General features: G+C 40.1%; 3 protein-coding genes across 40 annotated transcripts in view; 2 read left to right on the forward strand and 1 right to left on the reverse strand.

Moving 5' to 3' along the window:
• Positions 1–28,214: 28,214 nt before the first annotated feature.
• On the forward strand, positions 28,215–67,471 carry VRK2 (VRK serine/threonine kinase 2). 6 transcript variants are annotated; one of them, XM_085575761.1, is made up of 15 exons: positions 28,215–28,431; positions 28,572–28,712; positions 37,495–37,550; positions 38,043–38,112; positions 38,396–38,483; positions 38,621–38,729; positions 39,932–40,024; positions 46,559–46,691; positions 55,883–56,003; positions 57,814–57,872; positions 59,031–59,215; positions 62,159–62,332; positions 62,626–62,832; positions 63,516–63,610; positions 64,645–65,168. In XM_085575761.1, exons 2-14 carry the CDS (start codon positions 28,577–28,579, stop codon positions 63,588–63,590), a joined length of 1,506 nt encoding a protein of 501 aa, XP_085431887.1. In that variant the 5' UTR covers positions 28,215–28,431; positions 28,572–28,576; the 3' UTR covers positions 63,591–63,610; positions 64,645–65,168. The 6 variants fall into 6 exon arrangements, with proteins under 6 accessions (XP_085431887.1, XP_021383188.2, XP_021383189.2 ...); XM_021527513.3 differs by having other exon boundaries at positions 63,519–63,610; XM_021527514.4 differs by lacking the exons at positions 63,516–63,610; positions 64,645–65,168 and adding an exon at positions 67,326–67,471.
• Positions 64,311–85,925, reverse strand: FANCL (FA complementation group L). Of its 2 annotated transcripts, XM_021527515.3 has the most exons (14): positions 85,798–85,925; positions 83,989–84,047; positions 82,928–82,988; positions 82,107–82,163; positions 80,413–80,510; positions 76,825–76,921; positions 74,115–74,183; positions 68,529–68,679; positions 66,862–66,945; positions 66,702–66,747; positions 66,531–66,612; positions 65,650–65,766; positions 65,300–65,371; positions 64,311–64,980 (listed from the first exon to the last, which is right to left on the reverse strand). In XM_021527515.3, exons 1-14 carry the CDS (start codon positions 85,894–85,896, stop codon positions 64,945–64,947), a joined length of 1,128 nt encoding a protein of 375 aa, XP_021383190.1. In that variant the 5' UTR covers positions 85,897–85,925; the 3' UTR covers positions 64,311–64,944. The 2 variants fall into 2 exon arrangements, with proteins under 2 accessions (XP_021383190.1, XP_085431888.1); XM_085575762.1 differs by lacking the exons at positions 82,928–82,988; positions 83,989–84,047.
• Positions 85,926–134,077: 48,152 nt separating this feature from the next.
• The window catches only part of LOC110469084 (uncharacterized), a 455,123-nt gene continuing 445,021 nt past the window's right edge, over positions 134,078–144,179 (forward strand). For 4 of the 32 annotated variants that reach the window (XR_014953937.1, XR_014953933.1, XR_014953938.1 and 1 more), the window contains exon 1: positions 134,120–134,758. The gene's annotated coding sequence lies outside the window, so the exon portion shown is untranslated. Of the gene's footprint in view, positions 134,759–135,741; positions 137,771–144,179 lie in introns of those variants that run through there. The other 28 variants (XR_014953909.1, XR_014953912.1, XR_014953923.1 and 25 more) reach the window with 25 other exon arrangements.

Raw genomic sequence — 144,179 nt, forward strand, 5'->3', positions numbered from 1 at the left:
AGCCAACAGGCTGAAGGGTTTTCCTTCCACAGCTCTTTTCAAGCTAGAGGAAATCTTCTAAGACATGCACAGAACCAGAACAACTATGAAAAAATACTTGAGTTTCTGAGGCTTGGCAGTTTTAACACAGAAATCTGCCTGTGAAATCAGTTAAATTATTTATAATATTAACTACTTTAAAACATTAACTATACTTTGATTATTTGTGGTATTAATGTCTATAATTTCAATTAAATAATGTAAATGTATCTTGTTCAGTTTATATTTACTTCCTTTAATGAATGAAAACCTGCTGCTTTTGTTCTGGAATAGTGAACTCTCACTGGAGAAAACAAGGTAGGCACCACTTTCTGTCTACTGGTTTGTTCCTCTTTCTGATGATAAAATACTACCTGAATTGAGTAGGATGAGGGAGATGAAATCAAATTAGAAATTTGATTTTTTTTACATGAGTGCACACAGATCATCACATAGACTCACTCAGAGACTTTTGGCATTAACTATGCAACTCTGAATCCATATTTTCATCTTCAATAACCATTAAAGACATCAGAATTTACAATAAAATAGAAAAATTATTAACAACAAGCAACAAAGATTCTAAAAAAAGCCAAAGTAGCCCAGACTATATCCGTGATTGTTGTATTAACACCCTCATAAAAATGGCACACTAAAAGCACTTGACAGAATTATTTAATACATCTATGTCACAGTCCCCCTGTCCAAGAAACTAGATATTAATTTTTCAGGGTATCTTGTGAGAAATACTCTGTCAGAGGTAGTGAAAGGTGCTGCTTGAAGGTCTGCAAGCAAAGGGGAGTGACAGATACTTGATACATTTCAACCTGGCGTATTGCTTCCTACTGGGGAGCCAGAAGGTTCTGAGGTGGGCCCACACTCATCCACATTCGTATTAATGACAGACAAGAAAAAATAAACCAGTGCTGGAATGACAAATGCAGGAGTGAGAAAGAGCTGGGCTGTGCCCAAAAAAAGCAGGAGCTCCATTGCAGAGGAAGAAGTTGGGTTTATTCATCCAAAGTGTGGTTTCACATGAGCATATTAAATACAGGCACACTGCACTCTCCTTGAGAAGAGGGGTTTGCAGAACAACCTGAAGCAAAAAAAGACAGAAACAGGTGACAGAAAAGAAGTTTTATGGCTGCTTACACCAGCTGTGAGTCTGTCTCCAGAACTGGAGAAAACATCCATTCTACCGTTTTAAAGTCTTTATTTGTAGTTTGGACTACAACCAGCATGTGCTTGGAAAAGACCACAGAATCCAGCCTGCTATCTCTGATCTGTGAGATTGCACAGGATAAAAAAAGCATTGCTAAACACCTTGCCCCAGTTCTCAGGAAGGCTTGAAACTAGACTGAAAAATATGCAATATTTTGGTAGATAGTACTAGGGGAAGGAAATATGATTACTGCTAGAATATCAATTAAATAAGAGAACTTTTCTGACACTAGAGCACTGGAATTCATTGGAAAGATGCTGAGGTACACAGATAGGAAAAAAAAGAGCTGAATTCTTCTACCTCTGTCACTATTCTCCTTCAGTTTCTGATTTTCCTGCCACTGTACCTTTTTATTTTTATCTGTACTTATACTTTTGTATTTAATGGTTTGGGGTTGAGGTTCTTTTGCAATATTACCACTGTATGGGCCTGATCTGTACTGGAGCTCCTTAGTGCCACCACAATACACAACATCTGACCAGCTGTGCAATGTGGGAGAACAAAAACAACATGATGGAAACATTTGCTTCAGGAAATGCAAATAATTTCTGGAGAAACACCATGAAGTGTATTTTCTGGCAGTTCCAGAATATAGGAGGAAAAGATCCTTAAGGGGGGCTCTGCTCTGATATATTCTAAGCAATGTTATTCATTAGGACCTGGAAGAGCAAAATCTAAATCTGACATAACTCAGGAATTCAATTTTAATAATATCAACAAAGAGCTTTTACATTCCCACAATACAATTTAAAACCAAAATCCTCCTGTTAATTATCAGGGAGTGCAGGCTCTCCAAGGTTGAGTACCTATTTCTGTTTAAAGGTCGGCGCTTTAAGTGCTCTAAAATCCACACACTTGCTCAAATTGCCTTGAAATTTGGTGTGTCTCGTGGGGAACCAGGGGAAGGTTAGAGTCATATGCTGAGGGTCACATTTGCCTGGGCTTTTCAAGATATGCTTGAAAAAGCAGCTTTTTCTAAGTGATAAAATTCTGATAAACTGGGTTTGTTTTTTTTATTTTTTTTTCTATTCTTGCATATTCTTAGTGGATCAAACCACAGTTCTATAAACATTTAAATATTTCTAACATTCAACATTCGTGTCAAACTCCCTGATCCTATGAGACCATAGAACGTCAGTATTCTGATATCAATGGCTCCCACCTCACTGGCCAACTTCCAAATGAGCTGGAGAGTACAGGAGGATGTCTGATATTAACCTACTCTGTGCCTAGTGGCACTTTGCATTTGGTCCTCCAAAGGAATTCTGAAACTAGCTGAGTTGATATTATGAATTATGGAAAAATCAAAAACATTTTATCATGTGGGGTAAATACAATTGCAATTGGTTTTTTAAAAAGCAAGTTACACATATGAATTTGTGGCTTAATGAGACAGGAGAAAAGGCCTAGAAATAGTGACTGGGGAGACTTCAACGTTTTTAGGAAAGTTACAGAAGACAAACTCACTCATTAGTTTCATACAACATATTTAACATTCCTTTAGCCATCCCATAATAAATTTAAAAAAAAAGTAAAAAAGCCCAAATGCTGGGCAATGTGGCATATTTGCGATTTCTCTGTTAGTAAGCAGGAATTTCTGATTACATAAAGCATCTGCTTGCTGATGGTGTTGTGAGGAAAATATGGTTGGAGCTGATGACCATACGCTTAGTTTATTCACTGCAACAATTTGGTGAGGGGCTGTCTCAGTTCAGGGCATGTGGTGTCAGCCTTACCAGGAGACAGCAAACCTGAGCTTTAATGCTGTTTAAGCTCAGAAAGTCTTATATAAAAGGCAGGCTTTATTCATGCTCCATGCACTGGGATCTGTTTGTTTTAACTGAGAGCTTTGGAATTGGTAGTTTGGAAGAGGCATTTACAGTCCAGTGTCTTGGGCCTCTCCTTTTCCACTTTAATATGCCTGTAATTTTGGAGGAGGCAATGCTACCACAAAAGAAAACCTTTGTACAATTTATGTAGAATAGGACATCTATTTATATTTTACTGTGTATTAATCAGCAAAATGTTCTGAATAGTAACTGGCTCAATAATAAACATGGTTTAAAAGATCTCCAACCTGTCAGTGTAGTCAGGGTGAATTAACTTAGAAGTTCAGGTGAAAAGAGTACTTGAAGAGAAAATTCCTATTGTGGTACTTTCCAAGAGGAAACTTGGCTAGCACCAAAAATGGGTTGTTTGAGGTAGTGCTTGTACAAAATTTAGTCTAATAAACTCCTGATAGGGGTATCACTATCATGTGACTTTTTCTGTCACTGTTTTAGAGAACAAGCTTTGAAAATCATTCTATAATCTTTTGGATTTGATCTAATTAGATTTTTAGTACTTCATTCATTTATTTCCCTAATGTATCACATAAAAATCATGCAAAATACAAGCCCATCATGTCACAAATTTGTTCCTTTTACTTTTTGTCTTTTTTAAGTTTAGTGATTTAACTCCTCTCACCTCTCATGACTATCATCCACATAAGGTCAAGTGATTTTGGAATGTCAAAAGGAAGATCACCAGAGCCATGAGAACTGACAGCCATTGCTCTATCCCAGATTCAGGACACATAGAGGAATGGTACAGAATTAGCACAAATTCAGGTCAGGAGGATTCACCCTACTGCTCCTTTTGCTCACAGAGAAAGAGAGAGAGAAGAGAGTTTTGATACTTTTGAAAGGAACAAATGCCCTTTGCAGCAGTTTAGGAGATCTGGCCTAGACAATCCAGGTGAACTAATTTTTCAATTTTCACCAAGGTATACCAAGACATTCCTGTGAAGTGGAATGGCACAACATAAAGTTGTCTTTAGGCTTCCCTTCACTGCAATGGAGTGGCTCAAGCAGTGTCTGACAGAAGGGTGAAGGAATAAAAAATAATGATAGTGGGATGATCAGCAGTTACCTGGAGAAGTCACCAACACGTTTCTCTAGGGACAGAAGAGCTCACAAAACAAGAAGTCTCTGCTAACCACAGAAATTTGTTACTCTAGGTAACCACCCATAGGTGAAGTTAGTCCCAGTTTTCTTTTTAGAGGTGTTGTGGCTCTATTCTCTGACATTTTCAAGGCTGCCCCTGTGAAAGCCTTGAGAAACAAGCATATGTACAAGGGCTTTTTTGCTTTGCTAGAAAAAACATAAGGACCATATGGTTTGAAAGGGACAGGCTTCAGTTTCTTTGTCAGCATGAGGACTGTGCACACTCCAGAATGGAATAAAGCTTCTGAAAGCTGTGGGAGAAAATGGTTTCTGTTAGCTATTAACTCTGTAATTTTCTACATGTGCTGGGCAAGGATCCTGTGAAATAGCAGGAGTCTCTCTGTGGTTACAGGGACTATAAAGCAACCCTCAACAACTGTTTAGAGAGGAACCTGTTTTAAATCTTGAAAGCCTGGAATCACTTTATTTAGTCAGCAGTGGGGCAAAAGATGATTTAGAAATAGCTTCCTGGTGTGTCTGGAGAAACATCTGCATTTCATCATATAATGGAACAAACATGGCGTAGTTCAAATACAGGAATGGGTTATATAGATGATGTGTTCATTATAGGTACAAATTAGGAAGCTCCTTTGGGAAGATCAGTCTATTCTGAAGGTCACTGTCAGGTCAGATTTATTCCAAAGCAGCTTCTTTTTTACAGAACCTGGAACTAACACGCTTCTTCAATAGACTCAGCTTTTGTTTAGCTGAGTTTTTATTTGTGTTTTGCTTTCTAAGTTCAGAAGAGCCCTAAACTTAGGCACAGTGCTGCTGTCTTTACAATATGTAAAGCCTTCATGCTGCAGTGTTACACCTGGCGAGAGCCAACACGTGCCAGTGTTGTCACTCTGCTCCTGCTGCTGCTCTGAGGCTCCCAAGCCTGCACTGAATCATGTAACCCTGCAGCTCTACTCCAGCCACAGGGGACATTTGGGAGCACAGGAGAAGCAGCACATCTGTCCCCAGCTGGATCTTACAGCACAACAAAGCAGCACCACAACTTACTGAAGAACTAATGCTCAGCATGAGATGGGAGGTGCAGAGTTTTCCTGCAATGAAGCGAGAGTGTGGAGTGGTCTAAAAAAGAATAATTGAGAGGCAAGGTGGGACTTTTCCAAGAAGAGAGGAGTGCAATGGGAAGGGAAAAGCAAGGGAAGCGGAGGGTGAACATGCTGGCAGAAAGACACACATGGAAGAGAAGGTCCATACATTTCTAGCTGTCCATACATATCTGTTGGCCTTTGATACAGGTTTCCTGTGGGACCCTGGAAGTGCACGACTCCCCGTGCACATGGCAAGTGGAGACAGAGATACTTCTTCCCAACAAGGGACTGGCAGGAATTTCAGCTCCTTGGCAGGAAACATGGCTGCTTATGTGGGCACAGACCCCAGTGTTTCTGTGCTAAAAGCAGGGAGTGAAAGTAATCCATGCAAAAGTTCAAATACTTCATTGTGGCAAGCCAGGCTAAGGAAAAATACACAAAATCCTTGTCTTTCCTTCTCTGAGCAGTTACCCAAAAGCTCAGGAGTCTTAAGAGTTTATTCTGTCTACAGCTGACAATGGAGCTGTGTTCCCCCTCCAAGAAATTCTGTTCATCTGCAAAGAGCCCAGGATGTTCCATGTCCATGAATGTGACAGGAGTCAAGAAGAAGCACAATTTTTTCTCAAATTCTTTAAGTCCATAAAATAGGCAGTAAGTGTCATGGCATGGCCACAGAAGAACTTTAGACTGACAAATATAATAAGACATTTGAACATGGCAAGAAGCTGTGGATATCTCCAGCCCATGTTTTTGTTAGGATTAGAATTTACAAATTCTGATTTTCAAACCTGCACTTGTGCATGGCTGCCTATCATGTGAATGTATAATAAAAAGTTCTTGTTGGCATAAATACTTGGAAGAATCTTTGAAACCTTTCACAAGATTAAGTCGTGCAGGAAAGTTTCCTTTTGTTTAATAAACTAAGGCTTTCATAATACTAGACTGAACAGATTCTTTAGATGTTACACAGACCTTAACTAAATTCAAATTATTCTAGATATTCTGTTCTATATGTTACAATTTACTTGGTTTGTTCCGAATTATAGAAAAATGACAAATCATTAATAATTGTAATCCTTACATGACAATTTAACAAGGGGTAAAAAACCAGAAAACAAAGCAAAATAGTTGAAAGAATTTTCCCTTGATTTTAACAAAAAAATTAAACTCTATCTAAAAAGTTGGTTTTTCAGTGGGTTGAAATGCTACATATTTGTCACAGAAGATACACTTCCATGAATTAAGATATAAAAATATAATATTTAATTATGTTTTAAGCACTTTTGTTGTTATCTAGAAATCATCTGATATGTCACTACTTTCTTTAGCTCCCAACAGCACTGACTATTTCAAAAACACAAAGCAAATGCACTTTAACACAAGCTTCTGGTTTGCTGCTTTTCTTGGAAATCAATGGTTTAATTTAAACAAAACAAAAACTCAACTACAACAACAAAACCCTGCACATATAGATGTCCTGTGAAAAAACCCAAATTGTTATGAATAGTTATTATATACCTTGGATAAGCATCTGTGAAACAGATGCAAGGTTCGTGAAAATCTAAATACTGATAAAGGTGAGTTTGGCTCCCTTTGCTAAATAGGGAGCCAAATATTCATAAATTATGTCATCAGAGTAATTGCCTCTGGTACCTCAATGAAGTAGAGACCTGAGATGTGTTTGAATCACACTTAAACCCTGGGAGTAACTTCACTACTGTGATCACACCAGGAAAAGCACATGCTTGTACTCCCCTTTTAACTGCTTCCCCTTGCAAAAGTCCTTTACCAGGATTTTCCCCTACTTTTTCTGATAATCCATAATCTTCAGCTGGCTGCAGACAAAAGACTTGCACCTCTGTAGTTTGATGCCTAAACTACAAAGCTTTTGCTTCTTTTGCAAAGCTGCAAAACCTTCAAATAACTTAATATATGAGCATTGTGTGTCACTTGGGACAGTCCATCCCATACCAGCCCATAGCACACTATAACACAGGAGCTGTTTTTTAAAAATCAAAAACCCCAAACTTGAAAGTCTGTTGTGTGCTTTATCAGAAGAATAAAACTCTGAAGAGCAGCAGAAGAATAATGCACTTGGACTTTTCAATGCTTTGCCTATATTTCTGTTTCATCTGCTTGTGTTCCTTGACTCATTCAAATATCAGCAAGAAAATGACACTGATAAACACAGCCCTTTCTTTAAGCATTTATGGGTTTTACTGTGCATTTTGAACAAGATTTTTGGTATTTTCATTTTACAACCAATTAATGAAAGCCGACTCTGAGCTATGAAGGGAAAATAATGCCACATTCTGAAAGATGTTTTGCATGCATTCTGCATTTATTACAGGGTTTCCATTTTAAAGCTGGAAAGAGTAATTGCAAATAACATTTTGTTTATCCATTTCACTTTAAAAATACATCTTGGGGAGCCCTCAGGAAAATAAAATCATCCCAAGACACTGAAAACAAAGTTCCTTGAAGGTATAGAAGTCTGCAACATTCCTGCCCAAAAGGATATGAGCAGGTAGGTTCTCTCCTGATTCTCTTTTACTTCAATGTCTTACTTACTTTCAATGTCTTTAAACCTGTGATGTAAAATATCTATTACCCTTTTTCCACTTACTATACTTGGATGTCCTTTGCCTTCTGTTCCCTGGATTTTATTGCAGGAATCAGGGGTTGGATGATTGTCACCAGAACCTTCTCCAGAGGCGCAGCCTGTGTCTTTATCCCCATGATTATTGCTTGCAATAGACTCATTAAGCTGTTTTGTCTCCAACTACAGAATTCAGTTGAAAGGTGGCTTTTATGCTTTCTCTGCTTAGAAATAACCTCATCTAATCCATAAAACTCCTCCTTCCCTCCACCTTCCCTTAAAAGTTCTTTTTTAAAAAAAGCTATTATTATGCCAGTAATTTTTGTTTTTCCATCGGAAAAAGATCTCTCCTTGCTATCACAACAAAGCTTTAAAAATCAAGTTACCCTTGAACTTTCCCAAATGGCCTTGTAGAAAACATCCCGGGCTGGCTGATGATAAGAACATAAATCTTTTAACACTCAGACACTTGAGTTCTGCCTTTCCCAACTGAAATGATAATGACTTTCCTACCATACTGCCTCGGAGTGCTGCATTACAGCGCCACACACCCGCTGTGTCACAGAGGGCAGGTGGCTCCAGAAGTTCAGAGCTCAGCTAAGGAAGCCAATTCCTTGGAGAGCGGCAGTGCAGTCCCTGGTGGAGCTCATCAGCCATCCCAGGCACAGCTCCATTAAGGCTCTCTGCACTGACAGCAGCTGCTTGCTAGAGGAGATGAGCAAAGCTACGGGAGCAGGAGGGTTTCCACAGGGCAAGGCAACTTCTCTGCTACGGGCTTACACCAAGTTTTTGCTCAGCACTGCCAAGAACCTCCAGAGAGGCCGTTCTCAAAAGAGATCAAAGGTGATCTGGACAGTTACCAAGCACTCACTCTCCTTTAATCAGGAAGGATGCATAGGAACACTGATAAAATTAAAGCCTTGCATTAGACAAATACAAAAGCATAACAGTATTGAGGAGTGCTCAGAGAGGGTGTTTGGAATTACTTTACTCTTCTTTTTTGCCAAAAAGTTAAGCCTGTAATAGTACAGAATAACTGGGGACAATAAATACCTCACAAGAACTAGAAATGAACTTCACTCCCTTGTGCATTTAGCTATTAAAAAAGAGATTTAAAAGCCACAGTGAAACTCCACTATGGAGTCAAGGAACAAAGCACATGAGAGCTAGAGAATGACAAGATCATTGATAGCTTGAGGGAAACCTTAAGAACTTAGAAAGAAAGTGAAAATTAAGCAATTCCAATTAATCTAATTGTAGGGAACATGTACCTTCTGCAGGGCAGCAATACAGACTGAATTGATTTCTTTTTGAAATTATGTTAAACTACAGAGCACAACTGCTGTGAACCCAAAAACAATGCATATTTCTGATTAACAATACATTGTGTACAGTTGAAAAGCCTAGAAATTCCAGAGAGATATGAAGGTTGTGACAGCCAGTGTGAATATCCATTCTAATAGTCACAAGCTCTAAAACCCTATAATGTCCACATCCAACCTATTTAATGGGGCCAAATTTGTGGCCTGTCAAAACTTGGTAGGATGGAAGAGGTGACAGGAATTGACTTAAAACAGAGGTTACTTTCATAGTTGGGATGAAAGACATTAATTTTACAAGACTCCTGCAAATCTCACATACTTCATATTTAACAGTCAGCACAGAAAGCAAGCCAAAATGGTTTCAAGACATTTTAAAGTCACCCCAGTTTTGGAATGCTGAGGTATAGATTTGCTTCCTAGGACTTGAAATTCATCTGGAATGGCCTTCTTTTGGCTGCAGTGCTTCTTATCCATATGTTCCTAGCATACTGCACAGTACACATAGCCCTTCCCTGATGTTAGTACACTGCAGGTTCCTCTGCTGTGAGGGTAACATTTACCTTGACTGCATTATTGCTCCTTTACTCACCTTGGGAACACATTTACAAAGAGCTTCTTTATAGATTTTCTGCCACCTATTAGAATAGGGAATGTAAGTCCATTTTCTTAATGCATATTGTCCCCCTCATTTGGATTCAGGTGCCCTTCACTGAAAGAGTAGGGTCAGCTCTTTAACACAGAGAAAGTGCAAGACTGTATTTCTCAATCCAGACTGGATGAGATCTAGGCTGCACCAGGGGAAGTTTCCATTGGGTACTGGGGAAAGTTTCATCACTGAAAGGATGGTCAAGCACTGAACAGGGTGCCCTGGAACTGGTGGATTCACCATCCCTGGAGGGATTTGAAAGACCCTGTAAATGTGGAGCTCAAGGATATGGTTTAGTGGTGAACTTGGCAGTGCCTTGGGAATGGTCAGACTTGATGATCTTAAGGGTCTTTTCCAACCTACATGATTCTGTGATTCTATTCTGTGTGAACAAGGGCACACATATTATTAGAGCTTAATGACCCCTTGATTAATTTGTTGTTGACATTTACTCAGAGAAAGCAGCAGAACAGAGAAGAGAGGTATAATCAAGGAGAAGGATGTCTCTGGAGACTGTCTGGGGTTTGGTTTGCATAAACAAAGTTAGTACAAGCTTTCAATGGTTATGCTAAACAGCTGTTTCATTATTTATGTAAAAAGTAGTAGCGTATGACGACTCAGATTCTTGGAAGGAAATCTTTTTTCTTTTCCTAAAGACATGCCCCTGGATTCATACAAGTGATATTTATATCCTTAAGGGATTTCCTCAAATGCCTTCCCAATGGCAATCTACTTTCCATAAAGACTCGATCTGATGAACCACTCAATTACAATAGGTCATTGTAGTGATGTAATGACAATGTCAGGAGCAGACACTTACACGAGGCAGTTTCAACTCAGACAAGTAGAAAAATTATAGTCATCTCAGCTGAATTTCTAGTTATTTCAGTCACAGTGCTTACTTTTGGAGTCACTTTTATCCCCTTGGTGAAATTTTCTAGGTGGATCTTGACACAGTTGCAAACAGTGCAGTCAGCACCATTGGCACTGCTGGAAAGTTCCCTGCACCACTGAAGAATTACAACTTTGTCTAAACAACAGCTGCTTTCCAAATTTGTCTGTTCCCAATGTCAGCAGCAAGCCCCTTCCTACCCAACCCACTGTGGGTACCCCCCACAGGCTACTCTGTGACCCTGGCTGCAAGGTGAACAACACAAAGCCTTGAACATTGCTCTCTGTCTCAGCCCTTGCCCAGGAGAGAGCTGAGTAATCCACACACTTGTGATGATGTCTCTTGTGATTTGTGCATCGTCTGTAAAAACTACAATGAGCTCTCCTTTGCTCCCTTGCTGCTAACTCTCTCCATTCTCATCTAATCTTCACATCTTTGGGAATGTTGCTGCCACTTGGACTCTCTTCTGACTATCTGACTACTCAAGTCCCCTTTGACCTCACACATCAAACATTTCTACCTCGTTCCCACACTTCAGAACATATGGGAGACTGAGACCTCAAAAAATGTCCAGAGCTGCCAGAATTATGGCCAAAGAGCCACAGAATTGCCATCATGGCTCCTTATTGACCCTCAAACACGTGGCAGTGTCTAAGGAAACATTCAGTCCAACCTTCTTCTACTCAGCAATTCATGATAAGGTGGCTTCAGAGTTAATAACTTCTTTGCTTTTCCATGGGAGCAAAATTTATTAGCACAAAAAAAAAAAGAAACAAACAAAACAAAACAAAACAAAACAAAACAAAACAAACAAACAAACAAACAAAAACAAAAAACAAAAAAACAACCACAAAACTGTCAGACAAACAGCCCCTCAACGCTTACTGCCTCTGGCACTAAATTTTGTAGTTCATTCATTAGCACGTACAGATGAGTCATCAGAACGCAGAGATTGTCTATAAGGCACTGCACAAAAAAAGTAACAGAAAGATGGCTTCTACTACCATGAAAGAATCCCTGCCTAGTGATCATAAACTACATTTCAAAGCGCTGACACTTCCACCTCCGCATTTCTGCCATGTTTGCTCTAGGAAAGATCCAGCCCTAACAAAGACCTGTGGATGCCACCGTAACATACGTCTGTTATTAGTGCAGATGAAAGCAATCAGGAAAAAATGTAAATTGTTATAAAACTGCCAGACATTCAATAACAAACTGTTACAGCATTCAAATGACAGGAAAGCTCTGGCCTTGAGCAATCTGATTGAGCTTTGAAGACTAACAAAGCTTCAGAACTGGTCCTGCTTTGTGTATTGGTGTTGAAACAGATGACCTCAAGATTTTTCTTGGCCTAACTTACACAGTTTTGTGAAATTGTAGTTACCACAGTAAAATATAAATAGTCTTGAACTTTTGTGCAGTATTAATTTACTCCTTTGAACTGTTACTTGTATATATGATACAATTAATTACATGAGCAATGTAAAAGCCTTCATTAGATGTGCTGTGTCACAAAAATTTATGTATCATCTAAGGAATCAAATCCCCAATAAAGAAATTAATATATTACATTACACCCTAATGCACAAAGAAATCAGATATTTAATCCAAAATCTTTATAAACACAGTCTTTTTATCATCACATACAACTCATATATGCTCCTGTCTGGAGAGGATGGTTTAACAGTAATTAACCCATCTGGATCTGGACCTGTTCTTGCTTCCCCTTGCTTCCTCCTTAACTAGGGATGCATCTCCACTAGTATTTGGGTTGTACCTTCAAAACAAAGCTCCTGATTGACTCCCCTTACCATGCTTTCATTAGTGGTACAAACAAGTTGTGGAGCAGTAGAAGTAACTCCATTTGGAGTGAGTGAAGCCACATGAATTTTGGAGTGAATATATCTGGAAAGGCATTTCCTGGTGAGTTCTAGAACACTGATGCTGTACAGCTGAGCTGTACTTTACAACTCTGCACATCAAGCAGTACTGAAAAATAATTCTGTGATTTACCTAAAGGGTGAGTAAATCTGATCCATATATTACTGAGGATGGGAAGAGAAGCTGAATGTCATGGCCCACCCAGCTAACAGCAGAGCAGCTGATAGAAATCCCAACTCCCTTTCCCCTCCCTCCTTAGGCATCAAGATGGAACTGGAATGTCAGTAAATGAGAACTATTGCAAGCTCCTGCTCAGTAGGCCACAAATTCCCTGAGTGCCCCAGCATGGAAGGAACAGTTTATGGCTTTCTTACAACCTCTGACACCCTATTTGCAACTGTGAGAGATGGCTGCTGTTACTTGTCCTAATGGCCACCCCCTGGCTTGTTTAGGAATTCAGTTACACTGCTAGGTGTATATAATATCTTAAATATTGGCAATCCTGTCTCCATCCAGCAGTTAAAGCAAGTCTGGAGTGTACTGTAGTAAACCAAACAGCTGCACCCTACACAGAACAGTTCAGGCCTCCAAATGAAGCACTGAAATGAATCTCTCCAGTGCATCTTTATTGCACAGGGAGATGGCTCCAGGAAGACTCTATACACAGAAGCATTATTTTTTGATGGAAGGATCATACCCAGCTTTTAGAAAAGCAGTGCTAACTGGTTTTCCTGTGCTCCGCTTGAAAGCACCATGGACCCAGCTGTCCCTCCCACACAGCTTTATGTATCATTCTATGTATTATTTATTCTTGGAAGACAGAGAACCACACAAAAGTCAGTTTATTTCAGTTATGGAATAAGATATTTATTCTATTGCATCAAAGGTTTGTTCAGCAGTCCTGGTCCACACACAATGAAAATAAATTTTAAAAAATTAAAAATTAAGTTCTAATTAAAATAGAGTTGAGATAGTTTCCCCCAAACATATTAGAATTCTATACTGATTTCATGGCCTGTTACTTTCAAAGTGACTGCTTTTAAAATTTTTGCAACACAGTTGCCTTATCATTACAAAAGCACTGCCAAGTGTAAAAGTATGGAATTAGTGTACTTATGTTAAAGAAAATAAAGGCAGAATGCCCATCTTCTTAACTTTATGTTTCTTTAACAGACACTCATTCTTCATTTTTATCCTTTCAAATGTAAGAAAGCTTGAAAGACATAAACCAGGTTTCATTTAATAAGAGAAAATAAGAAGCCTGCCACACAGAAAATTACTAAATTACGCTCAGTTTAGGGGTTCCACTCTTCTCTTTTGCCTCAGGCTTTTGGGACATTAAGGCCATGATATAAATCCTGGTCAGTGCTTTTTACTAAGCAGCAGAAACGAGAGTTTATTAGCATCACAGTGGTTGCCTCAATAATGACAAAACAGTTGCTCATTACTGCTCATTAGATTCATATTAGATTCATTTGCAATAGCAATACATCTTCTATTCATACTCGATTGCAAAACAACAGATATGATTCGACACCTGCTGTAGTACAGAATTCATTAGAAAGTAATAATACAAACAGGATTTCAATGGATGGACTTAGTCTTATGTCTCTGATGGGTCTAAAATTTGTCATTTAATGTAGAATTTATATAGGATAAATATCACAGCAGGCAGTCAGCTTCTTCAAATCATGTGCTCCAATAAAATATCACACACAGAAGCAGACAAGCAAAGAGCAGACAGACACACAAACAAGCAAATTAACAGTACCATATGCAGGAACAGGCATTAACTGTTGATATCCCTAATTGATAAATGTAGTTACTAATTTCTAGAGTCACAGAAAAGTGCAGAAAGCTGCAATTTCATCAAAAGATTAAATCAACAAGTAAACAAGTTCAATTTTCCCTTTAAAACTTTTGGGACAAAGAGGCAAGGATGATCCTGAAACACTTGTAAAATGCCATTGTCTTCATTTACTTGCATAGTGCTAAACCATTATTGTGTCTCTGTGCTTTGGAAGCACCAAATAATAACAGTGTTTAAATGAGCTGAAATATCTCCTTTTTCCTTTAAAATCTTATGAGGAAAAGACAAAATTATCTCCAAACTCATCAGTTCTTGCCTCCTTTTTCTACTGTGCAAGGGATGAAAGTATATGGAAGCAACAGCTCTTCACATCATGAAGCAGAGAGAGATAGGTTGATTGCACAATATAGCCCTGAATATCATAAAATAATTCACATTATAATAAATTCAGCTTCATTATTACCTTTCCTGGTATTTCTGAAGGTACAAAACAAATATCCTGATTCTGTCCTCTGACCAGCTCTTAATTCAACCATCAAGTTAATTAATTCCCTACTATTTACAGCTTATGCAAAGGAGTGTGCTCCTATCCCTCAGCAAACCTAAAATCTGAAAAAAACGTAGTTTTGATTTCTCTGCCTCTGGCAATAAACTTCTTCACAACTTCTTATCAAATCTGTTTCTTACAAGAACTTCTTCCCAGCAGATGGGTTCCTCTTCCACTCAATCTAGTCATAATCTAGCTCTGCTCTCCACAGAAAAACTGGGTATGGCCATTGCCCTCCACATTTTTTGAGATAATTTTCATTATTTAACACTCAAGGACTGTAAAGATGAGTTCTCAATGCAAGACTGCCAAATAGGTATTCTGAATTTCATAATAAAACACTTGACCTCTCTACACTTCTGAAATTCCATTACCAACCCATGGCCCTCCTGTGCTTCTCCTCTTTTTCCTCCACACCAGCAGTTTCCAAAGGCACAAACTTATATTTTGTATCCTAAAATTCTGGTTTATTTCTCTAACACACAATACCCCAGTACCTCACAATTTCATATTCTTCAGCAAACTTCTCTTTTGGTTTTGTTGGTCATGAAATCAGTATTACTGAATTAAACAGGGCACTGTTTTCTCAGAACCTATAGAAAATGTACAGTACTATTTAAAGGTTCTTTCAATGTGTAATCTCTTTTCCCTGCTTCTTATAAAGCAGAATTTATAGAAAATTCACATACAACGACTCTGTGAGGAGTATTAAAAACTAACAGACCTTGGTTCAGGCAACCATTAGAACAAAAGTTCCAAGCCTGGATTTTCAAGAGTCCCTATAAACACAAAAAAGAAGGAGGAAAAATAAATAAAAGTCAAACAAGTAGGGCAAAACCTCACTTGAATAAGGCAACTGCTTTTAAAAATCAGCTGTTAAAAAAACTACTAGCCTGATTATTGAAATCAGAGACACAAACCATCAAATGATTCCATTTCTTCTCCCAGAATGGCGATTCTGCACAAGGAATTGACTGCATGGCACTGGGAAGTGGACACGGTCAGGTTCAGACAGTGCCTCACTTTCCTGGAAACATCCCTATTTTATTTGATCTTTATTCACTCTGTTTGCCACTTCATCACTGGTTTTAATTTTTTTAATTGAAAAAAAAACCCAAAACACACCTCAAACCAAGAAAACAAAACACAACAACAAACATAAACGAGTCTCAACAATCAGGAAAGTCAATGGCTCTCTGATTTCTCCTGGGAAAGAAGGCATTGGCACCCTGCCTCTTTTTTTCTGGTTGGGATTTGAGAAATAACAATGCAAATATATTAATATTGCATGGTCAGGTCTACCTGCCATTAATATAACAACCTTTGCACTACATTTAAAGATCATGAAGATCAATATTTATTCTGAGGTCAGGGGAAAAAATCAATCTTGCAGTAAAATAAGTCATATTTAATATATCCTATCAACATAATTAAGTTTATGCATAAAAAGTATCATTTATATGTGAATAATGAATGCCATGACAGTTGAGTTTCCCTTCTTGAACAACTTCATGTGGATAATCTCAGAAATTGATAGATTTCCATAGATAAAGTGAAACAAATATGATATTATTCCTGTAAGGTCAAGCAGTGGCTGAACCAGGATTAGAATCCCAGAAATTACTCCCATGAGAGGAATCTTCCTGATCCCTTTCTCTACTCTGAGTACTAGACAATCTGCTCTCCCTGCAAACACAACCCATTCCCTCAACACTAATAAACTTACATTACCCCTTCACACATTTCTGAAAGAAAATAAAAATGGATAAGAAAACACTTTTTATTCAGGGCTCAGCAATAATTGCGTTCTAAAGGCATGAGCAATAAAACCTTTGACATCCAAGAGAAGCGGAAGATGCTCAGGCTCTGCCCACCTTCACAGTTATAGTGATAGGAACAGGGAGTAACATCTCATCCCAACAGCCATGAAAATGATGAGAGAGCAGCATTTTAAAATTAAAATAATTCCTCAGTGAGAAGAATCCTGACCCTGACTGGGCACATTCTGTAGCTCATTCCTTCTTACCTTTTTGAGGGCTTTTGGGTGCTTTTGTTGCCAGGAAGTTTGCCTTCCTTGTATTAATTTCCTATTCTGGTGAGTTCAGGGCTTAGAACTACCTGCACAATTCCATGGGATGGGTAGCAAGGTGAGTGTTAAAGGCAGGTAAGTTCCAGAGGCTAAAGTAGCCCCTCTGGAAGTGTGGGAGTCATTCATTCAGGCTACTTTACACTAAAGTAAATGTCACCTATTGACACTGTCACTGTACTTTAACAGCACTTCTCAAATAATTTGTTTATTTCAAATGAAAGTTCCCAGAGCTCCAATCTTTTGTATTTTCTTTAAAGAGGGGACTTATTTCTTACCTCCTTTTACAAGTCTCTGCTTCTTTCTTCTGATCTGCTTAACACGTAAACATTTCTAATAGGTTGAACTTACCATGAGATAAAAAATACAAGAACTGTCTACATGAAAAACCTTAATCAGTCATGAGTTTGGTAAATGATGTTTCCATGCCATCCATATTGAGTGTCCATTACTCCTGGACATAGCACATTAACTGATTCATTAGCTATTTCAAACCATATGGACTTAGGTTTGGGTGGGTTGCTCTGATAATATCCTGAGGTGAGCTTCCTAATTATTGTAATTATGTGATCTCAATCACAGGGCCAGCCACACAAAATAGAGTCAGGAAGCTCTGAAATGGGTGTCAGCGTACCCAGGCAATAACTGAGCTGAGCAACGCAGCCCCTGGATGTTGGAGCTCCCTGGGTATTGGAAGAAGTAATTACTCCCAAAGTCCTGAGGAACTGGCAGGGAGCAGCAACAATGGAGCGAGCCCGGCAGGAGCATGGGATCTGCACAGATGCAGGGACACAAATAGATCTCCCAGCACGAACTGGGAAGCAGTCTGAAACTTGATGCCTTGTTGTCAATGCTCTTAATATCGAGATGTTACATCTCTGGAGTAAATTTAGCCATGATATTTTAAGCATCACTGATATGTGGAGCAAAGCAGGGGAATTGAATGTGGGAGTGCTAAAATGTCAGTGTTAAATACCACAAAAGCATCACAATGTAATGGTGAGAGAAGCTACAAGTGCTCACCTACTGTAGGAAATTTAAGAGATTTTGTGCATGTGACACTGCAAGATTTCATATCATTGATTGCAATCTTTTATATTCAAGCTCAGGTATGAGCAAGGAGAACAAAAAATTAAAATGAATGGAAGATGGACTGAATATTTAATGTATAGTGCTTTAAGACAAAGACAGAAACAAATACAGTTTCAGGACAGGCTTGCTGTCTTATTGAACACTTAAAGAAAGCACTGACTCCCTGAGAATCTCACCACACTATTTAAATGCAGCCCATAATAAACCAGCACAGCCGATTGTTACTCTCCAGAACATATGCTAGAAAGACATTGATACTGGTAAGATTTGTGCATTTTTACTCTTATTAGCACATTCACATTTCTCCTATTAGGATTTTTAAATTTGGCAGTAGTGGTAGCTGTACCACTTTGAAGGGAAATTGCTTCCATCATAATTACGCTTTCCAGAAAAACCCAAACCACAAAACCACCAACTTATCTGTAGTTATTATGGCCCTGCATCCCCTTTATCACCTCTCCAAACTGCTACTGTGAAGAGGGCACTTAACTTTATTTACCCTGCCTAAATGGAGAACAGGTTTTTTGGGAAGGCTGCGAAGCAGGGAAAAAGAAAAAAGCCCCACCTCCAATTCAGTCCAACAGGAAAAGAGGATTTCTTAGTCCCACCCACAGAACACGTACAGGTGCTATTAATGGGGTCAAAGGCTATAGAATCAAGTTCTAATCTGCTTAGAGCTTTTCTCAGTAAAGCCTTTGGTCTTCATTAATTTTTAAAAGTATGTATGTGTCGATTTTATTTTGAAGTGTCTGAAACCAAACCATCAAAACTCTGCTAGTAACACACACCTTTTTGCGGGCCTCCTAGTTATGGCTGTTTATTAATAAAGATCTGGATTTAAAATATAAACTCATTTGCTGCGTCTCCCCCTCGAACCCACAGGAACAGAACCCCTGTGGAGCCTGGCCAGCTGGGCAGTGAGGCGAGTCAGGTAGAGGGAAGGAACTTCTCCTTGGATCCCGGGGCTCCTGGCAGAGGGTAATAGGCATGCTGATTCTCTTGCAGCTGCCCCTGTGCAAATGGCTCCACTCCCAGACAAATTCCAACAGGCAAAAATCGACCAGCTCTACCATCAGAATGCACCCGGCCTGGTGAGACAATTCCAGCTCACCTGTGACCAGGCCCGGGCCATTGTAGCCACATGCCCTTCTTGTAAGTCACTCCCAATGCCATCGGTGAGTGCAGGGGCTAACCCCAGAGGGCTGAGAAGCTGCGAATTGTGGCAGATGGATGTAACACACATCCACTCTTTTGGCAGATTTAAGCATGTTCATGTCTCTGTGGATACTTTCTCTGGTGCTGTCTTTGCTTCTGCCCACGCAGGGGAGAGAGTTGCTGATGCTGAGAAACACCTGATACAGGCTTTCTCCACACTGGGCGTCCCTAAAGGGATCAAAACAGACAATGCCCCAGCATATACCTCCAAGGACCTCGGGAGCTTCCTGCAGCAATAGGGAATAGAACATAAGACAGGTATCCCCTATTCCCCATCAGGTCAAGCCGTGGTGGAGCGGACCCACCAGAGGTTAAAGAGAGTTCTCAGACAGCAACAACCAGTGATGAAGGTGGAATCCCCCCAGGTCTGGCTTGCTAGGGCACTTTTTACAATCAATTTTCTGAACTGCTCTTTTGAAAACCTAAACCCTCCAATCATCCAGCATTTTCACACATACCCAGAAGCTAAATTCAAAGAGAAACCTCCTGTCATGATAAAAAATCCAGAAACATGGCAGCAGGAGGGACCCTATGATTTAGTAGCCTGGGGGCGTGGGTATGCTTGCGTGTCTACACCCTCAGGCCTGAGGTGGGTCCCTTCAAAATTTGTGCGACCACACATCCCTAAAGTACAACCTGTTATTGTCAGTCCTCAGGTGGAGAATGCAGCACTGAGAAGGCAGCAGAAATCATCCCTTTCAGATTCATCCTCTCTCTCCAGCTCCCTCAGTTCTCTGTTCCCTTTTGATTTTGATGACTTATGAAGACCGAATCTATAATCAAGAGAGGATCCTTCCGGTCCTTCTTTTCCCTGTGGGTGTCTCTCCACTGAAAGATAACTCCGTGGAGGTGTGGCAGTCTGCCCAGGACTATAAATTTAAAGGGCAGGTCTGGATCATATCTATGGACCTGCCGGGCAGACATTGTCTCCTGGACTTTCTCCAGCGCAGCTTTGGACTCTGGGGTAAGAACCCTAGGAGAACTAGGCTCCTCTGCCCCTTTCAATAAATTGAAAAGGGGGGCTAGGTCTTCATTTGTGATACCCAGCCAGGGCCTTACCCAGTTTAAAGAGCCACACAGCTGCTGGACATCTGCTAAAGTTTTGATGTTATTTTTAATTACCAATTTTTGTGGAACAATGGTCCGCTTACCAATTTCCAGCCCCAGGTGCCTGCAAGGTGGCATCCTCTGAACTTTGTCCTCACAAAGCTCAAACCCTGCAGTAATCAACACCTTAGTTGTCACTTCAAGCACATGTGCAAGTAGATCATCATTGGGGGCACAAATTAAAATATCATCCATATGATGATGGATAATCACGCCGTCGGCTGCACGGATTGGGGCCAGCAATGAGGAGACATTCCACTGGCAGATACTTGGGCTGTTTTTCATGCCCTGATGAAGGATTTTCCAATGGTATCTCTCTGCTGGACCTTCTCAATTGATAGAGGGAACTGAGAATGCAAAACATGGTGCGTCATCAGGGTGCAGAGGAATTTGGAAAAACCAATTTTTAATATCAATAACTGCCAGATTCCAATCTTGGGGTAACATCATGGGGGATGGCATCCCTGGCTGGAGAGGACCCATATCTTCAATTACTTTGTTAATTTCTCTGAGGTCATGGAGGAGCCGCCACTCGTCTTTGCCAGGCTTTTTAAGAACAAAGACAGGAGAATTCCAGGGAGATGTTGTTTCCTGGATGTTCCCTTTGGCTAACTGCTCGTCCATGAGCTTCCGGAGCGCTTTTAATTTTTGTTTGTTTAGCGGCCACTGTTCTACCCAGACTGGAGTATCAGATAGCCAAATTAATTTCTGGGTAGAACGCTCATCAGTGACCGCTGCCCGAAAAACCTGGGGAGTCGGGATGTCAATTGTGACCCCCCTCTGGGCCATCAGGTCTCTCCCCCACAGGGGTTCTGCGTAACTAAAACAAATGGACATAAGTGTGCCATTTGCCTATTTGGCCCCTCAAATTTCACAATGTTTTTTGATTGCTTAGCCAGTTGTACCCCCCCTACACCCTGAATGTGGCCATCCACCTCCTGCAATTCCCAATTAGATGGCCAATTCCATGAAGGAATGATTGTCATATCTGCCCCCATGTCTAGGAGTCCATTCATGTGTTTACACTCACCTCCTTTCCACAAAAAACAGTTGATTTTGGGGCAATCTTTTCCCAGTACCTGGGCTTGACGGATCTTATGGATCTTCTTTGGTGACAGCTTCCACAGATGTTCCGCATGCACTGCTGGGCCAGACACTGGAATAGCCTGTGCAATGATTTGTCCTTTGGGAATGAACACTGGGGGTTGAAAGCAGTGCAGCCACACTACCAACTGTTTTGGGTCTGAATCAGTTAAACAAGGAGCAATGGTTATCTCGACTGGCATGTATTTAGTGACCCCAATAACAATATACCTACTGCAGATATTTCTCCAGGTTCCGGGGTTCTTAGTATTGACTGTGAGGAAATGCCAATCTGTGTCCTTGAGATGCAAAGGCTCAGTTAATGCCAGCCTGAAAGGAGAAGAATTAGAACAGGTCTTAAGCACAGGTTTAGGATGGTCAGGGTCCCGACCCAACCAAAACCTGGAAATAAAAGGCACATCATCTCCCGGGTTATTAATTTCATTTTGTAAAGTCACGTCTGATAAAAGATTGTCTGTGTCTTCAGGTGGGTGCTGGAAGTCACTGCCTCCCCCCCTCCCCCAGTGATGGTATTTGTCCCACCTCATTTGTGTCTGCACGCAGAGAAGGACTGCGCTGACAACTTAGTTTTTTGGATTTCCCCCTTGATGAGGAATCCCTTGCCCCTGTTTTTGATTTTTAAATTGTAAAAATTCATCCTTTATTGGGCAGTGATGTGCCCAATGTCCCTTCTGGTTGCACAGAAGACATTGTGCTCCTTGTTTCAGTTCCTTTGGGGGTGGTCCCAGAAAGCGACATGGTGGGGCGGCTGCGGCTGCTGGTGGTGCAGTGTCTGTGCCAGAGGCTTCAGCGATAGAAACCCTTTTCAGAGGTGCCCGGAATTCTCTAAAGTCCTTTGCAGGGATGGAAACTTTCCGTGCGCAAACGTCCAGCATGTTTTGTAGGGTGGGGTCCGGATCGAGGGGGAGGCTGAGGATGGCATTTTGACAAGCCTCATTCGCATTCTGCCATGCGATCATGGTAATTATTCCTTGCCAGAGCGTCTCATCTGGAACTTGTGCATCTATCGCCCAATGAAGCTGATCTACAAGACTTACAAAAGACTCTAAAGGCTCCTGCTTAATATACAAATAATTAACAACGGGGCCACTAGGCTTCAGTTTAAAAAATACTTTCTCTGCTGCTTTTGCACTCAGAAGCAAAGCTTCCCTTGGTAACTTTTCTGCCTGCTTTTGACCTGAATACCAATCCTCATTCCCGCATAAGTGGCTTAGTGATATCATTGCCCCATCTGAATCGAGTGATGTATTCGGATTAACCCAAAGATCAGGCAACTTGTCCCTTATTTCCCTTATCCACGCAGACTCCCACACCAAAAACTCAGCCTGAGTTATTAAACACGAGAAAAGAGTCCGCAAATCTGCTGGGACATACTCAGCAGAGGACAGAGTTGCCTTTAAAAGACCTTGAAAAAATTCACTTTCCCTACCAAATTCCTTTTGAGCCTTGCACAAATCATTTATAACTTGCTGGGGCATAGGGCACCACTGAACCTGGGGCCTGCCCCCCTGTCGTGGGGTGTAAGTCACCGGACCAGCAGTGAAGGCAGGTAGGCAGTGAGCAGAGTCCCTGCTCTCCTCCCCTTGGCCTCACTCCCCCGGAGCCCAGGCTGTGGGATCCTCCCACCCCAGCCCCCCATCCCCAGGAGCCGGGGCTGTCGGACCCCACCGTCCCTGCCCCCCCTTACCCACCCCCCCTCCCCCGGACCCTGGACCGTGGGAACTGGAAGAGAGGTCGCAGGGATCGGGGGAAGGGGCGGAGGCAGCCAAGTCATGGCCAGAGGGAGTGGCTGGTGACCAACGCCCCCGGGGATGGAGCCGCAGGGTGAGGACATGCATAATTCATTAGGGGAGGGGCTGGGGGAGGGTCTGGAGATTGGAAGGGGCTTCTGGGAGAGCAGCGAGGAGGATTGTGAAAAGGAGAAGGGGACCATGAGGTGGGGGAAGCCACGTGGCCGGAGCCATCTTATGGGGGTGCAGAGGGAGGGGCGGGGTTTAGGGAGGAGGCGAGGAGGGCATTAATGGGAAGGAGAAGCCCGAGTGGGGGGAACATGGGGAGAAGGAGAGCATATGGCAGGGTCCACGTGGTGGCCACCATCTTGAAAATCACAGGGGAAAGGAATTTTCGGAGAAACAGGGTCTGGGAGAATAAAATGAACATCGGATGGGGTGGAATAGGGTAGGGGAGTAGGAGTAAGGGAAGGATTCAAGGCAGTGTGGTCTGCACTATCCTGACAGGGACACCGGGAATTCTCGCAGAAGCCAGGCAATTTCTGTGGATTTAACCGGGATGCTTTTCTAAGAATTCCCAGTTTCGGAGTAGAGGGAGAGGAAAGAGGGATAGGATTTGCAGAACTAGGGTTTGAGCTGGGGGTTTTTGATCTAGCAGTGGCTGTGGCAGTGCTTCATAATTATTTTTAATTATATCACAAATTTGGAGGGCCAGATAAGTACATTATGCAAGGGAAGGTTCTCTGTTTCAAAATTTCCCTGCCAACCTGATCCCAAAATGAGACCTGAAATAATTTTGAAGCCGAAATTTCTGCAATAGCCACTGAGCAAACCTTTTAACATCCTCCTTTCTAAACCTTTTATCTCCCCCAACGAGAATCCCAAGAACCTGCTTATAAAGCCTCTTCTGCGGTACTGTTAGCTTTGCACCTATGCTAAAAGATGTTAAAATGTACTGCAGATAAAACCCACCCACCAAGAAAAGAAGAGAAAAAAAATTCAAAGTCTGTCGCTGCCGGTTTTAAACAAACTGTTCTGAGAACCCCCCTGAAACCCGGGAAGGGGAGCCCACAAAATTTGGGACTCTTTTCCCCCCAAATTGGGAACAAGAAATCCCACCAAAAAGGGAAACCTTTCCCTCCCTTTAGGGAAAAGGAGACCCGCCACAAGGAAAACCTTCCCCTACCCTTAGGGAGAAAGAAAGCCACCAAAAAGGGACAGAAGAAAAAAAACCCTGAAAACAACTTACCCTTAAGTTGTCCAAGGAAAGGCAGGAGAAGGAAAAAAAAACCACCTTGGTGGTGTGGAACTGGTGGGAAAATCTGACTCCTAAGGTGCCTTTAGGAGCTACCAGATCTGTCCTCCAGGAGTGCAGCTCCTAGAACAGAACATGCTCTCTCCGAAGGTGACTTGACGACCAGAGATTAGGTCCACGGTCCCTCGGACCTCTGGAATCTTCACTCGTGGGCCAGAAAAAGCCTTTTCAGGCCCTACGATGGGCGCCAAGCCTGCTGCGTCTCTCCCTCAAAACCAGAGGAACAGATCCCCTGTGGAGCCCAGCCAGCTGGGCAGTGGGGCGAGGCGGGCAGAGGGAAGGAACTTCTCCTTGCATCCCGGCGGGCTTGGAGAAGCTCCCACGTGAGTCCAAAGATGAGCTGGTCGCACAAGCAAAGGAAAGAGGCTCTCTCCCTCAGGACTAGTTCCAAAGTTTAATGAGGGCCTGGAGAGATCCCAGGCCACATCTGACCTCGAAAGGCATCCGGAGCAAGAGAGGGTCTCCTGGCCTGGAGCAGCCAGATATAGGGGGACAGGGAAAACCAAACAGCCAATGTAGAAAGAAATGGTTTTTTTTTTTAATATTAGTCACATGAATTGTTTCTATTACATTCCTGACGGTTGTCTTTGAGTATTTTAACTTTTAACGACTGATAGAAGCTTGAAAATCTTTAATTTTGCATCTATTCTTTCATTAAAAACAAAACAAACCACCAAACAACAACAACAAAAAGAAAAATCCAAAACCCAGGTATTTCTCACAACTTGTAGGATAAATACCTTAAACCCTCTTATACCACATGATAACATTAAATTGCACAAGTTGTGATAGAACTCTAAGTTATTAAAGATGGTTTGTTATTCTTCAGAACTCTATGAATTATTCATACTTAACCTGTTTGATTTTTTTTTCCCTCTACCTTGTCTAACTTGTTTCACTTTCTTATTCTAGAGAAATTTTGTGGGCAGGGAAAGAGCCTGGAAGTAGGAAGCCCTTTGACAATGTTTTCTTTTGAGTTTAATCACGTCAATACCTCTTTGCAACAGGTAAGCAAAGAAGTTTTCTCCTTCACCAGAGGCTTGTCCTTTGATTCCCAGGCAACTATTTTGAGGTAATTTTCTTCTGGAAAGATCCTTTACCCAGGTAACACATAACACTGATAATGGTGATGGTTTCTTTATGCTGAATTGTGCATCTGTGGTTGCTTTTTTAATAAACCTAACACCACCCTGCTGCAGTCTGTTTTGACAATTGTTGCAAAGAGGAAGAACTCTACAAAATGCTTTATGGATATTTTGAATTTGTTCCCTTTATGGCTGAGGTTTCTGCTGATGATTCTTCATCTGGTCTTCTAAATAATGATAAAACCACAGAGCCTGCAAGACTGATGAAGCCAAAAGGGTTGTAACATAAAGGCTTAATTTACTGATGGCAATATGGGCTTTGCAGCTGTAATATGTTATTACTTTTAAGTGTACTTGCAAATTGTATGGTTGCTGATGTTTTGGATTTTGATAGTTCTTTTTAAAAAGACACAAGTTCTTATTTTTAAAAAATATGCTTAAACTTTTAAGTTTTATACCCTCTTTTCTGGAAAAAGACTTGTAGTCGTGGTGTGGTGGTTCCCCCTGAGGTCTGCCTGGGTGGTGTGTACCTGGGTGAATGAACACTATCAATAAAGCAAAGCTTGCACAAAATGGTAGCTCATGATCAAAGCTATGCCCTGGGATCTTGGCAAATTAAAACTCATCTCACAGTGTCCTTTACTGCCACTTGACAAGGGGATGGAGCTGATCAACTCCTGGGTCAGCAGCATGTCTCCTCTGTCCCTGCCTGGAACCAGCCTGAGGTGGCCATTACCTCTTCCACTGTGCTGTTCTGGGGTGAGTACATGTGTTTCTGGGTGGAAATGGTTACCCTTGTGAAAAACGCCAATCACTTGGTTTTTAAAAATTTCAAAAGTTTAATAATAATAAAATGGTTATAAAAATAGTAATACAAATAGATTAATAAAGTTTAGAGTTAGGACAATTACAAGACAATAAAAGGCAAAGAATTGCAGATGTCCGGGTGCTCTCAGACACTAAGTTGCGAAAAGCATGACTTGTGAACAAAGGAATCACCCTTAAACCAATACACTTGTTGCATATTTATACTTCCTTCATGGTTATGCATACATTCTATTTAAAACAAGAACTCTGTCTGTTGTATGTCAACTGTTTCCTTTAATCTCCATGGCATCTTCAAGTCTGAGCAAGGCTGAAGAAATTAGCTTTTTCTGATAAGAAAACCATAAATTCCTCTCCTTTGGAAGATTTAGGTGTTCCTCGAACCGAGTATCTCATTCCTAAAAAAACACTTCCCCCACATACATAGTCTCTATTTTAACATTATGTTGGAACTGTTATAAATGAAAATTTGTCCAGCCAAATTAATATGAAAAAAATAAAATATTTATTTTGCAATCAAATTCTATCTAGCCAGCCACAAGGAAAGAACAGAGCTGAGCCCGGGGTTGGCCCTGGGTGTGCAACAAAGAGGTCAGCCTCAACAGAGGTTTTCTTCTATGCCCACACACTTCCATCCTGGCACAAGCGGTTTTTATAGGGAAAATTCCGCCCGAGGCCAAGATTTCGGCAGTCAGTCTTTTCTTCCATTCAAAGTCCATAGGTTAATAAGATTTTCTTTTTTGGTGATGAAGAAGAACAATTCAGTGTCCAGAGTTGCTGAATCCCTTGATGAAATTTATGGGAACGCTGCATTCACATGTATCTGCCCGAAGATTTCCATTATATCCATCTCGGGTCATTCATGCAATGATCAGCGCCTGGGGTCCCCCGCATCTCTCCTGGCCGAGCCACATCCTTTTACGTGTAAATCGGGTTTCAACATACACCAGGTTTCGCCTGCGAGGGTGGGGGGGAGTCCTAATACAAACGTGTATACTCCAACAAATATTCAATATCACATATATCATACCAGAAATGGCGCGAGTTATATCTACAACACATAACAGAACCTAAAACTATATTTAACACACTACTTAAGAGAATTAATACAGCATAGCTTTCTAACATTACACATATAATATTAATTGCAATATTTGCGAAAAAGACAATCATAAAATATGAATTTTTCACACCCTTGACCTCTGCCAGGAAGATCCTGAGGGAAACCGAAGTGGCCTGAGTGAAGCGTGGCACCATGACAGTTCTGTGACTTCGCTGCACCTCCTCAAAGTGCTTGGAGAGCAGGCTGGGGGGTTTCTCTTTGTTTTTGACTCCAAATCCCGTCAGCTGAGATTGTCTTTTTTTTTTACCTCAGGCAGGAGACCGTCTGATCTCCTACTTCTCTATGCACGAAAGATTTTTTTAAAGTTCCTCCCTCGCGGAGCGCAGCCTCAGAAGCGGGAGAGCGGGATCGCCTGGGGCTGATGGCAGCGGACGCTCCATTTCCCTCCTCCTCCGTCCCCCTTAATGTCCCTGCTCCTCCGTCTCCCTTGTCCCGGAGCGAGGAGCCGGACCACCCGGGACACGCCGACTTCTCGGGCACTTCCTTCGCCTCCGCGCACCCGCGGGCCGGGCCGGCGCCGCGGGGCCGGGGCGGCGGGAGGCGGGAGCGGCGCGCGCCCCGCCCCGCCGCGCTGAGGGCCGTGAGGGGCCGGCTGCGGGAGGCTCGGGCCCGGCCGGGGCTGTCCCGGCCCTGCCCCGGTCCCTGCCCCGGGGATCCCCGCCCCGGGTTTCTCGGCGGGAAGACGGCGTCCCGCCACCCGTCCCTCCTCCTCCTTCTGCTGCGGAAGAGCCCGGCTGGCACGTTTGCGGCCGGCGGTGGCGGGGAGGCCGGCGCGCTCTGTGGAGGTGGGTGAAGGGAAGCGGGCTGAGGGACATCGCCCCCTGTCCCTGCTCCGTGCTGCTGGGCAAAGCACATCGGGGGAATGTTGTACCTTCTGGCGGCAGTTTTCCAACAAACTTTCTCTTTCGTTTTCCCCTCCCTCAAGGTACGATGCCGCCCAAAGGTCCCGGCAAAGGCAAGCTGCCAATCCCGCTCCCTAAAGACATGATCCTGAAAGACACCGAAGGAAAAACCTGGAGGCTGGGCAGTCAGATCGGTCAGGGAGGATTTGGCCTGATCTATTTAGGTAAAATACTGGTAATAATTGAGAGGGTGACTTGTAAATTGCTTTGTAACTTCCTGATATGGAAGAGGCAGTAACTTTAATAATTGTGGTTTACGTGCTGGTGGTGATCCTTGTTCAAATGTGGTTTTCTGATCTGTTGTTCCTGCTCCATTCCTGCTCATGTGCAAACTGTTCTCCATGGCCTGTCCAGCTCATTTTGCTGGATACTAAAGCGATTTTCTATGGATCTTGGGTGAAGCAGCCAAGGTGCCTCTGTGTCAAAGTACTGCCAGGTGATGCTTTTCAAAGTGAAAGTGCTTTTCTTAGCCAGGGTTTTGGCCTTATGCCAGCCAGCCTAATGCTCTGTAGCCCTCTTTCAGTTTCAGGTTATTGGAAGTGTTCTTTTTTGCCCAAGAATAAATTAGTTTTTTTCCAGGAAATGAAACTGTAACAATACTTAGCTGGGTGCTGCCTCTGAATTCACATCTTTTCAGCAGAGGTGGAAATGGTGTATTTGCTCTGGCCTAGATAAGTTTCTGTGATTCCTTCAGAAGAAGCCACTGCATTTCAGTCAGTTTGTGCTCTGTGAGGAGTGAATAGTTCTGAAAGGCAGTTTGTAAAGCATTCTGGGTCACTGCAGAGGGTGTAATGTATGTTACTGTTGCTGGTCTCTGTGAAAGGGCAAATCCTGTGTTCAAGGCAGCAAGGTCTCTGTGGAAGGGCAATCCTGTCTTATGAGCTTGGCTGGTTTGGTTTTTCTTTTTTTTTTCATGGCAGCATATAGAAACTAGTTCACAGTGTCTGTTTGGAACTAAGCTGAGCTTGTATGGAGCAGTGAAGAATCACCTAGAAGCCATTTACTGCATTGTCCCTGAAGCCTAACACATCTTTTTCGAGTTACAGTAATACTAACTCTATTTGGAATATTAAGGCTTAAAACTTAATAAGCAAGTCACTCCTATACACAAACCAGCTTCCTTTTATGTTGAAATCAGCTACACATACAGTAGCAATACATCCAAGAGGTTCCTGTAGTGAAGTTTCTGGTTTGGTTTCCTCTGGAATTTCTATAGTTCACACTATTCCTCACTGTTCTGCAGACAGAACCAGTGGGAATATCAGGGATTTCAACTAACAGAGGAGATACAGAGTTATCAATCAAATGGTAGGGCACTTGTTAGAGTTTTTTTTTTTTTTTCCTTTTGGTATATCTTGTTACCTTGTTATAACCACCTTTGAAGCATTAGTTGGTTACATTTGAGAGGTGCTGCGAGTTGGGCACATGAGAGATGTTGCCATGAGAAAATGGACCCTTAGCATGAGCTAAGAAGTAAAGGTGTCTCTGGGTACTTCCATTCCAGGATAAAGGACAGGAAGATGTGAACCTGCAGAAGTCTCCCACAGACAGAAGGGTATGAGGGAACTGGGGATGCAGTACAGAAAGCAAGTTTGTGGTGGGTGTAGCTTTCTGTAGGACCAGTAATGTTGTGTTCCTGAAACACTCAGAATATGGCTCTGTCATTTCCAGCTGCAGCCAAATCTCACGGGACCTTGAGGGTGGTTTAGCACGTGGGATTCAGACAGTTCCATGCAGATTTGAGTTTTCTGCCTGATCACAGAGCCCACCAAGGTGATTTCTTATATTGAGGTGGCTGTTGCAGTTTGGCTCCCACTGAACTGAGGTGGAGAGCAGTCAGTGAATTAGAATGAGAATCAGGGACTCTTGGTATTACTGTTCTCTGTTTTTTTGTAAGTAACAGCATGGCTGAGGAAATGCAGCTGCCACTTTTGTAATGAATGGTATTTTGTTTTCATTTAATCCCTTCTTTCAGGAGGAACAGTGAATGCTACCTGCAACACTGCACTGAAGGCTCAGTTCTCTTTGTAGCTCATCAGTTAAAGAGAAAATGGACATCTATCCCTAAATATTGGCACTGAAACTTTCTCTTTTTTTGTCCACCTCTTGATCTCTGAGGTCTTTATATTGAAGTTTACCAGTCAGCAGCTTCTTGGGGCTTCTTGGACAAAATTCAGCTGTCTTTGAGAACCAGGGGGAGTGAAGTAGATGACAAATTTTTGTGATTAAGATGCAGGTACTTGAAGACACCCCCTTTTCTCTGTGCTGTTCAGACATGATTTTTTGAGCATCTAGAGCAAGGTGTGAGACAACCACTAACTTTCAGAGAAGAAGCTGTAGAGAGGTGGGAGACAGGAGGTTCAATTGCCTGCAAGGTATGAAGAGCACAGCCCTTTTATGAAAGAAAAGGTTAACTTTGCCAGCTATACCTTTTAATAAGTGTTTTTACAGTAGCAGTGAAAAGATTTTGATGTGGTTGTTATAGCTTAATTTCCCATTAAGGGTATTACATATTCCATTAATCTATAACAATGTTCTTGAGAGATTTTACAGTATCTCTGCAAAACCTATTTACTAGGGGTGCATTTTGTGCAAGAAGGTTCTGTTCACTAAATCAAAGGCGCTGAAAGCCGTTTGCTGACTCTGGGTCCTAGGATGCAAATGTAGGGCTTTGGAACTTCTAGTTGTGTACATGGAAGTTACCATGATCTTCAGGTTCTGCTCTGCCTCACAAATGCTTTCCCTTGTTTTCTGATTATTCTTACTCTTTCCAGTCTGTTCCAAGTTGTTGTATTCCTGGTGCTGATTTGCTCTCAGGTAGAGCTGTTACCCCTTTGATAAGGGGAGCAGAGTGAAGAACACTGTGGAGGGCTGTGAACATTGGTGGTCTTATGACTGCTTTGGAGAGCAGTGGAAAATGAACCAAGAGCTGAGGAGCCTTACATTCTCTCATTTATCTCTCTGATCACAGCCAGTAATTAACACTAATCTTTATATAAATCATTCTCTAGTCCTGCTGCAAGCACTCTATTAATGCACAATTTGGACTGAAAATTTAAATGCAGAAAGGTCACACAATGTTTTCTTAAGATTCCTCTGTCATGTGAAGCCTGCTGCATCCAATGCTACCTACTTGCAGGCTTCTTTCTCATGGAAAGGGATGGTTCTGAAAAATATAAATATTTTTTTTAATTTATGTACAAATGTTTGTTAGATGCACTTATTGCATTGTAAATGTGTTTTAATTTTATGAAGCTCAGAAAAATAAGTATTGATAATGTTATCATTGAATTGTACCCTGCTTGGAGATCAATACAGCCAGTGCACTCTCCTTTCCTTTTGAGGTTTTTTCTCATGTTTTCAAGGAGGAGGGAAAGAATTTCTTCCTAAGCAGTAAACAGTGATTAAATGTGTGAATATGGTCTTTCAATACTAGCAGTACAGTGAGCCCTGCTACTGGTGGAGGTAAGAAGGAGGTCTGGTAGGGTCTGTTCTTTTAAGCTTGGGTCATGGTGCAGTCTAACTGCTGATATTATGGAAATGAGGCTGAGGTGTGAAACAGAGTTTGTTTCTGTTTCAGACTAATTTCCATAGATAAATTGCATAGCTGTGAGTGGGGATACATCGATGCAAGAGAAGCATCGATGGAAGCACACGTGGTCCTATTGTTCATTCCTTGGTTTGCTTGGGAAGCTGCTTTAGCAATTGCCTCTGGAGAAACAAAGTCCTTCAGTAATTGCCTAAATTAAAATAATGCAGCAAATGAATTAAAAATGCAGTAAAAATATACCAAAGATAAATTCAGCATGGTTTTTATTAGCTCAATAGAAGGACGATCATAATGGCTAAGCCCTGTAATTAAAGGCACTATCAGGTAACTCAGGTTAGGGATGGATTTTTCTCAACTTCAAGATGTTAAAATACCTGCAGATGTGAACCTTAGTGTGAAAATAAATTTGTTAGTAGACAAACACCACTTCAGGAAGGGTCTTTGTGTCTAGTCACTAATATTAAACTGTACAAATAGAGATACTGCAAGCGCCCAGTTTGTAGGCAAACTAAATCATAAATTTAGGATGATTTTGCTACTTAGAGGCTACTTAGAGCTGACTGACCTGCACCATCTCTCAAAGAGAAAATATTCCTTAACCATTACTAGTTCTTGCTGGTGAGTGCTTCCTCTGGAATCTGCCCCCTTTCTTTTTCTTTTTCATTCCCCTGTAAGCTAAGAGTCCTAACTTGGAATGTGTAGCTCATTTTTGCACAGTAATCAAAGTCTGTTACAAAGCCTGCAGAGGTCATTGCTGTTACACTGTAGTGTTCTGCCTCATCATGTGTTGGGGATTCTTCTTCCACATGCTGAGTAATGCTGGGAGGTCAGTGGAGCAGTTCTGATTGATTGAATTTATTTAGTATTTACTTTCGGTGGGGAATGTAGGAGAAGCTTTGGAGGACAGCTAAGGTACCTGTTGCCTCACAGAGGGCACTCCTTCAGTTGTCTTTGGCACCTGTACCCTGCTGAAACTGGCATTCTATCTTCTGAGTGGGCACCATGTCAGACCAGCAGATGGGCTGCAGCAGAACCTTGCCAGAAAACAGTTTGTGCTTCAAGTTTTAAATATTGGAGGCCTGGACTCCCATCTGAGAGTGCTGTAAGAGCAGGCCATACAAAGCTTTTCTGCCTGGGGTTAAAGGATGTGTCATCCCTATTACAGCTTGGAGTAATTAACTTTGAAAGTCAAACAATTGGCTTCCATTAATGTGGCATAAAAAAACTCTGGTGAGTCAAGATTAAGGTTTCACAGAAACACAGGTAAGAAATACTGTGAAATTTCTTTACCAGTACTGAATGCTCTTAACTTGGAGGCATTTGGAGTTACCTGCAAAACAGAAGAGCAATTGAACACTGTTTTGTCCCAAAATTAGTTTAGTTTGGTCTTCCAGAAGGTGGGTCTTATGGAGGGTTATCTATCTGTAATCTGTATAAAACCTCTCTACATTCTTAAAGCTACCTGGAATAAGAATCTAGAATAAAACCTGGTCAAAAATACTGCTCAGCAAAGAGTCTGTCCAGGACATGATGCTGCATCTATAAAGTAACAGAGAGGCAGATCTTTCTTAAGCTGCAATGAAAGTGGTGTTTAAACCCTTCAAACACTGAATGTTTCAGTTTTTGGGAAATATTGGATATTGCAGTGTCAGAGGCGGAGGCAATGTGCTTTGTTTGCCTTTAAACGTTTGCCTTAGCACCTTCCCTATGTAGGAAATAGATGAAGTTGTGTTTAATAGCAAATGCTGCTTTTTATTTACTTGTGTATATTTTGTTTTTAGTAATTCTATTGCTGCAGTTTGGCTCCTTTTTTATCGTTAGGTTCTTGGAGTAACACTCCTTCCCTGTTTTTACCCATTGAATTTAACAGACTTGAACTGGGTCAGAACTTTTTTTATAGGGAACCTGTAGGTTCAGAAATGTGATATTTTTGAGATTAGTTTTGATTTCTGCAAAAACTAAGCTGATGTATCACTCCTCAGGATCAGCTAATGAGTGGAACAAAGCAAAAATAAAATAGTAGCAACTAAAGAACTTATGAAAATACTTTTATTCATGTTTCCCAAACAAATATATCCTCAAAATATCCAGCAGTGGCAAAGACACCAGCTGTGGACAGGAGCAGGGCTGTTTCTCCAAACTGCCAAATCAATGCTGTTTTCTTTTCCACTGTGTAAACTTTGTCAACAAAAGTGGTTCTGTGAGAGCCATTGAAAATATTTCACCATATTCCAAATGTGACTGCCACAAATTAACTGCTAAAACTACAACAAGCACATTTGAACTGGCAGAGGGAATTGGCACATTCCTCTGTCAGGCTGCAATTGTGCTGTGTGGTTGTAGGTAAATGGCAGTTCAGCCACAAACACTCTTTTGTTACCACAGCTTATTAACATTTAGAGAGTGCCATAACATAATTAAGGATATGGCACTCAGCAACAAAAATGATGAAATTCATGGTTAAAGTGGATGATAAAGCCACAACTGCCTTGCTGGGTGAAACTAGGGAATCCTGGACATGGGTTAATTTCAGGTGAGACTTTTGTGCAGGCACAGCAGTTGGAAATCATGGTTAGGATGTGAATCTTACTGCACTGCTTTATTTCAGAGGGCATTTTAGAGCTGTGTGTGCCCCACACTGGTGTGGTAGCTGTGACTCTGGATTGAAGGGGAGGAAGGGAAGACAGAGCTGTGCCCTTTGCCTTCTGCAAATGTTTTGTTATACTCCTCTTGGCATGAGGTAAAAACAGCCACAGCCTCCTTTACAACTACATCCTGCACCAGTGCTCCCAGTTATGCAGACAATGGTTTGGATTGTGTGCCTGCATCAACACCCCCCTCCCCAAATGTCGGGGGTTGTGCATGTCTAGTTGACAAAAGCAGCATAAGCTGGGAACTTCTGCATTTGTTATGCTATTTTAAGGGTTATTTAGCAAACATAATCTCACCATACAGTGCTCACCATATAGTATTCCTCTGTGAATACTTATCTACCATCAGAGACCTCCTGCCTATCAGCACTGCTCTCCTGCAGAGTCTCTGCTCACTGTCCTGCAGTCTAGCATTAACTGATTGTAATATTATAAATAGCCATGTGCTACCACACAGAACGAGGCTAGCACATGGCTAATTACGAGTATACAGTAATTAACTATGAGCTAAACTCGCAGGACAGTATGTGGTGGTGGTCTATGAGGTATGTAATCAGACTGTTTGTTAAACCTTGGGAGCCTTTCCAGTCTGTTAAATAACTATACATAGTAATGAGACAATTTAAAAAAAAACATTTATGTTTATTTATGGACAAAAGCCAGTCTGTCTTTTTTCTGAGCTGTGACTGGAGTATTGCTGGTTGATATCTGAATGGGTTATTAAAGTGGTGTAGCAAAAGGTGCACATACAACTTTTGCTCATCTGTATGGATGAGACTGATTGTCCCAGCATTATCTGTGTATGAAGTTTAGTGTTATTTGTGGGGACTGTTGTGCCTTGTTCCATGTATGTGCAATAAAAATAATACCTCTTCTCCTTTTGTACACTTGAATAGAACTCATTATGTGGAGCATCTGTTTCAGTATCATGTTGAGCTTTGACTTTTCTCTCTTTTCACTTTGTAACCATTGCTGGTTATGTTTGGGTTTATTTTCATTCAGGATGTGTGACTTTCAGTGTGACTCTAAAAGCATCCAAGCCAGCACAGTGTAAGAACCACAGGGGTGAAGCCCTATTGCTGGTCTACCTCCTGTTAATTGCTCCTCTTCATTACCCTGACAGCTGTTACTCTGTTCCAGATTACCATGAATGAGGCCTCTCTTTATAAAATGTCAAGAAGTCTACAGGGAAGTTAGATCAGCCTCTTTCAAATACATTTAAATTTGATACTTCCCTACACCTATCAAACCTCTGTTAAGTAACTTGGTATTGAACAAGATTTTCTTATCCAGAGGTTCTTTTCTGAGATCTGTGCCAGGGAAGGCAGCACATCAAATTCTGTTTGGGTAATGTGATGTTGTTGAAGGCGGTGAAAACATATGGGATGTGCTCCTTTTGCTAATGTCTTCTATTAACACATATTCTATATGTGCCAGACAAATATGAAAGACATAAATGCCTATCCTTTAATTCCCACTTAAGTACAATAATATGATAGGAACAAAGTGTACCAAAACTTCCCTTCTAGTAGATTTAATGTGTCTTCTGGATTTGACTGTTACTTGTGTGTCTATGGGTAGTTCACACCTTTCAGATCTACTGTTTTAATATTTTAATTTTATTAGCACAGCAGCATTCACATGGGGAAGTGTCAGTGGGGAGTCTTTGGGTATTTGGGGTGTGTACCCTGCCAGTTTCAACCCAGATGCTGAATAGAATTGAAGGAAGATGGCAGCTGAAGGAGTCTGTTCATTGTAGAAGCTCTGACCATCAAGAAAAGTAAACTTGGATGGTTTGATTAGATCCAAGTTTACTTGATTTTTATTATGTGGATAAAAGAGGTCTATTTTTTGTGTGGGCTCATGGTTGAAGTGTTTCACACCTGGACTGTTGTTGGTTTTTGATCATTATCAGAAGTTTAAAAAGGACACTTATTTCCTAGGAATCGTATTCTTTTTACTTTTTTTTCAGTGATGGTTCTAAAAGATGATTTAGTCTCATTAAATTTTAATCCCAGTGTAGCTCTATGTAGCTTCAGTAGTATCAGAGAGATCTGATAGTTCTCAGGGTCAAAAGAAAATAGGATTGTATTGTCTGTGCACAGAGGTTCTGTCTCCTGGGCTGTAATTGGCACATGTGGTCAATTATTGTTTTGAAATCTCTACTTGCACTGAGAGGCACAATCCCTCAGCTCTCCTTTAGGCAGGTTGTGACTGTGCTATCCCTAACTTAGGCCAGTGTCTAAATAATGCCAGAATATAAATCAAGGTTCTAGGGCTAAATTAATTTGTGATAGAGGAAAGCAGACAATTCCATCTAGAGGCATAATGTAGGTCAGAACTTTTAAGTGGTGTCTTTGACACAACAGTAGATTGACAGCAACCAAATACAGTGGTTTTCTAATTGGCTGGAATGACTTAAACAGGGTCTGTCGTAATGGAATGGCTCATTGTGGTGCCAGTGTGCACTGAGGACATCCTGCTTACTCCTTAATTAACATCCAGGGGAGACTTCTGAAAACAGGGCTTCAAATTGCTTCTCTACTTGTTGATTAAAACTTCTCTCTGTGTGTTTGTTTTGTTTTATATTTCTTTGAACTTGGCGAAGCTCTGACCTTTAAAAGCAGGAATTCAGACTATCTCTTGGTGTGTATTTTTGGTTGCCTGATTCCGTGTTAGCACAATCTATTTGCAATTACATTTTGTTGCATACAGCTTGATCTCCGTCTCTTTGTTCCTTTACAGCATCCCCTCAAACTCAAGTTCCTGTAGAAGATGATGCAGTACATGTCATTAAAGTGGTAATGTGTAGATCTCATTTGTAAATTATTAACTTGCATGCAGTTCTTTCTCATAATTATCTATCCTTATTTTCAACATTGGGTCTCTATTGCATGCTTGTTAATTTTGGTTTTTTATATCCTTTCCCTGCTTGGGGATATATTTGACATTTCCATGACACACAGTATTTCCTTGACTTGATTTTTTTCGTTGATTACAACCCCTCAACAGTTTAGTAAGGAAAATTAGACTTGATCTCAAACACACCTGATTTCCAATAGTTCTGAAAGTAGTGTCTTAAATTATATCTGAAAGATATGTGTTGTTTATGAAAATGCATTTCCAAACAAATTTTTAGCTACTTAATAAAATCAAATTTCAGGTGACAGGGAATCTGGGATATGGGAGAAAAAAGGGGTTTCATTCTCTTGGTATTTCTTATGTGCTTTTCGTAAAAAACTGTTGACTTTCTAATGACTTTTATTATACTAAGTTTATTTGTTTCTCAACAGGAATATCTTGAAAATGGCCCCTTGTTTTCTGAGCTGAAGTTTTACCAGAGGGCTGCAAAACAAGAGCATAGTAAGTAATGTCTCAGCTCTGACTCAGGTAGGTGTAAGGACAAGTCTGGGTTTAACTACTTTTGTTAAGAACTGTTGCTTTAGAGCTCGAAAAGCTCTAAAGCTTGTCCTTTCTGGTCAGAAGGGAGAACAGAAGCCAACCAGCCAGCACAGGGCCACATTTATTATGTGCACACCAAGGAACAGACTCCAGAGACAGGACAACCTTAGGACAGAGAAAACACCCCAAACCTGGAGTTCTCAGCTGCCTTTAACCCAATGTTACGTTCTTATTATTATTGCAGTAAGAAAATGGATGAATCTCAAAAAAATAAGATGTTTAGGAATTCCAGTGTTTTGGGGATCAGGCCTGGCTGAGTACAAGGGAAAAAGGTAATGAGATAAATGCTAATTAACAATCAATTTTACTGATGACCTATTTTCAAAAATGGACATTTAGTCCTTCCAATCTGACGCAAACGTGCAGTCATGTCTTAAAGGATTCCTCCTTTTTCTGTATTTCCTGATAGCTACAGGTTCATGGTCATGGAGAGACTGGGGCAAGACCTTCAAAGAATCTTTGAAGACTGTGGAAGCAGGTTTAAGAAGGAGATTGTTCTGCAACTTGGGGCACGAATGGTATGTTCTGCAACTTGGGGCACAAATAGCACAGAGAGAGAGGGGAAATCGCTGTGTCTCAAATTTGCTGAGTTCAACTAGAGAGTCATCTTGCTAATAGAGCTCCTTTAGATGGCTGCTGAGTTTAGAATTAAATGTGTAAATGATATCTATTTTCTTATTTCTCTGGGGTGTTTTAGGAAAAGAAGTGTTCAGTGGAAAATCAAGATTCCCCTACAGACTGAAATTTAGTCAAACCAATTTTTTTTCTAATATGTTAAAACACAGATCATCCATTTCAACCTGTGTGGCTAGACTGAGATGTGTAAGCCTGTTCTCATGTTTCAACATGTATTGATTTTTTTTTCAGTGTCTGAAGGGTATTAGACATCCATATTTGTCAAAGTTCACAATTGCATGTCTCAATGCCAAATTTTCAGTGTTTGCTGAACACAGTGATCATACAGGCCAGGCAGAATTTGGTCAGTCTGCAAATACCAGTTTTGTTCTCAAATGGGTGTAGACTGGCACATTCCAGCAGAAAGTTACATATGTACTTCTTTGTAACATGATTTGTGTTGTAGAATACTGTGAAATACTGCTATTGCTGAGCAGAGGTGGATAGAAAATAGAGTAGAGGCAATGGTCTTAAGTTAGAGAAGAGGAACTCTTAGACTGGATGCATCCAAAACATCCCTTTAACCAAAATAATAATACTTTTTAAATTGAAGCGCTTTCGTAGTCACATAATTGATAAACTTGTAACTGTTTGTGCTCTCCAAAAGTCAGGATTGGTTTGTCCTTTGTATGAATTGACCCATGCAAATGTGTTTCTTAATAATAATTAGAGTTGTGCCTCAGTAAGGAGCTGGAGGTGTTGATGCCAGGGGGCTGTGGCATCAGATGCTGGTCATGTAACAGCTGGCAGGATCAAACTGATGGAATATGATCTTTGGTGTTCTTTGGTGTTCTAAGCATCTCCTCTGGTGTTTGTAAAGTACTAGTTTTGTTCTTGCTCTATGATTTAGAAACTGGTACTTGGGTAGTTACACAAGAGTATCTCAAGCAAGTCTGGCTTTTTTATGATATGCCATCATTAGTCCAAGCCAAATTTGTCAGCTCAGTTGGTGTAACTCTTGGTTCCCCTGCCTAAGTAAGAAATATTTGGTGACAGAGTGGAGATGATGATGTTGTTCTCTCGTCTGTTCTATACTCTTTCCTAGTTGGATACTTTGGAGTACATACATGAAAATGAATATGTCCATGGGGACATAAAAGCAGCAAATCTTCTTCTGGGCTACAGCAATCCACATGAGGTGAGTGTGTTTACTTATCTGCACTTTTACTCTACTGTGTTTATAACTATTGAAACATTTTAAGTTTTGCAAATGTTTTGCTTTCACAATTGACATATTAAAAGGAGTTTGTGCATGAACATTCACATCCCCTCACAACAGATCTGAGAGTGGGTCTGTGGAGCTTGAGAGCCAAGGAAGAAACAGGACAAAGCTGTACTTTGTTCCCTCTGTGTTCTGCTGACTGGGATACTGCTATGGATGAGTAAACTAAGGAAGAGGATAAATTACCTAATTACTGCTCTAGATTATACAAGTTAAAGGATTGGATGTGGCCCATTGTACTTTCATTCTGGGAAGTTCTAGATTTCCAATATTGTCATTAATTGTTTCTGTGCCCTAACTCTCCTGTCCTGCTCATTGTAGTGGGTAGAACAGGTAAGTAGGATTAAACTTACTATTCTCTAACACCCTAAAGCCAGCCTTGAAATGGAAGTCTTTGGGTGAAATGTTTTAAAACAAGTCTTTTGGTCCTGTTGTATTCCATGTGCTATTCTGATGTCTTTTTTTCTTTTCTTCAGGTAATAAAATCTAAGTATGCTTTTTAATTGGAAAAAATTCATTTAGGAAAAAAGGGCATCTCCAACTTCACTTAAATATGATTAGCTGTAAGCAATACTTCTTTCAATTTTGGTTTCTCTGCTGCTGTGATAAAGAAACAGATCTTGCAAAGCAGCTCACTGCCATTAGAGGTGAACCACTTGAGTATATCTACTCTTTTTAAAAGCTTCAAGTTAAATAGCTGAGTCAAATTTAACTTGTCAGCTTTCCGAAATACATCATTTGAAACACGGCATGGCTGTTTAAGGCAACCCTGGGTTTATACAGTGGGAGCAGCCAGTGCATAATCACAGTTTATGGCGTTCTGTGGAATCCAGGGGAGGAGGCTCTTTAGAGCCAAATTGGTCTGCAACCATTAGCATAACTCAAATTACTTTTCTTTTGTCTTGGCTATTGTATACTTTTATGACAGCAAGAAATGCTGTCATATGTTTTTCAAATATGCTGTCAAATATTACTCAAATTGCAATCATTTTGGAAGTGTCCACTTACAGTAATCATAAAATGTTAAGACTTTGAGCTTACTTGGAATTGGGCAAATTACTGGATGATTTTCTGATTTGTTTCATGTGTTATTTGCATGAAGATTGTGCTGTACTTGTAGTTTGCTTTAATGATAGTAAATTCATTGACAGATTAAAAATAAGGAATTTGTGATTTACTGGACAGAGGTTTTAGCCTTTATTTTCTAGGGTTTTTTAAATAAATCAGTAGATGCTCTGGTTTGAGTAGCTCCTAACTTAACATGTACAAAGTGTACGTCAGTGCTGGGAGGTTTGCTGTAGAATTTTGTTTCACCAAAATTTCTCTTCCACTGAAATTATTCTATAAAACATTTTTAAAAGTTCCCATTCTAGTTCAGAAGTGCTAATGGGGAGAATTTCTAATATTTACTTGCATTTCTATGGTATGAATTAAACTTTCATTCCTGTATGTGTGAAACATTTGTGCCACCTTTCTTGCTCTGCCAACACAGGGAATAACTGATTGCCTTGGTCATGGTTGTTTTTTGGGGTTTTTTTATTTACTTAAAAGGTAAAATGATCAACCTAATCTCATAAATAAGGAGTGAGAGAATCTAGCCTGTGGCAAACTCCAAGTCAGGAATACAAGCCCAGGGGCTTCTGTAGCTCCAGTGGGAGCTGGCATAATAAAACTACCTGACTAATGATTTCTGTTGTAAGGTTTTTCAAGAATTTAATGCCAGTAGGTTCTTTCTCTTTAGGGTCTAGGATTTTAAGAGAAAACATATTGCAAGTGTTCTAAAATTAAAGAAAATTATTTTTAAAAGAAACCAAAAACTCATGCCTTAAAAATAATATTTATCTCTATTCAAAATATAATATATTTTGTTTTGGCAAAGAGAGATAAATCTCTGTTCAAAAAAGCAAGTGTACCTTTATACTAAACTTTATCTTTCTTTACAACTGCAGAAAGTCGGTGACAAATTTGCATGTAAGAATACACATCAGTAGTTACTAAATGACGGGAAAAATGCAATTTTCCTGTGTTAGACTTCCTGCTGCTGTTCTCTCTCTCTTCTGTAAATTAACCTGGTGAATTTACACCATAGCAAATAAATAAGAGTCCCCTTTCTCAAAGGGCATGTGAAATTCATACTGCTATCCCCTACTTTCTGTGGCACTGCGGAGAAACAAATAAAGTAAAGGCGCTGTCACTGTGTGACCTCCTAAATGATGGTTAGAAATGGGGAGAGGCTCCCAATGAGTGACCTCAAAGAGCTGCAGATGTGCTCAGCAGGAGACAGGGAGGCCATTCCCTGAGTTACAGGTCACAGGATCAATTCTGCAGTCTATGGTTCTGAGCACGCACCTGCACAGGGACTGCCAAAGCAGCAGTGATGGACTGAGGGTAGTGCACAGCTCATGAATCTCACAGAGGCCTCAAAGGAAACTTGAAGTCATCAGACCTATAAATTACAGGTGAAGCACTGTCTCAGGGCTGTGAAGAGTTAAAGATAATTCATTGTGTGGTCCCATCTCTTTGTATGATAAAGCAGAACAAGCAGCATTGATAGAGACTCTGAAAGAAATTTAAATCCATTCATCTCATTTGAATGGTGATACTATTAAGAGGGACAAGTGGCCACAAGACAAAAGCTTAAAACCTGCATTTTAAATAAATAAGGTTTGGGAGAGCACCTCTTGCAATCTACCTAGTAGTGTTTTTTCCACATGGATTTTATGGGCAGATGTGTTTGCAGACTTAAGTCTGTTTGGGTTTAAAAGCTGTGAATTTTAATTGCATATGCACCTCAGTCCTGATTTTAAGTGTTTCTTAGACAAGACAGTTACATTATAGAACTCTGACTTGATTATCAGAGAAGAATACAAAATTGTTTCAGAACATACAGAAATCATGTATTGATCTTTTGGGAAAAAGTTGCCTGAAAATAATTCTGACTTCAAGCTGTTTTTCATCCTAAGGCGAATCGTGATGATTTCTGCATTTTATTCCACTGGGACAGTGCAGGTGAATTGAGAAAAATTCAAATCTTCTGTGTTCTCCTTGAGGGCAGAGATGCCCTGTGCCCCTTCCCCTCTCTCTGTTGGTAGCCAAAATGGACCTCAGTGTGCCTTTACCCTTTTTGTAGTCCAGTGCGTGACTGAATCTGACAACACTCTGGCCATTAGCAACCAATCTGACTCTTATTAGTACGTATCTACTTAATTATTTACAGGCATGACATAAACCTAGGAATGGAAACACACACAAAATCACTGTACTTCATCCTTCCAGAAATAAATCTCCTGCTCTGTCCTTCAAGATAAAGGGAATCCAAAGGGCCAGGCTAATAACTACCCAGCTCAGTGCAATTAAATATCATCACATGTCCAAATTGTAAGAATTGTGTATGTTTAGCAGGTATTTAGCGCTTCAGATGCCAAGCACTGTGAGAGACTAATGCACAGAAAGAGCAGAGAATGGCTGAAACTCTGGCTGGCTGCTTGTGCTCACAAATTGTTATTTGTGCCTGTGATAACTCACTTGACCAAGATGGGTGAGTTTACATGTGCATGAAGTTGAAGACTTTCAGAAATGTGGCTCATGGTTTGTAACAAAAATCTACTAATAACAGACCATGCTAAGCACTGCAGAACCTGGTGCAAACTGGGCTATGTAAAGAAGAGAAACCTGAACAAAAACAAGAGTTAAAATAAGTGAGTGGGAAGGAGTGTACAGTGTAGCACAGTTAAACTCAGCTGTTCTGGCCTTATGTCTCTGTTACACCATCATCCATGGTACCTTTTCTCATTCCAGTGTCCTGTTTGTCTTAATTGCTCTGCTCTGTTTTGTTCTTTTTTTTGTTGTTATTTTTATTTAGTTTTTTGTTCCCAAAAAAAGCATGCAGATAAAAAAATACTTATGGTATTGAAACATCTACTAAAATAATCTACTTAATTTTTCTCAGTATATTTATTTAATACTTATCTGCTTTTCTCCTTCCCCATACCCTTAAAAAATCCACAACACCTATAAACTTTAAATGAGCTACCTCTACCATGTTCTGAGCAAATTTGGAAGGGCATGCAGTATTACATTATCAAAAAATGACAACTAGCTATAAAGAACTATATATCTTTTTAATGATGAAAGGGTTATAATGAGAATTGATGAAATGAAATTAATAGTAATTTAAAATAACACAGTCATTCTGATAATGGTTGTGGCAAGGTTGTAACAGTGCCTTGCTGGTTTTGTACAAGCTGAAGGGGATTGATTTTTGTTGGTGGCCAAGAGGCTTTGCCTTGAGAGGCTGCCATGTTTATGGAAAAAATCCGATGTGAAAATTATGGAAGTGATAAATGGCCCAGCTAGAAACAAGCTGAACTGGTAACTCATGGCCAACTTTTGAGGAGAGCTGCTGTGAGCAAATGTCAGGATCACCCTGCATGTGAGTGGCCTTATAAGTAGTTGCTTCTTTATTTCTAGGTCTTTCCATCTTTAGTCAGTGCATTAAAGTTTCTTCTCACTTCTAAGGGATTTTCAGTATAAATTGAAAAGTACTCTGATGATATGGCTACTGAAGATATTTTATGTGAATCCGTTGGTTAAAAATGTACTGCATTATGGAGCTGCCTTAAAAATAAAGAAGTACATAGTTACGGGGGGGGGGCTAAGTTTGACCAGCAAATATTTGTGGCTGTTTTCTGGGTGGCCTGTTGTTGGTATAGTTTGAACGATCACTAAGGCTGGGCTGTCACTTGGGAGTCTCTATCATGTAAGCAGGCATGCCCAGCCCAAAACAGAGAGCTGCCAGAGGTGCTGTGGGTGTATTTTCTTTCCTAACAGTTGAAATCTTATTTTAATGTATGGCATAGCCTTAATTTTTAAAGGTATTTTATCTTCCTGTCTATGTGGGAAACCTGTAGTCAAGCAGAATCCAAAGCACACTGCTGAGTCTGGGAAGAATGCACCTCCTAGGCTCCTCTCTTCTACCCAGCCCACAAAGGATGCAGAAGACTCACAGAACTTGGTTTTTAGGGTAGTTTGAGTTAGTTCTCTGACTGTGGGCTCAGTTAGGGCAGCGCCAGAGCATCAGGAATACACCAGAGAATGGACACAGGAGAAAATCAAATCAGTCAGCCCAACCAAGCTGGTGCCCTGTCCCAGATTTTGTAGCCATCTATGCCTCTGGTCTTTAATCTTGTATCCCAGTTGGGCTGGGCTGTCAGGTGAGAAACATCATCAATAATCTTAAAAGCCACCCCCCTGCAGGAAGTGAGTGCTGCAGCCTGGCTTACATGCTCCAGATAAGCTCAGATCCTGCAGCAGAAACAGTAAAACCAAGAGACCAGCAATCCCAGGATTTGAAGCTGCCTGGAGCACAAAGAGGAATCAGTAGTTCAGCAGAATGTGCTACAAAGTAATGCATTTTCTTGAGGCTTTTTTGCTTGTTTGTTTTTGCCTTTTCCAGGACTGACATAATTAAATAGCGAGTGCCAGGAAAGTTTGTTTTAGACTTTTTTAGGAGAAACTGTTTTGTAGTTAAAGAGGAAACTAAACTAAGGTTCAAATAAGATATTTTTCTTTATTAAAATTTAGTAGAAGTGATCCATGCCTTCAGATTACTTTCAACTTTTGCCCCCAAAATCTGTGGGTGGAATGGTGAATGTGTCACTATTGCAGTATACACAATTTGGGCCCAATTTTTTTTTTCTCTTACATTGATTTAATTTCATGTTAAGTCCATGCTTCAGAGTAACTGAGAGACCAGTTTGGTTCTGTGTCTTTTTAAAATGCATTCTAAATTCAGGAGTGGTTTACTGGGATGGCTTTCTGGGTTGAGGAGGCCTGGTTTGCTTTGCTTTGTTTTAGCCTACACTTTCAATAGTTTATAGAGGAAGTTAGTGACAGTGGCATTCCAGAGTGTTGGATTACAGTTGGGCCAGTGCCCAGCAGTCCTATGGCCACAGGCCCTGGGGCACTGGAGCCCCATGTCCAGTCCAGCTGGGGGAAGCTGCTGCCTCTCCCTCTGGCTTTGAAGGTGCACAGTAGAGTTGAATTTGAAGAGTCTCAGCTGCTGGAAAATCCAAATGGGGAAGTGAGTGTGCCTGCTTAAGTCTGGGGAGGAAGGGGTCCCATAAGCAATGTGAGGCGGCATAAAAGGCATATTGCAATTTATGGTGTCTGGATGCCCACCTGGAGAGCAGAGAGCTCAGGAACAAAATGAAATGACTGAAATTGTGCTCGACTCTGAAATAAGATAAGAGTATAGTAGTGGAAGGATTTAAATGGGGAGGGCAGCTGTTATAGCCCCCAGTTGTACATATTTTATTCTGAGGCACCATTTGGTTTAATAAAATCTAGATCTAAGGCTGTCCTTACCTATCAGTTTCTTAAGACTTAATTATAAAGGTTATACTTTCAAAGGACAAAAGCATTATTCATTTGTCTGTTCATGTCTTCCAGGTTTATCTTGCAGATTATGGACTTTGCTACAGATATTGTCCCAATGGGAACCACAAACAGTATCAGGAAAATCCTAGGAAGGGCCATAATGGGACAATAGAGTTTACCAGCATAGATGCCCACAAGGGAGTAGGTAGGTTTCTTTTTTTTTTTTATTTCAGATGAGTGATTATAGAATGGGTAATCAAGACGTGAGTGCTGCTGTACACAAAAGAAGCAGTGTTGGGGATTGCGCAGCCCCTCGTGTGGTGACCTCCTCGTGTGCCTGGGAATGCTTCCCCAGGGCTGGGGGAAGGGGAGCAGGAGGAGCCCTGAGAGGCTCTGTGTACACAGCACTGGAGCAGCCCAGGACAACCCTGAGAAGAGCTCAACATCAAACTTAATTGGTGTATGTTGGGAGGACTGGTTTGTGCTTGCTAATGCTGCATTGTCAAGGAAAAGGCTTTGGAGTCTGCACTGTCCTTTAGGGAGAGCTGTGTCTCATGTCACCATCTGTGTTATGAGAGGGTATTTCAAGATGACATTCTTTCTGCAAGGAGAAAAACCTTTTCTGAAGCCATAAAGTGTTAACTTTTTGAAATCTTTTTCCAGTAGCCTTTCATATATCTTACTTATTTAAACTCACTTTGATGGTATTGGAAACACATTTGCAGGTAAATTACATACATAGTCCTTTTATTGGATATTGATTGTACTGCCTTGCATTCCAAGGCAGACTTAATTCAACAATTCCCTAATTAGTTAAAGTCATAACCTATGTCTTGTATTCATTTACCATTAATTAAACCTTAGCTGTTTATTACGCTGCAGTCCAAATCCAATAGCAGACCCATAGAGCCATGGAAAAGGGACTGGGAGGTCAATATTGAAAATATATGGTGTAAAGTCCCACTGATGGCTGCATTGTTCACAATCAATATGGTCAATGCAACACAACTTTCTTAGTTGCTATGTCAGCAAGACAAAAAGTCAATTCTAATGTTATGCTAGTGAAAAAAAATTGTGATTATTGAAAAACTTTGACTCTTGCTACAGGAGTGTTTTTGTTAACTTTTATTTCCCCTTTCCCCTCCTTCACCCCTAAGATCATCTCAAACAGAAGGGATGGTTTGCTGCTGCCAGCTTGGTGAGCATCAGTGTCATGAGTGATAACTGCAGGAATTTGTGCTTGTTAATAGCTGCTGAACTGTTACCTTAAACTAATACTTTCTAACGAGTTTTAGTTGGCACAAACAACTGTATATTATTGCTTTTTCTATTAAAAGGACCATTGACCATGTAATGTAGAGGGTCTTGATAATTTGCTGTTAAAACCTGCAGTCATTTAACTCTGGTCATTAGGAAAAATGAAATAAGACTGGCAAGTATTTCCTGCTAAGACAACTGCACCATTTCACCTGCTAGAAAATATTTTGTGGTGAGGAAAGCATCTGTTTTGGACCCTTCTGGCCTTCCCAAGCATGCAGGCTGTTTTCTGGAGACCTGACTCTGTCTGCCTTCCCTGGTAGTGTGAGTGGTGTGGCTGTGCACCGCTATTTGATGTGGAAGCTCTTTGAAGGGTAGGTGGAAACTGGAATATTTGGGATTTGGCTGTTGGATAGTTATAACAGCCAGTTTGGTAGTGTTTGTGGATGGGTATGTGATTACAGGACAGATAATTCCTTTTATTTGAAAGTGCAGGGAAATTTTACAGACTTGTGTGACAAAAGGTGTGCAGAGAAAGTGTGAGGTAAGTTTTGCAATCTGTGTCTTAGATGACCTCCTCAAAGAGCTAAAGTCATGATGGAATTGGTTAAAACCAGAGGACTCCACAAAACAAAATATTCAGAAAGATAGTTTGAGGGAGCTTACCCTCCCTTCCCCCATTACAGGTGTTTCCTTGATAGCTGCAAACAAAATCCATAGATTTTTCTGGTGCTCCTGCTGGAAGAGGCTGCAGAACATGGTGTGGGATCTGGTATGTTGCAAAGCATCCAAACTCTTCACATGGAATGCCAGCTCTGACCTTGTGATGGTGGCCTGGGACAGAGTTAGTTTTCATCCCAGTAGCTGGTGCAGTGCTGTGGTTGGATTTAGGATGAGAATGCCATTGCTGGCACAGGGATGCTTTAGTTGTTGCTGAGTAGTACTTACCTTCAGTCAAGGACTGATGAGTCCCCCATGCTCTGGCAGTAAGGAGCTGTGAGGGAGCATGGGCAGGACAGCTGACCTGTCCAGAGGGATATTCCATACCCTGGGATAACAGAGACGTGATAAACTGGAGGGGTTGGCTGGGAGGGGCCGATTGCTGCTCAGGTGGTGCTGAGCAGCTCTGTTGTGCATCACTTCTCTGTCAGGGGATTTGTTCCTTTCTTTGCCTTCCTTTTCATTATTATAATTTTAAAAATTTTAGTTCAAGTATTAAATTGTTGTTATCTCAACCCATGGATGTTAACTTTTTCCCCTGATTTTCCTTCCTGTCCCTCCAGGTCGGGATAGGGGGTGGATTGCTATGTGGTACTTTAATTGGTGGCTGGGGTTAAACCATGACAAACAGCCTGAATCCATTAAGATCAAACTGTCAGAGTTTCCCTACTTGCAGCAGAGCTCTCAACATCCCAGGGAAAGTCTGCATCTGCAGCGACTTCTGTTGGAGATTGCATGGGTTCAGCTGGCTGAACACAGCAATGTGTTTCCCTGCTCTCTTGGTGTGAGGCTGAGAGGCACTGAGATGTCTTAGGATGCTGAAAGACTTCCAGCAGCTGGGGCAAAGGGCTTCTTTGCTCAACAATCTCCTGGATTCCAGTCTCGGCACAGTCTCCTGTACAAAGTGAGGTAGCGTGTTCTGAAAAGTCTTTAAAGACTGTTGGTGAATGGAACGTGCAGAGACAGCCTTCATTCTGGTGTCACCCAGCTTTTCAGAGTGCAGTGCTTTGTTATTTCAATGCTCCAGGAATATAATTCTAATTTTCGAATGTTATTTTGTATAAATGAGATCCTTTCCAGAGGGCATTTCCTGCGTGTGTGTTGCAACATAAGTATCTCGGTCCCACTGAACAGCATCAGTGGCTGTGTTGAGCCAGACAAATGAGAACATTTTGACTTGTTCATGAAGCAGCTACTGAATACATGCAGTGATTTGAGGGACATGCTGAAGCTTTAACAAAATTAAGAATTTGTAGCTTTCAAAAGTGCCTCTTGGCAGTGCTTGGAGCCGATACCCTCCTTGCACAGAGCCAGTCAAATGCATTCCCTCCCCAGTAATTTAAGTCAATGCCAGAGTTTCCATGGTTGAATGGAGAGATTAACCCAGCTGTGTACTGGGTTATTCCCCAGGATCTCTGTGGAGCTCACCAGGTGTAGAGTTGTGCAGTCCACTGAGATCCAGAAAGGTTTCTAGCAGTGGCCACTGCAGGGGAACACTTTGGGGTGGTGGGATTGGTCTGTGTTCTGACAGCCTCTGGTAAGGCCAAGTGGGATGGATGTGCTGTTTCCATGGCAGCTGCATCCTTGAGCTGTGTTTGGAGTTCTCCTGGAACCAAATAGGGCCCAGCCTGGCCTCTGCCACAGGATCCAACCTACACCATCGGCATTCCTGGATTCGTGGCAGGATCCCATCCCAACCAGGGTGTGGGTATTTGAAATTGAAACCCTTTTTAGTCTGGTTTCTTGGGACACAACTGCATCATTCGTTTTAGTGTCGGAGTGTACTCACTGTATTCATTTTTAAAGACCAGCCTGTATAAACAGTATTGCATTTTGGTTTGTGGATTGATAATTAAGGAGAATTATATCTGTACTCAGTGTACATTTAAAAAGTTGTTACATAGTTAGTGTTAAAAAGTAATATTTGAATCAATGCTTCCTATGGATTTTTGTAGATTTTCTCCTCACTGAGGCATGCAGTCAATACCTAATTTCTCTGGAGATTTACTGCACTTAACATATTGAGGTTCTTTTAAATACTCCAGTCCTGTGCATTGAGTATGTAAGCCCAGTTTTAATTTGCTATCATTGATGAACATAAGAGTATGAAGTATCTATGCTGAATTCCCTCCAGCATATATTTGTGTTTGCCATCGATTCCAAGCTGAGTCCTCTCCCTTTTGCTAGCATTTCACAGGAACTCTGAGCAGTGTTGCCATCTCTTGCATCAGTAGAGACCCACTGAAGTCTGTGCAGGACTGATCTCTACATCTGCAGTAGTAAAAGCTGCTTCCCACAGGAGTGGGGCCTTTGGACTGGCTTCTCTGTGCCCCTCACGTGGGATTATGGGCTCCTTGAGCTCCATCAGAGCCCTGGGACACTGGCTTTGTCCAGAGCATTGCCAGCCTTGGGCTGATGCCAGGGAGAGCCCTGCAGTCCTTGTGCTGGTTTTCCCCACTGCTCAGGCAGAGCTGCTCTGTGGTATTAAAAACACAGCTCAGCGCTGGGGCATTTTTCCTGTTCTGCTGACTAAAATATGTGCAGGGTTCATTTTGTGAGGAAGGATGTGCAGGAATATAAACACCTATGCCTGGAAACACATTCTTTGGGAGCCTGCTTCCAGAGAACAGAGCTCTGAGTGGCTCTGGATCAAGAGGTTGATTTGGCATCTGTCCATGCATAGTTAGGATTCAGAGGGAGTCTGCAGGATTTTTTTCCTTTTTTTTTTTTTGTTGGGGAAATGAATTATTGATCTGCTGTAGTTTGATATGTGTTTCCCAAAGACTGTGTACAGGACAAACTGTAAATCCTAAATAATAAAAGGAAAATATAACCAGTCTGACGAAAAATGGGTGGAACTTTGCAGTGGGAAATAAATAAAAAGATGGCTTAGTTCCTGAGAGTTGGATTAGAAATGTGTGCCCAGCAGAGGAGGGAGCATGAGGTGATTGTAAGTGAAAGAAGAGTCACTAGCAAGGAAGCGATTGGGTAGGCTTCTACAGTCACCTCTGGAAGCTGCCAGGAATGTTCAGAAGCAGCAAAAATAAGAAGAGAAGCATTTACAACTCTGTCACATCTGAGGACTGTGCCTGGGAAAGGGCTGTTTAATTTTGGCTGTTGTTCTCTACACCAGGAATTCAGAAAGGTAGTGAATCTCAGCTGCTTGCCCACCCCTACTTGTCAGGCCCTTACCTCTGTGATTCTTTTTTTCTGCCACACAGATGTGAAAGAAGAGTTAAACTTCCTATCCCACTCTCCTGACACATGTTGTCCTTACTGCAAGCTTGGAACTTTTGCTTCTGACCAGGTACCCGTATCTCCTGCCAGCTCCATTCTATCTCCCACCCAGATCTTGTGGTGATGTTCTCTTCTGCCTTCCAACCTTCCCACTACATGAACTTCTCCCCATAAAAGCAGAACCCCAACCCTCTTTCTTTCAACACATCCCATTCCACCAGTCCTGATGATTCCCTCCTGTCAGCTGTGCTGTGTGTTCCATGCCTGTTCATCCCATCAAGTGTGTATCTGTAGGATCCCAGTTTGGGGAAGAGAGCATGGCTGGCGCAGGAAGTGTCCCTGTCTGCCATGTTCCAGCCTGGGTTCTCTGGAAGAGCTCTACTCCAGCTGTGATGGTGCCATGGGATTTTTCTTTCCAGCAGTCCGTGGTGGTTATTGTCAGGGAGTACTTGAGTAATGTGCCAAGCAGGGCTGGGCATGAGGAGAGCAGTGGTGGTTCCCAGCTGGCTTGTGCCCTGTCTGAGGCTGGATAACTCTGTGGAATGGGCTCCAAGCACTAAAATATATCATTAATTTAATTTATTTCTCTAACCTTTTCTGTGGATCCACCCACTATTCCACTTGTCATCATCCTGTTTCAGGGAACTCCTCCAACTGACCAGTACCTGGGGGAAGGAATATTTCATTATCTGCTTTTTAGGGATTTGTTTCTTCATCTCTCCTACCCCTAGTAGAGGCACTGATTTTTGTCAAGTCTTGTATTTGTCTGGTTTTCAATCATCTCAGCCTTAAGTTATATCACTTTGTGATTATACATTTTTATCATAATTGTATTTCACCATGATCATGGTGAAATACAATTTCACCTCCTTTCTTTTATGGGCTTTTGCATTGCTGGCTGTGGTGTGAGTTCTCTTTGCTTTGTGAGTTACTATAAATTTGTGTCCTGTAATGCCAGTGAGAATTGAAAGTACCACTGTACATCCATGTAATATGAGCAACCAAAATGATCCTGTTTATGGAAAGTTTCTAACCCAAAAATCATTAACAGTGCTAGTTGAAGATAAGCGAATATTTCATCTGTCACTTATTAAATCTTTACAAAAGGCTGGAGAAAATCAGCTAAACAGAGGCCACAGAGAAACCTCCCATTTTTCCTTCTGTTTCAGAGGAGTTCCTGGGAGCAGTGGAGTTTTGAGAACATATTGTGGCTGTTGTGATATCCCTGATCTATTTGGATATAATAATCTGAATATAAATTAGAGTGGAGATAGCTGCCAAATTCAGTGTACAGAGATACATCATCTATTTTCTTCTAAGATGAATTGCTTCAGTTATTTTGAATTATTGGAACCCTGTGCCTGTGTGTTGAGTATGTTTGTGGTATATTTAAAACTCTGATTTCATTGATGTCGTTGTGAGTTCATCAACTTCAGTGGAGTTGTTCCTGATTTATCTTGGCAGGACTGAGAACAGAATCAGGCCTTAAATCTACAAATTAAAAAATTAAACTTTAAAGACATTATGAAATAAAATACCACCAATATGTTCCCCTTAAATACTACTTCATATGAGACTAAAATAATAGTAAAAAAATCCTCTGAGTATAAAAGCAGAAATCAAACATCTATTTAAAAAATTTTAAAAAAAGGCAAGTTTTTTAGCAGAGAAGTAAGAATTTGATTTAAATAAGTATTGGTTGGAGTGTACACTCTTGTAACTGTGGCGAGTTATCAAGCAGAATTGTTTTATTTTCACCTGGCTGTCATATTTAAAGTGAAGGCAGATTGATTTCTCTCCATTGATGTTTATCAATAATTCCTGTAATCTTCAATTGTGTGAGCAGATTTATTTTTGCAAGTAAACATATCATTGAAATTTATCTATTAGTGCTTGTTTTGACATGAAAATCTAATCATTCCATTGTCCATAGATAATACTTACTCATTAAAGATTAATCAATTACTTTTTAACAAGAATCTAAATGATTTAAAAGGTTGAGGGATTTAGCTTATGTGGAGCAGAGGGAAATAAGCAAGTACAACCAAAGAATCAAATGCTGACATTTTCCAGTAGTTCTACAAAAATCCCATGTAAGTGTCTGTATTTAGCAGCACTTGTCGTGGCCTGGGAGAGGAAGGCATAGGAGAGTTACAGTCACCTGTGAAACATTTCCTGTTGCTGCTGGGCAGAGGTGCCTTGAATCCATGGACCTTCGTTGTCCCTGTGCCTGCTGTGGCTTTGGGCAGGTGTCAGCCAAGGCTTTTGCTTTGTCATGGCTTTGTCCCAGGAACTGCAGGTCAGAGGGAATGTCATTAGTCATGGCCAAACTCTGAAGAAACTTCAGTCTCTGGGACTGTTTTGTCAGAAAATTACTTTTCTTGGGGTAACTTCTGAAATCTGATTGGTTTGCTGTTATTTATCAATGAATCCCAATGAACACATCAGTGAATCCCCCCTGTGGAAAAAAGCTGTCCTTTGGAATTCTGACTATTTTCCTCAAAAGGCCACTTTCTGTAGCCCCTCTCACACAAACAGGTGCCAGAAAGGCATTGTGAAAATTACAGGATCTGCAGTCAAAAATGCTGGTTTATATGGATCGAATCTGGAATTGCCATAATGGAAAAAAGAGTTGTGAACACGTGTGGGTGAATGGAATTGTTCCACAGTTACTGGGAGATTTATGGCCAGAGAAATCACTACAGAGCAGCAAGTGGTAGAGATTGTGTTTTTATTTTAATATGGAAGCCAAGTCTTGCATTAAGACGTTGCTGAATCCAGGACAGGAAATAAACAATACCCAAGGGACAGTGTAGCAGTGTTGGATCCAGGGGCCTTTAATAATCCCAAGCCTAAGAGCAGTTAAGATAGGGAATGTATAAAAACTAATCTGCTGCTTTTACAGTAATGTGTGTATAGGAATGAGGGACAGTTGTGATGTGTTGGCACCGTGGCTTTTAGCAGATGACTTCTTAAATTAAAAGATAAGTTCACTGAGTGACTTTCTGGAATTTATTTAACGAAGGCCCATAAAATATGATATCTGTTTACAGCTGGATTAACAGCACACCGCTCAGCTACTGGTCTTTACACTGGATAAGAAGTGCCAAACAAGTCTGAACTCTTCTTTCCTTCTTGGAAACCACAAATTCATTTTGGAAAAGCATAAATTTTACTTCTACATCTGTCTGTCTTTAATCACAACAAGCAGTTTCTGGTTTTGTAGATTCCATGTGGTTTTGACGTGCAAATTGTGGGCTGGAAGTCAAAGAAATCCTGCAGCGCTCCTGCTTGTTCAGTTTTAGCAAGTTAGGTTTCCTCTGGGTAGCAGCAAGCACTAGCAATTCTGTTGAGATTGCACTTTTCCCCTCCCTCTTTCTCTAGGAAAAGCCATTCTATAGATTTAACTTCAGTTTTCGGTGTAGATGATGCTCAGGGATGGAGTTAATTTTTGATTTAATTTTATCTCCTGTATTTACGTCTGCCTGGAGTGTGCAGAGAGTAAGTTGTTCCTGAAATAACTTCCTTTTTGGAAGCAGCAGTGGGAAGTTCACCCAGGACTTTGCTAAACAGCAAGTGCATTTTGGGTTGTGCAGAGCTCCACAGGCACTGCTGGAGCCAGGAGCAGGCTCTGGCGAGTCAGTGCACACTAGATGGCACTTTTGTCCCAGCATCTGAGTTCAAACCGGCTCCACGGGAGAACAGGAAAGGCCATCAGTGTTTAGTCTACTCTCACAGAGTCCCTGCATGACCAATGTGGACCCCATGGACTTCCTGGAACATGTGTTAGCAATTTAGCAGCAGACATTTATTTCTTTGTTTTACTGCTTGGCTCTTTGAGAAAGTGTTGGTACTCAGTTATGGGCTGTCTGGATCATGTCAGAGGCCATGGGGATCAAGTCCATGTGGCAGGCCAGACTGAGGAAGGATGAAGCTGGAGGAGGTGAGGAAGCTGACCCTCACTTGAGCAGGAACAAGTCACTGCCTGTCTGTGGCCTGTGGCCAAATGCTGGGGCGGTTCAGGTCTAATACAGCTGAACAAACAAAACACTTTGCCCATTTGGCTTCTCCATATTTCATCAGCACCAGTTCAATCAAAGTCTTTTCTATTTCCTAAGAAGAGGTTCCTATTCTTAATTGTATTTTTGTACTCCTTCCCCCTCCCCCTTTCCCACATTTTAGCCCCATCCAGACGAGGTGACCTTGAAATCCTTGGCTACTGCATGCTGCACTGGTTGTGTGGGAAGCTGCCCTGGGAGCAGAACCTCAAGGACCCTGTAGCTGTCCAGAGTGCGAAAATAAAGTAAGGACAAACCCCCCCACACACAGGGGCACACCAGCCTGGAGCCCTGCAGCATCCTCACTGCTTCCCAGTTCTGGGAAACACAGCTTTCCATGCTGTAGAACAGCACCTTAGGAGAAAGCTAAAACAATTTTCCTTAATTAAGAGAGATGTTGGAAGCAGTTAAAATGGGAACTTTATGTGCATGTCTACACTCCTTTGCATGTTTATGTCTGTGCTGCTGTGAGGAGAGGATGGATTCCAGTGCACAGTATGCAGGCATTTTGTCTACTGTGCATTTTTCCAATACTCTTTTTTTTTTCCAAGAAATCATTTGTAAATTAGCATGGGCCTTAGTGCACATACAGAAGGTTGTTGTGTGGTTCCATTCAACTTCACGGGCGCTTTGTAGAGACCGTACTACAAACATCTCTTGGAGCTTTTTCCACATGTGCACTCAATTTATTTAACTTTCTACATGATACTGTTTTTCAGATGTTTTTCTGTAGGCTTTTAATGTTACATGAGCCTACTGCCATTACAAACAATTAAATACCAAAACACTAAGGAGCTTGGTGAAAATCTTTCCTTTTCCCCAGCATGACTTGGAGCTCACAGGAGCAACAGTGCATCAGTGTTTTCTTCCTCTGCCCTCCAAGCTGGGACTGGAGGGAGTTAACTGCATGCGGTACCTGTAGCTGGCTCCACAGCAGAGGAGTTACCCAGAACTGTAAGATCACAATAGCAGGAGGCAGCAAACTTTTAAGTAGGGCAGGTCACACCAGAGGTACCTGCTGGGGCTGGCCGATCCCCGAAATCGACGCAGGGCAGCGGCTCCCGGCACAGGGAAGGGCGGCTGCAGGCTGCGCACGGGCCGAGCGCAGCGGGGGATGTTAACACCCTCTGCTGTGTTTAATATTTCTCCTTTAGAAGTTCTGATCATTACACAGCCCCCCTGCAAGGTAACACTTATACAATTCAATGGGAAATCAATTTAATCAATCAAGCTGCTCCACTGATTCTTCCCTTTCTGTTAACCCTTGGATGTCTCACGTTTCCAGGATGCTGGGCAAAAGGAGGCTTCAAGGAAACACACGGAAAATGACATAGATTCCACTTATCAGAAATATCTTCTTACTCTAATGAATTGCATTCCTGGAATTAGGTATCTTGCCCAGGTTATCCCTCTTACCTGTCTTAATTTTCAGGTTCTAGGTGCTGGACTGCCCAAGATGAGGGCTGGTGGTATTCCTGTTTTTAGGAATTAATGCCAAGCTTCTCTGCAGTTCCTGTTTCTGGATGGACAGGAATTACACCTGTGGCCCTACTGTTTATGAAGTGCATGGGACTTTAGGTGATGTGACTTCCCTGTCCCCTTGTGGCCCTGCCATACCTGGGTTTAATTTTGGCAGCCACGTGCTCCATGGCAGAGGGGACCTGATGCTAAATGGTAGGAAGGCAGAGCAGAGTTGCTACTAATAGTTGTTTGCTATTTCCAAATTAGAAATGGGAATCATCAGTCTGAAATCAGAACAAGCCATTTGGCTCAAAGGGCTTTTATTTTTCCTTAAGAAAGCTTAAAATATGTGCAAAGAAAAACTTAAAGTGCCATTTTAGTGTCAGCCTGGTCTTGGTGAAACCAGCTGTGTACAAAGAGTTAAAAATTGAGCTGGTGAGGGGATATCTGGGTTCAAAAGCAGTCCTGTGAATCATTAGCTATCCTGGAGGTCCACTCCCTTTGGAGCTGAGACTTGCTGTCTTCCTAAATTCCAAATGAGGAATCACCTGCTCCAAAAGCACATTAAACTGTTGCACTTTGGTGTTGTTTCAGACTTATGGATGAGCTCCCAGATTCAGTGCTGAGGTGGGATTCTCCTGGAAGCAGCTGCGGTAAGTATACTTGCACCTGTACCCTATGGCTCTTCAGCCTCTTCCTAAACACAGTTCAATGTCTGACTCTGGCGGGGAGCAGAAGAGAAGGAAAGTAACACAAACTGAGCAAGGTTTTTGAAAAAAAAGAATCTTGTTCAGTCTGTGCTGTATCCCATGGAGTGACATAAGGGATTGTGGCCATATGTAATCCAAGGTGTTGGGAAGCAGTGACTGTCTTGGAAACAGTAGTAGCTGTTAGCATGGAAATAGTAAGCAACTGTCTACCAAAGGTTTATTGCTCAGTGCTCAGTTTGAAAAAGCAAATGGATGCACAATTTGTCTTGTCTTGTTTCTTCCTTCCCTGAAATACAAAAGTAACCCAAGGAAAGCACCAAAGGTCAGTATCTATTTTTGATTTTTTCCCTTATTTTCCTAGCACTTTTGTATTGGAATTACCGGAATGCAGTGTGTATTAGGTGAAATTTATTACTGATGTGTATACATATTTAATAAATCTTTCCTGCTGGGATTTGACCAGATGCTAATATCTGGTGTAGTACTCCAGCTTTAGGATACACTTGGGTCTTCAACTGAAAGAAAAGTTTGAACCCCCCATATGTTTTTCCTACTAGCATTATTTCTGCCCATTCAGTGGTTTCCCTGTTTTTTGAACCACTTGATAGAAGAATGTTGCTGCTGTTGGATTGTTCTGGGATGCAATCAGAAAAACAACAGTAGTATTTGAAGTAAAAAAAAAAAAAAGTTTTATTTTTCCAAAGCATTCCCAGTATAGTATCCATGCGGATTAAAATAATAGTGTTCAGATTAATTAATATTTAAAGGGATATTGTGATCTATCAAAGACTCGCCTCTTTTACACAGAACTATGAATATCTGTTGATAAAATGTTTTAATTTTTATCCTTGGATAGTTGTCAGTGCTGTGGGAATTAGTGCATGAACATAACGAGATGGAACACTTCAAATCTGGCTTGTTTATCCAAGTCTGCCTTTTGCTTTTCTCCTCCCAAAAAGACAAGACATTGTCAGTTCTGTGTTTTGAGTGTGCTTTCAGCTGAAATTGTGTTGTCTCATTTGGCATCCATGTTGGAATGAGATCCTTTCTGAACTTCTGGGGTTGCACTCAGTGAAATTCTCACTCAAATCTGCTCTACAGGTGAAATAGCCAAGTTTCTGGCCTCTGTTTCTGGCTTAGCTTATGCTGAGAAGCCCAAGTATCAAGTGCTGAAGAAAATCCTGCTGGATGGCCTGGAGTCAAGCAGGATGTGCTACGACGGCCCTCTGGAATTCTCCGCGGTAGCAGCGAGTGCACAGAATCACTTTGCTGCTAAGGCGTCCAGAGTGAGTGAGCTCTGGGAGCATTTCTGACAGCTCCTGCCTCTTGCCTTCCCTCTTGGAGAGCAGGAAGTAGTTAAAGCTCTCAAAATGAGACTGACACAGCAGTTCTTCTGCCTTAAATACACTATGTTTGTTAATTCCTGTTTCCCCTGGCTTTGCTAAAAAAGTGGAATATCAGCCCTCAAGGAGGAAGAACTGCCATGAGTCCTTTTGACCCACAGGCTCTCACTTCAAAGCAGTAGATCTGTGGAGGATGATTTACTTTCAGGATAATGGGGAAATCAAGGACTTTGTTCACTAACATCTTGAATGGCCTGAATGCCAGATTTTTCCTTTGTCCCAGATTAAAAGCAAAGTTACCTTTATTAGTGACAGCATTTAATTAATTTTCTTGCTTTCAGGCTGTTCTTTGTCATTTGCCTTTATCCTCCTGCAGCCCCAGTGTGGAGGAGATGTTCCTGTGGCTTTAGCTGTGTTGTTGGTGTGCACTGGCACAGGATTTTCCAAGTAACACAGCTCTCCTGTGCTATTTTCCTGCAGTGCTCTAAGTTAATAAAGCCCAGCTTCCCTAAGCAGAGAGGGAGGTAATTAGCAGTTTTGCTGGGAAATGTCAGTCCCGTTGTTCCTGTGGAAGTGCCCGTATGCAGCAGCTCCATGCGGGGCTCTGGGGCGTGTGCAATAAGGCAGGGTCAGGGTTGTCCCATCCATTTTTAATATTCCTGGTGAACTTTGGACCATCACAAGTGTACGTGAGCCAAGAATGCAGGATGCAAACTAATGTGACTGATAGGCTGAGAGATGAATGGTGATTCAAGTATCAGTGCACAGATGGTTCTGATTTGCTGAGTTTTGTAGCTGCTGCAACTGAAGACATATAATATCCTTCTAGTCATAAATTAGCTCTTTGGAAGCAAAACCTTGGCACCACAGCTTTACAACCTTCAATTAGTAGGGAAAGAAGTATTTGAATGACTGTGGTATTGACATCTGTAGGCCTGCATAGTAATCATTCTTAATAGAAGAGAATATCTGTTTGAGGGGGTTTTGCATGGCTAATTAACCACCAGTGAGAATATGTAATTTTTTCATGATCTCCTGATTGTCACCTTTCTCTCATTATACAGTTAGATTTTATTGTAGCAAGTGCCTCACAAACCAATTGTCAGCACTATTTACGTATTGTGTAAGGCAGAACAAAAGTTCATGTTTAATGAAAAGGTACTGGGTTTTGATCTTGGTAACTACAGATACTTAGTTTAGAACTTTTGTTGACTTTTCTGGTTTTACCCCCCCTTTTTTTTTAAATTTTAACAAAACCAAAAGCTGTTTTGGTTACCGGACTTGTGTGTCTGTGCTGGTGACCGTTGTGCCCTCACTCATTTGGGAAGTTCTTTTAAGTTTGCACTGTTTTGTGAGCTGACTCGGAGCATCAGGTACCTGTTAAGTGATCTCCAGCTGATCCTGCTGGGTCTCTGTTTCACAGGAGTCTTTGATTTCTCAGAGTCAGATGCTAAGTAGTAAATCTATTTCCTTCTTAAGCCTGGTCAAAGACTTGACAGTCTGTAGCATAAAAAATGATCCCAGCCTTGCAGGTTGCAGGAGCTGCTGCAGCATTGGATATTTGCAGGTCACACTCCCCTGGAAAGTCCCTGGCTGAGGCGTGAATGGTTATCACCATTTCTATGCTGCAGGATTCAGTGGGATTGGGTTTGAGGGCCAGGAACAGGATCAGGGGGGAATGCCTGGGTGTTACTAAATCTTGGCACCTGTCAGCACTTTCTCAGGGAAATCTGTAATGCCGAGCGTCTCATTTCTTGGAGCAGTGAGAACACTGGGATCACCTGTGTATTACTGCAGCCTGTTCTGCTGCTGACACAAGCCAGTTTCCTCTAAGCACTCACTGCAAAACAGCTGCAGAAAGGCAATTTTAGGGTTATTCAAAGGATTTAAGGAGTACTTAAATACAAGTAGAGAGGGCAGGTAACTGAACTCTCTTGAAATTTAATGCTATTTTCAGAAAATGCAATGTTTCAGTGGCCTGGTGACTTGGTGATGCAGCCCTGACAGTGCTGGGTGACAGGCAGGCTCTTCCCAAAGCATCTCTTTGTGGCGCTGCTTGGAGTGATCTGGCTCTTTATCTCGCATTCCCTTTCCCTCTCCTTTACTTCACCAAACACTTCTCCCATTGAAGAGACAACCTTGGAACAGTGGGAACCACTGCAAACAAGACACAGTCTCCTCACTTGTTGCTTGTGAGCAGGATCTGAGTCCAGCTGATTTGTCTGATTCCTCTTATACCACTTTGGTACAAAGGCAATAAGGAGATTTGGGGTTAATTCCCTTCTGAAGAGCTGTGAACACCTGTAACAGAGGCTCCTGTAGCATCAGCTTCTTGATGATGTGAAGAGGATTGTATGGATTTTAGGATATTGCTCCCTGTATAGAATCTGAATCTAATCTTGAGGTGGCATAAGAAGAGTAGCAGTGGCTATATCCTGATTCTTGGTTCCAATTGCACACCAAAGATAGGTGATAAAATATTATTTGCATTAATTCCCATATTTGTTTACCACATTTTTTGGCTCTGGATAAATATTTTCAGCTTTTCCCCCTACAGTGAAAGTGCTGATGTTGGGGCAAAAGGAAAGTGGGGTGAAAGTGGGTGGAAAGCCACGTCACTGCTTGCTTGATCTTGTAGAAATCAGACTAAAAAATAACTGCATTAATACCAACCTGTAATTTCATTAGGATGAAATATGGTCATTTTAAATGTAAACCCACTTATTTTCACTTCTGGAGCTTTAAGTGAAAACTTGATTTTGCTCTAAGTCCTGTTTGGAAAGTGATGCAGTTGTTTAAGATGTATATATATGGTGAAGATCATTCTTTTTCTGTGTGAGATCTGGACTTCTTTTCACTGTACAAAATGCTTACTGTGCACCCCAGGTTCGCCTCCCAAAGCCTCCACCAAAACCAGCTCAGCAGAAGGGAAAAAAGCCACAAGGTGAAGAACCTGCCTGTGAAAACAAGGCGTCTGTGGGGGTGACAGGCACACAGCTCCTGGGAGAAGGAAAGCCAAGTACACGGAACAGGAGGCGTCCCCAGGCAGAGCTGCAGCAGGTGAGGATTTGGGCACGACAACAGCACCCAGCTCCCCATGTTCATTAGCTCCATATCCATCTCCTGGGGGTGGGTGAGGAGGAACAGGGCTGGAAAAGAGCCAGGGGCTCTGTCACAGACTCCAGGAGCTGGCAGATTCTTGCTAGCTTCCAGTATTCCAAAGAGCAACCTGAGTCTCTGGTAGGGCAGGGCTTAAGTGCCAGGAGGCCAGTGCCTGACCTGCCCCAAACCTGGCACCTCCTAGTGCTGGATCAGGACCTGGGGTAACTCTAAACTTACTGAATTCCTTTCAGTACACAGAGTTACTGTCTGCACCTCAGCGGGCTCCCTTGCCCAGGCCTTCCCTAAATCCAGTGCAGCAGAAGGAAGACATGGGGCATGAGGACCACTCCAGCTGCTTGAGCAGGCCCCACACCCGGAGAACACGCCGGCAGTTCCACATGGAAGAGAAGCCACTTAGAGTTTCTGCTACATGTCAGGAGCCTGAGCACCCAAAAAAGGTGAGGGGTTTGGTGTTACCATAGAACAGTCACAGTGCCTTGAGAATGAAAGATCAGCTTTTCTAAAAATAAGAGTTCCAAAAACCCCTTGAAGGTTCAACTACGTGTATGCAAACTGTTTGCCTTGAACACTAAAGATTTGTGGGTAATTGCCTGTATGCACTATTGGCCAGTTACCACTGCAGTTTGTGCAGCTGCAGAGCAAAACCCTGCACGTGGACACAGATTGTTATTTCCCAGCTCTTCTATCTCCCTTTGTGGACCCTCTTGTTTGCTTGGTAGAAACTTTGTTCAGTAGTTTCTTTCTCTGTGTAGTGTAAAACTTCATAGCACTCATTACTTCAGTCTTTAAATTCTGAGTTTTACATCAGAGGATTTTAGCAGTTAACAAACTCACCTTGAATATTATTGTTGATTTAGTGCATAAAAGGGTTGAATGAATATTTTCAGTCTTACTCTTCAACCATACAGGAAAAAAATTGATCCGTTTTAATACAAATCATACAGCACCACAACCATCTCAGTGATCACCCTGTACTCCTGTTCTCTGGAGCTCTGGTGTATTTCAGTGAGTGGATTCCATCCTGGTTTTCTTTCATATCAACAAATAACTTGGTTAAATGAGCACAGAAATGCAACTTTAAAGGTGGCTTAATGATTAATCCAAAATTCTTTGCTTCAAGCAGTCTGATCATCACTGCCTGGAGACTCCGGTACAAGCTGAGAGAGGGAAGCAGCAAAAGTACAGCTGTACCTGAGAGCACCAGGCAGGACAGTGGTGAGCAGAGCCGTCCTGGGAGATGTTTTGGCTGCCAGCAAGGGAGATGGAGTCTGACAAGTCAAACACAACTCTGGAATAGGAAAATATTCCAGTGTTACTTCCTAGTCCTCAAATGTAAAGTTTTTGCAGAAAAGAGACCAATCACTGGGCCGGTGGTTAAATTATATTTGTGTTTGGATTTAGTTTTTCTAATGGAAAAGCTGCTATTCCAATAGGATTAAACGTGCTGTTTCTATGTAGAACCATTCTGTGGTACTCACTGAATATTCTGCATAAGGGGGGACTTTAAATGGGTGTCCAGATAACATTTAAGCCATTCAAATGAGAAAGTGGAGAAGGAAAAAAGGCAGGATTCTCTTAGCTTCATTTTGCAAAATTCCTCTCGTGTAATTCAGGAGTTTGGTAATGGAAAGGTCTGTAGGAAGCCAAAGCTGTACCTGGCACTAATGGACAGTTGAAAAGAGTAAAGTCTGGGCTAAGTGAGGAGTGGGATTGTGGTGTTTGGGGATCCCTTTCAGAGGTGGAGGGTGACCAAGGACAGCATTGCTGCTGGAGATGTAGAACAACCCTGGCACCCCTGGCCAGCCAGAACAAGCCCCACTCTACAAGTTCCTTGTGATGGGCAGAAATTCGGCTTCACTGTGAAATGCAAAACTTACACAAATCCAACCAGCACATTCACACTTAAAATCATGTCTTGAGTTTCCAGGATAAACCTTTATTAGTAGGAACAGAGGAGAGACCGAATATATTAAACGTTTTTGGATAAAAGTCAAAGATAAAGAAGAATTTCAGCTGTAGACTTCAATAGTAAATATAGATACGTCTATTTAGGAGGTGTTTAACTATGCCTTATGTTACACGCTTACCATACAATATCCATACAACTGCAAATTCCAGAGGTAAGACTCTGTAAGAATTGTAAATGCTTTCTCTAGGATAACTTAGATACCTCAATGGCATCTCTGGTTTTTTTGATTCACATCTCATTTCATATTAGCTTTATAATCACAGCTATTTTTCCCCTGCAGGAAGAGACTGCAAGAGATCTGCTACCATTGGATTCTTACAGAACACTCTCAGAATCCCAAAAGAAACACAATCACCTTGTAACTCCAGTTCCTGCAGCAGCATCCCAGGCTGGTGCTGACACCACTCGTCCCTCTCTCTCTGTTGCGTTTAAGCTGGCATTTGCTGATCAAACCTACCCCTACACTGCAGCTGTTCTGGTCCTTCTGCTGCTCATTGTCCTGTCCTTGTATCTGCTTTGATGTTGCTGTTCCTGTGTCTTCACTGGGAGTGCAGTGGTGCTCCCACCATGCAGCTTTTTCCTAGAGTTTCTTCATTGAAGATTTCAGTGTCAGGGGCTTGAAAAATAATTTTTTTAATAATCCTGTCAGTACATGCCTTGTACGGGCAAGTTCTCATCTGCACTCAATAGTTATGGATTCTCTGAGCTATTTGTGTTGGCTTCTGTTATAAATGTTGGGATTATTTTTTGTTGCTTGTTACTGAACCTTTTGTTACACCATTAAAAAAGTATCACTAAATACAATGGAGTGTGGTCTTTAATTAGTCTGGCATTGGTGTGGGGCTGTCTTTATACTGTGTCAGAAACCTTCAGTTAAACACTGGCACATTTTCCTCTTCCACTCTAGTTCACTCCTACTCCTTGGATTTCCTTACCTTATTACAATAGGGACATTCACCAAAGATGACATTAAAACTCTGTCTGCTGGTAGGAAGGCCTTGTAGCCACTGCAACACAAGAAGTAGGTTAAAAGTCACATTGGTTTCATCTCCAATGTAAGAAACACCTATTAATTACCAGAGTTCAGCTGATGAGCAGCTGACAGAGCACATGCAAAGACGGTGGTTCCCTTTCCCAGAGTGCTCATGTGGGAATTGGGGGTGACAGGACAAGTGACTGCCACAATGTTCCTTACGGGCTCTTGCTTAATGCAGGATTTAAGTGGCCAGTGCTTGTTGTCCAGAACGTGCCAGCTAATGGCAGTTTGTGCCACTGATCACTTTACCTCATAGAGACAGGCTTGGTGGAAAGGCTGCCCACAGCGAGGATCATCACACACTTGGTCAGGTATGCTGCTGTCCAGCCGATAGGCATAGCAGATCCCACAGTCCTTGGCAATGTCCTGCAACACAACAGCACAGTTGAAAGGCAGGGGTGGGGCTGCTCACACACAAACACCTTCACCTGTGGTTTTGCTTTTGCAGCTGTAATTACTAATTTTTGCTTTTAAGACATAAAAATTTATGTCACAATAGCTTAGAGTGACACTGGGTTCCAGGTGTGCAAGACTTGACTGCGTTATATTTCATCCCTTACTGAACTACATCTCATTCAACAAGCACTTTCATACTTTTGGGCGCTTTTTCTTTATTAAGCACTGTGATTTGTCATTATGATTTGACATGAGATACAAACCCTCAGTCAGATCTTAATTTACAAGCTTCATGAGTGAAAGCAAAGCTCATAATCCAGTATTAAAGCATTGTCAAGAATTAGTTCCCAGTTTGTTTGAAATGCACCAGTATTTGGAGGGCTTCTTGTCCCCTCTAAGCTGCTCCACCTAATTAGAACTGAAGTCATCAACATCTGTAACAGAATGTTTGGATTTTTTACATCTCATTAGCCACTCTGGAACTTCTTTTCCGTTTAACAGTGGAGCCTGTTATCAATGCCCTCGCTGCTATGAAGGCCACAGCGAAGTGTGTACCTCTAATCAAAGGTTAACAAGCTCTGACAACTGTTGCTTGAAGTTCAGAAGTCCTTGTGACAATGTATTAATCCAATTACCTCTGAAAAGTCTCTGATTGTCCCTGGCTCTTAGAAAGTGACCATTTAAATGTGACTTATTCAGTAATAACAACTGGTCGTTAACCAAAACCAACTTACGCTTTTTTCCAATACAGCACGAGATGGAAAATCAACTCCTAGGAGCTCTCTCAAGTTTTGTAACAAACTGATTTCTGGATCCCTGCGGGTGGGAGAGAGGGAGAGAAAAATCCACACAAGGAATGGCAAACACCAGTTGGGTTTCCAACCTGCTTTACCGGGGACACTCACCACAAGTGCATGTTGTTGTTGAGTTTAGTTCTCAGAGGGTTCACTTCTGCAAACAGACAGGAATAATGGCATCACCCCAGTGAACCTCCCACCTTCCAGGTAGGGATTGGGATCAGAGATCTGAGTCCAGAGGAGAAACCAGTGGAATTTGCTGCCTTACCATGGTCTGCTCCAAGGAAATAACATTCCGGAAGCATGTTTGGATGGCGAGGATCTACCTCTATGTTCACTGAGACATTGTTCCCTGCAAGGAGAAAGCAAGGCCATGGGGAAGCTTTGCAAAGATTAGAAAAAAGAACAATTTTAAAAGGCAGTTTTAAATTGGCTAACTCAGGCTGGGTTTCATTAGGATAAATAATAACAAAGTTGGGAGGTACCCAAATGATAGTACAAAATATCAGTATATATCAAATATTTACATTTTCCACAAACTGTAATTAAAAATAGCAACTGATTAAGAAAAACCTGTCAGGCTTGCATTTCTTTTAGACTTGGCTAAACCTTTACATTTATTCAGAAATAAATGTAATTAACCTGAGCTAGCTGACAAAATCCATCCAAAGTCTTGGTGAAACTTTAAAGGTAGAGACATGTAACTTAATAATTTGTCTTTATCTTTTACAGTCAAAAAGAGAAGCCCAAACCCAATATTAAGCAGCAGAAGTCAGTCACCTCCTGAGCAAATTCCAGGATCGAGACAACAATACTGTATTTTCAAAAGAGCAGATACTTGGCTTTACAAGACACCCCATCATGCCTGGAAGGGCTCTGTTCCTCAGAGGGAAGCAGCTCAGTGGTGCTCTGGATCCAGCTCCAAAACATCACAGTAGAGTCTCTTCTGAAACAAGCCCAGGTAAAACCCAACCTTTTCTGCAATTAAAGCTGTGTTAAGCTTTCCATCCTGGAAGAGGTGGGAATGAATGAAATCAAAGTTCAGTGGTAGCTGATGGTTCTCTGTGACTGACAACAAAGGGCTCAAAGCCCTCTCCCTCCTCTGCTCAGCTGCTTCAAAGCACTTTTTGAGGCTTTTCTTCCCTTTTCCCTGGCCTGTGGCAAAGGGCAGCAGGACCAGGACAAAGCCCCCCTGACTGCACACAAAGTGATGTCTGACCCACAGCATCCCAACAACTTGCTGAATTTTTCCCATCCTTTCCTCCACTCCCTCTACAGGTGTCAGGGACAACTTGGGTCCAACTCTTGTATTCTCACATTTCTACAATTTGCTATTGATGATGTGGATTTTATATAATAAAATTCCTTATCCTATGTATATTAAGACCTTAAAATGCCAGACACCACATATAAACTGAGGAACATTTTCAGGTGTTGACAGGGAAGCCTAGTTTCTTCTTTTTTATTTCTGTCCTTTCCCCTTGCCTCTAACCCCTTTTTTCCCCTCGGGCTGCACTGTAATAGTTCTTCCACTCCAGGATAGTATGAATCTAAAGTTTGAAACTCTGGAATCTGTGATTGAGGTAAGAGCTTCACCTAAGCTGTTTTTTCACAAATACTGATTTTTCTAGGGTTACCATGTAAGTGCTTAGCTGTTGACAGTTCCATGTTCATAATTCACAAATACACAAAGTTTTCCTGCAGAAATTTTCATTTATCTGACACCAGAAAGTTGTGATGAATTTCCCAAACAGGATCAGCTTGTTATGGAAAGTTATTTTTTTTAATATGCAAGAGGAGTTCTGTCTTTGGTTTAAAGTGCTGCCTTTCCTTTCCCAAACCCAAAGAAGCACCATCTGATGAGACAAGCAGAATAGAACAGCTCCCTGAGTTTTACTTCTCAAATCCACTGTATCCCTTTAAATCTTTTCCTACCTATTGCAATTCTTCTGGTTGTAGCACTCCGTGTGGGAATTTCTGGCTCAAGCACCCAGGTCTTCCCATCGATTTCATCAAGGGCATCCCAGAATTCCTTCAGTGACTCCAGTGCTGCCAGGAACTGATTGTAAATGTCTATTAAGGAGTTCTAAGAAACAAGAAATTGAAACAGATTTCATTGAGCTTCCACCAGTGACCTGAGAGAATATGTAAAAAACAATTTACTCATTTAAGGTGTGTTGAAATCCATGTGTGTTCTAGTGTATAGTGATAACATAAAGCATGGAATATCACCTAACAACCTCATCATTATCTCAAAATTAAGCAGTATAAAAACTGGTGCTTAAGATCAGCTTCCAAACCCTGTAAATAAGGCATGAAAAGGAGAAACCATTTAATAAGCAGAGGATTACACATGGGGGATTTCAATATTTAAGAGTGGATTATATAGAATCAGAAATATCTTTCATTAGACAGGGCAATATACAGGACAGCAATGCAAACGAAATCTCTTGAAATTATCAGTGGGCAAAAAGAAATCACCATTTCCCCAGGAAAAGACTTCTGCAAGAGGAGAAAACACTTGGTGGTCGAGAGGAATCCTTTGCAGGTGCAGATGACCATTGAGGGACAGATTTTGGATATCTTGAGGTTCAATAGAAAAAGCAAATGAAACATTGTATTCTCAGACAGGCCTATTTCTATGAATGAAACAAAATACAGAAGGAATTGTTTCCTTTAATCTGTAGTGATTATATTCTTCTTTGCTCACCTGGACAAAGAGCAGCAAATTATCCGAGTGTTCTCAAATGAAGAAATAGAATTTTTCTACATAATATCTTTTTCTATTTTGTGCATGTGTATTTTAGAAAGAAATGGCATAGCTTGGAAATAAAATGTTACATTTTTTCCTGCTGTTGTTAAATGGTATTAAAGTAGGAAAGCACCTAAGCAGAGAAGTGTGACTTCTGGCTATCTCAAAATGTAACGCTTATTATCTTTAAAAGCATTTTGTTATTTTTATAATACCTGAAGTGATATAATAGTGTCAGTCACTTACCACATCTTAGAGTATAGTATCTTCATCTTAAGTACCATTATTTCCAGTATTTTAATAATTTTCACACAGTCCTGAAATGTGATCTTTTGCGCTCTGATGACACTTAAATTAATAGCATAATTTTCTGGTACTTGCAACAGTTGCTTTCCATTTTGATTTTTTTACATTTTTCTATATCACATACAGATAAATCCTCTAATAATCATTTTTATCTTTATCTTCTGGGAATTCAAAGGGTTTCACTAGAAAAAAGAAATATCAAGGGATTATAACCCACAGATAAGTTTTAAAATCCAATTAATTTTAATACTAATTGTAATTTTTCAATGATGTTCCTTAAAAAGGTAGTTAAATCTTTTTTTTTTTTTTTACACTGTTCATTTGATCTTATTTGCATGCTTCACTGCTGTTGCCAGCTGTCTCCTGCTCTATACGTAAATGCATCTATAGCTATTTAAATACATCACCTGCTTGTTATGCAAACTATGAAAATTCCAAGATTCCTTTTTATTTGATTAACCAATTAATTTTGGTTGCTGCCCAGCACTTTTAGAACAGCCTGAGATCACACTTCTCTTTGGTCTAAATTACCCCAAGACCACTGTTAATAATATCAAACAGCACAACTCTGTTTCATGGCCCCCTTGTACAAATGAATTAGAATTTGTGTGAAATATGTCAAAATTCTTTGGGAAACAAGACATTCCTCATTCAGAGTGTCAATGCTGCTCACCCTCGCTGTACAAGTGCTCACAAAGCCAAACTGGATCCTCCATCCTCCATAAACACATTGGCTTTGATGGGTCCCAGGAACTGTGACCTCAATGTCACCTCTGTGTTATCAGATTCCATGGATCCTGCATCCATTCACACCACTGACTTTGTCCAGGGAAAATCAGATACTCAGCCTCCCTGACTCTAAGAGGAACACACCTTCTCTTTCACCAGGAAAATATCATGTGATTTCTCAACCTCTTTATTTCCACTTCTATCCTCTGCACTCTCATTTCCACCTCATCACCAGGACACCTCAAGCCAATTCCTTTCTTCCTTCAATTCACACATTCTTCCAAACCCACACTTATTACCCATACACCATTCCCTCCAATCAAAGGAATAAGAAAGAATGGGGGAAAAAAAAATCTCACTCTTGGTTCTTATTTCTAGAGCCACAGAAGCTGAGAAAAATAAAGAGAAAATCTCGAGTCTGCGCCTGCCAAAAAACCAATGAAGCCTTTCAGGAACTTCTAAGAAGTGCTGTAACCTATATGGCTGTTCTGCCAAATTTCAAGCATCTGCTCCAAATCCTGGATGAACTAAATACTAATCAAATGGTAGTAAAAAAAGTTCTAATTAAGGTAAATACAGAACAATTTATTGCAAATTATTTTTCAAAAACAGAAAAAATGCAGTCTTTATTCTGGGATTTTTTTTGGCTAAAATTCTTCCTAACACAAAATTTGCTTATCCAAAATTAAAACAACTGCAAAACCCCCAATAAGAAATAGCCTAAACTATAGGTACCATTACCTTTCTGCCCTTTGTTAATTAATAAATAAAATACAATTTAACAAAGCAAACAGTCATTAAATGGAAAAGGGATCACCTAAAGAATTTATGGTTCCTTAGATCTGTTTGGAAACAGTTTCTCAATAACAGCAGTTTAACAATTTCACCCCTCCTTAACAGAAGCCAAGCCAAGACACAAGCCTTAAATCTTTATGAAGTGTCTTGTCAACCATCTCCATTTTCTGCATTTACAGCTGGTGCCTGTGAAGTTCCTTTGCCAAGAAAATGCACAATTATGATGCTTTTTATTGTGTTTTCATCTAAATAACCCAAGAATAATGTCATTGCCTCCACTCCACCTTCTGCACCTTGCATTCCCGTTTCCTTGCTGGCTGTTGCACGACCTCATTAGTCATTAATTTCCACTCACATGACCTTCATGTAGCAAGCCAGGTGGGCAGTGGTCAGTCTGGAAACCTCTCCCTGATGTGAGACACCCTGATTCTGCAGAACTGCACTTCCAGCGTGTGCTAAAACTGGAGACGGCACATTTATCTGGTTCTTTAGAAAAAGGCTATAACTGAAATAAGTAGATGTTCTTGCACTTGTCATTGAGAAGCACTCTGCATTTATTTGGCACTTAGAGCAGGAGCAGCAGCAGCAGCATTGCCCTTGGTGCTGATTTCTTACTACTCTAAAACGTCTCCTCTGAGCCAGAATCCACTGGCTGTTGCTGCTCATGCTGTGAGACACCTGCACTGGCTACTGGGCTTGTCATGACGCACAAAACCCCACCATCTTCAGCTTGACATTGTGCAAGTTATAATTATTCATCCAAATGAATATGTCAGAGCAGCAGCAGCAGACCTCTCATCAGAGCAAAAGAAAAATACATCAAAACATTATCAACCCAGCAGGAAGACAGGGACCATAAGGAAAATTACCCATTTTTAATATGGATGCCATAAAGCCATGTCTATTATTATACGGAAGGGGAAAAAAAAAAAAACAAACAAAAAAAAACAAAACAAAAAAAAACACCCTCAAGTTTAAAATCCATGAGCCTGAAATAGGCAGCAGCACACAGAGGGGGTGGAAAAGAAAAATCAATTACCTGCAATCTATTTATATTTTCTTTCATAAGAGTTTATATTCTAATGGTGCCATTCCACCAATTTAGATAAGCCTTGTCAATTTATACTTTAAAGGTGTAATATTAAAAGTTTAAGACCAACTGGTACCAAAACACCATGTTATTTCACTAGAGAAGAGGTATAGACTGTTCTTTTTCCCTTTTAGGAAACAAAATTTTCATGCACTTGAATACCTGCTGAATTCTGCTCCCAGGGGTGTTGCAGCATTATCTAAGCTTAACCCGTATTTTATCACGGTGTGAGGGCTGCTTGCCACAGTGATTCCCACACATTTGGAAAATAAACACAATTTACACAATTACCAAAGCCATTTGTCCCCACAAGTGTTGGGTTCATGTAACCCACACATGTAAGGTCAATTTGCAAAAGCTGCTGTACAGCTAAAGCATTTCTGTCTGCTGGTATTTAGTTCAGGATTAGAGCAGGCTCTCTGCAGCTCATGATTTTAGAACGGGCTCTTCACTTACACACAAACACCTTTTGTTCACGTGTTCAAATAGTCCCCAGGTAATTCTAATTGGAAAAAGATTTTAAGCATCAGTGTTGTATTTTTAACAGAGGATTTTTCCTTGGCTGTAGTGCCAGTATCAGTATATCTACCCCCTTTTTTAACTTGTCAAAGGCTGCTCTGTCAGGTTTTTCCAGAACATTTTATTAAAACATGAGTCTATCTTTAAAATTACTAATAGTAAACACAGAGAAGCAGTCACTGTCAGGGATGTTTGAAATGTTGTTAATTTGAGGCAACATAAATTGCAAGGCTGTAAAATTAATAAAACACTGTTGAAAATGTGTATTAAGTTTGAGGTTAAAAACAGCACTTGAAATGCTGGCTGGAGTGTAGGGATTCTAGTAAAATTCAAGGGAATAACATTTATTTAAACTGTTCCAAACCATATCAGAGAATCAAAACCTAAAATTACATAAAGAAATACATTTTCATTTGCTGTGGTTGATCTTTACAGTTATTTCCTCTCAATATTAGTGGGTCTGAGGTGACAGAACCTTGAGCTCTGCAGCTCAAGGTATTAATTTTTTTAATAAAAAATTATCATTTTTTATTAAGCCCAGCTTAAACTCATCCCGCTGCAACCTCCCAGCCATGCTCCCTATGTAAGTTGTTATTTATTGCTGGGGGGAAACCCTTGTAAGAGTTAAAATTATCAGGTGCAGCCATTTATGTAAAAACTATTTTCCTGATTTAAACAAAATATCAATTATTTTCTACATTCAAATTAACTTGTATCCGAGTGGTCACATTTAAATTCATTTAATATAGCACACATGCACTATTCAGGAAGAAAGGTACATAAAATAATGTGAAAGACCTACAAAAGACAGTGTGGTTCTTCATAGCAGCAACATCAGTTAAATTAAGAAATCAGAATTTCATTAAATACTTTTCTATATTGATTATAACTGGAAAAGTTTTATTAAATTATGAAAGCTCTGTAGGATAACAAACTGGGGAAAAGTTTACAGGATAACCAACTCCTTTTTTCAATGTCTGTCAGCTTTATAGGGTGTTTATTTTCTAGAAGACAGTAATTTTTTCTGCATTTCACTTCCTTTTCACTTTTCCACCATAATTCCTAGAGAATTTTCAGTCATAGGAACAGCTTAAAAAAAAACCAACAAGTACATACAACATGCAAGATATATCTCATGGCATGGAAGATATTTAAGGTACTGTGATAAGGAATATGAAATTTGGTGCTATTACATTTTCATGAGCATGTACAGAAATAAAACACACACAGGGAGAAAAGATGGAGTTAAAAACCAAAGCCAACCCCTTGCTACCACCCCTCCATTGCATATGTATTTTTATTTTAAAAAGCTGCCTAGTCCAGTAGTTACCTGTGGCATCCAGGAAACAGCAAATGGAACAGGAAAATCCACAAGGCAATCTGGTGGTTCTGTGGGATACTGAGGGAGGGAAAGAAAATACAGTTTGGGATTTTTTTTCCCTTAGTGATTTAAAATCAGATTGATACTCAGCTGCCAAATTTGATAACAAAATATGAGCACTTCAAGCATCTTGAGAACTTGGCTCTTAGAGGAAACAGTATGTAAAGCATTTTCAGGAATAGTTATGAATGTTAATTATCATTTAAAGAAGAAAACTACATGTAAATGTTTTATATATCAGTATTTAGTAAAGGCAAGAGAATCACAATTTTCTGTGTTCAGTGGTCACAAAGGAACATTAAAGAAACTTTAAGAAACAAAGCATGAATTTTTTTTTTTAAATTTCTCCCCAGTTATACATACTAGAAAGCAAAGTTTAAAAATCAAACAACCCTTCCAAGAGTCAAGAACTAATTTTCATTTAAGCTGAACTATTTGTTCTGAATGGTAACATTTTGGTTTTTAAAACTGAAAGTAAAGTACTTAACTATTTAAAAGGAGATGAGTGAACATAGATCCAAAAAAAAAAATCCTCAATCCAAATTAAGAGATAACAATAAGAAAAAACTTTTAAAGGCTGTACTAAAAAAAAAACAAAACAGCTATAAAAGGTTTGATAACTCCATGACATCTTAGCTATTACAGTTACAATCAAATGTGTGTGTCAGAAATCATCCTGTTTTTCTTAGGCCAGTTTAAGCAATTACTAAATACAATATTTATATTGGTTTTCTGAGCATGCAGCTAACTTTATCTGGAGAAAGCATTTTCATAGCCCTTGCTAGATCATTCAGATTATCACCAAGTGATTATCTGAACCTAATATTAATTACTACACAACAGGCAAATCCTTCCAGTGGCCTATTTGAAGCCTTGGGATCTGAAATGCTCCTGCACTGATCTTAATCAAAGAAACAGCATAACAAAAATAAACACACTTTTATTAAAGCATGTTTTCAAAAGAAATGCCTTCCCAAAAAAGACTTCAGCCAAGTCTTCTCACATGTAGTGTCTGTGTGTATGAAGGCAAATCAATTCCCCATGTCACCAAAACAGTATTTCACACACAAATTTTATCTGGCAAGTTTAAATGCCAGACATGGTTTAAAAAGGACAAGCAATTGATCCTTCATCATCAAAAACACTTGAAAACAAAATGAAAAAAATAAAAAGGATGATTACTTATTAAAACAGACAAGTCTGCTAATCTAACCTTTTTATTATATACATCTTTAGTTGTTAGATGGTGCTTTCTTCTGCTATGAGGAGTATTCAGCTATTTTATTACTATGATAAAACCCCACAAGCTTCTGTACAGCTACAAGGACAGAAAATGGGACTCTCCATTCCCTCAGGAAAGTGCCAAGTTAAGGCTGAACAGAACCAGCCAAGGCACCAGTGTCAGTGTTTGACCATGACAGCTGCTTGGGAAAAATGAATATTGCCCTATAATTTTTTCTGCATTTTTATACTTTCAAACAGTTAAAATACTTTGCTTCTGTTGTCCTAAGAGCAAGAAAACCTTAGGGCAACAGGTTGCATCAAATTTCTAGTGTCACACAAAGTATATTTATTCCTTATAAACAACACAACCTGGTTCCTCTCCTTGCATGTTAAATAGACCATAATTGTACTTCCTGATGGATTTTTTTCCATCAGTGTATTTAATAATGGACTGAATAGCAAATTAATTATGCACTCATTACTCTCTGCATGTAGGACAGTTTTACTCTTTCTAAAAATCTATGTGAACAGCACTCATTCCCAAACAGTATTTTTTCCCCTCATTTTCCCCTTCAAAGGTAAAGCTTGTTCATGTTATGTGAGACTAAAAAACTTTTAAAAAAACCTGGTTTGTAAAGGAATACAGGATGCCTGTGAAGGTGGGATTTCATGCTACAATACCATGCCCTTTCCTCACGCTTTCAAGATTATAACTTGAGATGATGGACCACAGATAGTCCCAAACAACATCATCCAGACAGTTTTAGATCCCTTTCTCCACTGGACTGACCTTCTGAAGGCAACAGTTATTGCCAGGCAATTGTCACCACACAGCCTGGATATTCACAACCTCTGATGAGAAATTTATGCCTTGAAATGAGACATTCTATGAAGAAACATTGTCATTTGAGTTCAGGGACAAGTACCAGGAAGAATTAAATTTTTTCTGTTTCTGCAAATGCCATGGGTTTGATTTGCAAGTACTGTCAAAATTAGACATTTATTTAGACTAAAAAGAAATAATTTTTCTGACTGACTTCAGTTTTCCATAAATCTTTACATCTGTGACTTTAACAGCAAGACTTGTTAATAACCAACCCAACATCCTCTAATTCTTGTTCTGTGCATAGTCTCTGGATGGAGTGATAATGAAGGAAAGTCTCCCAGATGGCTTTGTCTGTAATCCAGTAAAATGAATGCAATATCAAAGTGTTTTTCATGTGATGCACAGATGCATCTCACAGATAACCATAATCTGATATTAATTTTAAATATAATTAGTCTGAAATCTCAAGAAAAAATATTATTAAGTGACCTATTACCTTGCAGAACAGACACACCAGCAAGCAAACCAACCCTCTAAAATCCTAATGAATTAAGAACAATCGATATGTTTCAAGGAAGCCTCAAGATCTTCTGTCCCACATCAATTTACCTTTGCATTTAACTTGAGAGTGATGAGATGCTGTCGACCACAAGAGTCTTCAGCTTTTAACTTGACTGTGGTCAGCCCAGTGTCCACATAGACCACTCTGGAAGAGAGAAGAAAACTGTCAGAGCCCTGCAGAAAGTGTAGTTTGAAAGGTCTGCAACACTCTGATTAGTCTGTTACAAATATTAATCAGAAGGAGTTGCCAAGAATTTCTGCTGCTGCAGATTTACTGCTGTTAATACAGCAGCCTAGTGCTTAATGCAGTCATATATCTCTGGGTTATTTACAATGTGTGTCAGGGCTCATGCTGTGGTCAGTGAGCAGCGTGTTTCAGTTTTCCATCACCGGAACCTTTGACACACACAGCATGTTCCTGTCAGCCTCTACTTATGCACACATTAAACTTCCTGTCAAATCTTTGATCCATTTCTGTAGTTTCTTACTCTATGAGACTTTTATGCTCTTGATTTGCTTTTCTCTTCAATGAAGTTCTCTTTTATTATCAATACTATTATTGTGGGAGATTCAGTGCATATTGGTTCATATTCCAAAATCGATTTTCTGCAGAAAATAGTACCTGAACAGTTACAAGATGAGTTATTTATGATGATTTGCCTTCATTTCATGACAGTTGTACACTGTATTCATGCATCCTAGCAAGCAGAAAATACATACTAAATGTGAAAAAGTTTTAAAACTTCTGACTCTTTGCTTAAGATGTCACTGGTTTCTTTCTCCCACTACAATGAAGATAGATACAATTTTAAAATATATTGTTCTCTACAGGTAGATTTTGCTTAGTAGCTTCAACAATTGCCAAAACCATTCAAACCTCCCCATATATTTACAAGTAAACTGGGCATGTGTATATTTTGGCATTTTTACTATGTCATTGCTGTGTAAAGATAAAAAGCAGTCCAAGATAATTGCACAACTTATCACCCAGACTGATGGAAAGGCCTAACAGAGTTCAGAGAGAGCATCTGCTTGCTGGCGTAAGCAACATTTATTTTTTTTAAACCACTACATACTAGAAAAAAGTCATGGCTCTCTCAAGTGAAGCTGGCAATAGTTGTAGAGGCTTGTGGAAGAAAAAGTAGACGTACAGTAAAGGGTTGCACATCTCCAGGAAGGAAGGGAAAAGAAAATTGTCTACATCAATGAAATAGGCTCAATAGGAGGATCCTGAAAAATACAGATGGAAAAAGCAGTAGTAGGTAGGAAGAAGGGAGAGAGAGATTATTTCATGTTTAATGCTGATTAAAGAGACCTGCAGATTTCTGGGAGTATTTATCCACAACAACTGAAAGAAAGACAAATCTTGATAAAAGTGTAATTTAATTAGAGCCAGTTACACTTGATATACTTCAAAAGAATTAGAGGATTCTTCCTCTCACTGGGGGTGGGGGGAAATCATTACTCTTGCTTTGTTACAACTTCACCTCAAAAGTGTATCAAGAGTTTTACAAAGATGAGAAACTACCTCTATACCAGCCCTCCATCTACTGCTTCCTGGGCTGGGGACTTCCTAAAGCAGCAGCTAAGGCCCAGCATGGATACTGCAGTGAAAAATGCAGCAGTGTCTGCACCAAAGCACAGCTGGTGCCTGCAGCACTGTGCTGCAAAGATCCACAGCAAAGGAAAACAAAAATTAAAGGGAGGCTACCAAGGTGTCTGGGATTTTATCTGTTCTGATATTCATCTTCAATCTTGATTTATAAGAACAGTATGGATTCTTTTAGTTTAAAGTCACTTTTTGTATAAACACATAAGTAATTGGGTACATAAGTGATACTTCACTTCTATAGACTTTTATTCCTCTGTAGGCTCCATCATTTTATCACAGAAAAAAGAAAAAAAAAAAAAAGAAAAAAAAGAAAAAAGGAATACAAGGAATCAGCATAAAGATGGAAAGCCTCAAGTAAATCTCTGAAGTCCAGCATGACACACAAATGACTGAGAGCACAGGACCAGGCAGGCTTCCCTGGAAATGGAGAAGGCAAGAGGAGAAGATACTTTGTATGAAATAAATAGGAAAGTATCAAGCATAAGAGTTTTGAGACAACATGGAGTTAAGAGATACTGGCAACTTTTTTGAATCCCCATGAGGATTATAAATCCTACAGGTGTTCTATAGTTGATAATTTGCCTTCCCAGGACACTGTCACTGATTCAATCAGCTTGATTAAGCGGGAGTATTAGAAGAGCCTTTCCTATAACTTTACTCCTGCAGTACTATCTCTTTCTCCCCAGTCCAAATCTTCCAATCTTTCAGTTGGATTTGGGTGCAGTCATCTTCCAGCAAGACCCAAAACATGCTAGGAATGAGTAAATCTGGGGCACACAACAAGCAAGGGTTTTTCCTAAGAAAAATCCTTAAATAAAGCTCAAGGTGTGAGCAGTGATTGCTCGTCACTGTCAGCACCAAACACAGGCAGTTCTGCTGAAAGATCATTGCAGGATGTTCTTAACTGCCATGCAAATAAAGTATCACCTACAACTCAAAATCAGCCTCAGTTAAGAGGCTTTCTTAGAGAGTCACTTCAGTGTTAAAAGCACTCTGAAATTTAAGGTGTGACTTGCTAATGGACTTTACACTGCCTGTCCAGGTTATTCTCCTTCCAAGTCAGAATATATCTGATGTGATTCCCTGTGTGCAGGGTAGTCCTTTGATCAGTGACTGACTTCCCCAACCCTTCTTCAAGATTTTGGGTTTTTTTTTGGTTGGTTGGTGTTTTGGTTTTTTATCCATTTTGGAAGAGCAAACATAATTGAAAATTTACTTCCCACATGTTTAAGAAATTTTACCTAATATTCTCAGACTTGAGTCTGAAATTTAAATAGAGTACAGCACAATTACACATTAACCATGGCAACCACTGACAAAAACTTCAGCTGATTTCTCAAGGGTGTTTTATATCTTTAAATAAAAGTGGCCCTTGAAGTGCACACTTAGTGTTAATCACAAGTTGTTTATCTATATAGAGAAATCAGGTGGGAAAAATCAAAACTGTTCTTACACCTAAGGCTTCTTTATTTGATTTAGCACAAGATACACTTGTTAAAGTTTTGGGTTGAGAGCCTTTCAGAATCTCCCCTCCACTCATGAATTTTTTGGGTAGATTTACCTTTCTGTGGAATAAATAATAAATTCCTCTAAGAAGATGCTTGTGCTGAAAGAGCATGTTCTTTAAAAATTATTATGCTAATTCTAAAAAAAGTATGAAATCTCTTTATGAAAGCATAAAGGTACATGATGATTAACCATAATCTATATGGCTAGTCTCAACCAGCTGTACAAAATAGGGAAAAAGAGAACTCTAAATATTAACATTAAATATGTTTAATATACCAGTAGTTTATAGGTCAAAGAAGAAATAATTTCTTAGTAGTGTATCACCTTTCAGCACAGTTATTCAGCACAGTTGATAACAGGTTTGTTGGCTGTTTTTAATTTATAAACAAAGCAAAATCAGTTTCTGAATAGGGTAAATGAACAGAACAAGTACACTTGATATGTTCAGTTCACAAATACAAAAGAGGAATAGATATTCTAAAGATAATACTTGTTAAGAGTTAAAAAAATCATACCTATTCCAGCCCAGTATTTCTAGATCTCTGACAAGACAGGAGTAGTATTCTGGAGGCCGTGGGATGTGCAGGTCTTGTGTGTTCTTTAAAGCAATTTCCTGTTTAAAAGAACATTAAAAACATCATTAGGAGCAATTTCAATATTTTTGCATCTATTTAGCCATGTGATTTTTGCAATTCATTCGGAAATATTAAGCTTATGTAAAATTAACTGTACACTGCATTTGTTTTGTTATAGCCTCCAGCTAAAGCAGACAAAGAAGCTGTTTAGTAAATTACTTCAAATACTGGTAATGAAAACATCTGCAATTTAAAAAAACCTCCACAGATGTTGACAAGGGAGTCTTCAGATGCAAATATCAAATGTGTCTCTTTTTCAGCTAATAAATTTGAAGTCAAGCATCTTGACTGAAAGAACATTTCAAAAGAAGGTTCTATTTAAGCTCACAGCTGTCTCCTGGGCTCCACTGCCACAAAAGACAACACATCTAAGATATTCACCATATTTTATATATATATAAACTTTATATAGCAATCAAAAAACAAAATCAGTTTCTCAGTTTTAACATCACAGGATCCCTTGGAATAAGTTTTGGTACAGACACTCATCAAGCAAGTAGTAATGTTTCAAAAAGAATTTTTATCAAAAATTAATGTTACTGTGTAAAATAAACCCTAACCATGTGTTTCAGTTGTGTTGTGCTACTTGCTCTTTAAAAGTGCATTTGAGCTAAAATTATGCTTACAGAACACATAAATTTATAACATTTAGAATAAAATTAATAATTTTAAATAAAATAAATTCAATTAAAATATAATTTATAAAACAAGTAAGAATCCTTTCTGCCCAGCTCTCCTACACCATCATCAGTGTTTTCATTCTCTGCAGTAACTGAGGATCACTATTTTGCTATTTTGAATAAATTACACTTTCACTGCATTCTCATTTTCTGAGTGCTTGTGTACATAGGCAAATAGATTGGAATAACTACTGTAAAGTATTCCAAAATAGACATTCTTATTTAGGTCTATTCCAAGCATAGCAGAGCAGCAGTGTAATGCCAGGAGGAATTTATGCTATGGTTTTGAAGAATATTTCCTGTGTTTTATTCCTAAAGTAAAGTAGGTTGGATGAAGTATTCATCAGCAAGAATGCTCATAGAATAATGTTTCACTAATAGATAGAATTCCTGGTTACATGTTTATTAGAGGGCTTGCTGCTGTTCAACCCCAGACCTGAAAAAATTTTAAAATAAGAATAAACAGCAGCCTCTGAAATATTGGGAAAGAAAAAAAAAAACTTTCTGCATTTATTTGTAAAATTGTTAGACAGGTGAAAGCAATCCACTGACTGTATAACCCACTGTATAATTACAAGCCTGCTTTACCATATAGACAATAAAGGAATTCCAAGAAAATCACTGTAAAGAGGATGGCTCTACACTGAGATCCCTTGCTGGCATTTTAAATTTCCTATAGCACTCCAACTTCCAAAAAATACAGTCACTTAAAATCCTAAAGGATATTTATACAGCTATTACATGAACAGCATATATACAAAATCATCTCTTTTTAAAAAAAACACAAACAAAAAAAGTAGTCACATATCAACGGAACAGTAATCTGTAAAACACAAAGTGAAACCCAAAGCTCTAAGAGCATCCCATGTCCCAAACATCTATTCTGCCACTCACCAGAACAGTTTTCAGCTCCACCATAAAGCTGACAAGATCTGGGCAGCTGTGCAGCCTCTGGAGGAAAGAGAGAATCAGTTAATTTTCTGCAACTCATAACTTCTGGTGATTCACCCCAACTGTTTTTCTTGTATTGTCAAACCAAACATTAAAAAGACCAAGTATATACCACATGTTTAAATTTTCCAATTACAGAATAGAAGTTCCAGGAATCTTTACTGAGAATTAAACATCCCCTGGCATCACCCTTTTTTGTTTTTCTTGAAACCACCTCCATGAGATACAGTGTCTCAACCAGCACCTGCGGCAAAGGCTCCTTCTTGGAAACAAACTATTCCTTGGGACTCCAAGGCTGCTGCATCCTCACTCCAAATCTTCCTTTGGATACTGAGATATAATTTAGATTTCAAGAATGAACTGAATATAATATTAATAACTAATGTGAATTCTCTCCCTTGCATTGTGAACAACATAAATACATTAAAAAAAGACAAAATCTGTTTCTAATTAAGAAAGTAAAGAAAAATTCCAGTAAAATGTCATCAGTTATTTATTAAAAATTGTTCTAGCCTGATCTAAAAAAAAAAGAAAATAATAAAAATTTAATAAAAATAAATATTTATTCCATCTATTTCTTGTTATATTTACTTGTAAATCCTCAGGCATTTAAAAATAAATCTTGGCTCTACAATTAAAGGAAGGTTCTTTAACCCTTTTATAATAGGTGTATGAGCACAAGATGTCACAGAATCATTACAAACAAATATTTAAGACTGTTTAATAATAATGATATTTAAATAAGTGGTTTTAAACTCCTATACCTGTTTTAAAATGTGCCGATACCCATGCAGGATCCTCTTCAGATGCCAGCTGCACTCTATCCTAGACAGAGTTTTGTACAAATTTCAAACTCATAGTACACGATTTTTAAAAGAGCAGAAAGCCTTCTATACACAACAGCTTTTCTTGGAAAAAAGCAAAGGAAGGAAACAATACTTCAAAACTGCTTTGAGTTTTGCGTTCGAAGTTACTTAAAACGTCCAAATGTCACTATGCCAAAGCCCATTAAAAATTGAGCAACAACCTGCAAAAGCTTGTTCTGTGCCGAAAACAACAACATAATTCTTGCAAGCAAGTGTAACTTCATAAAATACAATAATATTTAAAAGTGATAACCTGAAAATGTCAAAGTTACCTGTAATGCAGTTTTAATTACCTAGCCTAGAATGTAATAAAGCTATGGAATGCCACATCTGCTCCCAGTTTGGAGCGAGCTGGCCTAGGCAGAACTAGGAAATACAAAGTTAAAGGCTCATCCATGTATGTGGATTAGCCTCTTTCACCCCACTTCCCACAGACTGCTGGGATAAACACAGAAATAAGAACAGGGCTTTTAAATGAAAGTTGGGCCATACCAATTAATGCATAGAAACAGCAAACAGAAAATGAAGTTAAAAACTCTGTTAATCATCATGGCTTAAATTGCTTACATAATTGCTGAAATTTACAACTTTGCACTGAATTTGCTGTTTCCCAAATGGTGACATATAAATGATCTATAAATACAAATTATATAAAATATATAATTTTTTCCAAGTACATTGCTTCATATATGTAAACACAACCAATTAATTACAACATGTTTCAAAGTTAATTAACAACAAAATATTTTGATATGCAATGCTTATTGTCAGCATTTATTAATGCACAGCACTGATGCTGTGCAATTTTGTTGCAAGGTTAAGCTGAAACCAATGACAATTAATTAATAACACTGATATTGAAAAAAAAAATAATAACTCATTTTCATATCCATTATTGCTTTTATCAAAATTAACTTTGTTACATCACACTTAAAAATTGCTACCATAAATTCTCTTACCAGGCATTTTTCAATTGCAAATCCACTGGTAGCAGTATCCTGATGTGGAAATTTTTACCCTTGAAAAGAAGTATTTGTTTAATAAGAAGGTCAGAAAAGAAAAATATTAGACACTTGTGGGAATGATTCCCCATCAGATCAGCTACTAAGAAAGAAACTTTGTCTTTTCTGTCTTTCAGGAGTATTATTCAGAATCTCTTTCCTTAGGGATAAAAAGCAGTATGAGTGACAGCTACAAATAATGTTGATTTTAATTCTGAAGCTGAAGTACTCTTGACCTTTAATTCACAATATTCAGTAAAAACTCTTCAGCACATCACATTTCATAAAGCAAACATAACACCTTTCCGGAGAAAAATAAACCTTATCCAAATCTGGACAGAATAAAAACATATAATTTAATCCAAATTATGCTACTGTACATGAAAGTTTGTCTTCAACTCCCATAAAAGACAAAACAGATGCTTATCATAAAAGTAACTACACTAAAAAGAACCTTGGGCACTGATCCACAGCACAATTCAGCAGAGTTTTATAAACTGTAAACAAAAGCAGCCTCAAGTACATAAATTTAAATTTTTTTCCTGTTAGTGCAATCCACATGGTGCAGCTTCTAAATCCCCCCTACTTGTATTTTCAGTCCTTATTGAGGTTCTCCTTCTACTTTACTATGGGATGATCAAAATTAAACAGAAATAAAGAAGGTTGGTGAAGCCTCAAAGTAAAGGGAGTAGATAATTTATCTTAAAACTTTTATTCCAGACTCTACCCCAGCTCAGGACACCTTGAAGTTAGGAGTACTGGGTCCCCAGCACAGGCAAAGCATGGACATACTGGAGTTAATCCAGGGAGGAGCTCTGAAGGTGACCAAGATCTCAAAGCTTCTCTCCTGCCAGGAGAGCCTGAGGGAGCCTGGAATATTTAGCCTGGAGAAAAGAGAGATCATGGAAGACTAAAAAGGTACAGACAGATCTGAGTGACACACATTGACAGGTGATAGAAATACAAGAAATATCACCTAAACAAAATGAAAAATTAATACTTTAGAGGGGATCAGAAACTGGAACAAGCCATCTAAGAGGTTGCACACTCCTGGAGATAATCACAACCCGACTGCAAATGGTCTAAAGCAACTAGTTAAGGCAGAGGACCTCCAGAGGTTGCTTTCAATCTCAATGTTAACTATATTTTTGACAATGCTAGTGGACACAGCCCATATATTTTTGCCATCTACTCAGATGAGTAAAGCCCCACGCTATTTCTAAATTAAAATACACTCGTTCAGAGCTGGGTGTGTGTGATACTTTAAGGAGCCACAGCTGCACGGTGTCAGTGAAGGCAAAGCCGGGCTGGGAGCGGGCCCCTCCCCTGCCTCAGGCGCTGCTCTGCCCCGCGCTTTCCCCATCCCCACGGACCGCTTTAGCTGAAGCCTCAAAAGTAAATTAAAGGAAAACACCCACCCATCAGTCATTTTTGTCGACTTTTATCACAGGCCATGAACGCGGGCATATCCAGCCTTGCCCCAAAAACCACTTTTGACAGCGCAACTAACCCAGCCCAGAAGGCAGCAGGAAGCCATACCCCGGGCAAAACCGCAGGACGGCGGCGGGATCCCTCAGGGCAGGGAAATGGTATTCCCCACTTCACATTCCCGGTGGCTCAGCCAGGAACCCCGGCAGGGCGAAAAGCGCGCCCCTCCCAGAGCCAGGCGCGCCACGACGGGAAGCTGTGTCCCTCCCCAGGCCCGGCAGGGCAGGAAACATCCCCCCCTCCACCTCGGGAGGCCAAGCGGCACGCAGACCGCGGTACCTGGGCAGTGACAAAGCCCTCGTAGGCGGTGCCGTGGCGGTTCTGCGGCAGCAGCAGCGGGCAGTGCCGGAGCAGGGCCCGCGCCCCCGTCCCGGCCATGTTCCCGCCCGCCGCCGCCGTTCGAACGCGAGGCCCCGCCCCCGCCGGCGGGCGGCGCACGCGCCCAAGGGGCAGGGAGGGCGGGGCGGGCTCGTGAGGGGCGGTGCGCGACGCTGAGGCGGGCGCGCGGCTCTGAGGGGACGGCGCCCGAGGAGAGGCGCGCCCCTGAGCGGGGAGCGCACCTGGGAGGAGGGCTGTGTCGCTGAGGGGAGCACGGCTGAGGAGGGAGGAGCGCACCTGGGAGGAGGGCTGTGTCGCTGAGGGGAGCACGGCTGAGGAGGGAGGAGCGCACCTGGGAGGAGGGCTGTGTCGCTGAGGGGAGCATGGCTGAGGAGGGGGGAGCGCACCTGGGAGGAGAGCTGTGTCGCTGAGGGGAGCACAACTGAAGAGGGGGGAGCGCACCTGGGAGGAGGGCTGTGTCGCTGAGGGGAGCACGGCTGAGGAGGGGGGAGCGTACCTGGGAGGAGGGCTGTGTCGCTGAGGGGAGCATGGCTGAGGAGGGGGGAGCGTACCTGAGGGGCGAGGAGCGTGTCACTAAGGGGAGCGCACCTGAGGTGAGGGCTGTGTCTCCAAAGGGAGTACACCAGTGAAGGGAGGAACGCCCTCGAGGGCTGAGGTGCGTGCCATTGAGGAGAGCGCACCTGTGGAGAGGCGAACACCTGAGGGAGGAAGCGCACCGCGCTGAGGGAGGCGCATCCCGAAGGCGGGAAACCCTGAGGGAGAGCCCCCGCGGCTTCCAGAGCTCCTGAGGAGCAGCCCTGTTTTCTCCCACAGCAAGCAGGGGGTCCTGCTACCTTGAGGAGCGTCTTTTACAGAGTACTGAAGGAGCACGGCTTCCCTAGAGCAGAGCCGGGGTTTCCTCGCTATTTAGCACATCCTGAGGGGGCTGGATTAACTAAGGACTAGCTGTTAAGTAAGAATAACTATTAAGTAAGCCTCACAGTAGTCAGCTGACTGTGCCATGGAGATTTTCGTGCCACCCAGGGCAAGGGGTTACTCGATTTCTTCATTCTTGTCTAGGGGTCAATATCTCCTACCATAACACTTTTAGGGTCATAATAGCTCTTCTGCCCTTTCATACAGGCGCTGGGATAAAAACCTCCCTCTCTTTTCTTGATAGGTTGCTGCCAGGACCTGACAGCCGCAGTATGTGGGAAAGCTTGAGGAGAGGAATTTGAAACTTTAGGGTATTTTGTGTGTGTTTTGGAAGGCATTGAAACTTTGCACATCATTGATGCTGAGCATCATGCAAGACTCATTTTCCACCCAAATAGGCATGTTTAAGAAAGTAAACACTGCTTTTTGTCTATTTAGATACATTTGAGCAAGAAAAAATAGTTTTATGAAGAGATAGATGACTTACCACGGTCACCTAAGAGGTGTGTGGCACAAGCAACTTGTAGCTGTGTGGGACAGGAGGTGGATTAAAAGAGAAATGAAGGAAACCACACAAATTTTTACACCTGCAGCTAAATCCTGTTCCCTTAACCTGGGAGACCCATTCACAGGGATTGCATGGAAATAGAAGAATCAAAAGCAGTGAAACCCTTTGCAGTTTTAGGTTGTTGTAGAGGCTATTTGAAATACAATATAGAATGCACTAAGAAGCTATAGATGGGTGAAAGAGTCCCAATATTTGATATGTAAACTCATCATTTCAGGTAAGATTTTCAGGAATATGTGCTGCTAAATATATATTCTTGCCACTGTTTAACGTTTCTTTGTACCTTGGAACTGTCACTTCCAAGGTGACTTCCAGCAAACTATCAAGTGTATCTGAGAAAGAAAGATCTGTGCAAGAATGTTGCTTTACTCTCCCTTTTCTGCTCTGGAAAATCTTGGACAATGCAAGATCGTTACCAAGGCAAGAAACATTTTCTAAACATATGCACAATCAGATTTTAAATACTATGGTGTTCAGCCCTTCTGTAGTTTGCTCCTCTGAAGCCGCTCCTGTGCATTTCAGTACCCAGCATAGCTCCCCATGAGCAGTTAATTCAGTGTTTCATAGCAATTTGCATCCCTCGTGTTATCTATTAATTTAATTTTGACAAAACATTTCTCCTCTTGAGCTGTTTTCTCTCAGTATGCATTGCACTAGAAATTACCTTATTTAATTGTGAAGTAGCACTGTACTTTACCAGGCCCACTGACCATTTCTTAATTGCATCAAGTGCAAAATTGAAGGCAGAAGGGCTTTTTTCTTTTTTGGCCATGCTTATCTGAGTCTCTGGCATTAAAAATGTCAAGTCCCTTTAGCCAAATGCATTTATGGAGTAATGTATCTAAATAAAAATACTGTAAGGTCAGTAGCATAAAATATTCTACTACTGGAGTCCAGAAAACACTAATCATTATCTTACACTGTATATACTGCACACTTAGAAACTTTGTAAAAAAAATGCAATTACTTGAAGCATCATGTTACTTTGAGCTGGCACGCAGACCAGCATATTTAAAGCAGAAAAATTGAAAAACAAGAGAAGTTGGACAGCTCTGCTCCTCAAGAGAAAGGAGCACTGATCTGATCTTTCAGCCACAGGCCACATATACCAATTTAATTACAATTATTGTTTGCTAGAAGAATCATAATGGAGTATGTTATTAATTACTTGTCCATTCAAATATCATATTCAGCCAGTTAAGCCATCAATAAAATCATGGCTCCAGTGGCAAAATAAGCAGTGTACAGAGCAAACACTTGCAAGCACAAATTTCTGGACTAAATTATGTTAGTTAAGTCATCCCACAAACAGTCAGAAAGAAAGTGCATTCATCAGTCAGAATGCACATAGAACCACATTGTAATAATGTGGCTTTTTTAAGAGCTGATTCTTTTTTTATTTAAGGATGTTATGAAAGACAAGAAAATAACAGTGCATTGTTCTCCAGCATTAGTGTCTCCAACAAAAACCAATCAATTTAAACCCATGCAAAATGGCTAGTACTGTTATTGCTGTCCTTTTTCATAACTCAGTGTCATTTTATTAATCTCACCCCTAAGAAATGACCTTTTCTATGCACATCCCCACCTTTTTCCACAAATCCCCTGAGTGACAGAATCTCATCCTAATCCCATTTCCATTTAGATGTTACAGGAAAGCATTGTAGACCTTGGAGGCTATAAGTAATCATAATGGAAAGATAATAATATGTTTATGAAATCTGGATTTTAGAATAGTAAATTTAAAAATTACAATAGTATTTCAACCCACTGAAGGTCAATGTTACTAAGAGCAAAAAGCCATCGATCAAGTGTTCTCAAACTTTTCTAGTTTAGATTATTTTTTGATACAAAGCATCTCTATTTCAGAGAGCAGCACCTCTCTCCTGAGGTGATTCCTCATCTACCTAGCAGTCCCACAATCTGGTGTTATAAACAGGATTTAATATATTTTCCTACAAACAATCTTTTTCTAGCGTGGCTTTATCTTTTAGGCAGACCTAAAAAACAGATAACAACTTCCCAGGCTTCTTCACAGTGTACTATAGACCCTAGTTTAAAAATTCCAGCCCTTATTAATTCTTAAAGGTAAAACAATATGTTAGAACTCATAATTAAATACACCAAAATAGTACTTTGAGTATTGTGTAGTTGTAGGGTTTTTTTAAATAAAGGTAAATTTGCTTCCTTGTGTCTAAAAGCTATGTTGTGCATATAGAAAACCACTGAAACCTAACTGAAGTCTTAGACAAAAACTAAAAACCTCAACACTCCAGCCTTGTCCTCAGCTAGTGAAGGAGTTTTCTTCTCTTCAGTTTTCCACTGTTTAAAAGCACACTTCAGACTCTCCAATGGCCATTTTTGTGACTTGCTTAAATTTTCTGTGACTAAAGCAGCAAACCATGTTTGCTACCTGGAAAAGGTTTCATTGGACTGCTGAAAGGCTGCTTGCTGCTGTGAAGGACCATTGTGCTCTCCCTTTCCCCTGTTCCTGGCATTCCTGGCCCTGCAGCCTCTTCTCCCTTATGCCAGCTGTAGTTCCCAATCAATGCCCTTGTCATTGATTGTCAATGCCCTGTCACAATGGGCCAGTTTGGTCAATGACCAAAAGCTAATGGTTTTTTTTAAATTCTTAAGATGGCCTGGTTTGCTGAAGCTGTGACAGAGGCACTAGAGATGACATGAAGAAAGCTTTGGGAGGGCACAACCACAAGGCAAACCATCTTTTTTGGAAGCAAGATGTTAGATCAGATGAGCACACAGGTGAGAACCACCAGGCTTGTCCTTCTACCACCATCCTCCCAGGCCACAATCTCTTACTTGCGAGATTTGTAATTTTCTCTTCTTCCCTCACCCCCATTCCCCCTCCCCCCTCCCCCCGCGGTCCCTTGTCCTGACCCTGCGTTCCCTTGTCCTTCCCCCTCACCACGCGGTCTGTCCCTGTCCCCTCCCCGCCTTTCCCATCGCTGTCCCCGGGGTTTGCCTGCCCCTGTCCCCTGCCTCCCATCCTATTGGCCGCGGCTCATGTTTCCCCCCAGCCACGGCACAGGGTATAACCAATCCTTGGTCAGTGCCCCGGGGTCTCAGGAACACGCTTCCACAATAAACACGTGTTTGCACCCGAGCCCCGTGTCACCCTGTCGTCTGTTCCCGCACTAGAACTGAGCCTCGCAGAGATGAAGGGGAAAAGCGGCGGCCGCCTCTTCCCCTCTCCTGCCGTGTTCCGCAGGCACTCATCAAGAGCCGGTCTCGCACAGCAACAAATGGTAGCAGAAGAAGGCTATTTCCATTGATTTGTGAAAGGGGAGAGAGAGAAAGGAACTCTACTGCCGTAAGAGCTCTGCAGATGCTAAGAGGAGTGGATCCGCTGGGCGGAAAACAAACCTGAAGCTCCGGGACCCTCTTCCGTCCTCGCCGACGTGCTCTCTACCCGCCTGGGAGCAGCTGCACTGCAGGGGCAGCTGGACTGCAGGGGCCAGGAGCCAGGTAGACTTACCCGAGGAGAAAGAGGAGAGTTTGGAAGTGGCTCGATGGACTGAGCTTGAAGAGTGGCCTGTCAGGGGACGGCATCTGAATGGAGACCAGAGGCTGACAGTGGCTGAACCCAGGGTTTCAAGGGCGAGCTCTGGTTAACAGGAACACCCAGGCTTCTGGGAGAGCCAAACTGCGAAAGAATACATCCTAAGTTCAGTGCGATTTTCCACCACCGAGGAGAGAGATAGAGATTTCACCACCTGAGCCCGGAGGGTAAGTTGGGTCAGAACAGGGTGTGGGACCGGGGCAGGTGGCTGGGCTACCTTTTTTTCTTTTCTGAGTTTTAACCACTGTCCGTATCCAGACGGGGACTGTAGGCTTGCATGTCTCTGGTGGCCGGGAGGCTTTTTCTTTTCCGAGGAGGACGCAACCTTGCTCGGTCTTTCTGGGGTAACTCATACTGGAAAGCTCCTTCTCTTTCTCAGAAAGCTGCCTTTTGCACCCTCTCCTCCCTATTCTGGGCTATGGAGGCAGGGCGGGTCCAAAGGACACCAATGGGACAGAATTGTAAACGGCGACACGTCAGCTATGGGAGAATTGTTAACATCCTAAGAGAGGCCCTTCACATCCACGCATTTTGTCGGCTTCCAGCCGTGTCGCGCTCCTCTCCTGTAGATTTTCCCCTCAGCTTCTGCGAAGCTTCCCCTTCCCTTTTCCCCACGGACTTCCCCAAACCTCCTCCCTTGGGGATGGCAGCGGCCGAGCTGCCCCAAGCGCCCTGCTGAACACTGTTATCCTCCCTTAGGGGTGGCATTGGCTGTGCCTCCCCAGGTGAGATGCAGTGCACCTGGCACCCCCTCCCAAGATGGCGCTGGCCACACCACCGGGACCTCATTTTCCCGCCTTAACCCTTCTCTTCCACCCACATTTTCCCGCCAGCCTCACCCCTCCCCCAATGGCTCTGCACCATCGTGCAGCGGGCCAGCCCCTACTGGGGAGGAGGTGAGGTTGGATTAATCCCTCAGTCCTTCTTCTGGTTCCCCCTCTGATGGGAGGGATTGCCGGAGGGGCCCCTCCATTAGAGGACCTCCCTTTGTAAGAGAGCTTCCCCCTTTTCTGTGGGGGGGGCCCCTTCAAAGGGAGTAGAGCTGCAAACCCGGACCAGAGCTCCACTGTTTTATTTTCCCTGAAACAGTGGCGCCCAGGTTCACCCCTGTATCCCATCTCCTAAATGTACCTTGCCCAAAGTTCCCTTATTATTTCAATACAAGTTTTCCCCATTGCTTGTAATAATTTGGAAATAACTTTTTGGATTGAGTTATTGTTGCAGATGATAGATAAATATAATTGTTTATAAATAATACATCGGGATGAAAACAGTTCGCCCAGCTAGCTGGACAATGCCCCTGCCTATGAATGGGTCCTGGGGTGAAATGGACTGTTCCATCCCACCCCCCAAAAATGAATGGTTCACCCCGCATCTCTATCCCTCCCTTGGGACATCAAATGTCTGTAACCCCATTGGCCATGCCTTGTTCCAACCTACCTCAAAGCCCCTTTATAAGTAGGCTTCAAGGGGCCACGCGCTCTCTTGGAACTTCCTCCCCTCTTGGAACCTCCTCCCCTCTCTTGGAGCTTCCCCTCTCCTGGAGCATCCTTTTGTCTCTCCCCTCCCCCACCCTCTCAGGGCCCGCCACGTGCTGCGTCTGGGAGCACAAGGCAGGACCCTCTGCACCCCCAATAAACCTCTTTCCCCAAGAGCAACCTTCAGAGATCTCTGCCTCCTTTCATCCACACCGTGCAGGAGCCTGATATTTCCACAAGTTATAGCTTATAGAAGGAAAGATCATCCTGTCTAATTACTGCCCACAATGCTATACCAACTTTGCAATCAAATAATCAAATTGGAGAAACCACATCGCTGTTCGCTGCCTGCTTCTGTCTTGCTAGAATTCGAAAACCCACAAGCATCGTGTAATGAATCCTGCTTTCATCCTTGATACAGAATGTGTATATGATAATTTTGTACCCTTTATCTTAAATGGTAATGTGGAAAAGATTTTTGCCCCATTCATTGTAACTATGATTGGTGTATCACTTTCTGATGTCTCTTTGCAATGTTGCTAATTTGTTTTTACCTCAGAACTCCCTTTCCTTTATGTAAATTCAAAAGAGTGAGCTGTGGGATTTGTAATTTTCTCTTCTTCCCCCCCACCATTCCCCCTCCCTCCTCCCCCCTCCCCCTGCGTTCCCTTGTCCTTCCCCCTCACCACGCGGTCTGTCCCTGTCCCCTCCCCGCCTTTCCCATCGCTGTCCCTGGGGTTTCCCTGCCCCTGTCCCCTGCCCCCTATCCCCATTGGCAATAGCTTAGGTTCCCCTCGCCCCTGGCACGGGGTATAACCAACCCTCGGTCGGTGCCCCGGGGTCTCAGGAACACGCTCCCACAACAAACACGTGTCTGCACCTGAGCCCGCACTAGAACTGAGCCTCGCAGAGCCGAAGGGGAAAAGCAGCCGCCGCCTCTCCCCTCCTCCCGCAGGCGGCTGCCCAGAGCCGGTCTCGCACGGCAACACTTACTGGCACAGTTTCCACAGACACTTCCTCCTTTGCTTATCTCTGGAGTGACAGGACAAGGCAGAATGGCTTCAAAGTGAGACAGAGGAGGTTTAGATTAGGTGTTAGGAAGAAATAATTGCCTGTGAGGGTAATGAGGCCCAGACATAGGTTGCCCAGAGAACCTGTGGCTGCCCCACCCCTTGAATTGTTCAAGGCCACGTTGGAACAACCTGAGATACTGGAAGGTGTGCCTACTCATGACAGGTTTTGGAACTAGATGGTATTTAAGGTCTCTTCTAAACCAAACCATTCTGTGATCCTATTTGCATAGAGTTATCTTACACTACTTTTATTTCTGGCAATTTTGAGATATTTTTCATCATTAACAACTCACAAACTCAGGGACTCTGGACACCTCCCTCATAACACCTCAGTACAAAGCAGTGCAGCTGTTCACAGAAATGTCTAAGCTGCAAACACCTCTGTTCTGATGATTTTGAATGCAATTATTCTTCTATATTTAAAGAACTTTAATATCATATCCAAACCAAGAGCAGTGATTGATCTATTAACAGTATAAAATGATTAAGCATTGGATATTTTAAAAATGTCTTGCTACTAGAGGGCTCTCAAAGCTCACATTCATCTTTGTATATATAGGCAAAGTCTTGGCACTCTTTTTGGCAGATGACCTAGCAAAATGACTGATGTATGAACATTAATGCATTCACATAAATTAACTCTGCACATAAAAAACACAGAGCCTTTAAGCCCAATTACATCTTCCCCAATTGTACAAACTCCCTTTGCAGTCAGTGGCAGCTCAGGAAGATGAGGCCAATCCATATGTTATATTGATTCTAAAGGCACAAGAGTATGCAGTTAATCCCTTTCAAACCTTGCGGAGCACAAGCTCTTGGAGATCTTCCAGGCAGCCAGATGAAAGTTGCCTTTCAGAAGCAGGGGCTGTGTGTTGTTAGAGATTCCAAAACATGCTGGGCCAAAATCTGGCCTTGCTTTTACCAGTGTAAAATGGGACTATTTCAGGAGAGACCTGTATATGTGCACTGGTATATAACTGATCATTTTCTTGTAACTGATCATTATCTTGGCCATTAATGGTAAAAAAAAGCAAAGCAAAGATAAACAAATGAAAATGTTTTCTTCCAGCTAGAAGTCTTATAACATCTAAAACATGTCAGACAGTTTGTGATAGTTTTTAGGTCTGTTGTGCTCCTAATAGGTTTTAGGTGAAGATAATTCAGATACCAGGGTGATGCCTGATGTGTAGATCTTCTCAGGTAAGCCAAAAAAGGTAGGCTAAAAATTGCAAACCCACCCATGAATCTCCTGTAGAGATATTGCTTGAAGTATCCAGAAGAGTCATTACAGATGAGAAACACTTTTCTTTACTGTAAAGCTAAAGGTCTAGCACCTTCAGATGGATTCACACTGCACTTCTCTCCATTAGCAGCTACCAAATCTGAATATTTTGAACTTCTGATGTTTCACCTGTGTATTGGCACTGCCTTTATGTGGGATTTTCTAACTACAATACACAAAATGCAAACCTGTGTCTCCAGCATTGTTCAGAATCCAGGCTGACACCCAGAATCCAGTGCAGAATCCTCAGATTTTACAGCGTAGCTGGATCATGCAAGGTTGCATGAGGTTGAAATGAGCCAGTTTACAAAATAAATGTATGTGTATGGTGTTGAAGTACACTGTTATGTCTAAGTTACAACCCTAGTGCCCATTTTTAGTCAATGTTGTCTAGCAAAATAAAATGAAATTCCTATTAACCAAAATGAGGGAAGTCATTAAGATAGAATTGTATCACCAAGCAGCAGTTTCAAGGTTTCTTCAGCACACTTTAGAAAACTTGCATAATAGAAACAAATTTCGAAGCAAAAATAAATATATTATTTTGAGAATATCACAGTGAAATAAGCATGAAAACCAAAAAGGACCTTAGAAGTCACAGAAAGAAACCCAACCATTATCCACAAATAGCAGTTGATAAACTGGGGAAAATCCATTCTTTGTCTTAGAAACAAAGGAGATACAATTTTAAATTTAGACAGAAAGATAAGTATTATATGATCAGTGGCTTATAATTTCGTTGTAGATGCACCTTATGTAGAAAGTTGCTATTTGCCTAAATTGGTTTGTGAGCCACAAGATGCAACAGATTTTGGACTAAGCAAGAAGTTTACATTATAGCATTTTATTCAATTTAATTTTATAATGGTTTTAAGTAAATGTCTAAGAGGAGCACAGACCATACGAGTACAGAATACTGTGCAGAAATTAGAAAGAAAAGAGGAAAATACATAATGTATGATGTAAAAATAAACAGATAATGAAAATTAAAAGGATTTTACTAGAGGAAAACAATTTCATTTTATTGTAAAGCTCTAAATGAATAAAATAAAGTCTTTGAATGTGAAGATGATTAAAAAGACAAAATCATTAGCTAAAGATATTTACAAGTTTAGACTTTCATTTTGATTGTAATTTTAATTAGCTGGACACTAGGGGGGATGAAAATGAAAGCCTGCATCATCTACTCACACTTTAAATTGCATTCCACCTTAATTTTCTGCTCTTCAGTTCTTAATTTTCTCTATTTTTGTTCTAACTAATCCGGTTATCAGAATAAAGTTATTTTCTCTCAGCCAGGTTTAACATTCGGTATTTGAGTCTGAAACAAAAGTTCATCCCACTGCTTCAATTTTTATTCTTTCAATAGCAGTAAACTCTCCAGGAAACTTTTGCAGTCTTTTGTTTGTACAGCAGGGTGCTTTATGTACACATGACAGTTATGCAGCTAATAACAAAGAATTCTCTTTTAAAAATAATTATGTTCCATTTACACAGTTTCCCATGAAATTTGCTCATAAAATGCAGGATGCACCAAAAGATTAAATGCCATTTTCCTGTTCATTAAAATCATTTTTCTAAATGTAACCCAGTTACTTGCCTTTTTGTCTTGAAGGAACCACATGTCCAAGCAGCAGTCAGTTTATTCTTAAGCAAAAGAACTAATTCCCTTTGGGCTGTCTCTGCAGTGCAGTTAACTCTCAGATTTGTGCCCATGTCTCAGCCCATGGACAGACAGACAGACACCCCAGTTATGAAAAGATGCACTGAAGCAGATTGTTGCAGATGATAGATAAATATGATTGTTCATAAATAATACAGCTAGGATGAGAACAGTTCTCCCAGCTAGCCGGATGACACCCCTGCGGTCGGATGAGTCCTGGGGTGAAATGGGCTGTTCCATCCCACCCCCCAAAAGATGTATGGCTCATCCCGCACCTCTGTACCCTCCCTTCAAACATCAAATGTCTGTAACCCCATTGGCCCATGCCTTATCCCAACCCACCTAGCAGCCCCTGATAAGGGGGCTTCGAGGGGCCACGCGCCCTCTTGGAACCTCTTCCCCTCTCTTGGAACTTCCTCCCCTCCTGAGACCTCACCCCCTCTCTTGGAGCTTCCCATCTCCTGGAGCATCCTTTTGTCTCTCCCCTTCCCCACCCTCTCAGGCCCAGCCACGTGCTGCGCCTGGGAGCACGAGGCAGAACCCTCTGCACCCCCAATAAACCTCTTTCCCCAAGAGCAACCTTCAGAGATCTCTGCCTCCATTCTTCAACACCGTGCAGGAGCGTGGCTATTTTTGCCAACTGCAGATCACATTGCCTTTTCCAGAAAAGCTCTGGAAGCACACACCAGAGCTGAGGTGACTGTTACAGGTGCATAAGCAAGGTGTCTATCACTGTGTGAACTTCCTCACTATCAAGCCTTATCTGTTTGAAGGATTTCTCAGGTCCTGCCTTGCCCTAAAGAGGCTCTGTCATCAAGTCATGTGGGATTCTTCTGCAAGCTGACTTATAAGACACCTAGTTGTGGATAGAGTTAAAAGGGGCCATCAACACACTGGGGATTTCATCTGCACTGACCATGGAAGGTGTTCTGTAAAAGGGAGCAAAAGCTGTATTTCAGCCCTTAACCTTGCCAGGTCACCTGGTTTGGGCTAAAAGTAGCTACCCTGCACTTTATGTGTTCTCTTAAAGGTCAGCAGGAGAGTTAATGTTAACTCAGTATGTCCTTCTTCCTTTCTGAGTAATTCCTTTTAGGAGAAATTCAATCTTAAAAGATGTCTTATATACTATTCCTACATTAGCTGGGTGAAACACAGAAAGGATAGTTTGAGCTTGACAAGATAATTTTACCTTTGTGTTTTAAGCAATTGATTTGCAGGCCTTCTTGCCATGTTTTCCTCTTCTAAAGAACAGTGAGGATTCACTCAGGGCCTTTTCGTTAGAGAGTTTCCACTGAGAGTATAAACAATCTTCAGCAAAGCCTACAAATAGCCCTCCGTACCTGGGAGTTCTTCTCATTTTAGTTCAGATCAGCATTGTGCTTTTGAAGTGAATTTCTGATTGTCCTCATGTTCTGTGCTTTGATTCACATCATTATGTGGTATTGAACCACATGAACCAAATTCCTTTGGATTAAACTCAAGTGGAAAATGCTGAAATGCATCTAATACAGTCCAGCTGTAAATGTCCAGTCACTCTTTTAAACCCAGCTACAGTTTTCTTAAAAAAATAAAAATAAATAGTGCCATGGATATCACACCCTCATCACCACATATTTTACTTTAACTTCACATTTCCTCCTGCTCTGCTAATGCAGATGGAATTTTAAGGATAATCTACTTCAAATTCAGCACTTCTGTATTTGCAGTTTTACTTCTCTCTCTTTTATGGAAGTTGATGTTCATCATCTAGTCACTCTCTCCCAACTAATTCAAATAGGTTCAGAACTCTGTCAAGATACAGTTGTCTGTTCCCTGGGCAGAAGAGCCAATTGCAAATGTTTTATTTAAAACCAAAGGTCCAATTACAGGACCAATTTATGATCTCAGTCTAGCCAATATAAATCTGATCTAGTTCATTGACTTTAACCTGACTGCAGTAACTTTATTCCAGATTTGCTCATGTGTAATGAAATTGAATTCAGACAATGGCTCTGATCATTACTTTTTAAAGAATTAGCTAGTAATATAAGTTGCAATACAGAGTCCTTCCACCTTTGGAACAAGGCTTCATAATTATCACTTGTGGGTCAAAAGCATACACCCAGTCCAACACTGTTTTAAGGACCAAAGTGCTTTAAAGGTTTTGCTTAAGGAAGCACAAGGTGGGCATGGCAAGACATGAGGATTTCAGCAGCACCACCTGAAAATAAGGACAAAATATTGATTTTTTTTTCCTTCCTGTTCATTCCATTATGGAAATAATAGTTCTCTGATGCAGCATTAAATATCTGGTAGAAAAACCTGTATACAGTTTGGGTTGGGCTTCTTTAAACACAGAGGTAAAAAATACACTCATTTCTTGGCCACTCTGCAGCATGTGGTTAAAAAACCTGAGCAGACACATATGGCTTCCATAATGCACAGTACTGCACAGTCATTTTCCAAATCAGAACTCAAAGTATGTCTTCAAGTTTTAGGTGTAGACTCCCCTTCAGATATTTAGCATTTATACCTTCTTTTCTCTGTTTTTTCAAGTTATTTAACTTTCTGGAATTTCCTTAACAATCACAGACAAGGATTTTTATTCAGTTCAGGGTTTTGATTTTAGGACACTTTTGTTTGGTTGGTTTTATTAAGCTTTATGCAGTGGAGTAGTTTAAATTTCCTTATTTCCTAGGGCAAAAAAAAAAAAGCAAAAAACTTGAAAGACAAGATAAACGCTGTCAAAGGAAGAATATGGCAGTGATACTCTTCTAGGCTTTCCTAATCAGTCTAGTACCCTGGTTTCTGTGACAGCTACATGTGAATTGAGACTAAAAGAATAAATATCCCCCTTTTTAGACTTACTGGCTTAGACTAAGAGGGAACAGAGACAGAAACTGCTGACTGCCAGAGCTGTGGATAAAGCACATAGGGATCAAACACAGGGTTAAACCAGGATTCAGTTGCTCACACTCAGATGACACTACATACGATATGCTAGATACATAAAATTAAATATATATTATAAATACACATGTTAGAGCTAAAAGTTAAATACTTGACACTGACAAAACTATCCTATCTGAGAATCAGAATTTATGCCATAACCTGGCATGGCTCTATCAATTTATGAGCTTATGCTGGCCCTGGGTTTAAGTCTGTCTTTGAGTGCTTGAAATTAGTTTCAGGTGCAGTAATCACAGAAAGAAAACATGTGCAGGGATATAATTTTTTAAGAAACAACAAAACTGAAACAGGTTTAGAGAATTATCCATCAAATTACATTTTTAAGAGTGGCTATTAAAATGTTGATGAAAGAATATAAGATGATGAGTCAGGGACACTAAAAGACCAAACACATGGTTCTATAAGATATTACACTCACTAGTAAGAATTTCACTTTATAACCCAATGTGATTAAACAGCATACTGCTGAAAATGCAGATGTTATACTGCTGCAGTTTACAAAAAAGGTTTTTAAAAGATTTTTCTAATTAAATCATGAAAGATCACAAAGAAATTAGGGAAGAACTTTGCTAAGAGTGCTGTCATATAGAAAGACTAGGATTTAGGGGTGGCCTTTGAAGTTTGCTTTTTCAAACTACATGGCCTTGAAGCTATTGAAAGCTTGACTTTTCTGGTGAAATTGTGCAATGTTAGAGTTATGTTGTACTACTCAATAATATGTGAGAGCTGTTTGTAAGGAATGATTATTTCTAAGGAAAATGGTTTTCATATTGACCTTGTATTCATATTTCTAAGGCAGCTAAAGAAAAGGCAACATTCCCAGCAGTGAAAATTCCTGCCAGGAATGTAACATTCAAATCTCAGTTAACGTGTTTAAAAATGGCAGTGATAGGGATAGAGAGAAAAGCACAACAATTCACTAATTTTTAAAAACAGAGGTGTTACTATACAATAAATTTTCAGCAAGGACAGCAGGATTTATCAAAGTAACATTTATATATGAGATATTCCTGATTTCTTAGGCATTATACAAGATACTTTCTTACCTAAAAGAAGTTTGAGCATTCTATAACATTTTTTAGGGTTACAAGCACATGTCAGTAAATATTCAAATAGTCCATTGCAAATGAGATTGCAAATGATGCTTAATCTTAAAACATTCCAGTACCTGCAGAATTGTGTCTTCTGCATTCCAAATATTTTCCTTTTACTGTTCAGCCTGCTGCCATTATGTATTTTATGAAGGAAGTGCTGAACCATAAGAAGTCATAGATGAATGTGTTCAAGTATTCCATGCACACACTTAGATCCATTGTACAGGGTCAAGTCCAGCTTTCTGTCACTATTTTCTTCTGTATAACCAAATTCCTCCAGGCTGAACAAAAAGTGCATTTCTGTTGAGTCTAATCTTCTTTCCCCTACAGAAATTCCACATTCTGATTTGGGAGCTGAACTTCTTCACTGCCCAGCAGGTGAAGAGTAATTACTTGATTCCATACTGTCCATACCCTTCAATGTCTATAACAAGATACTCCTAAAGATCAGATGAGGATGGAATTGTGAAAAATGTTAATTCTTGTAAATCTCTTCTGAAAAGAGCTGAAGGAATAAATTCCTTGTAGAGTTAGACTTGCCAGGCTCCTTGGCTGGTAGCCCAAACTGAAAGCTCTCTTGTGTTTGGGAGTCTAAATGTGATCCCTTCACCTCCTGTTCTAGGGAGCGAGTGTAGGTTGTTTGCTTTATTCCTGTCTTTCTTATCTCTAAAGCTCTTGTAAGTTTGTTTGTTGTTTCAGCACAGTGACCATACTATTAACCCAGGCAGAAGTGTCTGAATTAGCTCCAAATGATTGAGCCATCTGGAGAAGTTCAGTTTGTATTAAACTCCGAGAGTTAATTGGGTTTTATGTGCAGAGCTGCTTCAAGAAGTTCATTGGGTCCTATAGCAATGTGATGTAGATTTAATGCACCCCTATGCACTAAAGACTCCATCAGACTCATTAACTGTGGTTTGTACATCCATTTTGGTAGATAAATTTGTTTAAGCATATGCATTTGCAGTGGGCTGTTAAATCTAAGTGTACTTCCTGTTCCACTGCTTGTAACTTTAGCCAGTGGCATCTCCTCCAAGAAAGAACACTTTGGCTTCATCCCCATAACATTTTAATTGCTCACTAATGAATCATGTTTAGTATCTGAGCATTGGATAGCTGTTAATTTCTCTGCATATATTTACCACTGTGGCATTTCACACAATTTGCAAAACTATTGCTTCTTCTAATATCATAAACTATTTCTGAATTCCTTTACTTATGATCCTTTAGAGATTGCAAGTGTTATGCAGTCTTGCCCCATAGCTTTTGATTCTGGAATATTTAAAAAAAATATTTAGTCTTGAATTATGTCTTATTTGAGAAAAACAGATTTTTTTTTTTTTTTTGTTTTTTTTTTTTTTACTGACATGCATTTCAGTTATTTACCAAAGTTTGCTATTTCATTTTAGAATTTTTTTTGGCTAACAGTGTAAATATTCACTGCTTTTGTAATATCCAAATTACTTGATACAATAATCTTGTAAAATTTATAGGAACATATTCACCCTCCAAACAATTACATGGAACCCAAAATGTAGCAGATTTTAAAAAAATATTTTATGAGAACATTTGTTTTACACTTATCTAGACTGTATTTATTTAAAATTTTGTTGTAATAGTGTTTTTACAGTTATTTTAAGAGAAAAATATTAGCAACTATTCTTACATACTTTCTCTAGATTTTTTTTATAAAGAAAGAATGACATTTTTATAGTAAAATAGACAAATCAGAAAAGGATGTTGTCTTCCTCACAATACTTATAAGGCTCAATTAAAAAACAAACTCTGAATGAAATTGTTTTAGGCCTGCCTTCTGAATGTTTCATGAGTAGTATATTTACATCTTAAACATTCTGCATTGCCACATGTATGTTTAAAATATCCCTTAGTGGTCTTTCCATGCTGCTACTTTAAAAAGGAAATATTACTGCTGCGGTAATTTTGGGGGGAAAGATAAATGTTTATTTGACTTTTTTTTTCCCCCTAACTTCCCAGAAATTTCTGGCTGCAGGGAAATATGAGATAGATTTGAAATCCTCTGAGTTTATGACATGCAACGGTGTACATGATTTCTCTTTCTTTTTTCTTATTGTTTTACAGTTCTCCTCCCAGGAAAATTTGGGAGTGCTTCAACTGCTCTCAGGGTTGTAAGTTGCCTTCCAGCACGAGGAACAAAGGTAAGTTCATATTCTCTACTTTTGTCAACATCTCATTTACTTATGACACTTTATGATTAGGACAAGTGGGTTTTCAATTAGAAAAAGTTCTCCCCAAAACAAATTTCCGTCTTCCATTCAAAAGCAGAGATCAAGGTCATGACAGCCTATTCTCCTCTCACATCTCAGCATATTCTGACTCACATGGACCCTCAACAAAATTCTAGAGCTGATGCACATAAAGGCATTTCTTCCCTTTTTGAGACAACCCAAAACAGAAACCCCAACCATTTAAACGGAAGTTAATTTGAGAAATTACATGTGCTCAACATACATCATCCTTAAACACCTGATATTTTAAATCTATGGCAAATTTCAAGAACATTTTTACTGTCCTCCCTACATTACCTCACTTGGATCATTCGTCTTTCAAAGGACTAGTAAACCTTAATTTGCTTTAGCAGCTTTGAATGGATTTTTATTGTTTCTTGCCACAGCCTTTCAACTCTAGTAATTTGAAAACTAAATATGAACTGCAAAACTCAATCAATCCTGTAGTATTCTTTTAATATCAATTTATATATAATTAGCCCCCAAACTGTGTTCAATTACTGACAATTATTCCCATGCACTTTGAGGGACAACACTAATTTCACAGTTAGCAGCATTTAAAAGGAAGGTGATTCAAACGCCATATAAAAAAGTCCCTGTCTCAAGAGCTACAGAGCATTGCTGCACACTTTGTGAGATAAAAAGGATTACTCTGGTACAATATCAGAACTCAGATTTTACAACCCCACACATGTCTGTGTGATTCTGTCTGGCAGGTAGTTTGTGTCAGTATTCTTTAAATCCTAACTAGGCTTATTATAACTTTGTCTGTGTCCTTTTAAAACCAAAAAAATTATGGAAAAATCCATAAAAACTATTGCACCTGATAAAGACTAATGATTAGTGATGTAATCGGGATTTCTTACATCCAGATTTTTTTCTCTTAGGTTGTCTTAGAGATATTTGAAGCCTCTCTCTTATAACTGTTACAAGGTGCCTTCCCTCACATTATAAAATCATGTTTTATGACCTTCAGCCCATTTTGTGTCCCTATCCAATGAGAATATAGGTGGAAGGGATTCGTGATGTCATGATGGTTCTATGGTAATGATGTATATCTCCTGCTCCAGTGAGGTCACTGGAACTACCAGTCACTTTGTAGGGACAAATTATTTTTGTTATATCCATTTTGTTGTTGGGCTCTGATGGACCTTGTGACAACTGGAAATTGCATTTATATATGTGCATACTTAAAAGGTTATCAGTAGAGCCTAGAGCATTGACTGGGTACTCTTATTATAGAGTAGTAAATATCCAAATAAAGAAATAAATCAAATGACACCTTCCTCAAATGAGAGTTACAAAATGGAGCTAACAAACATTGATAGGCAGCATCTTCAGAAGATCTAAATTATCTCTTAAGTGCTGTGAAGTTTAAGCAAAAGAGACGAGGAAACAGAAGAGTTATTGTCAAAATAGCACACAGACACTTAACAACAAAAATAACAACATTTTGTTGGTAAATGACAGCCAACCTTGGCTCTAGTGTATATCTCAATGATCCGAAGGAAAGCTATATGATAAATAAAATTGTGTGCATTATCATTTCTGAACACACTGAATAGCTGAAGAATAAAGACCAGTAACTAAATTCATGCAAAGGACAGATAAAAGGTTTTTATGGTTTAAATGTAAATTTTGGATAGAATCCTGCAAACACCAAGAAGTGTGTTGATTTGTTGGTAAAATTCCATTCTTTATAGAAGACTCTAATTTCAAGTGAAATGCTGATTTTAACCTTTATATTCATTATTTCAAGGTGAATCAAAACCAGCCCACAGTACTAAAGTACTTGCAGGTTTTTGCAATATTTTTTGTTGGGTTGGTTCAATTTTTTCCAAAAAGCTGAGCAATAACTTCCTTCACCTTTATGGCATAGGAATGCCATCATAAGTCACCAGAAAAAGGTCAAAATTTTATACAACCCTAAGAGTCAACTACAGATCATCCCACTGACTACTTGGGTAAACATGAGGGACAAGATGAGAATGTAATAATAAAAGAAAATTCTAAACCATGTTCAGACAGCAGCCCTGGAAAAAAACAAGACCTAACGTGGGGGGGAAAAGGTGACCAAAATGCAACAGAGTCCCTGAAGGACACAAGTAAATGATGACTCATATGCTGAGTAGGACCTGTCTTTGGGGACAAAGGGGAACTGTGTATGGGTGAACCCAGCTGGGCAAGGTGTGTTGAAATGTAGAATAATCCAAAGCCCAGTGAAGGCTATCACTTTTTTTTTTCCCTGACTTGGGAGGCTTTGGGTAATAATCCCACAGGTGACAGGAACAGCTTCAGAAGCTTTTGTGGACTAAGAAAAGGTAAGTTTTGCTCCAGGATTCCACCACTTGTATAGGTGCAGGTCAAGGAAAGGTAAGATTTCTATAGGATTCTTGCATTTGTACATGTGAAAGGTTGAAAATGTCAGTGGAGATAATGACACTGAACAGTCTACAGCTTCACAGTGGTAGTTATCCTCTCTAAAGTGAATTGGCTGTGAGAATTAGAAGCAAAAACTATTAATAAAAACCATTGCAATGTTTCTGGTAAGAGCTTGTACAGTGTATCAAGTAAGGAATAGGCATTTTAAAATTGGGTTGCACTAATCTAGCTAATTGCAATGATATTTTTAGCATTGTAGATCTAAATAACTATGTGAATAATGTAATTTAAAACATTTTTTAAAATATTTAATGCATTTACACAAGAGATCACTAAGGATATCATGTAGCATCGACAGACATTTTAAAATTGAAAAACTGAAACAGCAAAAGATACAATTCAGGTTTCCAAAACTGAGCAAAAGACAAAAGGTCTGGTTAAAACAATGAGGCATAGAATCTTACAGGAAAGACTGAATTCTATTGTAGGTTCACCTGCTTTTGTTTACCTATTGCAGTGATCCTGGTATGTACGAAACAATATGTACAGCAATATCCAGGCACAATATAGTGAGTTAATAATGGAGCTTCAGTCTTAACTCTGAATTCCCTTGCATTACTTGGTATATTGCTGATACAGATAGGGTTTTGTGGCTTAATTCGTGGCAGCACATAGGGTGTCAGCTGGAAATCCATTTTGTCATTGTAGAACAGTATACAGAATATAATAAACCCATTCCCACCTTCCCATTCTTTCCTTACAGTAGGAAGCCAACATTTAGAAACCCATAGCAAACAAACACCTGCTAAGCATAAATCACAAGCACAAACACAGCGCTGGACAAGTTCAGAGAGATATGATGGGAGAAAAATCCATGGAAAATGTTAATAGTCATTAGGAAAATCTAACTTTTGTTTCACAAACTGACAGGTGGCTACTGAATTGACTTCAACACAACCATAAAGAGAGTACTGGTTATTATGCCAGTAAAACTTAAACAGCAGAGCTTTTTAATAAGCTGCACTCTGTTAGGAGTACACTGAGGGAGCCCAAGCAGGAAAAAGCAATAATCACATCTAGCAATAACAAGAGGATCAACTAATATCCATCATAATTTCTCCCTGTTTTGCTTCTCCCTATTAGTATGACATATAGTAGAAGTAGAAGCAGCCTAACAAGATACTGAGCAGAACAGGTGCAGAAACTAAAGCGTCTTCCATTTAGAGAGTCAGCATTTTTCTTTGAAAAAACCTCTTGTGCGCAGTGCAGGTTGGAGCCTGGGTTGCCCATTGCTTATACCCATTGTGTGATGTGTGCACTATTTTATCTCTTCCTGCAGAGTTTGGTTGTGACATACATAACACATGTGCCCATAAAGTTACCCAGAAAGGCACTGAAAAGGTTCAATATATGTCATGGCAAACATATTTCTTTGTTAATTCCATAAAGACAGTGTGGAGAAGCCAAGTCTCCTACAATTTTTGTGTCTGCAGTGGGGAGAAACTAGCACATTGCATGCTATCATTATCACAGAATTATGGTGCACTATGTAATACTTTCACTCTTGCCAGAGAATGATAGTGGAAATGGCATTGCCCCATTACTAATGCTTAATGTATGACCAATCAGAAGCTGAAAATCATATGACCAGTGGCAGCTTATGCCATCCCATCAGTTCGTAAATTGGATGCAGTTTGTCAGATGGACACAATATCCCTCCACTGTAGGTGGTCTCTGTTTCATTAGGTTTCAGATTGATGGTAGTGAACAATAATCCAAAAGTGTGCAATAGGTACATCAACCTCATTTTTCATTAACAGTGCTTCCCAGACGTATTGGGAGCAGGTACAAAACATAGATTTTGTTTGGCTTACTTTGATCCATGCAGAGACTATTGGGTATCTGACTTCGCTGTCGGAGGCTTATGGTTTCGGTTAGTAGAACCTGGTACAGCAACTGGATGAGGTGTTTTTGATATAATCTATTCATTTAGGTGTGATGCAGAAATAGTGGATGGCAAAGCTGCTATTTTTTTTTATGAAGTAATGAGCAACTAACAATTTATTTACATACAAGGCACTGCAGTTATTAGAGGACCTTCTGAAATTATGGGGTAGATACAAGAGTGGTAGGGATTTTTTTTTCCTTTATTTCCCAAGAGATTAACAGAAATGTTGGTGCATTTTTGCAGCTTCTAAAAGAAATTAAAAGACTGAAAGTCTTTGCCAGGGTCACTGAAATTACAAACAAGCCAACTATGGCTGTATCTTACACAGTTTTGACTTATAGGAATGTGTTTTACTTCAATGTTGTTCAAATAGTGAGTAATTGAAAAGCCATTTTGAAAGCAGAGACTTTGAATCCCTGCAAATGATATAATATTTATAAAGCTGGCAGAAACCTGATATTAGACTCTGCAGCAGATGAGTAAGAACTGCTATCATCAGGACTGATTGGGTACCACGTGCTTTCACTATCTTCAATATAGTTTTCTTCCTAATTTGTATATTAACAAAGTGCTTGTACATTATTAGCAAGTTAAACATACTTATAAAAATAAAATCAAAGCTCTAAGTAATATATTATGCAGGAAAAATGATGTTTTAATGTTCAGATGAATGGATTTTATTATGCAGAAGCACATATGCTGTTAATCATGTAACATCAAGCTACACATGTAGTCAAGATAGGCAATATGGTTTACTCTTCAGATGCATTTCTTATCTCAGTGTATGAGAAGTTTCCATACACAATATTTCATTGTCTCTTTTTAAGAAATATACCTCTAGGCACTGAAGATTTAAAGACCCCTCGTCATTTGCACAGCACGAACACGAGCTCTGTTCTGTGTGGGGCTGAGGGGGGGAATTCTGTGTGTGCATGTATTTGGCATGAATTTCTATGGAATATATGGACGCAGGCTCTCACATCACACCACTTTTCCAACAGCATCTCTTATCATTGTTTAAGAATATCTTTTTACTTTCATGCTTTTCTCTAGTTATTTAACATAACTGGGCAACTTTTCTTCTGAAGTTCTAAAACATGTGTCCATTGCCCTGGTTTTCCAGCCTTGAGCAAATCTCTTTAACAGATCACTTTCAAGATGATGATACATTGATATTCAGCTTTAATTAGTGTCATGAAAGAGAAAAAGCCCTTCAAATGTCAATGGCTTGCAAAAGTTGTTGGAGCATCTTCTTAAAGCAAATCTGAAGGCCTGGCCTTCAATATTTTTTTTTCTTTCTTTCACATGATCCTATTACAGGAGTTTTTTTGTAAACTGGTGTTATAAACGATTATTTTTAGTTAAGAGAAGCACCAGGAAAGATTAAGAAATGGATATAAAGACATTCTGGTTCTTGATCTTCTTTCTTCTCATCTCAACCTTTAGAAAGTCTTGCTGGAAGAACACAAGGAACAGCGGGAAGGTTTCTAACAGATCTTTGAGACCTCCTTGCAGTCAGATCCCAGGGGAGCTAGAACAGTATACCTCTGTGGTTCAAAAACTCTTTGGGCCAGAAAAAGGGGCCTTTATCTGCTGACATTTCAAACATATTCAATCAAATATTGATCTAGAAAATCAGCCACTTTTTCTCTAGCAAAGAAATTAAATTAGTGCTACCTACTGAAGATCTACAAATGGTTCTCCTGAAGATAATGATAGTACCCTAGGCTGTTCCTAGGATCAAAAGTTTTTATGGACACCAAACTGATTTAATATTTTCTGTAATGCATGGAGAAAAAAGGGTGAAAGATCTGCGTGCCAATAGTAATGTGCTGGAGATTATCTCATGTGGCGAGTCCTTGCATCAAGGAGCCAGGTAGGTTTTTCAAATCCATCTCATCTTTGGAATAAAAGAAACAGAATGTAGCCCATTTCACCTCAGACAAAGATTTTCATCGCCAGAAATATTTGATGCCTCTTAAAGTTGGTGCTGGTAGCACATGCTCCTCTAAGTCATAAACATTTCCTGTCTCTGTTGTGTTCTATTTCAAGATGTCCCTTCTGTTGCTTTGGAAGAAGTGAGAAGTCTTTTCTTCGTACTGTAAACAGTAACAGACCACAAAACATGTCTAATGTGCAACAATGGGAGGAAGATTCCTTAAAATATATTTCAAGTCTCATTGTTGAAACAATGCCATCATTTGTACTATGAAAAAAGGTAGGCTGTACAAAAGAGCACAAGGGTTTAATGATTTAATTAGTACTTTATTCTATGAATTTACTGGAAAAAATAATGAGGCATTAGCTCCTATTAAAGCGTTTCTCACATTCTCACCCACAAAATCATGACATGGGGATTTAACTACACTGAGACAAAGAACTGAATTGTGACAGGCCAGATCAGTCAATGGTGGATTTATCACTTCTCTCACTTTTTCATGAAGTGCATCCAGTTGATAATGTTTTGGAATTCTGACAGTTTACATTTATCACTGGACATATATAACTGGACTAAATCTATGCACAAAGAAGAGGCACTCAGTATACATTTTATAAATGTATCAAAGAATCTCAGAGGTTTTGAAAGACTGTCTTCAAATTGAGTTAGTTCAGTGGTTTGAAAATTCAAAGCTTCACCAAAGATTCAGCCAGTCCCATCTGTTGTTTGGTTTGTCTGGTTTTGGATTCTGTTTGACTTGTTAATTAATTCCTGTGTTTAGACTGTCTATTAAGTAATTTCAAATAATGATAATTAAATATTCCATATGCATTCACACAGTATTGTTCAGGTTAGAAAGGACCTCTTGAACCATCTAGTCCAACGGCCTGGCTCCAGCAGGAGCTGCTTGTCCAGGACTGTTTCCATCAAGTTCATCTCCACAAAGGGCCTCTAAAGCCTCTCTGTCCAGCACATTCTAGTGTTTTACCATCCTCACAGGAAAAGAGTCTTCTTGTGTTCACATTCTATTTTACACTTTCTAATTCATCTCCGTTATCTTTTGTGCTGTCAGAGGCACTACCAAGAGAAGTCTGGCTCCTTCCTTCTTCACTCCCTCTCTTCAGATATTGATGCACATTGAGATTCCCCCATCAGCCTTCTCTTCTCCTGGCTGCAGCCCCAGCTCTCTCAGCCTTTCCTCATATGAATAAATGATTTTAAATCATCAGATAACACCAAAAAAAAAAAAAAAAAAAAAAAAAATCATTGCACATACCTTGAAACTATTGAACAATGCCATACACATTTTCAAGGAATTTAGAAGCAAAAAATGTTGTGTGTTCCACCCTTTCATAAGAATTTTTCCATCAGTATTTTGTATGCAGCAGATAATCCAGCAATGAGGTAGAGATTCCTTATAAAAGGACTCTTTGTGTAAAAATATTTACATTCTTCATATTTAGCTCAAAAACTCTACATCTAAATTAACCTGATCTGGTAAATAAAAATTGTCTTTCTGTCTTTCCATGTATATTAGGGTATCCTTGTCCCCATTTATCTATTAGAATTCATTGAATATGTCATAAAAATATGGATAAAAGTAAACTGTTCATTCATTTAAGTGTAACCTTTCAAACCTTCAGGAGATTTCAGGATATTAAGCAGTCAGAAAGCTGGAAACAGAACTAGAAATTTCATGTCAAACAAACTTCCTGTATCAGTAAAAAAAAATATTTCACTTAATTTTTGTCATGGATCAATCCAAGTAGGAGCTATAAAAAAGAGGAAAGAATAAATTCTCAGTTTTCACCATAGTAGAATTTGACATCAAGTCTGTGATATTCTGCAGCAGGAGTGGTATAGTTTAATATATTTTTTTAAAGAACTGGAAAAAGGGATGAGCATTGAGGTGATAAAATTTGCAGTTGACACAAAATTTTTCAGGTTAATCAAATATGGAGAGGGTAATAAGAAACTTCAGAAGAAAATAAACAAGTTAGGTGAATGGTCAATCTGATGGCAGATAAAGTTCCATGTTGATATATACAAATTAATATAATTTACAAGGTTGGTGTTTTTAAAATCTATTTTTACACCTCAGCAAGTTCTAAATTCATTGTATCAAAGGAAAAGGACCTAGAGAGCATTGTCAAGACTGAAATAAACTCCTCTATTTGGCATGCAGCTATAGTAGAAAATTTTGGTACAGGAAGGAAGAATAATATGAAAAAATCTTTAGTGTCGCCACTATCTGCAAACAGAAAGTTTGCAGAAATAGAAGCAACTCTGATCTCTCGGGCAAGAATGAAAAGGATAAGGAGGAAAGACTGGAACAATTGGCATCCCCAGCTTCACAGAAGGACTCCATGGTAGATATAATAAAAAGTCATTAAATAATACCTTGATAAGGATATTTAGGATCTTGTCATGTGATAAGAACACTCAGGGAAATTTAAAGCAGAAGACATACTCCTCAAACAATGTGGAGTTTGTTGCTGTGGGATGTTAGTCTGGCAAAAATAAAAAAGGGATTGGACATTTATATGAGCTCAGAGATCTCAAACTCTGGAGATAAATTTTTCAGTTTGGTTTTTTTTGCTTTGCAAAGACAGTTCTGCAGGAATTGCTGTTACCTAGTACATTGAGACTCTTTAATAATATTTTTCCTCAAAATGTTTCCTCAGGATGATAGTTCCTGATTAAGGAATTCATGATTAAGAACATCTGTAGTAAGATAGAGAAGACTAAACTGAGAGTGAGTGATAGAGAGGAGAAGAATTGTTAGGTAAATAGAGCCTAAATGCAGGTAATGGACTTTTAGTATGGGTCAGCTGTGCTTTAATTGTGAGCTAAATATAACTGAATTCATAGCCTGCAAGCAGTGACACAGATGGCTGAAGAGCCATCTTTGAGGTAATTCAGCAGCACACCAACCCTTCTGAAGAAGGTTCAGCGTATTTCTTTAAGGAGAGTTTTCACTGGTCTGTTTAAGCCTGGTTACTATTGAAATGGAATCCACAGGAGCAATTAAGAATCAGCAGTGCTGCACTGTAACCAGAGAAGAAGCCCTATACAGAAGAAGCCACTATACAGAGTAGTGAACATGAGGTTTAATAAATAGAAATTCCAAGGGATTTTCACAGGTTTAGTGGAGTGGTGACATATGTTATCATCTTGCTCACCATAGGCTGGGAAATGATTTTACACTGTCATGTCACATCGGCCCATGATAACCAGAAGCCATTTATTTCCTAACAAAATACTAACTGGATATGACAATCTGTGCTGCCTCATGGTGAGGTTATGGTAGTATTTACTGATAATGTGAAGTATAAGTTGTGTCATCCGTTATATTTTTTAGTAGAAATTCAGAGCATTTCTGATGTAAAAAGAATATCCCAGCTTTTTTTTTTGGTGTCTTTTCTTTTTGCTTGGTACTATAATAAGAATTTCGATCACTTGCATATGGCTTGCACTAAAATTTATATAGCAGTTCTCAAATTAAGAATTAATATATCTTCAAAGTACAGTAAGTAATTAGACTGTTACTTTAAAATTCTTCACTGTTTGGCTCAATTTTTTGCAGAAATAGGGTATTTGTCTGACTGTCTGTGTTTCTGCTTATCTATTTGGTTTCTTCTGCTTTTATTTTTCTAGATAGGATATACTGGTTATATTTTAAGGCTGCAGAATCTCAAATAAGCCCTCCATTAAACTAAGAATGCACAGTTACCATTCTGCTTTTATTTTCCTCAGAAAACATAAGTAATTAAACTTGACTTCAAAGAAAAAGATTAAGTTAGCCTTCCTACTGTACCACAAACATTTTTCCTTTATTGTTTGTCTAGCAAGATGGTAATCCTGTCCTCTTGCTAGAAATTATCACATAAGAGTTCTCTTCATTTTAGTCCTTTTGCAAGGTGGATGCAGTGGATTTCTACATCACAATTATGTCTACATCACAATTTAAAAGGCTTTTCATCAGGCTTCATTCTTGATTTCTACTGTAAATTCCACAAGCTACAGTAGTTTAATGCAGAAGTGTAGATGCCCATAAAAACCTGGAGGGAATGGTGTAAGTTATAATGCTGTTATAAAACTGTCCATGATATTAACACACATTGTATATTAAATACACAAAACTGTTACAATAACTTGAAGGTTGAGACAAACTCATGAAAACAAATAAATTCTTTAGGACAAAGAATAGTAGGCAAAAGGTTGTTCTTTGCAAAAAGATTTAAATACAGTTGTACAGCAGACCAAATTAAACCCCTCAAGTAAAAAGCTTTTTCCACTACTTATGAAGTCTATGCACACCCATTCACAAAATAGATTTAGGTTCCTGATGTGTACTGGGGGGATGGCATTCTCCCTGTATATTAGCTGAGTGAAAGGATCCTCCACTGAGCAGTTCAGAGCAGAAACCTGATTCAGGTGCTCTCTGACACTCTCCAGAGGAGCTTGTCCTTCCTCATGGATTTTACAGGAAGCTTTGGGAGACTGACCTCCTCACTGGGACGATGTTCTCAGCTATTGTCAAATATCAGGAGGATGAATATTTCCCTGTTGCCTACCACATTTATACCACTGGCCCCCCAGTCTGGTAAACTATGTGAAAACAAAAATTCAAAAATGGCATGTAAAAATGGAGTAAGACACAAATTCATGCTCATACTCTGCTCATAGTTACATTCTTGTAAATTCAGAATAACCCCTTAGTTTTAAAAATAATTACCCTATGTCACCTGAGGTGAGAGTAGGATCTTCTGTGACCATAAGGAAGAACTTTGCTGCATGGAGCAACTCAAGACAAATAGGCTGGTTATCCCATAAACTAGATGGGCTTTGCAAAACTTGCAAATGTTTTAATTTCTTTAAGCAGAAACAACCTTGTTATTGAGTGTTTGTAAGGTACTATGAAGAACCAAAGAAGGGAAGAAATCCAGTTGGTTCTGTCTTGGTTGGTTAGTTTTTTATAGAATACACCACTGTAAGTAATGTAAGCACTTCTCTGCTCTGCAGTTCTGGTCAGTGCCATGAGGGAAAATGAGCTGATTTGCCATGCTGAGCTGGTTGGTAATGTTAGAGCAGATACCAATGAAGCACTAAAGGATGTGCAAAACCTCACTGTTTTAACATTGATTTCTCAGACACACATTACAGGTCTTTAATGTGAGGCGCTGAGACAGACTTAGTTCAGGGTAGGACAAAGCACTCAAACTTAATTTACTGAATTATGAATTTTTTTCTCCTCAATTTATAGCATTACCAGCTGAGTGTAAGACTATTTTACATGGTAGGGTCTCTCATTTTTTGGCCTAGCATAGTGCCTGGCTTTTAAAATGCCTCCTAAAACCACTCCACATTCACCTTTTCATGGTTTTTTTTTGTCTCTTGAAATTTGAATAGAGGGAAAGTACAGATGTGCTTAGGCACAATTGCATTGAATTAAAGGTGGCTGCCATTTTAGGTAGTCCCAAGGTCATTAATAACAAAATATGAAAATTTCATCTCTTTCCTGTTGGTTGAAACCTTAATATGTTCCATGACCCTGCACTAGATTCAACATATTAAATGAGAGCGGCTTAATAAATCTCTCTGTAACAAGTATTGCACATTATGACAAGGAAAACTTAGATCAAGCTTCTCCTTTGAAGTTTTAATGGACACTCCAATTTCATGACAGCAACTCATCTATGCTTGTAATAGGTTTGCAAAGCCTGGAGCAGCTCCAGTCATTTTGGGCTGTAGCTCTGGATGACAATGAACTCGGGCAACTGCAAAATTCCAACAGCTTATTCAAATAGTCCAGTTCTGGCCTTACCAGGCATGGCAGGCAAACTTTTAAATACTTTTCTCCCTATGAAAGAGTATTTCCAGTTTGAGCTGTTAATAAGAATTTTGTCCTGTAATAAAACTTCAAAACCTTCCAGTCTGAAAAGGATTGATCAATTTATGCCCTTTGTTCCACCCTTGTGCAAGCCAGAAGAAGGGGAATAGGAAGAAGGAAAAAGAGAGAACACAGCAGGGAAAAGGGAAAGGAAAACTGGATCTTGGAGCTGTGTGTTTCTCACTGCTCTGTAACTACATCAGGTCTTAGCTGAGAAGTCCACCATACTGAATGTTTTTTCTGTGGAGAAAATTCTATATGAAATGAGGGGGTTTTGTTTAAAACAAAACTTAAATGTGAGTTTGCTATTATGACCCAAAACTTGCTAAGATTTATGCAAATATTTACCTCCCTGCATTGCAACTCTCTTGATTTTGGTGGAACTGCCAACCACATGTACAAACAACAGTTTGTGTAAGTCTCTCTGACAACGAGCATCTAAAGGCTCAGAACTGAATTAATTCTCTCTTTGCATAGGAAGGATGAAGCCAAAATAATTCTGTTTGTCTGGCACCGTGTGTTGTAACCGCAGTGTTACGTACCCTGTAGACATGAGTCTCAAGTGATTCAAAGTGCTTTAAAAGGCAGGGAAAGTCATTCAACATCTGTAAGATTAAAAGAGGAGAAGGCAGCACTGTACATTTTCAAAAATCAATTATGTAATAAGGATGTAGTTTACCATGACAAAACATGAGGCAATCATTTTAGCAAGGTGGTTCTTCCTATTAAAACATGGGAATCTGCTCCTGTCCAGGCACAGATCTCCCTTTCTTATCCTGTGAGTCAAAGACAACTTTGATTTCCTCAATGAGCCTTCTTCCTGGGTGGATGTGACACCACATTATCTTGGCTTATATTTTTCATTCCCAGTTTAACAGTTATAAACACCTTTCAACATCAAATAAGAGCAGCAGAGTAATCCAGATAAAAGAAAATTCTTAACCCTAACAGCCTGACTCAGATTTATATGCCTGTTTCAAATTTCTGTTCCTCATTCCAAGACTTGCAACATTTCACAAGTACCATATAATGTGCTACTTGATTGGCCTTTCCAAGGATACAATGTGTTGCAACACATTGTTCAGGAGTTTTATAGGTAGGCATCCCTACCACTTCTGGTATTCATTGAAAAAATATATCATAGGCTTCTCTTTCTGTGCTCTACAATCTTGACGTTTCTTAATATAAGGTTGTCTTCTGAGATGTCAAACTGGTTTTGAATTATTTTATGGTGTTCTCAGTTAAAACACTGTCATGTAAATCAATCACATCCTTAGTTCTCTGTCAGGGAACTGCAATCTTGAAGTACAGCCTTCAAATGGAATCAGTACTGCTACCAGATTTCACTGTAGGGGAGCAACCATCAGTCTGGGATTTACTTGTTACTGTCCCAGGTAAAGCCTTTGCCAGTAAATTATTGCAAAGGATATGAACATTCCAAGTGAGGTTTCACTTGTTTAACCTTGATCCCAGCTTTGCCACTTATCACTGTTAACCAAGCAAATATCACTATTACTGTCCTGAGCAGCTTTCAACCTGCACTGTGAGGTGTCTTGTATTTTTTTCTCCCAGCTGAGCTGTTTTCCCAGCAGGTTATGGAGCTGCAGCATATCCAAGCTGACTCTGGACAAGGAGGAAAACAGCTTAAAACACCATTACTGATTATTTTCTTAATGCTAAAAAGTTTCTTTAAGGATTTTATAGAGATCCATGCTTTATAAATTATTTCCTGTGTCCCAGAGCTTTAAAGTTTATAACTGGTAGTTAGACCATAATTTCTTAAACATATTTTGAAACATCACCCATATGTATTTCCACATATTTAAACATACCTACAATAACTTAGTTTTGAAATAATTTCTATCAATCTTTTAACATTAGTAAAATATTTATAAATGCACCTTTAAGTGTCACCAATTTATTCTCAGAAGTCAGTAACTGGTGATAAATTACTGGTGAACAGTAATGGTGCATTAGAATAATCCGCAATTTTGGAGACTTCAAAGCTTCAGTGCAGTTGTTTCTCCTTCCATGGGCAATATATATGTAATTTTGATACTTTTCCCCCTTTCAGATTCATAATGTATTTCCTGTTGTCTCTTTCAATGCCCTCAAATCCTGAGGGGGGCAATCTTGTAATTACATGCATTAACTCTATTATATTGTGAACTTGTATGATTCTGCATCCACAGAATGAGGAGCTGCTGTGTTCTTAAATGCCAGCTACTCTTTAACTGTAAAGGCGCCTACTATTTTATTGGAACTATTCTTGCTTTATTACTGTAAACAACTTTGATCATAATGATGCCATTTGAAAGAGCTGATCAAGCTGAGAAAAATGATACCACAGTCATAAAGTCACACTAAATTTTGCTATTAACATTTTATAGTGCATATAAGGAAGGTGTTCCAAGTTGCAACTACAGACAAAAGAAAAAATTAATTTTACATAGAAATGTAGATTTAAACATTAGCAATATACTGGTACAATCATTTGCACCATATTTTTAAGCACAACATATGACCCTCTCTGTAGATAAGAAAGCCTGCTGGTTGTCACATCTTAGTTGAATCTGTGCTTGCTCTGTGGCAAACATGAGAATATATTACAGCCCTTATCCCTCCAGCAAAGATAGGATGATTGAGTTAGGAGGAAAATACAGAAATGTCATATAGAACAATTTGAAAAGTTATCAGAAAGAAAACTTGGTTCACAGGAGAGCTCTTGATAGAAAAGAAAGCCTTAGCTGAAGGCTGAAACACATTTTCCAGCAAAACTGATCACCTAACCCCTAGGATAAGTTTGCTTTCTGAGATATATGCAAAGCATGGAGTGTGGACACGACTGCTGAAGTACTATTGTTTGGTCAAAATTGAAAAATAGAATAGACTGGCATCTCTACTAGGAAATTTCATTAAAAATAGTTTAGTACAGGCTTAAAGGTAAAACAAAGGGATTTTGGTACAACATATGTTGTGAATTCACAAAGGAACTGCAAGTGACAGATCCAAACAGTGAAGTAACTGCTAACTATATTGTAATACAGAGCAAACTGTAACAGGGCGAAAATAAATGTCAGTTTGTAGGAAAGGTAGGCAACTGTTTAAAGGTCAGTTAATGAAGTTTGACGTACAGGGTTGGAAGCTGCCTTTCATTAGGGTAATTTTCTCCAAACACATCGTCAAGCAGCAATAAATGGGAAGTCCTTAGATGAAGAAATCTAGGTGTTGCTTCACTACAATAAATGGCAGGGGGAAAGCATTCACAGGAGCACTCCTTATTCTTTGTGGTTTCCTGCTGCAGGAACAGCCTTTTTTTACATATTTTCAGTTGCCCAAAGCTATGACGGTGATTGCAGTTTCATGTGATGAGAGCTCTTGTTGGCCTTGTCTTACTGCAGCAGTCTGAACTGGAGTTAAGGTGGCAAATATCCAGAATAGGGAAGTGAAGTAGAGGAGATCGAGTTCCAGCAACTCTTGAATCTCTCTTTGAAGGGCAAAATGGGCTGGAAAGGAAAGAGGATGAAATTCCATAGATCAGCAGGCAATTTCAAAGGAGTCCAGGTTCACAAAACAGCTGTGGTGGACATCATGGTCTGGAGATATAATCATGGAAGTGGAATAAAATCATCTCACTTCAACCTCTGACATGGGCTGCTTGCCTTACTGGTTTCTGAATATTATAAATTTATTTTGTATACTTATTTATATCAACTGTGAGCTTTCAAGTCAAAGGACTACTTAGGTTTGTGTGCTTTTCTAGGTGCACTGTCTTCATTTGGCCAAGCCCAAGATTGAGCAGAAAATCAGTGCATTTAACATTTAAGAATATTAGACTTTTGGCGTATTATTTTATGGACATTTTACTTTTTCCTAATAAAGTAGAAAGTTCCACTGTAGAAGTGGAATGTAGAAAGGCCACTGTTTTGAGAAAACATTTTTGTTTTATTGTTAAGGCCTGGTAAAGGGAAAAGAGGAATTTTAAACAAATACCTGGTAAACAAGCTTCCTAAGTTATGAAAGCTCTCAGCACCAGCTGTTGAAACTCGCTGACCTAAACTTATTAAGTGAGCAAGTCTGCTGAAGGGAGTGTCTACCAGTGCTATACATTAAAAATAGCTTATGTAAAAGAGTACAAGATATCTTTGCTAGAAGCAAGACTGCTGTCCACTAATACTCATCCAACAGAACTGATTCTCTGCTATTTTGTAACTTTTTTTAAAAAATGTTCTTTTCTAGAATTATACAATTTTCAGTAATTTGTTTATTTGGTTGCTGCATTTTGGAGACCTGTATTTTTCTACTGTTAAATGCAAATGTTGGTATCTGTGGCTTTGGGATCCTTCTCTCCCTGATAGCCTAAGATTTCTCTATGTACTTAAGCAAGTGAAATAGCTGACAAACAAAACTGTGAAGAATTTACTATTTATATGAGAAAGAATTCTGTGTTTGAAGACTGGCTAATGGCACACCACAGAGAACACAGGTAAGAAGGAAAAGAAATGACAATTTTTGAAATATCAGATATCTTACATAGAGAATAAGAAAAATAAAGTATGGGGGCTGAAAAGAGAGGAAAAGAAATAATTTTTTTGTTAATTGGGATCTAGGGGACCTGAAGTCGTAAAGCAGGAAGCTTTGCACCATTCCTCTGACATCCAAGTTTGATAAATGGCAGCTTGGTTACTCCACATCTCAAATGTCTCCATTCTATATAAACAGAAAGTCACACATAAATGTGTAACAAACCTGAGTGGGTCTAAACTGAACCAAACCAAACCAAACCAAACCAAACCAAACCAAACCAAACCAAACCAAACCAAACCCTAAGCAAGTCTCTCTAAAGCCATGGTAAGAAATGTGTTGATGCATGTGGAGAGACCACCTGATTTCTTAATGACACTTTTATTTCTGTAACAGGTTTTTGTTTATTCTTCAGGGCAGAAAGGCTGCATTTTCTCTTGCCTTGAGCTAAATTCTCTAAAACTGCTAGGCAGGAAATATAATATCCAATATCCTACTATTTCTCACTTCATTATACTAATATACTTTCACATACAATGAGGCAGAAATAATGAAGAAAATATGCTGTAGCAATGAGTCTTTATGTGACTACTTTTTTAATAGAGCCTTACACAGTCCATTTTCAGGTCCCATAGATGAGATTTTCTTTCTATATCTATTTTAATGCATCTAACTGTACTTTTTAGGGAAGAATCTAAAACCCAGTACCAAAATGGCTCTGAACTCAGCTGTCACAGGAAAGCTCTCAGGCCTGCATGGATGGTAATCAGGGAGTGGAACATCTTCCAATAAAAATTTTTTCCTAATGCCACAGAATCAGTAGTTTGGGCTTGTGAAACTGTGCATTAAAGAAGGGCCTGAACTTCTCTAAGGACTCATCGGAAGGATGAAGTTTTAAAAACACTGTTTTGAAACTACATTGTAGGGACCTTCACTTTACATCCTTGCTGTAGTTTCAATACCAGAATCATTTGTGGCCCATGACAGGCACAGACCTGAGGCTTTCACAGCAGAAGCCCCTTTAAGGGCTGTATTGACTTCAGCAATTGCAACAAAGGCTGTTCAACAGTGTCACAAAACCTTTTTCAAGGAAACAAATATTTCTTGTTCTATATTGCCTGTATTTCTCTGCTACTTTGCTCCTGTGAATACTTGAAGCCCTCCAACAGTCCATGGCTTTTAGGAGCCAGGAATCCCAGCTGTAAATGGAAAATCTGGTCTGAGAAAAGGCCTTGATTGGCATCCCTGGAGGTAGATGACCTCCATTATTATGTCTGTAAGTGACAGAGCATAGGCAGGAACTCTGTTTCCTTGCTTCTGCAGAGCCACCAGTACAACCCAGAGGAGCCAACGTGAGGCTGCCAGCTCTGTTCATTCCTCATGCCCAGCCAGTGTGTGAGGCTTCTTGTGTGTACCTCACCTGTGTGAGGCTTCCAGCAAGGATGCTAACCTGGATCACTGCAATGGTAATTCCTGCAGTGTGAACACTAGGGAGACAGGAACTGGATCAAACCCAGAAAACTCACTTAATCTGGGCCACAGACAGGGTTGTTGGATAGTAACTCCTCTTGGTAACTGCTAACTACAGCCGAATTCAACCCAAAGACTTAGAAAGTTTCTTGTAAAGTATTTGTTAACTCAGTCCAGCTGGTCTCCCTGGATATACTTTTCTAAAACTATGCTTCCAACTTAGTTGTCATTATTCATGAGGCTTTCTGGAAGTGCTGATCCTTGCACTTAGCTTCATCATTCATTTTCTCCATTATATTCCATCTGAAATTGCATCTGCTACTTGTAGATTGATAAACACTGGCTATATCTCCTAAGGGCTTCTACAGTTTCAAAATCAGATTGGTTGCTATTATTATTTAAGGCAAACATATCATTAAAACACACATACAAATAGTGCAGACTAATACATTACATATGAGGAAAGCATTTTTTTGCTGTATGAAAAACCTTATTCCAAATTTTCCGAACTCTAAGCAAGCTTACAAACCTTTAAACAATTCTGTTGGGTGCAAAACATAAAAGCTATTTGACCATTACATGTACTCTTTCTATTTGTTTTCCATGAACTGGATTTAAATATATTTACATCATTTGTGTTTGGAGCACAGTTTTATAATTGTGTGGTTTAAGGATGATTTTTGTGCAGCATAATGAAACAATTACATGTTTTGAAGTTGTTTTTCTGTTAACTTTAAGAATTTACTCCCTTTGATTAATCTACCTTGCTTTACTTTCTCCACTGTTGACTCCTTTCTCCACAAGTAATTTGTCTTTGAGGCATTTTTATCATTTTGTTTTCTATACTGTTAGGTCACAGTACCACAAAAACTTACAATGAATCCTGACAATTAAACAAGGCAGTTTAGATTGTATTTAGTGATTATTTGACCCTATTGGATTTTATCAGCACTACTCATAGGGAAATAGGTGTGTAGATGAGATTTCCAGATGTTGGTGGGTAAGTCTCAAATGTGAGAAAGGGATATTCCAGAATGATGACACTGGTTCTGCATCATGTACACACATGGTTTAATGCAGAAATTCCATCTTCATCTGACACTCTTTGTTGCAGCATTTTATGTAGTAAAATGGTATAGTAAAACTTGATAGTAAATAACAGTAGTAGTAAAACTATATAGTAATAGTAAAATAGTAGATAGCAATAGTACAAAAAAAAAAGTGATAGTAAAAAACCCCTAGATGGTAATAGTAAAACAGTAAAACTAGATAGTAATAGTAAAACTTGATCATAAGATGCAATGAATGAATTAAAAACAGGGTAAATGGCAGAGAACAAACCATAAAGTGATAATAGATGCAAAAGTATCTCAATGGAATCTAATTTTTAATATATTACACAGTAGAAAAAAATGGCAGGTTTACTTGTCTTTGCTACAGGCAAAGCACCCCTAGGAAGTAACTTTGAGCATCTGACTGATTTTCCAGGATGGGTAAATTAAGGCTTCTTCCTTGAATAATCTAATCTGGATTGTTATAGGACTAGTGTAATAGAGGACTGGAATACTGTTTCCTTAAGACATTGTTTCAGAGTGTATTTCCCACTTGAGGAGCAAGTCAACAAAGGAGAAAAATCTGTCAAGTGAACCATCAAAAGGAAAAAAAAAAAAAAACAAAAACCAAAATAGATATAATAACATTTCAGTAGAATCACATGCTCTTTTGACTATCAGTGAATCTCACAAAAGGCTTTCCAGAACTTTGAAGGATAAAATGCTCTCATATGTTGGTGTCAGACAGCTCCGTGCACGCCGGGCGTGACGCATTTCAAATGGAAAAGCTGTCCTCTTCCAGATATGGAACTTGATCCTGGCCTGATGTGTCACAGATAAATACATAAGTAACTGCACAGTAATTGCCAGGCAGCAGGGAGGTCACAGAACAGAGGGAACCATCCCTTTTGGAGCAGAGATGGCTTTCCCAGCCCCATGGCAAACACACATGGCAATTTGGGAAATGGAAATTCCACACTGGATCATATCAGTGGTCCAGTGCTCTGTCTCTACAGTGAATGGCCAGGACTAGATGCTTCAGTGGAATTTGCAAGAAAACCCATAATGGACAATTATTGAATAATTTGCTCATAGGGGAAGTTTCTTCCTAATCCCAGACAGCTAATGATTGGTTTATGCCCTGAAGCATGAGGGTTCATACATCTCCACCCCCAACCATTTTTATCCTATCTAAGGTATCCCTGGGCACTCTCATTATCCAAATAAGTGTATAATCCTTTTTGAATCCTACTAAGCTCTTGGGCATAATGATAGCTTGTTGCAGTGAGTTCAACAGGCTAATTATGCATTGTGTAAAAAAAGTATTTCTTTTTATCAGTTTTAAATTTGTTTCTTTTCAATTTAATGGATGTTACTTTGTTCTTACATTATAGGGAAGAGTAAATAGGAGCATTCAATTGACCTTCTCTATACCATTAATTATTTTATATCTCTCTATCATGTCTCCACTTATTAATTTCCTCTTCCAACTGAACACTTCTCATCTTTTAAATCTCTCTTAATATGGAGGTTTCTCCTTGTCTCTGTTCCCTTCTGTTGCCTAACTTTGGGCTTTTTCTATTTCCTTTACATATTTTAAGATGGCATGACCAGAAATGAATATTTTATTTGGGGAGAGTGTGCCAATAATATGTATAATTGCAGAATTACAATATTGTCATTGTTTTCCATCCCATTCTTTCTACATTCTCATATTTTGTTTGCATTTTAACCTCCACTGCTCATTGATCAGATGTTTGATTGAGCTGCCCGCAGTGACCCTCAGGTCCTTTTCCCAAGTTGTTACAGTTAATTTAGAAGCCAGCAATGTGCATGAGCAATTCAATCTGTTCCTTCCAATATGTGTATTTTCATATTTGTCAATGCTGAATTTGGCTGCCATTGCTGAATTTGGCTGCCATTGTGCAGCTTATTAGGTCACATTGAATGTCTTTGCAATGCTCTGTAGTGCTGACTAACCTTAATAATTCTTTGCCATCCAGAAAGTTTTCTACCCTCCCAAATGCTTTTTTCCAAGTGACTGAATTTATTTGTCAGAATCAACCATAAGACAGTGTTTCTAGTGTGCTACATGTACTCTGTGGCTGGACTACTTTTGATTAAGTATCTTATAGGACAAAGGGGTTAGAGTAACTGGAATTTCCAAACATAAAATCTAAACCCTACCTGGAGTTATACATGAAATTAACTCTGATTGCCTAATGAGTCCCCATTTGGATACACATCACAACCACAGTGAATTTCCACATGATGTGCAATTTTTTGTGCAGTCATAACTATCTAATAGCACCTTAAGCAAAGAGACAGAAGTTTGCTGAGAGCTGTGTGTGAGACTTTAAATAATACTCTGCATTTCAGACTGGAAAAGCTGAAGTTGCAGACTGTCCCTTCCCAATTTGTATTTTGCACTGGTTAATACATGGCCCCTCTGGTGGTAAATCAAGGTGCCACAGCCTGGAGGTCAGCAGAAGATTCCAGGTCTTTAGCTCTTGTATTTCTCTTGTGCAACAGAAAGTCAAAAAGTTTCTCTTTACCTGCACATTTTTTTTAGTATTAATTAATCTTCATAAATAAGATCACATTCAAGTTTTAAGAGTGACCTGAACTTAAGAATTGCACAAATTTAAAACAAAAAGAAGTTTTTGCAAGTAAACCAGAGACTTAAGTTCTCAATTCCAAACTTGTACTGACAATTCAAGTGGAGCATTATCCAAAGGCAATTGTTATTTACAAAGAGTAAGAAGTTTCTTTGGAGAACTAATTTTTTTTGCACGTGTACTGCTTTTCCAAAAGAAATCAAGGTAATTGCAATGGTAAAGCTTGCTTTTATTTGTGGCCTCTTGCAACCCACTCCTCAGCAGGTTTTTCTGTTTTGCTGCATTTTCACACATCTCCAGTTAATATACATTTTTAGAGAAGCTTCACAGGGCACAATAAAACTTCCTCAAATGTTGATTTGAGGGATCACTATGCCATGTTTTTGTTAATCTTTCATTTTCACAAACAACACATTGATATAAAATCTTAGCAGGCCGTATACTTTTAGTTATGCTGATGTGAGAGCTGAGGGAGACTGGAATGTAGCACACAGCCTTACCCACTTTGGGATATTCTTGCTTCTTAACATCTCTATCTCTCTGAAATTTAAATCTCTTCTGTACCCTCTGGCAGACAAAACCAGTCAAAATAACACAAAACAGAGGGAAAATCTGGAAAAAAATATCTGGTAATATGGCTTGTCCATCCTGAACTTGTACTTCAGAAAATTTAAAGCAACAGACATGTAAAGCTTAAAGAAGAAAATGTTCATGATTAATTAATTATAAATAATTAAAAAGCTCTTGATAACTAATATTGTTGTAAGCACAATTTAAAAAAATCACAACAGGCTATAAAAACATCTATGTGGAATAAGATGTGTGAACTCCACTCCACTATGGTTTTCATTTAACATGTCTACAAGGAAATTTATTTACTCACCATAATAACACAGAACTTCTGGATATGCTTCCTGTTCTAATTTGCCATTTTCATGTGCACTAAAAATTAGTTGCCTTACTTCTTCCTAGTAAGTGATATGGATTGTTGCTGACAATTGCCAAGAAAGCAGTATATTAAAAATCTATCAATTATTAATTACTTCAAAATATTTTATTAAATGCATTGTGAAAACTGAACACGGGACATTTTTTTGAATTGCAATACACCTGTTATTTTGCACACTTAAAATTGAAAACTTAGGAAATTCCTTTGGCTAATACGAGATCTTTGATATCTGTATCTGCAGAAGTTTCTTGTGAGTAAATATGAAGAATAAAGAGAATATTTAGCAGTCACAATTAACTGGCATGTAACAACAGCTTTGTGAATGGTACTAAAGAGGTAAATTCTACAATAAAATTTCCTTTCAGGTTTTTATATTATGTGCATTCTCAAATCAGTTTTAGGAGTCTCCCAGTAAGACAGCTGATCTTAGAAGGTATTGTACAACCCAAAAATAGCATTCAAATAAATCACTCCTTATAGGACTAAATCCTAAACCAAGCGACCAGCAGTACCAAGCAACATTGTCCTGTTCAGCTATGGACAGATTCTAACACAGATTGATGATTCTCCACTCAAAAATCCTTTAGTCTGAAAAGAACTTTTCTGTTAACAGTCACATAAATAAACCCATTTTAAAAAGAGCCAGGTAACCTGATTTCAGATGTGATAGGAATAATCATAATATATGACAAATTGTCTCTTCAGAAAATGTACCTGTAAAACTTGCTGCCCAAGAGCATCCAAGTGCTTTACTACAAAGCAGAGTTTAAGAGATTACGAATATACAAGGTTAATGTGATTAAAATTAGCAATAAAACCATAAATAAAACAAATGGGTCTGCCAAGGCCTCACTTAAAAACAAATGTAACGGTCATACAGAGAAACAGGAATTACATGCTACAAAAGAAATTAGCTATTTAGCCACAGAAATTTGTTATAGTGCCAAAGGCCATCTGAAATAAAAGGCCTTTTAAACACAAGGGGAAAAATAATTTGCGATAATATTAACTTATTGTGTATCTCTGTTATCCAACTTTTTCTCTCTGTTACCCTGGAGCAACACCTACTTGGGCAGCTAAAACCCTATGTGACCAGATTTTACCATTCAGCAGCCATTCTCCTAACTGTGGGAGCAAGGGGGATACTGTCTTTTAGAAAAGAAATTCTTACTTTTTCAGGAAAGGGGCCTTTACATTGCCAGTTCCTAAATCTCCTTGTCTGTCTCAATTTTAATGTTGTCAGGTAGTTTAAGTTTTAACAAATTTCTACCTCTAAGAAGTATGAAATCACTTAAACTTTAGAACAAAGATAAATATTCCTAGGAATTAATAAAAAAAACCACACCACAATCAAGAACAAATTTTAATTTCCTGCATTATGGCCCATTCTGAGAGTGAACAGAAATGCTGTTTAAAAAAAGACGTCAGTGAAAACTGTGCTGAGATGATATAGACTGGGTGCCCAGAATAAGATCCTGTTATCTATTCAGGTTTTACTTTTTGAGTAAGTGTGTTCCATAATTTGATGAACTACAAAATATTTGTGAGTGTGTAAACTTATGAAAACTAAGTAACATAGTGTCCATTCAATATTGATTATTACAATTCCAGTATCACATCATGAAACTGTCCTGGGAACTTTGTCAGGACATCAGATATTCCCAGATTCCTTGGATGTCTGCTCAGATCATCAGTGCAAGACTGCCCAGGGACCAGAATTTCCAGTGAAGATTTTGCCTGACTTTACCCCAATATATTCCAGAGATTTCTGTCAAAGAAACTCCACAGTCTTGGAAAAGTTAAGAGTGAATATTTCTAACCTCCACTACCAACCTATTTCAGTGCCCTGATTACAGCTAATACTTCCAGTAGTACCCCTTCTGTTCTCTTCTGTCTCCTATGTCTATATCTCTCTTCCTAGAATAAAACAAGGCCCAGATACACCTTCTGCCCTCAGGGCAGGGTAGATCAGCTGGCCAAGATCACAATGACCTTGGATCTCCTCTAAGCTCTGTGTCTTGTCCCCATGTCCACACAACAGAATTATCCTTGTGTGAGTGTGTCTAACTGAAACCCGTGAGAGTTTGTTGCTGTATCATGGAGAGTGGCATCTTGGTACAGGGAATATTAAAGGTGGGATCGTGCTGGAGGACTGGAGAATGGTGGGAGGCAAGCTTAATGCAGTCCTGTCCACACAAATCATGTCCTAGTGTGGCCTCAGAACTGAGCCAGGGATGAAGTTAGATATTGTGCAAGATTAATATAATATCATATATCATATCATAATATAATACCTACACAAAGAGCAGCCAGGCTTGCTTACAGGCCCAGTACACAGTCTGTGGCACCAGCCACACAGAAGGTGAACCTGTAACTGGCCCTGCAGATGACCTGCCTGAGTAACTCTGGCTGCTGAGTAAAGTATTGTTAGGCAATGAGGGCAAGGAAGCCTGTATGGGTGGGTGCTTCAGGAGGTGAAATTTCTGGGATAGATTTATCATGCTGCAGCTCCCACTTGCATTCATATGCATGCATCCTGTTAGAAATGTCATACCAGATGCTGTTTCCTGGCAACAGGCCCAACACCCCCTTTCTCTTAGGTGTGAATTTTGACAACTCCAATTCACTGGAGCCCTAGTTATGTTATCTTTTCTAAATGCTTAGAGACTAAAAAGACCTCTTGCTCTTTCTGCCATGGACTTATGTGCTACTCGGGCCAATTTCCAATGTTTTACTACTCCAAAAATATCTTCTCTTATGTGTAGCACAATTACTACCACTAAATAGGGAAGGATGGAAACATTCTGACTCGAGCATGGATAACACAAGTCCTTTTTTGCTGTGTTGTCAGTCAGAGCTGTTGTTATGCTTGGCATATGTCACATCAATGTATAAAAAATGCCCATGTCAGTCAAATGTATGTTATGTGTAGATTGGATGTCAATCTAATGTTTTGTATTAAAATCAGTGCCACAAAACATGCACAACTTTATAAACATCACTGGGGAGATTTTAATTTGGAAGTGTACAGCTGCTTGCAGCCATCATCTGCACAACACCTTAAAGAGCTCAGAAATACTTGGGAAATTAAACTTCAGAAGAGGGACACTACAATACCAACTTCACTTCTCTGTTGTTGCTCACAGACCAAGGGGAGGTCATCTATGCCACTTGCTTCTCCCCATGGTTTGTCTGCTGCTAGGAAAAACACAGAGAAAAGCCGAGTTTCCAACAAAGGGAACTGCAGAGCAGGGGTGCTGGGGCTGGCACAGGCTGACACTGTGGCTCCTGTGAGAGCTGTGCTATGCCTATATGAGTCCTACACGCAGGAGTGGGAAAGGTGGGAGAGGTGGGGACAAAGGCCAGTCCCAGCTGAGTGCTGGGAGCTCAGCAGCACTTCCAACCCTACACAGACTTGCTGCCATGGGAGAAGCTGGGAGGCTTTCAGGGCAGATGGTCACTGGATATGGACTTGGGGTCACTGTAAAGCTGGTCCCAGCGTCACTGTGAATGCTTCCCGAGGAACTTTTTTCAGTCAAGCACAGCCCAGGGTTTTGTTTTGCTCACACAGATGCTGTGGCCTGGCTAATCCAACAGCAGTTTTGAGAATAAACACTGTTTATAAGCATTAATTAATCTTTGCAATGAGGACATTGTTATTAACACTGTTGTATGTTTGGGTCACATCTGTAGTTGGTGCAGGCTTGTTCGTTGCTCTGATTCCCCTAGGATGGTTCCAGCTTGTGGCATTATGGATTTTGTCTAGAGACACTTGAGCAAAAAACAGACCAAGGATTATCAGACAGATATTGGGAATTCTGGTTGTTACTGTGCTTCTGAATCTCCAAAATACTTACTGATGAATCATGTGGTCAAAGAAAGCTATCTTGCACACAGACAAGAATATAAAGCCATGTTTGTGGTCATTCTGAAAGCTCAAGAAATATATAATTTCATCTGCATTTGACTGACTGGACTCAAGTGATTACTGAAAAAAAAGGTGGCCAGTTGTAGCCTACTGCTTGCCCATAAATACCTATTTTCCCAGTGTGACATTCTGTTGTTAATCAAATGAAATCTATTCATGTCTTCCACTAAATTAGCAGATTTAAGCCAAAGAAACTGCTTAGTATAAAACAGCTAATACAAAGTAGATGCATAAATGGGGAAAGAGTTGTATTTTGCTGGCTTTTAAACACCCAAGAGGTTGAAGATTTACCTCTTGGTTTCACAAAGCAGTAGGCAAAACCAGTGATTCCAGTTCCAAACAGGATTCTCAGGGTTCTGTCAATGTTTTCTCTTTTTTTTGATTCTGAAGCACCAGATGTTCATGAGGGAAGGAGCAGGAAATTCACTCTCTAACCCCATTCCTAATTCAAGTTGTTACTTTTATAGAGAAACCTATACATCATCTTTGTATATTAGCAAGAGATCCCATGGCAGACATAAAGATGCTGGAAAGGCAAAAGGTCAGGATGAATAAGTGGGAAGGAGGATGCTCAGAGCGGCCTGAAGCTACCTCCCTTCCAAACAAACAGAAACCCCCTAAAAAATGACCCTAAAAGGGGTCTGGTTGGAGGCACATGGACAAATTCACAATAAGTGGCCCTGAAAGCAATGTTCCTTAATCCTTTAGAAAGGCAGTTAGACTGTGCTCCAGAAGTTCACCAAAGAGTACAGGCTCCCAATCCTCAACAAAAAGGGAGTTAATGGCCTCAAACCTCATGCCAGGGGTTGTGAATGACAGCACAAAGGCTTTTAAAAGGCAGAACATAACAGTATTAGACTCATGAAAGAATACACACATTTAGCATTAAAAGGATGGCATAAATATTTTTAAATGGCTCCTGGGTCTGGGACAGAGAACACTGTAAAACAGTCTCTTTATCTTTGCAAGAAAATATATGTTCATTGAAAAACTGCTGGATTGGGAAAAAAGTGATTTCCTTGCAATGTTAGAGCCCCAGAGTCTTGGTAGCAATTTTTCATAATTTTGTTAATTTTCACTAATATGACAAGTATGCTACTAATATGATTGTTTTGTTTAAAAACTAATATCACTATTAATATGTTACAGTGATAAATTACTAACAATAATCTATCATGAAGGCAAAATAGTGACATAATTAATGCAGTGTTACTATTGTGCAATAGCAATTTGTTAACTCCATGAAAAGCACTCAAAGAAAGACTTTATTTTTAATATTTTTTTCTGTAATTGCTTTTACCCATATTTACAGTGGAAAGATCTGCTTGCAAAAGAGAAACTCAGCACCTGAGTCTTTTTTTTTTTTTGGTCTGGCAGATGTAGGCTCTTAGGCTGACAGATTTAATCTCAACCTTACTCTAGAATCTGGATATTTTCTTTTAGGCGAGACTTTTACTGCTGTTTTTAAGATCTTTTTTCTACTCTCTTGCACAACAGTGCAGCTTATTACAGAGCTCTCACAATGCAACCATTTTATGACCAGGGGATACATTGTCATATTGCATTGATTAAAACACTCCCAGTCTACACATCATTGCTTTTTTACACACACATTTCAAGTGCAATCTCAGGGAAGGTAAACTAATACAGAAAACAGCTTTGCAAAGAATCTAGTTACTTTACCATAAAGATCTACATCCCAAATTAGAAGAATAGAGGAAAATGTGCATATTCCCTTTATTTGAGCTTTTTTCCACAGTTTTAAAAATTTGTGACATTCTTTCAAACTTTGTCTGCAAAAGAGCCTTTTACAGTGCCCATTTCCAGCCGAGATACTCCATCATAGACATTATAAAGATACTTGAATATGGATCACATTACTGCAGCTCCTATGATCCTTCTACTTCTATCCCCACTCAGGCCAGTAATTAGTGCCCTCTGCCAGCCTTTTCCAAAGCGTGGAAAAAGCAGCCTGCTCTCTGCACAGGTGAGCAGGGTAGTCAGGATGGACTCAGCCATGGATCTGCTGGATTTGGGCCTGCTCGCTCTTGAGACAGGCGCTGCTACTTACCCCATTTGTCACCAGCACTGCAGGGTCCTCTCTGCTCCTGCTCATCACATCGGGGTGTGATACAGTAGCTAATTATAAAATCAATCATTAGCAGCTCTGTAAAGTCAGAGGAAATACTATCATGCAGGTCTGCTGTGATTTTCCATAACTTCCCACAGCAGGAAGCAAGAGGTTGGAAAACTCTGCCCAGTCTGACTGGTGAAAGTGTTTCTAACCAGCAGTTAGTGAAAGACTGCAGGGTCCATCACAGGATCCCTCTACCACCTATGCATGTGCTGTGACAAAAACCACTATTGAATTACATTTATTTAATACTACCAGTAGCTCTGCCATTTTCTGGTCACTGTAATAAAAAAGTTTAATAATACTAATATTAATATTAATAATAATAATAGAAATCCTGGAGCAAACAAAAGTTTATCTTGATAGAAATATTTTCAAGCAACCATTCAGATGGACTTACACAATGGAGTTCATCTTGGATTAAGTACAGCATTTGTTTTTTAAATGCATGAATAGAGAAAGAAAATTTAAGCTATCCAGTATAGCTTTGTTTAATAAAAATCTGCATGGCAGTACTTCTTCATATCTGCAGAGCCAACACAGCACTGCCTGAATATTCCCAAAAATTAATAAAAAACACAATTGTGCAAATCTGTTTTTCAAAGCATAACAAAGACTTTTGCCCTCTTTTAAGCCCACATGAAAACTGGCTTTGCTGTTCAGCAAGCCATATCTAAGAGTGCAATAAAATACCCTTGTGCACCCACAATGCTTAATTTTCACAAAGTTTTATGCTGAAATAAACTGTTTTTAAAGGATTGTAAAGCAACATGTTTCTAAAGTCACATCTTCAATGCTCTGGCATGTCCTTTTGAAAAGTTAGTGGAACGAAGACAAGTTCTGAAAGCAGTACAGAATGATGGCACCATTTGGAACCACAACAAAATTATTTCTATCTTCACTCTCATTTACAAAAAAAAAAAAAAAAAAGAGCTTAAGAGCTGAGTATAGATTAAATATAGTAATTCAAATCTGGCTGAGAAGCTGCGAACTTTTATGCCAAGTTTTAGCCTGAAATGAATTTAAATGGCCACAAGTAAAAAATCCACAAAGGAGAGATTGCAATGAAATCCTAGCAGGGAAATAAAAATAGCATCGTAAGCAAATAGCGTAACCTTAAAAAGGGAAGCAGAGAAAGCAGAAACTGGGAAATATTCTTGAACTTCTGTATAAAAGAACTAGAAAAAAGTAGGACAGCAGAGCTAGGATCACTGTGGAAAACCAAGTGATGGCGTTTCTTTTGGTATTTGAAACACTGGAGTGAGGTCAGACTGTGAGGGGGTGACCTGAGGGCTGCCAAACTATTAAGAGCAACTCCAAGGCCTGCATGGCAATTGCTCCACTCTGTCCATAACCCAATCAAATTGCCAGTATTTTACTGTAAAATAGTTTACAAATACCAGTGCAGTTCTAAAATGTAACTTGCAATGCAACCCTGTATTCCTTTAGAGTGTCAGTATAATACATATGTATACTCTTTTTTTTTTCCTGTGCTCACTGTACATACAGAGCTCCTTATCCCAATAATTAACAATAGCTTTATGAAGGAATAGTGAGACTTAGAGAAGGTTTGGTGGGTCAAACTGGTGATCCCTTTGCAGAGAGAGGACCTCTGCCCACGGCAGACACAGTATTTAAGGTACAATAAGGCACAAATTGTCAGTGTGTTTCCAAACCCAAGGTAGCTGGTTGTGGGAATGATAGCCAGTATTGTAGCAAGAGGCTCAGGATGAGCCCATCTGATGGGTTTTGAACGCGTGGATTTGGAAACCATCTGATGATTGGTAGCTGTCACAAAAGTATTTTCTCTTTATTGTGTAACGGGTTGAGTAAATTGCCTTGTTTTATTGTATAACTACTCTTTCTATTGTCTCTGCTGTATTTCTCTTTCCATACATGAACAACAAAGGTAATGCTGTACATTCTGTGGCATTTGAGGACGTCCTAGAAATGATTGAGTAGGGAGACATCAGGAGGTGGTGCTCTTCCTTAATACAGGAAGGAATAAAATATAAGCCATGGAGAATTTCTGGAGTCTTTGGCACAATTCCTGAGCGGTGTGGTGCCTAAAATTCCTCAAATACCCCATGGCAATTGCAGGGCATTCCTTCCTGGGTAGCTGATAGGCTTGGTGCACTGCAAGTGAGCCTCCTGCTTCCCTAGGTACTTCCACCAGAGCCTTGGGCAGTTGGGATCTGATAGGATCAGATCTGTGGAAAGGGATTTCTAGACACTGATGAAGTGCATTGAGGTCTTTTTCAAGTAGTACTGACAGGAAATATACTGGTATTTCCAAACAGAGAAACTTGCTGCCAAAGGAGGGCTGCAGGTGGAACTTGTCATGCTAACACTTCCTGTACAGTTCCTGTAATAAACTCCTATTTCCCAACAGGGAATTCCCGCAGCATATAATAATAATAATAATAATAATAATAATAATAATAATAATAATAATAATAATAATAATATAGATAGATAGATAGATAGATAGATAGATAGATAGATAGATAGAGAGATAGACAGTAATAATATGCATGCTTTCCTATCCAGCTTGAATTTTCAGGAAACTCAGTGAAGAAACTTAAGGCTGGAAGTTTCCACCCGTCTTCCCCCTGCACACAGTATCCTTCCCGCTGCAGCGGGCGATGCCTTTGGAAGCGCTGCCTTTTCCCTGGGAGCGCCGGACGCTGCGGGAGGTGATACGGCCGCTGCCCCTGGCCCCACCAGCCCCAGCAGCCAAGGGATGAGGAACAACCTCAGCCCCCAAACCTGCGGGAACAACTTCCTGTCCTTCATGCCTCCCACCGCCACCCCATAGGGTTACATTTAAAGATAAATATATATCTATATTTAAATATTTGTAAAACCAGCGATTGATAAATGCAGCTAGTAAATAACCACCCTTAAAAAAAAAAAAGAAAAAAAGAAAAAAAAGAAAAACACCCCACACAAGCCATAATGATGATGATGATGATGACGGGAGGGGGGGAAATAAATAAATAAAAGCGAGCGAGAGTCGGCGAGGGAGAGGGAGGCAGGTTCAATTATCTAAACAAAGAAATCATGGCGGAGTGTTTACATTTGGCAGCCCAAAGCCTCTTGGATTACGGAACCCCCCCCAAACCCAAGCGGCCCTCCCCGGCCCCCCGCAGTCGCGGCTCGCCGGAGCCCGCCCGCCGACACCTCGCCGCGGCCCGGGTAAGTGCGGAGCTTGCGGCGGCCGGACCCGGGCGGGCGCTGGGGCGGGGGCGAGCGGCTCCCCCCGCCTGATGCGTGTGTGTGTGTGTGTGTGTCTGTGTCGCGGGGGGCACCCGGGCTGCGCTCGCCGCCGCGCCGGCCAGGGGCCGCCTGTCCCCGTGCCCGTCTCTGTCCCCGTGCCCGTCCCCGCCCCGGGGTCACGGCGCCCGGCGCTGACTGGCGGCTCCGCCCCCGCGGCCGCCCCACCGCGCCCCCCGCCCGCCGCCGCCGTGCCCCGCCGGGCGCGGAGAACTGCCCACCCGGGCTCAGCGGGGGAGGCTTCGCCGCCGCGCCCGCACCATCGCGGGCCTCCGCTCCTGGGGAGCGAGAGGCCCCGAAATGGGCAGCGGGGGGAGACGCGCGGACGGTGGCGGGGGCGGCTTGATGAGGCTCCTTTTCCCGGTGTCCGAGAGGCGCAGCGCACAGCGAGCGTGGGCACCGGCGGAGGCGGTTGGGAGCTGGCAACAGCTCAGAACCCCTCTCCCCAAAACACTCTCACCCTGGAACCTGCCGACTGCCAAATACCCTTGACCCAAATGTCCTCTCTCCGAAATGTTTTTATTCTGCAAATGCTCTCATCCCCCAAGTGCCATCAGCCTCTAACACCTTCACCTTCAATGGTTCTTGCCCTTGCTTCCAAACATCTTGCCCCCAATGCTTTTGTTTCAGTCTCCCTCACTCCCAAATGCCCTTGTCTGCAGACAGCTTCACCCCCGAACAGCACCAACCCTGATCGTGCTCTAAAACATCGGCACTCCTAACATTTTATCCCCCAAAAGCCTCTTGCTCCCAACCTCCCTCAATCAAGGAATGGCTTTAGCTGTTGATACTGCTTAGAACTGTGTTCCATGTCCAACACCCCCCCCCCCCTCCCACCACCACACACACACCCGAAACAGCCAGAAAGACGCCTGGATCCCTCCCCCTGCCAACACCAGCCCCCAGACTGCTGATCTGACACTACGCCCCCCGCCCCCCTCCCCCACCATAAGCCACTGCTGTGAAATGTGGAAATGACCCTTTCAAACAGGCTGCAAGTGTTGCTCCCATGTGTCCATCAAAAAGTCCCCCGGCCCCAGACACATCTCAGTGCTAGAAAGCTGTAAAACTAATTTGGCACCTCTGTCCTGCTGGATGTGGCTAAGGGGCAGAGACCTCCCTGGTTTTGTGACCCGAATACAGTGGCTACGAGTCCTGCTGCACCGCACTCACCCCATACTGGAATGTTTGGGAGATGCATGAATTCCTTCCAGGGGTTGGCAGCAGAAGGACTAGCAAAATGACTACTGAGGTAGCAGGACATAGGGGCTGGGGAAGACACTTGGCTGGTTCCAGGCTGTTTCAGTCACAGTGATGAACCTACAAATATTTCTGAGGCTGTGCTCCTACATGTCCCAAATTCAGAGTGCATTGAGCTATGTGAGATTGAGAAAAGTAGCAAAGATACGACTTTATTAACTCTTTGAACTGTTTGACTTGAAAAGTTTGTGGAGGTCAAATTCATTAATAAAAGAAAAATGCTTTATATTGTAGACTTATGAAGCAATGTAAGTGAAAAAGGGTTTGGGACAGGGAGTTTGAGACATTCACTTTTCATGCTCACCCGTGGGAGTGGGCTTTACTGTTGTGTGCTGTGTGATGGTGAGAAGCCTGTGCTCATAGCAGCATTGTGGCAATGGTGCACCAAAACAGAAATGGGTGGAAGTGCTTATGGGTGCTATGGCTGGGTGTGTTTATCCAGGGGCTGTAGCTTTGGTTCTCAGTGTGTGTATCCATCCCTTTGCTAAGTCTAGGTCCACCAAGGGAGAAGCAGTGGCCTGACCAAGGGTTGTGGCTGGCTACAGACCCTTGATTTCTGTCTTCCATTACCAGATGTTGTGGTGACATATTGCCTGACAAGGGTACAAAAGACAGGTTAAAACCAAATGTCAAGCCATGCAAAATTTTGGCTTTGGAGAAATCTGTGAAGAAAGTTGTGTTTCCATTGCTTAGAAGGTCATTATTCAAAATCTCTTGTTTTCTTTCCTCTTGTTATTCCCTCCTCTGTGCAGCTACATTCTCCTACATTGACATTTTGGCCAGGCTTTTCTGGGTTTGTACACTGTGCAGATAAAAGGCCTATTGAGGAAATTCCCCATGCACTTCCATATTTTGTCATTTTACGTCCTAGAATCTCTGAAGGTCTGAGGCTGTTTTCTCAAGGAAAACTCTTAATTTAAGTGGCTTATTAATTGTTAATTGCTGTTCTGTTCTGGCTATTTGCTTGAGTATCATGTCAAACCTGCTGTTCTGGTCTGGAGGCTACACTAGTGATATGCTCTGATCTCTAAACTGCTGTTGATTTCTACTGTGCTGTTGAAGACCAAGGTAATATTTATCTTCTTAATGCAAACTGACATTGCCATAGATTTAATAATTTTGTTGAGCAAGGTGTCCCACTTAAAACTGTTAAAAATCTCAATTTTATGGCTGCTAAAAAAAAAGAAACAAAAAAAAAGGCTGCCTTGAGACATAGCATTGAAATAATTTTCTTTCAATTCTGCAGTAGGAATGTGTTTAGAGGAGGAAAACATCTAAAAATGGGCAAAACAATGATGAGTTGATGGGTAGGTGGTTAACAGAGTTCTGCAAGATCTCAAACTGCAGCCATTAGTGTCCTCAGTGTAAGCAGAGCTTGAACTTCCAGTGTATGGTCTCCTAGGCTGACTGGAAGTCTGGAGAAGGGTGCATTATCTATCTTGAGGTCTGTGCAGTGTGTGGAACATTGGCAATGCCAGAGAAATTCCATCCCTATAAACAATTTAATTCATTTATTGTGAAGTTAGGTTCTGTTTTCAGGTAACTGTAAGATCAATGCTCTGTTTTGGCTGTTTGACCACGATCGTCACACCAAAATGATAAAACAATGCTGGTGGAATGGATATCATCATGTCTCAGGCTGAGGAGAGCATTACTGGGGCTGGCTCTCTCATGGTGAGTGTTTGTAGGTTTTTGATTAATGGGAGTTCATTCGGGTATTGAGAGAAGAAGAGACCTCTCAAATGATGCTGAATCTGTTTCCCCAGTATGTAATAGAATGAAACTCTGAGGCTGTCGTTGGACAGTAAGATATTCTGACATGAATATATATTTCAGAGCTCTGCACAAAATGAGGATTTCATGCATAGGCAACACAGTGTGACAAGTCATATCCTATGTGACCTTGTGCTTACAGTATAAAGTTGTGTAATAATATATTCTGCTAAATTATTGCACAAAATAAATAGAACATACCTCATTTTTATTCTAATAATGATATTTTTCAATTCTAAGCACCTTTTATTCTAAGACCTTAAAGTAAATTACAGGTAGGAATAAACCAAGCTTCACAACACCATTGTGAATTTTTGTATTCTCATACAGAGAAAGGTATCATTATTAATTGCCATTATTCAATTTTCTGGTAATTATTATCTGATTTGCATGCTCTCTGATACTGTTCTCCCCCCTAATATGTTGACAATAAAATATGACCTTATGAAACAGGAAAAAAATTAATTTCAGCCACGGGAATGGACAGATCTGTCAGAGTTAAGAGGGAAAATAATACTGACTGATTCCTGAAGGAATTAGCTGAGAATTTTGGCAGTAGAATGTATTTCATGTGGCTGGAAGAGAAAGTAAATTTGGAATCACTCTGCTGTGTGGCTCATCCTGTGATGTAACTGTAGGCTGATGAGACTGTACAAAGATGTTAGCTGAGGGAACAAAAGAGACCCAAACTGTTTTGTTTAATTCGAATCACAAAGAATAGGATTTGTTTAATTCACGTCTCCCAGGACAGGATTTCCAAAAGGAGGGATTACTGGCTTAGTTCTACTGCCAGTGGTGAAAATGCCATTTACTCCAAGGAGAGCAGATTTAGGCCACTGACAAGTGCTTTTGCAATCTTGTTCTTTATGTTTGTAAAGTGGAAGTGCAACTTTGCATTCCTGATACTCTAGAGTGTGTTTCTTATAAACTTCAGCAGAAAATTTGATTCTTTGTCAGACTCCTGTATGTGGAGGTAGAATAAGATTTCTGGGATAAGGACCCAGGTTGCAATGTTCTTCAGCAGCTTTTTCTTCATGTATGGCAGTGAGGCTGTGTGGGCAGGTAATTAGTACAGCATTTGCTCTAACTTATTAATGCATATTTACAACCTTAATTCCAGTTTAACAGAATGTTTTGTGGTGGAACATTTACAGAAAGAGCACATGAAAAAATTATCACTGCCATGTATTAAGCACAAAGAAAGCATCCCAATACAGCTGTGTAGGAGCAACTGACAAGACAGAACATATTACAGCAAACTATCTTTTTCATTAAGTCTGTACAAAATGAGGATTTAACGCATGGGCAGCACAGCCAGTCCCAGCGGTTTAGTGCCCATAATCCCACCTTGAAAATGGCTTCACAATAATAATTACTGCTACAAAATGGACACTGCTTTCTGTTTTGGCAGGCCTACTTCACACATAACTAATTGCAAACACACAAGGCAAGGTCTGTATTTTCCCCTCCACCTAGTTCCAGAAACCTTCCTATAAGTTTTCCAGTCTCCAGCTGACAACTTCCCTCTGGGCCTTGTTTTGCCACACTTAAGGCAGAGCATGGGGCAGCCCCCCTTGCTTTGGCATGCTCCAGCCATCTCTGGACATTAAGGTGCTATGACATGAATATATATTTGTGAGCTTTGCAAAAAATGAGGATTTCATGCATAGGTAACACAGTGTGACGAGTAGTATCTGGCATGACCTTGCAAATGCAGGCTGAGCTCCAGAATAAACAGCTCAGAAGAGCGAGGGCTATGGCAGATTCCCAGGTCCTGGAAGGAAACCCCAGTGTTTGGTTCCAAGCCTGCAGAGACCTTTCCTACAAAACTTACCTGCTCTAACCACATGGTAAAGTACCCTGAGAACAGCAATTTCCAACTACTGTTAGAAAGCCAGGCTCATTATTACAGAAAGTCCACAGTCAATGGAACTCACCACAGAGAGCTGAAAATCCTTGTCATGGCTGGAAATTTCACAGCCTCTGTGTTCCAGAGGATTGTTGGTTCTCATTGTGACAACACCCACATTTATCACTTGTTCAGGCTGTTGTTCCTTTCTCCCATACATTTTCTTGCCAGCTTTTTTCTCTTGCTAAGTGAACAATAGATTGGGAAACTATTTTTCTCTACCTTTCTGAAATAAACTGTGACCTTTTTAAAGTTGAAAATAACATGGTACATATATGGAGATAAGAAAGTGCCTTCCCACACATCCCTTTCTCACAGTTCAAAACAACCTGGTGCAATCTGGCCCTTTCTCAGAGCTGTCTTTGAGTATGGGCTGCCAGACTCTGGGCAAGGGGCAAGACATTCTTGTTCAGGAGAACTAATGTGAAGTAGGATCTTGAAGCACACATTATTTAGACTGTATCAAAGATCTATGATTTAACTTTTTGTTTGTTTGTTTGTTTGTTTAAGTATTTTGTGTTAAAATTTCAGTGGGTTTCATTGATTTTTTTAGGCGTAAGCCTGAGTCTATGGCTTGTGGTCAGTTCTGGAGCAAAAAGCCCTGTAGAAACCAGCCAGGAAAGGATGTGGAGAGTCTGCCTTCCTTTCTCAAAGGTGGGATAACTGTGCCGTTATTGGTAGAAGTTTGTTCACTCCATTTTTAGAAGCCACAGAGATTTTGCAGTCTTCCTGGGTAGCCCATTGACCTAAATCTCCCTTGGCATATTGAATTTCATTACCACTTGTTCTATCTAAATTGGACATAAAGAGGAGTCTCTTCACTCCTCTCTGTCTTCTCAAGTATCTGGAGAACTTCACTGTGTTCCTGGCAGTCACCCCCACTCAGGCCTAAGCAATCCTAGGTTCTTCCTCTGCTCCTCAGAGGTCGTGTTCCAGCCTTGCACTGATTAGTCCAGATCCATCCCAAAGGGTTGAGCTGACTTTGCTGAATTCAGTCTAACTCCAGCCAATGCTTTGACATCTTTCATCAGGATGGGAATTATTTTGGCTTTTTCAGTACTCTTACTGTTTTCTATTTAGTTTCAGTTCTTAGAGCTGTATTATTACACAAGGCCTGGAGACCATGGGGAAAGTGCCGTCAGTAAAAATAAATAATAAATATGTCTTACTATGGCAATATTCCTTATTTTTAGAATATCTTTTTCCTCCTCAGTTTTGTCTTTCTTCTCTCTCGTTTTCTAGGTGAGGAGATAATTTTAGGTAAATGACAATTCCACTTCTATTTCCAGTGTAAGGATATAATTGTTTGTAGTGTAACAGTCCCACGCTACATAACTGTCCTATATATTTACAAGTATAAGTTATTCTGGTTCTGCTTTTTTCTGTGGTCTATTAGGGAAATCATGCCTAAATGTTAGAATTATTGGTAAATAGATGCAGACACAGCAGATCATAAAGTCAGTGCATACATTTTGGCCTAAGACCACATTCATTTTGCTTCTAAAAAGCATTCTATGGAGTATAATATATTCAAAAATATTTCTTAAATTGTGAAGTCTTTGAGGTTGGGATATTCATAAATGTTTGCAGAGTACCTAGAATTCGTCTCTGATTGGGGCCTATGGGTAATTTAGAAACATAAATATTTAATGGTAATGGTAATTACCCCTTTTTCAGAATAATAATGTCTTTGAAGTTCCATCTTGGATAAGTGAAACCCCCTTAATAAATTTTTCCCACCACTTTGAAGAATATTTTCTTGCCAATGGAAGCATTTCTGGAATTCATAGTTCTGTATATTACAAAAAAGCCACACTTCATAAATTGCAGAACTGTTTGTTCCAACCTGTCTCCTGCTTAAGATGAGCAGAAATTGGGATGCAAATGGCACCATGGATTGTGTTCCGTGGGTATTCCTGCCTTGATGCTTTAGTTGAAGTGAAGAATAATGTTTGCAGGGGTCAGGCCCACTTCCAGCACTGGGATTCTTGTTGTACAGTGGTCTCCCAGAACCAAAACTGGATTCCTCTGGAATTAAACCACACCAGAAGCACATACTTGGGAATGTTCCTTCCCTTGGAGCAGACCAAAACATGCAGAGAATTACTTCAAGTGACTAATGAAAACTTGACAGAATATTGACTATATGATACCAACTTCCAAATGGCTGCCATGATGTATTGACAGCAGCACTGGCAAATAAATAATACATATTTTTAAAATTTCTGTAATTACATGTTTACCCAATAGGCCAGAAGAGCTCTGTCCCAAGGAGCTGTTGCAGTCTGAGTAAATAATACATGTTTTAAAGTCCATAATTACATATTTAAACTATAGACTATCGAGGAAATAATACACATTTTAAAAAGTCCATAATTACATATTTACATGATAGTCTGTAAATTCTGTAATTACTTATTTACACAATAGACCATAGCAGCTGTTACAGTCTATTATGGTAACTCCCATAGAATTATATTATGGATTTTTCTATAACTTAAAAAAAAGTATATTTAAATGGAAAATTGTATTGTTAGTCTTTAAAAAACCCTCCACAAATCTCTAAAATAGGAAAATATGTGTAAAGTTAAAAATTTAGGATAATACAGAGATGGGGAAGTTCTTATCCCTTCATGGTAAATGTCTTTTGTTAGCATGAGGAGCTTAGGATTTTTCATTAATTTCAGAATTTCTTTACTTAGGTAGCAGAAATATAAATATGCAACATTCCATGATTATACTTTCCTTATTGTCATGTCGACATTCAATTTGGATAAGCATTCGGGATTCTTAAATTCTTCAGTTCCTGTTCTGCTCTTATTAAAATCAGTGATAAAACTCCTATCAACCCTGGTTTCAGAAATCATTTATATTGAGGACAGCACTTACACGTGTACTTGAAATCAATGGCACTTAACCATCTTTTAAAAATAAGTACATACTTAAGGACTCTCATGAATTCTGATGGACCGAAACATATGATTATATGCTTTCCCGAATTGGGATACTGTCTTCTATGGAGGCAGGATTGGAACCTTCCTCTTCCATGGCTTTATTGATGGGCCACAGGTTTCTTGTTGCTCGTGCTGTGGCTTCTCCCTGAGGAGAAGCTTTTTTAGAGTGTTTAACTCCAGACATATGTGTGAGAGAATTGGTGATACAGCAAATGCCTTGCTGCTCCTTTGTTCTTTGTGGAGAGCCATGAATTGAGAATTCATCCAGTGTTTTCCATAGCTCAGCTGCTGAATTTATTCCTCATGTTAAAGACTGGATCAATACACCTAAATGAGACTTCTGTCCATAATTACTACTAAATAGCAGGGCTAAATCAAGCAAGTCAGAATGTGACATTTAGCTCAGCCGGACCTTATGCATTTAGTAAGGAAACAGAGTATGAGAGAAACCTTTGATCCCCACTGTTGGTTTCATTAAAACATTGGAGTTAAGAGAATCTGTGCTGTCGGGAGCTCCATTTAAGCCTTGCCATAAATGTGATGAAATATGCAGGTACTTTTTAACGAGGGTTTGAAGGATGTTCAATTGCTGGTCACACATTTTGACTGAAAGCACCAGGTAAAGGGCTGAAGGTTTTGTCTTTCCTTCACAATGAGCATTACAGCATCAAATTGGGTAAAGAAATATCTGATCAGAAATAAAGAAGACTTTTTGTCAACTGAAATATGCAGAAATTGAAATCGAGTCTCACAGAGAAAGAAAATCCTCAACAATACACACTTCTGCTATTTTTTGATGTAGATCCTCCCAGATGTTACTGACACCAGTGCACACATTTGGCTATTTGGTTAAAGGCCAAACAGAAAGTCAATATCAATATCAATCCTTTGTTAAAATTGCAAAGGTGATAGAAAGAATGATTTAATAGAAGGAGCCTAATTCTTATCTCTTATCTCTTATCTGTTTTTAATCTGTGTTAAACAGATAAATTGTGTTACCTGACTGGTCAGTCTTTGAAACCTGTAAATGAAAACAAAGGATGTGTGGGATTAGAGAACTAAAAACCTGAGCAATAGCTTCTAGGTTATGTAGGAACCATATTTAAGTGGATTACATTTAAAAGCAACTGGAGTCTTGCATTCTCCACAACAAATACTTGCATTTGAAATATAAAAAATTAGAGTACCTCTGTCTCCTGTTGGACAGCCCTGTGGCATTCAGTGGGAATAACCAATGCTCTTTATGGAAGCACTATCCCTTGCAAAACTGTCAAGGTCAGTTGCTGTGTCATTTTTCTACTCTGTTTTCCATTAAAACATACACACATCAGTGTTTGCTGGGTTTGTAGTACTTCCAAGCTTTCCACTTGAGCTAACGTACAGGAGCTGTCATCTTTTCCATGTGCACTCTGTGCCTGTAAGTTACTCACATTCTTTGAAGGTTTTG

Source organism: Lonchura striata, chromosome 3 (assembly GCF_050655825.1).
Source record: "Lonchura striata isolate lonStrDom1 chromosome 3, ASM5065582v1, whole genome shotgun sequence".
Lineage (NCBI taxonomy): Eukaryota > Metazoa > Chordata > Aves > Passeriformes > Estrildidae > Lonchura > Lonchura striata.

Coding starts and splice junctions, on each gene's coding strand:
- VRK2 (XM_021527509.3), top strand. CDS start 28,577: ATGCCGCCCAAAGGTCCCGGCAAAGGCAAGCTGCCAATCCCGCTCCCT. Junction 38,484..38,620: donor GCTGAGTACAAGGGAAAAAG/GTAATGAGATAA, acceptor ATTTCCTGATAG/CTACAGGTTCATGGTCATGG. Junction 38,730..39,931: donor TGCAACTTGGGGCACGAATG/GTATGTTCTGCA, acceptor ACTCTTTCCTAG/TTGGATACTTTGGAGTACAT.
- FANCL (XM_021527515.3), bottom strand. CDS start 85,896: ATGGCCGGGACGGGGGCGCGGGCCCTGCTCCGGCACTGCCCGCTGCTG. Junction 84,048..85,797: donor AGGGCTTTGTCACTGCCCAG/GTACCGCGGTCT, acceptor CTTCTTTTCAAG/GGTAAAAATTTCCACATCAG. Junction 65,767..66,530: donor GTGCTGTATTGGAAAAAAGC/GTAAGTTGGTTT, acceptor GTTGTGTTGCAG/GACATTGCCAAGGACTGTGG.